Raw genomic sequence first — 142,316 nt, forward strand, 5'->3', positions numbered from 1 at the left:
CCTCCACCAATGACCCCTCAAATCTAGTTTATACTAAGCCTCTATCTGACTGTCTAGATTTTCCAGCTTCACATTCTACCTCTGACCCCACACCTCATGCAAATCATGATGCCCCTTCATCTTCCATTTTACAATCGGATTCCCCCTCTCACCAAGACCCCCATATTCCTATTTCCTCAATTTTTTGTTCCACTCCTCTTCTTCGCAGGTCCACTAGACTAAGGATAGCACCTCAATACTTGCAAGATTTTCACTGCAAGCAGGCCTCCCTCCATGAGCCAGCCCAATCATTGTCCAATTCCTGCATAAACATAACTGGTACATCTCATCCTCTAGCTCACTATATCTCTTATCAGAAATTTAGTCATTCTTTTAGAGCTTTTTCAACCTCCATTTCTACTATTTTTGAACCAGCCACTTATAAATAAGCACTAAAACACCCTGGTTGGTGCCAAGCTATGGAAGCTAAACTACATGCCTTAGAACAAAACCAAACTTGGCTTCTCACTGATTTACCCCCTGGAAAACAAGCCATTGATTGCAAGTATGTATACAAAATTAAATTCAACTCTGATGGGTCGGTTGAAAGGCTAAAAGCAAGACTTGTTGCCAAAGGTTTTACACAACTAGAAGGCATAGATTACACAGAAACTTTTTCTCCCGTTGCCAAATTGGTAACTGTCTGGGTTCTACTTTCTGTGGCAGCAATACAAGGTTGGCCATTACATCAATTTGATGTATACAATGCTTTTCTTCATGGGGATTTAGATGAGGAGATTTACATGAGAAAACCCCCGGGTTACACTAAAGGTCAACCCCATCAAGTTTGTAAACTTGTTAAAAGCCTTAATGGCCTTAAACAGGCTTCAAGGCAATGGCACTCCAAGTTTTCCTCTTCTCTCATTGCTTTTGGGTTCAAGCAATCTCGGGCTGACTATAGTCTCTTCACTAAAGCAGATGGTACCTCTTTCATTGCCTTATTAGTGTATGTTGACGATATTATTGTGGCTGGAAACTGTTCAAATTCCATTGCATCTCTAAAAAATTTTCTGCACACCTAATTTAAGATAAAAGATCTTGGTTGCTTACGCTACTTTCTTGGTTTAGAAGTTGCACAATCCTCTAAAGGAATACATTTATGTCAAAGAAAGTATGCATTGGACATACTTTCAGATTCATGTTCTCTTGGATGTAAGCCACTCAAACTGCCCTTTGAACAAAACTTGAAGTTGAGTAAGGATTCTGGGCAGCCCCTTTCAGATCCCAGTTCATATCGTAGACTTGTTGGACGTTTGTTGTATCTCACAATCACAAGACCCGATATAAGCTTCACTGTCCAGCTTTTGAGCCAATTTATGGATCACCCCACATCTATACACCTGTCCACAGCTCACAAGCTCCTTCGATATCTCAAGACAGCTCCTGGTCAGGGAATACTACTGCCCTCCACATCTCAGTTACAACTTAGAGCATATTGTGATTCAGATTGGGCCTCATGCCCCAACACACGTCGATCCGTCATGGGTTATTGTATTTTTCTTGGAAACTCTCTTATTTCTTAGAAAACCAAGAAACAAACAGTGGTCCCCGCTCTTCCGCTGAAGCTGAATATCGTTTCATGGCTTCCACTTGTTCTGAACTTACTTGGATCAAATTTTTACTAACTGATTTGCAGGTCTCACATCCACAAGGTGCCTTGCTCTATTGTGACAATCAAGCAGCTTTACATATCGCCGCCAATCCAGTATTTCACGAAAGAACAAAACATATAGAGCTCGACTGTCATCTCATCCGAGACAAGATTCAAGAGGGCAGCATAATCACCTCTCATGTTCCCTCACAAGCTCAACTGGCAGATATCTTCACCAAAGCTTTACCAGCCCATATCCTTCAGCTGCACTTGTCTAAGATGGGAGTAGTCAATCTCTACTCTCCATCTTGCGGGGGGCTATTAGACAGTGTACACAAGGCCCAACTCCCAGCTCCAAAAGCCCATGATCACGACACCAAAGCCCATGATCAAGCTGCAAACTACCTCCACGTTACAACAAAAATAAATCGCCCAGACACATTGCATAAAAGAGAAAAGGGATGATTACATTTGTATCCCTTACTTTTTATTTCATTCTTTGTAAATACTTTTAGATAAATGAGTTGTATTCCATTTTAGGAAAAGGACATTCTATTAGATTGTTAGGAAAAATAGTGTATATGAGGACCTGTTGTACATTCTTTTTATTCATTGAGAAAATGATAGAGCACTAAGCTTTTTCAGCCTCTGCTGCGCACTTGTTCTCTGCACGTCAGTGCCTTCTTCTTCTATTTTTCTTCACTGCTCTCTGCACGTTAGTGCCTTTTTCTTCCTCTACTTTTCATTTACTTACATAAACTGGGTCATGTGATGCACCAATCTTTATTTATTTATAAATAGCGTTTACCCGTATGGAGGCCGGCCGGGGCTGAGCAATGCATTTTAATAGTACATTAGATGAGCAAATTGGATAGACGTGATTAGTACTACATACGTAGTAGTAGCCAGCAAAACGCATGCACATGTGGAGAGCGGCAGATGATCTATTAATTCACGTTTCCAACAGCTAGGCAACAACCTTCACTACAACAAAAATCATTTTTTGGGACGAAATTGCTTTGGGACGAATTGGAAATCGTCCCAAAAAGTGAGATTTTGGAACGAAATTTGAATTTCGTTCCAAAATAACGACGGAATGCCAGACCGTTCGAACGCGTTCGAACGCTATTCTTAGGGACGAAATTTTTTGTCCCAAATAAGTTAACCGTTCGACCGTTAATGATTAACCATTCGAACGTTCAATTGTTACCGTTTGAACGTAATATTGGCGCGATAGGCAAAATTATTTTGGAGGGAAATTGACAAACCGTTCGAACGGTAAATTATAAACGTTCGAATGATACATATTCACCGTTCAAACGTTATTTGAAGCGTTCGAACGTGGTACCGTTCGAACGGTAAGTTAATACCGTTCGAACGTATTAACTGAAAATTAATACCCTTCCCTAATTAATCCAAATTCATGATAATAAATGTTATTTAAATGTAATATTCGGTATTAATTATATTAAATATAATAATTAATTCAATTATAATATATTTTAACTGTTAAATATATTAAATGCAATATATTTAATGCGCTTATATATTATTAAACACTATATATTATATTTATAATTTTTTATATATATAGTATATATTATATTATATTTAATTAAAATATATTATACTATTGAATATTATATAGTATATAGTATATAGTATAAGTTATATTATATAGTATAATTAATATAATATAGACTACTATATACATGAAACTATGTTCATGTATTTATATAACATATATATTATATGTGATATTAACTAATATATATATATATATATATAATAGTATATGTATTACATGACTTGTTTAATATATTTTTCATATTATATTGCAGTTATAGGCTAATTAGATGACACTCTCTATTCTAGCACTATAAATGACACTATATATACTCAATTTTAGTTTTTGTATCATTATAATACACTCTAATTGCTAGTAGTATAGATGACACTATATATAATAGTAGATATCCTATTATTAAATAATATTATAATAATAATATAATATAATAAACACTATATATATATGCATGTGATACATATAACCCTATGCTATGATACCATATATATGTTATATATAATAGGTTAATATATGTACTTGACTATAATACTAGATGTAATATGATATTTTATACTATATATGTTACTAAACTATATAATATATGTTTGATTATATATTATATAGTTATATTACTCTATCTCTAAACTATAGTATATTTACAAGTTATTATATTTAAAGGTATAGTGTAAAAAAAATACAATAAGCAACATTTTAATTTGACGTTTGAACGGTTTAAAATAACCGTTCAAACGTATAAGAAAACGTTCGAACGGTAATTTTCACGTTCGAACGGTAATTTTCACGTTCGAACGTGAAAATTAGAGGGGGAAAATTTTCCCGCTAATCTATTTGACGTTCGAACGTTCATTAAATAACCGTTCGAACGTCAATGTTCTACATTTACACGACAGAACCTCACAATCTCGCACTCGTTCCAGTCGACTTCCAATCTCTCCCACGCTCATTTTCTTCCAACCAACGCCATTATTCTTCAATCCAGCCCTCAAATATTACTAACTTCTATCAATCTCTTATATTTTCGGATTAAGAGGTTGTTTTTACCGTTTGGTGAAGAGTATTTAAGTTTTGGGCATTGGGTACGGGTGGATTTTCCGGTTTATCTCTCCAAATCAGGTATTCTCCTTAAATATATTCTCATTTTAGATTTTATATAAGTGTTTTCGTTTGCTATAATGAGTTCGTCATATAGTTTGCTGTCTTTTGATGTAATTTGGACTGTAAATGTTGAGGTTTTCGGAGGTTGAAGACGACTGTAATCTGGAATTAATCCGTTCGAACGGTACTCGTTTGCCGTTCGAACGTATGTCCTTAGATCGAACGGTGACTAGCACCGTTTGAACGTTATGTTGGTCAGTATTAAAATAATTAATACTTTAAATGCAGGAATTGAAATAAAAATTAATTATTTATAATCTACATTTAATAATACTTAAATACTTAAAAGATTAAAGTAATCAAATGAGAATGAATTCAATTACAAATCATCTAAAATTTAATAATACTTAAATATTTAATAGTTGAATTATTCAACTATAGGTTAATACAAATAGTTTTGTTTTAATAACACAAAAATACTTAATCTTTGAATTAATAAAATGAATTTTAAATAAAATACAAATAATCTAGATTTAATAATACTTAAATACTTAAAAGTTAAAAGTGATCAAATGAATTTGAATTAAAATATAAATTCCGAATTATAATTAATAAAATGAATGTTAATTACAATACAAATAGTTATAATTATTAACTAGAATGTTAATTACAATACAAATAGTTATAATTATTAACTAAAATGTTAATTAAAATACAAATAGTTATAATTAATAAAATATTTTGAAAGATATAAAACAACTATCTAATTATTTAATAATATAAATACTTAATTAACATATCTTGCATTGTTTGTTTGATACATGTTCTATTGAAGAATTGGTTGCAAAACAACAAGAGTTAGAGGCTCAATTGGCGAGACAAGAAGACATGGAAATGTGCCTCAAAAAACATGAAGAAGAACAAGCAGAGTTCAGGAGAGATATGCAATTCCAAATGCAACAGTACAGGCCTCCAACCAACTGATGGTTTTTTACGTCTAGCTTATGACATTATCTAATTATGTATGAACAATGCTAATATCATGGTTATTTATTTCTTCGCACTTATTATAAAACTTTTGTGAGTAATTAAACAGTTCCTAATTTATGTTTTTCAAATATTATGGATGTCTATTTAATTTTTTTTTATAATTATTGATTTTAATAAAAATAATATCCGTTCGAACGACCGTGTCACGTTCGAACATTAATGGGTAGGGCGTTCAAACGATAATGTACCGTTCAAACATTAATGACCAAACCGTTCGAACGATACCAGATGCTCAAAAAAACGTTCAAACGCAGGTCATTACCATAGCGTTCGAACGTTGATCAGCACCGTTCGAACGTTGATCAGCACCGTTCGATCTGTTCCTTTAACGTTCGAACGTAATTCTATTGATCGTTTGAACATATCTTGATAACCGTTCAAAAGATACATTAACGTTCGAACGGTAACTGAGAAGCATTCGAACGCCATTCTGGAACGAATTTTAACCGTGACAAAAAAAGTCATCGTTCGAACGGTATCGAACGGTCAATTTCAAAATCGTTCCAAAAGATATATTTTGGGACGAAATTGTGATTTTCGTCCCAATATATCTTCTGGGACAGTGATGTTGGGACGACCTTGGGACGAAATTTTTTCGTCCCAAAAAATCTTTCGGGACGAAATCTATATATTTTGGGACGAAAATTTTCGTCCCAAAAAATATTTTTTGTTGTAGTGCTTAAACATGATTTGATAAAATTCATTTCGAAGTTCACGAATTGAATCATGACCTGTTAAATTACTTTTTACGAAACAGCTAGGCTTAAACAACTCGATCGGTAGGCGACTTGTATTATTTTGGGATGAATTCATCAGTTCTTATCTCAAATATTATATATATAGTCAACAAAATTAATAAAAATTTAATTGCATGTTATGATCTCTTGGTCGGTGGAATCAACCATTCATTACCACATTGATCTAACCAATTAAGTCATGCATGATCTAACAAAAGTTTTCATTAATAATGCTACCAAATTTAACCTAAATGGACATTAATAAAAGTTTGATGAATATGTTTAATTAATTTCCAATTTCTTCTAGCAATATATATAGGAAGATTAGTCGTACTATAATTGATTAATGTTCATCCTCTTTGACATTCTTTCGTCTAATCTATGCAAACCCCATGTGCCCTTTCGGAAGCTGCTACCAAGAATCATAAAAAAGCTGGCAATATACAATATTTTTAAACGTACATGCCAAGAACAAGACCGAATTGATTGGCAGCCAACTTGCCATAATTTCAAGGCATCCATCATCTTCCCGGCCATTATTTCATGAGTCCAGAGTGTCTATAGTTACAAAGAAATTATATGAAAATAATTTTATAAATTGATATATAGCTTGAAGTGGAATTTTTAATTAGATTGTAAATATATTTTTATTTTAAAATAGATCTAACAGATTATATGAAGTTACGTTAATTTATAAAATTACTTTTATATAATCCTTTTTGTTACTTAATTACTCCTTCGAACTAAATAGCGGCCAGTGGTGAATGGCATCGATCTACTCCATAAAAATATAATATGTAGTACCATAATCTAAGGCCGCTTATAATATATATATATATATATACCAAATTAGCTGTCGATCACATTATAGATACTACCGGTCCACTGAAAGTAATTAATGGGCCGGGCAGCTTGCAGCTTTCTATATATGAATATTCTAACTAATCTTTAGCAAAATGTGCCAAACCAGTTTTGCTTATATTAACGAACAAATTATGATCAACGCGTTCCTCGAGCATCGACTTGCACAATATATATTTGCGTAAGGGATGATCTAAGGGATGATCATCGATATCATGATACAGATTTGGTCTTCGATGACGACTAAATATTACACGAATTAGCTAGCTGGCAACCATGTCATGGAGATTTGTGTGGTCTTATACATATATATATATATATATATATATATATAAAATATATAACATGTGATTAACGCGACTAGTGTACTTTTGAGTTCATGATCACAATCATGGGACAGACATCATCAAAATAAATAGTTAGGTTCCTACATATAGGAGGAGATCATTATTTTAATTATGGAAAAAAAACTATATATAATAATTCTTTGGATCAATATAAAGCCAGACATATTATAATCTTTTAAACAAATTAATGTTATGATATAAATGGCAATTATGACATGGCATGCCGAGTTTGACGATTACTTGAAAAAAAGAAAGTCCTAAGTTGAAGGCCGTGGTAGATATAAATATTGGACATGCTCGATCGATAGACAGCATTAGGCACCAAGAGATCTCAAGAACACATAATTCAATATCAAGAAGTAGCTAGCTCTTTAATTTTGATCAGAATGGAGAGTACTGGTTTTAGAAAGGGAAACATGGTGACTATGTTGAGCATTGATGGAGGTGGCATCAGAGGGATAATTCCAGGCACCCTCCTCGGCTTTCTTGAATCTAAGCTTCAGGTTCGTACATTCCTACAAATTCTCACCAACCATAGCCATAGCCATGGCCACCTAATTTTCTTCATTTCCGATTCTGTTTCCTAACATTCTTATGTACTGTTTTATGGTATGTTTAGGCATTGGATGGACCCGATGCAAGAATTGCAGATTATTTCGACGTAATTGCAGGAACAAGCACGGGTGGGCTAGTCACCACCATGCTTACAGCTCCCAACACTGACAACCGTCCAGTCTATGCTGCAAAGGACATCACCAACTTCTATTTAGAGCACTCTCCCGAGATTTTTCCCCAGCACAGGTAAAGTTTCAACGAACCCACACAAGCAAAATGCCTTCCGTTCGAAGTTTTTTTTCCAGTTTTTGCTGCCAAGTACTAAAGTACTCGTTGTTGTTGTGGAAGCAGTCGGAAAAGCTTTGTGAATTCAATAAAAAGCATGTTCGGTCAAGCAGGAGGGCCGAAGTACGACGGGGAGTACCTGCGGTCATTGACAAACGGGTTACTTGGCGACTTAACTTTGAAACAGACCCTGACAAACGTGGTCATCCCGTCCTTCGATATCAAGCTCCTTCAACCAGTTATCTTTTCGACGACCGATGTACGTATGAACAATTCGATCAACAAGAAGCTAGTAGCTAGATCATATATATAGACGGCAAAGTTAAGTACTTATTTGAATTATGTTTACATGGACTCGACCGGCATTTTAACATTTTTCTGCAGGCAAAACTGAATGATTTGAAGAACGCTAGGCTAGCAGATGTTTGCATTGGCACCTCTGCAGCTCCCACTTTTTTTCCAGCACACTACTTCGAGACAAAGGATGCCGAAGGAAACAGTCGTAGTTTCAATCTCATTGACGGCGGGGTTGCTGCAAACAATCCTGTGAGTAGTCAATCAGATCCCCCTTTATAAAATTTATATTGGACTAATTTGAGAAGTTCTAAAGTTCCGTCTAGTTTTTTGTCCGAATTGAAGAGTCCAAAGTAGAAGAGAGATAGAGTTTATATTTCAAGTTTTTGCCTCAACTAATTAAAAGAGGATCTTTCCAGTTCTCTGATCCATTATGAATTGAATGTGCAGACTATGATGGCCATAAGCCAGATTTGGAAAGAAATACTGATGCAAAATACTGATGATGATCGTATAAAACCATTGGAACACAGCAAGAGAATGCTGGTTCTATCATTGGGCACCGGTGCAGCCAAGCATACACAGAAATACAGTGCAGCCGCAGCCTCCAAATGGGGTTTGCGTGATTGGTTGTACGACAAAGGTGCCACACCATTGCTTGATGTTTACGGAGATGCAAGTTCTGATATGGTTGACTTTCACGTCTCTACACTCTTCCAAGCCCTCGATTGTAAGAACAATTACCTTCGTATTCAGGTACGTACCAAATAAAAGAGAATCATTATAACTATATATTTAACCAAAAGATTTATGTAAGAATGATTGATTTAATTATCATTTAATCCGTATTTCAATATGCTATATACGTTCTATAGGATGACAGGTTGACAGGAGAGGAATCGACTGTTGACATTGCAACCTCGGAGAATATGCAAAGGCTGGTGGAGATTGGAAAGGAGCTATTGAAGAAGACAGTGTCGAGAGTGAATTTGGATACCGGCAACTTCGAGGAAATTAAGGGTGGCAGTTCTAATGAAGAAGCACTTGCCTATTTTGCCGAGCTGCTTGTGAAAGAAAAGAAATTTAGGCAAAACCAATGAAGTCAATGATCAGAAGTGTGTGATTTTAATTATTCATGTCTTCAACGTCGATCTCATATATATATATATATGTAATGTGTACGTTGTCGTCTTGGGCCTTCCGATAACCATGCATTAATCAAGGAAATTAATAATTAGTTCATCGTGTTATTAATTAATTACATAGACAGAACCTAACATGCATGGCTTCTATCTGAAATTGTGAGCTGTGTGTGATTGAAGAAACTGATAAAATATTATAACTTTAATGCATGATATATAATATTAATTTTGGTAGCATTATTCCCTCAGAGTTTTGTACTTACGTGCCTGCACCTTACAAATTATTTGCGGGATCATATCATTTTTGGGACACGTGATGTTATCATGCACCAAGGATTTCTTGAACGTACGGGCCGGGGCTTTTAGCCCAAAGCCACCGAATGGTGAATTTTTTAGTCGATGCACAAGCGTGAATTTTTTAGTCGATGCACAAGCAGACTTAGGGCTGTACAGAAAATTGAGAAATCGGCTGAAACCGATCAGACCGGTTGTCGGAGTAGAGAACCGGCTAAAACCGTCAGAGAACCAGTCGGCCAGCGGTAGGAATTAAGCCAAACCGACGTCGGCTGGTTCGGTTCGCGGTTCGACCCAATGAAAAACTGCTGAACCGGCCGACCTCAACTATCCTTATTTTTTTTCAAATATGTTTAAATAAAACGACGCCATTTCACTTAAGTTAAGTGAAACGGCGTCGTTTTGATGATGCAGATACAAAAAAAAAATAAAGAAACCCAAACGACACCGTTTAGTTTAGGGTTAGCCACACTCCTTCTCTTTTTTTCTTCGCGTCGTCGTCATCACCTCTGCACTCTCGCACCTCTGCTCTGCTCTGCTCTCTCTCTCTCTCTCTCTCTCTCTTCTCTGCTCTGTCGTCAAACCACAACCTCGCATGCAGCATGAGCTAGAGCCACCACCTCCTTCTCGCCGTTGAAGTCCAACTGCACTTGGAAAGTGGAAACCGACTGCGGCGTCGTTGAAAACAGCCTCCATCGCCACCGAAGACGCCGACGAACCGACCGGAGTGACGCCGAGATCGATGTAGACGGTTTTCTCCCCTTTAAACGGCCGGTTTCGGTCGAGATTCATCCACTTTTGATGATGTCGGTTCGGTTTCGGTTTTGGTCTAAAACCGAAACTGAACGATCGGTTTTCACCCCTAAGCAGACTGCAATTAATTAATTAATTAATGCAATTATTTTGAGTAGATATATATTATAAAATTATTTTAAAACTTATTTTAATATTGGCTAATGCAATTATATCATTTTATCAAAAACAAATTTTAATTTTATAAAATTACCTTCCAATTCATAATATAGAATTGTAAAATAGTTATAAATTAATATTTATGTATTGAGGTTAAAAAAAAAGGCATTTATTTCTTGTTGAAAGTACTACTACAGTTTAATTTGATAGGAAAAAATAATAATATTTATTTTTTAAAAAAAAGGTAAAAGTTACTGGAGATCTAGTGGCGGAATGCGATGGCCGGTACTGCGCGTGAACGCTTGCTGAGACGTGTGTGTGTGTGTGTGTGTATATATATATACTGCATGTACCAATCAACAGAAACTAGGGCCAAGACCTCTGAAGTTCTGAACATGAGCTCGTTTGTGCCAGTGCCATTAATGTTGACGAATTGGCACGGATTTGAACTGCAAATTAGTACTCGATCCCTAGCTAGAAAATGAGAGGAAAATTAAAGAAATATGAAAAAAACTTGAAAAGAAAAATTAGAGAGTACTTGGTCTTAATTGGGAGGAACAACCTCCCCAAGTACGTACGTATGTACCGGTGCATGGGATCGAGGGGCTAAATAATTAGAAGAAGCCTCCAAAACGGAGTGCATGCATGGGTACTGCAATGCGTACGTCAAGCTGGGATCAGAAGGCCGAATCCTACATGATCCTTCCGTGGGATAGAATGTGGGCAAGTAAAGGAGTTCAATAACCGCGGGGGGCGCGGGGGTGATATCTAGCCATATATACATTAATTTTACGAACAATATTTCTTTTGCATTTGGCACACTATCCTTGCAATATAAGTTCTCTTAATTAATAGCATGTGATCATAATACTTCTTTTAATTTTACAAACACGTGAAATATTTTGATATATTTCATAATTAGTCATTGCCCTTAAATATTTTGATATATTTATTTATATTTATAGAGTTATTATATATATTTGGATTAATCTAATTTTCTTTTTACTATTTATAACTACATATAGCAACAAAATTCAAAGCAAATAATTTTTCATTAGAGATTGGAGGTAAATGGATTCCATTAATTCCTAAATATTGAGCTTTTGTGTGAGCCAATTAGGTAGTTTTGTATAATTTTGACTGTTGATTTGATGATCTGACTCGATAAGAATTTATTTCAATTTTTTTTGTATTAGATTTTTAGTTTGGCTTGGGCCACCTGGTTTTAGCTGTTCTTAACTGGACCCCACTCGCCAATTAGGATTTAATATATATTGCAAAAGTTTTGATATATACAAGTAAAGTCGCATACTAATCTACGTATCAATACTGATTCTTTCATACTTAAAATTTAAATTAATACTGTTTTCAATAAAATCTACTTTTTGACCAATCATAATAAATTGATGCACATATTAATGCACAAGTATGTTTGTAACTAGACTTTTCCATATTACAATATTAGACCCTAGATATGGCCGCCAATTAGAGTTTGCCACATTATATATATATATAAATATATAATATATATGCACCATTTTTATACGGCCACATTTTATTTTAATCTTTCACTTGCAGAGAATAAAATCTTCTGCAATTTTATGGATGCAAACATGTTGTTAAACCATATAAATCTTGTATTCATGTGTAATTGATTTCCTTTTTTACTTTATTTTTTCTTATCGTTCGTAACACTAAACATGGCGATTATTATCAAACTACAAGATCATTGACACAATCTAAAACAAAGAACTGAATAGAGATTATCAATCAAATTATGTAATTAATTGCATTTTGCCAAGATCGAAGAAAATAAATTATACCTCTGAGTACTACTACGTACAGCGCTGTCACTCTAGTCCAAAATAGAACATTACAACCCTAGCTTTAGCTATACGTGGAATTTTATATGGTTTTGCAATGATAATTAATTAATTATTAATGTCATCTATGATAGATTATATATATGAATATATATATATATAAGATTTGAATATTTTCATATATTATTATGCATGATTCGTTATTATATCTTACGTTTACCATTAATCTAATTATTATAATCAAATCGTTATCTCGCTCGAATATTGATTTGATATTTTCTTTATATTTGTATTATCTGCATCTGCCATAATTCACTTATTAATAAATAAAAGTTATTTATCAATAAATAATCCCGGCCTTTTGTCTCTATTTTATTAATATTGCGCGCTCAAATCTCCACAGAATAGTAAATTAATTTCTTCCCAATTCCACACAATACTTATAACGAAAACTGATACTGGGATAGACCATGGATAGACTTTGGGGTTTGTATAAATATATATATATATATATATATATATATATATATATATATTTAAAGCAATATCTCAACTTTTACTAATTAGTTTGAAAAGTTTTAATGATTAATTTTAAAATTTTGTATTTAAATTATATTTGGGAATAAAATGAGATGAGATAAAATGAGATTAGATGAGAATTTTATGTCTCATCCCATACAACCCAAACATGCCGCTAATACTTAAAATGAGAGAGATGAGTTCATATAGCGAGTCTTATAACATTTTATAATTAACCATGCATGCATGTGAGGTATTGGAATAATTAATATCAAATATTCAATAAATTTTATTGCACTTATTTTATCTATTCTTCTCGCTTTAATCCTTAAATTAAATTCTATATAATTGTTTAGGGTTTACGGATTATCCAATTACCTTTAATTTAGTTATAATCAAAGAGAATAAATGATTTGTACAAGTCCCAAATAGCAAATCCCGCATAACCCTTTATAAAAATATGGATCACACTTTAAATTAAAAAAGTGTAAAAAAATTATTTTTTATTAATAAGACATTCTTTTTTTAATAAATGACTTACACAAAATTTGTCTATTTTAAACTTATATTTAAGATTACTTATCATTAAATTGGTTGGGAAAAAGTCCTTGGATTTGGAGCTTTTAACGTCTTGTTGAACGACCATCTTCGGCTATTAGATTTGGAAGGACAAGATTTCGAAGTGCACAAGTTGTACAACTTGGTTTAAAGAAATTGGCCTGGCGGGGGTTTACCAATGTATAACTTGTTTTGAAGTGCACAAGTTGTACAACTTGACTTCAACACGTGTTTTTAAAGAAATTAGTGTCGGGACAATTTAATTTATTGTTTAGGTACTGAAAGTATTTCAACACTTCTCAACACACTTAACTATTATTTATTATTTTATTAATATTTTTCACATATATTTCAACACTTTTTAATACCCAAACCCAACCTTTTAACATTTTGTTCTCTTCTAAATTGGACATGAGGGGTTTACCAATTCCCTAGTATGATTTTTAAATAACTTGTCATGACATGCACGTATTAATCATGTGACATAATTTAATTTGTAAAATTTAAATTTTAAAATAAATTTTTTAAATTAAATTATAGTACCACATCTATAAATATATAGTGAGCGATGTAAAAACTTTTAAATAAAATTATTCTTTTAAATAACTTGTCCCGATATCAATATCAAAATTAATTCCTTTAAAAAAATTAAAGCCAAGATCGTGCTACATAAAGCTAGCTGATTATTATTATAAATTGCATAAGAGGTTTACGAATTGCATAACAGGTTTATTAATAATGGATACAATGATTAGTTATACATGTGGGCTATTATTAATGATATTGAATCAAATTTTTATTGTCTAATTTTCTCTCTCAAAATTTGAAACTCTACCAAAAGCAATTAGACATTAATTGTTGAATATTGTTGTTGAAGTCCCGATGGTAACTTTTTAGGATTAGTTAATAAAATTATTTATTTGCAATAATTTTTACGTATTTGTTTTTTTGCATATCATTAATATAATTAGTTGCATCTTTTTTTAATATAAAATAATTATTTTAATTAATTATATTATTGAAATATATAAAAAATATATAAAAATAATTATACATAACAGTACTCGTAATTTAAATGCATGTCGGCAAATTAAAGCAATATTATATATGCAAGTGGTCGTCGGAATTAAATTATATATATATAGCCCTAATATGAGTTTTACTACATACAAGTACAGTCGCGCATTAATCTGTGTACCAATACTGATTTATTCATATTTAAAATTTAAATTAATACTGTTTTCAATAAAATCTACTTTTTGACCAGTCATATTATATTAGTACACAGATTAGTGTATAATTATACTTGCAACTATATTTCTCTTATATATATATATATATATATGACTAAATATTGGTTGTCATAGGAAATCACGAAAAGCTTCTTATAACTTATCCATATGGGTGTGTTTTCGATGCTAATTAACATGCTTAAACGTTCGTTTGTCATATTAATTGCTGGTCAAATAGTCCGTACAATCTATTAATTATCAATTGATCAACTGACGATTAATGTATACGAACGTGCTATCACATGGGCTAGCTAGCTAATCTCTTTGTTTTGTTTTTTTATTTCTTTTTTTACTAGTATTTTATTATATTTTTCTTCAAATTGCCTCAAGGCCCGAGCATTTGTCTGTTGTTTTTTTTTAGGTCTAGAAGACCAATGTTATGAATTAATTATAAAGAGTAATACTATATATAATCATTTTTGCATATTCTCTATACATTCCACTGATGTGATTGACTGTATTAATTTTTTTTAATACATAACCAATCACATAAATAGAATGCATAAAAAAATGCGTAAAAGTGACTGCACATAAAATTTTTGTATTCTTAAAACTAGATTGTTGCTGCACCTTTATCTTAATTAACTTATATGGAAAATGAGATAGATACAGTAACTATTTATACAACTTTAATTTTTTTGTCATTATTTTAGAAAAATCTCATTAATTTAAAATAGAGACAATGTAAAAAGAGTTGTATATGTATTATTACAGTTAACTTATCGAAATTTTACTAAAACAAATGATTTTTGCAAGTATTAGTGACTGTTGAAGTGTATCATTGCGCGGATGCCTTCATGAGAATTTGAAATGTCTGCTCTAAATTATTTATTTGGTCATGCTTAGTATTATATAGACGACAGAGAGAGATAATTATTATTGATTATCATTGCTTAAAGTCCTGTCGATGCATGCACGCCACTCGTTTTCAAACTTTATATTATATTAATTCGTAAGATGATCCGCTAGCTTGTCCTAACTCGTGCAAACATCATGTCTCTTGGAAGCCACGATTGAGGAATCAAACTAAAAAGGATATTAAAATAATGTGAGCTTCAAGATACAGCAGAAGATGACTGACGTGGGTTCGCGCATGAGCTTTGACGTCATTTTCAAGTCATTGTCTTTCCTCCTTTTACATATATATATATATATATATATATATATATTATGTGTGTGCGTATGTATGTATGTATGTATTAAACTATAAGGTTAATCAGTACTTATGCATGCATGGCAAGTACTAGTGCTCCATTATAATCGTACCCTATAATAATTACCTATATATATAGTTAAGGCCAGATATAATTATATATAATATATATATATATATATATATATTGATCACGTTCTCTAAAAAAATGAAAAAAAAATTGTAAACTAATTTGTCAAAATTAAAAAAAGTATAATTAATATTAGAAATATAGAAAAACTTATATAAATATTTGGGTAATGTTTTGAGTTGCATTTTGTCATAAATATTTGAGTTGTATCATGTTGATATACTGCATATTATATATATTATATGTTTATAAGTGTGTGTGTGTGTGTGTATATGTGTGTATATAAATATTAATATTCACTTCAAATTTCTATCGCATTCAGCTCCCAATAGGATTGTAACAAAAACTGTCTTTATCATAAATATCCGAGGTTGGAATTGATATATATATATATATACACATATACACCTATGAATATATGCACGTTTCTATACAATTTTTTTATCTGAAATATTGTTTAGTTCGAAGAGATATATATATATATATATATATATATATATATATAGACACGAATCACGATATGTGGACCTCATAGCATCTGTTAATTAATATGAGGAATCCAGCTATACTCGCTATATATATATAGCTAGTCACCCAACTTACACATGCAAAGCATATATTATATTAAGCTTGATAGACGCAGAAATTCATCAATATTATCAAGAAGCTGATCTCTAGACCCGAATGGCGAGTACTGGTCTTGCAAAGGGAAAGATGGTGACTGTGTTGAGCATTGATGGAGGTGGCATCAGAGGGATAATTCCGGGCACCCTCCTCGGCTTTCTTGAATCTAAGCTTCAGGTTCCTAGCTACTTCTCACCAACCATAGCCATAGCCATAACCACTTGATGACCTTCTCCATTTCTGATTCTGTTTCATGACATTCGTGTATACCATCACATGTGGCATGTTCAGGAATTGGATGGGCCCAGTGCAAGAATTGCAGATTATTTCGACATAATTGCAGGAACAAGCACAGGTGGTCTGGTCACCACCATGCTGACAGCACCCAACAAGGACAACCGTCCCTTATATGCTGCCAAGGACATCAACGAGTTCTATTTAGAGCACTCTACCAAGATTTTTCCCCACAGTAGGTAAATTTCGAATCAAACAAACAAAACCAAAAAGTCTCCTATTTTTCTTCAAATTTTACCACATTTCTTAAACAAACTCAACAAATGTAATTTTTTTTTTTCACGGGACCAGCCGCAAAAACTTTGTGAATTCAATGACAAGCTTTTTCGGTTGGGTGGTGCGGCCGAAGTACGACGGGAAGTACCTGAGGTCGTTGACAAGCAGGCTACTCGGAAATCTAACCTTGACACAGACACTAACAAACGTGATCATACCAACCTTCGATATCAAGCTCCTACAGCCAGTTATCTTTTCAACCAACGATGTATGAGTTCGTCAATAATATGTTCATTTATAGGCTGCCATTAAATTAGTTCGCCGAATTCCTGAAATTTTGGCCAAAAATCTTGTCCTAACATATGATCTCGTGAAATTTGTCTAATTTTTGGGTATATATATGCAGGCAAAGTTGAATGATCTGAAGAACGCTAAGCTAGCAGACGTTTGTGTCGGCACCTCTGCAGCACCCACTTATCTTCCAGCACACTACTTTGAGACAAAGGATGCCAAGGGAAGGACTCGAAATTTCAATCTCATTGATGGTGGGGTTGCTGCGAATAACCCTGTAAGTGGCTACGTATACAGATTCAATTGTCCGAGCGAGCTAGGCATATATATCTACTAGTACTGTTGACACTTTTCAAACTCTATTAATTACATCTCCATTTTGTAAACTAAATAATATATATATACATCCACATGTAGACTATGATGGCCATAAGCGAAATTCGGAAAGACAGCACCGAGTTAAATGGCGTGAAGAAAATGCTGGTTCTGTCGTTGGGGACCGGCAAGGCCAAGAACAAAGGGAAGTATACAGCAGACAGATCCTCCAAATGGGGTTGGCTTAACTGGACATTCAACTATGGCGCCAATCCCTTGATTGAGGTATATCAGGATGCAAGTTCTGATATGGTCGACTTTCACATCTCCACTCTCTTCCAAACCCTCGATCGTACGAACACCTACCTCCGTATTCAGGTACGTACGTACGTCCCAAACGAAAAGCATTGAAGTTTCAGAAACTTCAATTAGTTGATGTGATGAATTTTGTACTTATTAATTCAATATATTCTAGCATGCTTAGAAATAGATGGATTAATATAATGTATACTATATAGGATGACACTTTGACCGGAGATCCTGCTGGGAATGGACCGAATAAACAAAGACTAAGTTGAAGCAAACAATAGCGGAAGCAACAAAAGAAATGACAATCACACAAAGAACACCAAGATTTAAGTGGTTCAGCTCAATGTGAGCCTACATCCACTGTCGGGGTCGGTTTCAACAAATTTCACTATGAACAAAGATGGAGTACAAGAGTATTGATCACAAAAAATCCTTAATCCTAAAGCCCCAATACACTCAATGGACTCTTAGGATTGTATACAAAAGGATTCTCAAAACTCTCTCAAGCTGGCTGCTGAAGGGCTCTTCAAAATGAAGAGAAAATGATGTATTTATAGCACAAGGCGCTAATCAAAACATTCGCTCGAGCGGACGTCGAGCGGAGTGTCGAGCACACGTTAGGGTTGCATTCTCGCTCGAGCGGACAGTCGAGCGGAGGTCGAGCGAAACTCTCTGGAAGATTTTGCTCGAGCGGACTGTCGAGCGGAGGTCGAGCGGAACTCTCTGGATGAGTTCGCTTGAGCTTTGCTCGAGCGGAGGTCGAGCGGCACTGTAGCGGAACTGTAGCAAACCCCAAAAAACACATTTTCAGCAGGAAATCAAGCCAAACTCAACAAATCTCCACCTTGGCTTGAATTCCGTCAAGCCTAAACAAAAAACTATCAACCAAGAAATCGATTCCCACCAACAAATCACCAAAGGGAATCACAAAACCCCGAACACAACGTTTATCCTTGAAGAACTCAATTTCCACCCAAAAGTCTTCAACACCATAGACAACTTGACCAAATCACAAGCTTGGTCCTAATGAAGAATCAACATCTTCACACAAAAGGCAACGCACCACTGAACAGACTGCTTACTTGAGCAATGGCTTCTGAATACACACGGAGGCTAACAACAAATATTCTCTGCCAAAGTAAGAACACCCCAAAGTCTGCACGAGCATATCCCAAAGGTGACTAAACTGTCTCCTCTATCTACCAGATGAAACTGTAGACTTGCTCTCACTGTACGCCAATGCCAATATCAAAATCATACTTAATTCCAATAGCATGATCTAGAGTACCACCTGCACTCTATTGTGAAGCTCTCCCAGCAACTCCACCTTCTTGCTATAACCATGCTCTCCTTTCCTGTGGAAACAACAACTGAAAAACAAGTTGTAAAGAAGAGAAGGTTCACCCAATAGCAAGTTGTGTTGACCGCTTCACCCAAATCTGTAGACAAGCCTGGCAAATCCAAAAGCATACTACGGGCTCTCACACAAGAGTCCGTCTCATTCCATTCAACTACTCCTTTTCTGTGGAGTGGACCCAATTGTATGGTATGAACAACGCTCTACCTTCTTGTCTGTAGATCACTAGCCTTCACAAATGCTTGAACACATCAAACACATCACAAAACAAAGATAAACAAATCCAGACTCTTCTTCAAATGGTCATCAACAAATATGAGTACAAACAGGGCACCACATCACACCAGATGTATACCCAAAAAATCACAAAGACATAAACTCCAGAAAAAACTGATTCAGCACTGCTTTACAAGAATACAATGCAAACAAACAAATCAAGTTTTTCTGTCTTCTGATTACACAAAGCAAAAAATTGCCTACTCATAAATGACCATACTCATTCATCCATATGGCACAATCACATGCGCCATAAATGAGTAATACCTGAATCTGGAACATCTGAAGGTGCTCCACCAATCACTGTACTGCCCTGAAGAAAATAAAGACCATCTGTCTTCTTCCCTGTCATTACCACCGAAAAGCCCTTGTAGACTCGAATGACTCCACCTCCAGCTGAATACTGGTAACCAAAGGAGTCAAGAATGCCCAAAGATATAAGATTTTTCTTCAAAGATGGAATATGCCGAACATTAGACAAGGTTCTAACGATTCCATCATACATCTTAATCTCAACTGAACCAATCCCAACAATATCACAAGCCATATCATTTCCAACCAAAACGGAGTTACCGTTGATTGATTCATAGGTAGTGAACCAATCTATCCTGGAACACATATGGAATGTACAAGCTGAATCCATGACCCACTTGTTACCAAAGTGACCACTAGAGCCGCTGACTGCTAGGACAATATCAGAGTTGTTAGACTCAACACTAACAACATTGGAGGAACTTTTACTTTCCTCCTTCAATCTGGGACACTCATTCTTGTAATGACCAAACCTATGACAGTAGTGACATTTAACATTTTTCTTGTTAAATTTAGAGCTACCACTAGAACTACTCCCACCATAATCCGAACCTCTTCCATTAGATCTACCACCAGAGGAATATTTCACAAACAAACCATTGGCTTGATTGTTCGTGTCTTGTACACACAATTTTGTTCTCAACTCCTTAGAGTTCAAAGCAGATTTTACATCTACCAAGGAGATGGTATCTCTACCATACAACATTGAGCTCACAAAACTTTCAAACGATACCGGCAACGAACACAACAAAATTAACGCTTGATCCTCATCATCAAGCTTAATATCAATATTCCTTAGATCCATAATAGTTTTATTAAATTCATCTAGATGATCGGAAATAGGAGTACCTTCCCTCATCTTGAGAGTGTATAGTCGCTGCTTCAAATACAAACGGTTGGTGAGCGACTTTTTCATATACAAGCTCTCAAGCTTGGACCAAAGACCGGAAGCGGTCTCCTCATCAGCAACCTCCCTCAAAACTCCATCTGATAGTGACAACAAAATGGCACTATGTGCCTTCTCATCTTCTTCTCTTGACGGTGCAGGAGAATCCTCGGATACCTTCCCCTCCAAAGCTTTTGACAAGCCTTGTTGTCGTAACAAAGCCTTCATCTTGATACGCCATAAGCTAAAGCTGTTTTGACCATCGAATTTCTCCACTTCAAACTTTGCCATAGCCATTCCTCAAGATTTCAAAGAGCTTAACTCTCTGATACCAGTTTGTTGGGAATGGACCGAACAAACAAAGACTAAGTTGAAGCAAACAATAGCGGAAGCAACAAAAGAAATGACAATCACACAAAGAACACCAAGATTTAAGTGGTTCAGCTCAATGTGAGCCTACGTCCACTGTCGGGGTCGGTTTCAACAAATTTCACTATGAACAAAGATGGAGTACAAGAGTATTGATCACAAAAAATCCTTAATCCTAAAGCCCCAATACACTCAATGGACTCTTAGGATTGTATACAAAAGGATTCTCAAAACTCTCTCAAGCTGGCTGCTGAAGGGCTCTTCAAAATGAAGAGAAAATGATGTATTTATAGCACAAGGCGCTAATCAGAACATTCGCTCGAGCGGACGTCGAGCGGAGTGTCGAGCACACGTTAGGGTTGCATTCTCGCTCGAGCGGACAGTCGAGCGGAGGTCGAGCGAAACTCTCTGGAAGATTTCGCTCGAGCGGACTGTCGAGCGGAGGTCGAGCGGAACTCTCTGGATGAGTTCGCTTGAGCTCCGCTCGAGCGGAGGTCGAGCGGCACTGTAGCGGAACTGTAGCAAACCCCAAAAAACACATTTTCAGCAGGAAATCAAGCCAAACTCAACAGATCCAACGGCTCTCGATCTTACAAGCTCAGAGAATCTGGATAGGCTGGTGGAGATTGGGAATGAGCTATTGAAGAAGCCAGTGTCAAGAGTGAATTTGGATACGGGCAAGTTTGAGGAAATTAAGAACGAGGGCACTAATGAAGAAGTACTTACCCGCTTTGCCAAGCAGCTTGTCCAGGAAAAGAAACTCAGAGAAAACCAATATTATTTGAAAGTCCACAAGGAATATGATTAATTTGATTGTCTGAAACCAATATTAATGATCATAATTATGTATTAGAGTAGCACCACTTTTCCTTACCGCGAGGCAAAAATCAACTTCTCATTTTTTTTTTTAATTTTCTAATTCACAATTTTATTTATCATTTTAATTTTTTTTAAATATAAAAAAATATCAATACACTAATAATCATTTGCTTAATCATTAAGTAAAAAAAAAAATTAGAATACATGAGTTGTCAAAATGAGATATCAAAGTAAGTGAGCAAAATAGCATTTCTCTTATATGTATTAATGGACCGATCGATGAAAAATATTGCTATTAATTTTTACTAATAATTTTTACTTAAATAACTATATAATATATATATATATATATATATATATATACGGGCTTGTGTGTCGAGCTATTCATACGTTGAATATTATGAAATTTAAAATTTAAAATAGATTTAACTAATTAAAAACAAAACTAATAAAACATATCTTTTATCAGTTTTAAGTAAATGTATATAGCATTAATGCCCATGAATCATAGGCATGCATGCAATTTCTTGAGTGTTTGAAACACCAAGTACCGATCTAAAAGTACTATATATCTATATACACACACGGCTTCGATCCAGTCTTTGTGTTGATCCCTAGCTTGAACATGATCAATAATACACGGCCGTGTGAATGATTGAGAGGGAGGTCTTGTTGACGATTTGATACATTAAGTGGCGCGCAGACGCGATAAATCTAAAAAAATATATAGCTTATCTAATTATTAATGCACATGCATGTTTTAGATCAGTTGTTAATGAAATATTGAATCATATATCCACAAATCGAAATTAATTAAGTGCAACTTATACTCGATTGTTTTATTAAATTAATTAAATTCTATAAAAAAAATAACTATTTGTTTAAATAAGTCAAATATATGTTAATCATGTGGCCGGCTCGACACTACTAGACTAGTAATTTTAAGCTCATGCAAGTAGATATAGCACACTACATAAATTAAAGCTTTTTATACATCTATATTCTGATCATATCATGTGTTTTGAGGTTATTATATATACTCCTAATGAGTTTGTTCTCATATTGTCAATACGAAAAAAAAAAAGAAGGTGTTACAACCATAAAAAGATTTTATAAAACAATACTTATAAATTAATGTGGTTTTATCTAATATGTTAGATTTACTTTACAATAAATGTAACTTGACGTAATATGTTAAATTGTAAAATTACTTTAATTTGTATATTTAGTTTCATAAAATTCATTTGTGACTAAAATATTTCTCTAAGAAAAAATGAAAAAGAAAAGCTAGAAAAAACTGAGACACATTACTCTAATCATTGAGGAAAAAATAAAAAATAAAAACTATGGATCCAAACACCCTCCTCATATTAATTAGTAGCATTAATATCTTATTACACCTCAATATTCAAATATCACTTAAATATAAATAATTTTCAATCTCAAATTTTTAATTTTTTTATCTAATCATTACAACTTTCCCAAACATCCAAACAAAATAAAAAAAATAATTCAATTTTTTCAAATTCAAAAAAAAAAATTATATTAAAAATTTATATTCTAACAATATTTTAATTCAATTCTTTCTCTCTCATTTCTTAAAATTTCATAAAATATCATAATTCAAATTATTTTAGTACTGTTTATAAATTATTTTATTATTATTTACAAATTTTTCATTTCATCTCATCTTGTTAGATTAAGGAAGGTTTTCAAAACATTCAAGTCGCCATTCTTTGAGCTATTTTTCAGGGTGAGTCTTGTTGTAAATGATCATCCTCGATCATACGTGTTACGTAATGTGTAGGACTATTCACTCGGGTATACCCGACTACTAACCTGGGTTCAAACCTGGGTTGAAACGACCAAGTATAACTTGGGTCAGATCTCAGATGAATTTGGGTTGTTGAAACTTGAAAATTTGAGTTCCTGGCTGTACCCGAGTCTTTTTTTAAAATTTTTAAAAAAAAAAAACCAAAAGCTTATATGTTATTTATTTTTTTAAAGAAAAAAGTACTGTTGAAAATCTTTTTTTTAATCTAAATGCCAATATTTTATAAAAGTAAAAATATATCAAGATGGAAAACTAAATCTATATATATAAAAAATAGCTAAATGCATGTAAAAAAAATTCAATATTCATGATTATGTAAAAGGCATGAGACATATAAGATGCAATATTCTACTACATATTACATTATTTGAACTAATTTGCTAAGAATATTACAAAACACATACATTATTTTAATCAAACTCCAATACACAACAAATTGTCTACAAAAAATCAGAAAATTTTCCATCAGGGTATTTCTCTCTAGTTCTTGCAGCTTTCGCCTCTTCTCTGCACATAAAGGAACCATGAATTTTCATCAAGGTACTTTCATCATCAACTTTCACGAGAAAATTGTAAAATTAAATTTAAAAAGATTTTCCCAGAACTAAAAATTATCCATCCATCACCAATGCTGCTATAAAATTACTGATTATAACACAATACGGATTTTGTCATCTGCACAGAGAAAAGGGTGGAATCTGGATGGAGTTTGCTAGTGACTGCAGGAAAATGGACGGTCCACATTTTCAAAATTGAGATGCCAGGCTTCAGCTTGAGATGAAGAAGATCTAAGCTATTGGGCAAGTTGAGAATCTAAGCTACTGGCCGTGATAAAGAAGATTACAGTTGTTGTCCCCCTCATTTCTCAAATATATGTTTATGTTGTCATGAAGATCCATATAGACTCCTATAATTATTTTGAAAAAAAAAAAATCAAGATTTTGGTTCATATCCTCCAAACTTAACATTGACAGCATGTTCCACTAGAAATGACCAACAAAATGTTAGTTCAGGTGTCATTCAAAGCCATAATCATAAATATGTTTGTAAATTGAGTGTGGGAAGGGATAGGTTGTCCCCAAGGGGATGATTCATCGATATCAACACTCAACAGTTCATTTATAAGTCACACATTACAATTTTGTATGGCATGTGTGACGCCCCCAAATCCCCACGCCCAAACACGGGGAAATCGAGACGTCCGGATGGTGACAACCCGGGTCACCATCCTATCGACGGGTGCCGAGTGTGTGCAAAGGCAACAAATGTGCACGAAAGAACACGCAGCGGATAACGAAAGTCATAACTAAGTACCAGAATTTTTTTTTTCTTAACGTAATACAAGCTGTTTAAAATGTACATAGATAAAATATTACGAAACACAAATACAGTTTTAAACAAATATAAAACACAGCATCAGCAGCCCGGCGGAGCCGCATCCTCGGGCTCAGCCTCCTCCTCTTCGTCCTCTAACTCTGCACCAAAAGCTACAGAACCAAAATGGTACCGCAGGTAAGTAAAACCCAAACACTACCAGATAAAAAAACACATAAAACTCAAACAAGATACATGAAACATGCCCAATGCACAAAGCCCATAAAACACCCGTTTTCCACGCACGCCAAAAACCCATTTGGCCTCTCAAACCATTATCCAATTTTAACCGCGTGCACCATGACCTCCCCTAGGGGTCATCCGCACACCCTGGCTCCAGTGCCACACCGCAGAGTACCACCACGCATGTGACACCTAACGAGCGATGCCCAGTTCCGTGCCCCGCACGTTCGTAGCCAAGCATCCTCTAGCCCTCACCAGCAAAGGGCCACGGAGTCGGTGCGTAGGGCGATGCCCGGTTCCGCGCCCGGCGCGTTCGTAGCCAAGCAACCCCTAGCCCCCGCTCCCGTCGTCTAGCGACAACTCAGGGGACATCACTCAGTTTATTCCGCTCCCGAGTGACCAGAGGAGCTCCACCGGGATAATAACCCATCCCGGCTTGGGCTCATGATACACACGCACCCGTAAAACCACTCACGCCAATACACAGGTTTTTCACACAATTCCACAAACACACGCGCATGCACCATGCAATGCCATAACAATGCATAATAAAATAATCAAACAACATAAATCAATTAAACAGACAACTCCGTCCTCCATCCATCCGACCCCCGAAACTCCTCGGACTCAGTCCGGAATCAACAACCAACAACAATTAAATATTGAATGAGCAATATATATTTAAATCTGAAAGTAGGGTTTGGAAAATACTTACAGCGCTATATGGCAATTTTAGAAAACAAGCGGCATTGCAAACGGCGCCGGAAAAGCAACGTCACAGTGAAAATTCACTGCGGCCGTGGGTTGTGAAAAACCCACTTTTGAACGGGGACAAACTAGGACACGAAATTGATAGGGAATGGTCTAGGGATGGTTGTGAAGCTATTGGAAGTGATGAACGGCCGTGGGTGGCGGCGGAATCGCCGGAAAATGGCCGAAAACCCAAATCGGAAACTAAGCTCGTAGGAGCTGTTCCGGTGGTCGTTGGAGGCCGAAAATGGGTGGGTTAGGACGGCAAGGAGTCGGTGATGAAGTGGTGAAGAAGTGGTGGCCGGAGGTGGAGCGACGGCGGCGGATCGGAGCAAAATCCGTGCGCCCTTCTTGGAGTTTTTCTGGCCAAACGGCCGGCCGGTTGGGGGTGGGCTTTGGAGGGGTGGTGCACCGGAGGGAGGGGAAGAGAATGGGACCGGTGGGGGGCCGAACGGTGGCCGGACGGTGGCGGTCTGGGCTGTTGAAGGGACGTCCGGCATGAGGGAGAGGGAAGAGAGAGAGAGAGCTCGGGGGGGGGTTCGGACGCGGGGGAGAGAAAGAAAAAAAAGAAAAAGAAGAAAAAAAGAAAAAATAAAGGAAAAAGAAAAGAAGAAAAAAGAAAAAAAGAAAAAAAAGAGAAAAAGGCAAAAGATGTGAAAAGAAATGAAGTCCAATCCTCACTCCGGGAAAATGAAGCAAACCGCCGAAAAAGATTAAAAACCACAAAAACAACTAAAAGAAATAAAACACAACATCAATTAAATTAAAAACCAATTTTAAAAAGAAAATAAATTAAAATAAATAACTGATATATTAATTAAAATAAAAACAACCATTTAAGCGAAAATACACTTAAAAGCGGGTCATCACATCCTCCCCTCCTTAAAAACAATTTCGTCCTCGAAATTGCAAATCAACCACCAACTTAACGCAAGCCACATAAACGCTCATAAACCAACTGAGATCAAGATTAAAATACATACCTTCATCATTCAAACAAGTACGGGTACTGCTCCCTCATGTCCGCTGCTCGTTCCCAAGAGAAGTCTTGTGCTAACGGATCTCCCCAAGCCACTTTAACCAAAGGTATCGTCTTGGACCTCAACTGTTGCTCCTTCCAATCCAAAATCTGCGACGGAACAACTTCGTAAGTGAGATCCGGTTGCAACTGAATACCTGCTGGGTCGACGAAGCGAGGCTCTTGCTGTCCAAAGCTCTTCTTCAGGGATGATACGTGGAAGACATCATGAACATCCCCAAAATAATCTGGCAAAGCAACTCTATAGGCGACGGACCCTACTCTCTCCAGAATCTGAAAAGGGCCGACGTACCTCGGATCTAGTTTCCTTTTCTTACCAAAACGCTTAACACCTCTCATGGGAGAGACTTTAAGATAAACCCAATCACCAACTTCAAAAGACAACTCTCTCCTCCGGGTGTCAGCGTAGCTTTTCTGGCGACTCTGAGCTGCCGCCATTTTGTCTCTGATGATCCGGACTTGGCTTTGCGTTTCTTGAATTATTTCGGGTCCAATTACCCTACTCTCCCCAACTTCATCCCAACACAAGGGCGACCTACACTTTCTCCCATAAATAGCTTCATAGGGAGCCATCTGAATGGTCGCATGGAAGCTGTTATTGTAGGCAAACTCAATGAGCGGCAAATGATTTTCCCAACTCCCTTGGAATTCCAGGACACATGCTCGCAACATGTCTTCCAGGGTCTGAATGGTGCGCTCTGACTGGCCGTCTGTCTGCGGGTGATAAGCAGTACTGAACTTCAACTTAGTACCCAAAGCTGCCTGCAAACTCTTCCAGAACTGCGATGTGAACCTCGGGTCTCGATCCGACACTATACTCTTTGGTATGCCGTGTAGCCGCACTATCTCCTTGACATACAAACGGGTCAACTTACCCAAAGAGTCGGTGTTATTAACAGGCAGAAAATGAGCGCTCTTCGTTAACCAGTCCACAATCACCCAAACAGAATTCTTCCCACTAGGTGTTCTCGGCAAACCCACTACGAAGTCCATCGTGATGTCATCCCATTTCCACTCAGGAATAGGGAGGGGTTGGAGCATACCTACAGGTCTCTGATGCTCGGCCTTTACCTGACGGCACGTGTGGCATTTCTCCACATATAAGGCAACGTCTTTCTTCATTCCATCCCACCAGTAATTTTTCTTCAAGTCTCGATACATCTTTGTACTGCCGGGATGAACTGAATACGGGGCCGCATGAGCTTCCGCCATGATCCGTTCTTTGAAATCTGAGTCCTTTGGGACCACTCTGCGATCTCGGAACCGAAGTATCCCATCACTATCCAGGCTATAGTGCAACGGCCCTCGAGATTTTCGGACTCTTTTCTTGATGTTCAGCAGCTTCGGATCCTTTCTTTGGAGAGCTTTCAATTCCTCAAAATCAGTTACCCGAATATCAAGAACTGAAGACAAAATCTCTACTTGCTGCGAACTTTCTATAAGGAGCCTTCTCATCCCACAAAGCAACGATTCCAATTCTGACGGCTCGGCTTCTTCTTCCAAATGAGACTTCCGGCTCAAAGCATCAGCAACTATATTAGCCTTCCCCGGGTGGTACTTGATCTCACACTGATAGTCACTGATTAGCTCCAGCCATCGCCTCTGCCTCATATTCAGATTTTTCTGGGAAAACAAATGCTTCAAGCTCTTGTGATCAGTAAATACCTCGCAAGCTTCCCCATACAAGAAGTGCCGCCAGATCTTAAGGGCAAAAACAATAGCAGCCAATTCTAGATCATGCGTCGGATAATTCTTTTCATGGTCCTTTAGCTGGCGAGATGCATAGGCTACAACCCGTCCTTCCTGCATAAGGACACAACCTAAACCAAACTTAGACGCATCACTGAAGACTACGAACGGCTTATGCGGTTCTGGGAGTGCTAACACTGGTGCCGTTGTCAACCTGTTCTTCAATTCCTGAAAGCTTCTCTCACATTTCTCTGACCAAACAAATTCTGTATTCTTCCGAGTCAAAGCTGTGAGAGGTCCGGATAGGCGAGCAAAACCCTCTACAAATCTTCGGTAGTAACCGGCGAGCCCCAAGAAACTCCTGACCTCGCGCACTGTTGTCGGGCGCTGCCATGACAATATGGCTTCTACCTTACTAGGATCAACTGCCACTCCGCCCCGGGAAATTACATGCCCAAGAAATTTAACTTCTTCCAACCAGAATTCACACTTGTTGAGCTTGGCGTATAGCTGGTGTTCTCTCAATCTCTCAAGTACCAGACTAAGATGATACACATGCTCTTCAACATCTCGGGAATAAATCAGTATATCATCAATAAATACTACCACAAAGGAATCCAGATAAGGTCGAAACACTCGATTCATCAAATCCATGAACGCTGCAGGGGCATTAGCTAACCCAAACGGCATCACCTTAAATTCATAATGCCCATACCTCGACCTGAAAGCAGTTTTAGGCACATCCTGGTCTCTGATTCTCAGCTGGTAGTATCCCGACCTCAGATCAATCTTAGAGAACACAGCTGCTCCTTGAAGCTGGTCAAACAAATCATCAATCCGCGGGAGAGGGTATTTATTTTTGATGGTCACCTTATTCAATTCCCGATAGTCAATGCACATACGGAGGGTTCCATCTTTCTTCTTAACAAATAAAACTGGTGCACCCCACGGCGACGTACTAGGCTGAATAAATCCCTTCTCTACCAGTTCTTGCAACTGAGTCTTCAACTCTTTCAATTCAGCCGGTGCCATGCGATAAGGAGCTTTATGCACAGGAGCCGCTCCAGGTTCCAAGTCTATAACAAACTCCATCTCCCGAACAGGGGGTAGTCCGGGCAAGTCATCCACAAACACATCGGGGAATTCTTCCACAACTGGAATGTCTGCCAAAGACTTCTTCTCAGACGGCGTGGACACCATCTGCACCAAGAATGCATCCGCTCCCCATGCAATCTCTCGTCTTGCCTGAATCGCCGATATAATCATTGGCTTTTCTTTTAATCTACTCCCCGCAAATTCCAGACAATCACCATCTGGAAGCTGAAAGCTAATTATCCGACTTCTGCAATTAATACTCGCAGAATATCGGTATAGCCAATCCATCCCGAGGATGATATCGAAGCCCAACAGCTTGAACACCACCAAATCCGCATCCAAGAATCTTCCCTCAAAATTTAACGGGCATCCCAAAGCAACCTTGGAACACCACACCATCTCACCATCGGGTAGAGCCACTACCATAGCCTTCGGCAACGGTTCCGTGACCAAGTTACACACCCGAGCAAACGTGGAAGACACAAGCGATCGTGAAGCACCGGAATCAAACAAAGTACAAGCATAAAACTCATACAAACGGACTCTTCCTGAACCAAGCACACAACCCATGAAATCCAAAAAAAAAAACAACGAAGAAACCGAATGCACCAAAAATTAAATCCAACTTAAAAATTAAATTAATCCATACCTGTGATTACTCCAGCATCATGGGTCGCTGGTGCCTCATCATCCACCTCTCCGGGTGTGACAGCATAAACCCGGGCTTGCACTACTTGTCTCGGGTTGGTTCTTCCACCGTGTCTACCTTCACGGCTTTCTTGAACTCTGACGGAGCAATCTCGAGCGATATGTCCCACTTGGCCGCACCGGTAACACTGGGGTCCGCTACTCATCCGACACTCGCCCTCATGAGCTCTATTACAAGCTCCACAAATAGGCACCCGTCCTCCCATACGAACACCTGAGGACGTAGGAGGTCGAGTTCCGGTCCGCTGAACAAACTTCTGGGGCGAACCCGAGCTGCTTCCTTCACCAGAAAAACTCCGCCTCTTATGCCCTGGAGGGGAACCCACACTCAGATTATTTTCCCGCTCCACAAGGGTAGCCACATCCACTAATTCCTGAAAAGTGGATATCCGATGGCTGACCACCATACGGCGTATGTCATGACGCAGCCCCTCCTGGAAACGATCTGCTCGCATCTCCTCAGTGGCGACAAGGTGAGGAGCAAACCGCTCAAGTTCTATGAACCTCCGGGCGTACAGCTCCACTGTCGCGCCCCCTTGGACCAGATTGGAGAACTCTCTTGCCTTTTGCTTCCTTACCGTTGCAGGAAAGAAGCGGTCATTGAACTCCTTCTTGAAACGCTGTCAAGTCACCGCAGCGAAAGATCCCAGTTCAGATTCCAACAGCACCCTCTTGGTATCCCACCAATCAGAAGCGGTACCTTGCAAGAGATAGCTGGCGTAAAGTACTTGCTGTGCCTCAGTGCACCCACACACCTCAAAAGTCTTCTCCAGATCTTTGATCCATTTTCCAGCCTGAAGTGGATCCTCATTTCCCGTGAAGTGTGGAGTCCTATGCGCCAAGAAGCGCTCATAGGTGCATCCGGCTTGCACCATGCTACTGGACCCTCCTGGATACATCCAAGGCCCTCCCTGATATGGCCAGGGACCTCCTGGTTGTGGCCAATACCCTCCTTGTTGCGGACAAGGCCCTCCTGATGGTGGACAAGGCCCTCCTGATGGTGGCCAAGGACCCCCTTGTGGTGGCCAAGGTCCTTGTGGTGGCCAAGGCCCTGCCTGTTGAGACCTCGCACTCTGTTGCATAAACTCCGTCATCTGCCGAATTGCTTCGGCTATGGAGTCATCCCTGGAGGTATTGTCCCGTGGCTCCTGAGTATTTTTCCTTGGTCTTCCTGGTCTCCCCATATTCCTGTCACAACACCACTCTTGACCCTCCTTTAAGAAAACAAATAAAACCATCATAAAACCAACAAAAACAAAAACAGCACTACACAGCAAGAGATAAAAGAAACCAACATGTCTAAACATAACTAAATAAAATAAAAACAAGCAAACAAGCTCAAACAAATAAAACAAATAAAACAACTATACTTAACATAATTTTCAAAACACAACTTTAAAAACATTCTGGTACTACCTACGAGCCAAGTGGTTTTACTCAGAGCCAAATAGCTCTGATACCACCTGTGACGCCCCCAAATCCCCACGCCCGAACACGGGGAAATCGAGACGTCCGGATGGTGACAACCCGGGTCACCATCCTATCGACGGGTGCCGAGTGTGTGCAAAGGCAACAAATGTGCACGAAAGAACACGCAGCGGATAACGAAAGTCATAACTAAGTACCAGAATTTTTTTTTTCTTAACGTAATACAAGCTGTTTAAAATGTACATAGATAAAATATTACGAAACACAAATACAGTTTTAAACAAATATAAAACACAGCATCAGCAGCCCGGCGGAGCCGCATCCTCAGGCTCAGCCTCCTCCTCTTCATCCTCTAACTCTGCACCAAAAGCTACGGAACCAAAATGGTACCGCAGGTAAGTAAAACCCAAACACTACCAGATAAAAAAACACATAAAACTCAAACAAGATGCATGAAACATGCCCAATGCACAAAGCCCATAAAACACCCGTTTTCCACGCACGCCAAAAACCCATTTGGCCTCTCAAACCATTATCCAATTTTAACCGCGTGCACCATGACCTCCCCTAGGGGTCATCCGCACACCCTGGCTCCAGTGCCACACCGCAGAGTACCACCACGCATGTGACACCTAACGAGCGATGCCCAGTTCCGTGCCCCGCACGTTCGTAGCCAAGCATCCTCTAGCCCTCACCAGCAAAGGGCCACGGAGTCGGTGCGTAGGGCGATGCCCGGTTCCGCGCCCGGCGCGTTCGTAGCCAAGCAACCCCTAGCCCCCGCTCCCGTCGTCTAGCGACAACTCAGGGGACATCACTCAGTTTATTCCGTTCCCGAGTGACCAGAGGAGCTCCACCGGGATAATAACCCATCCCGGCTTGGGCTCATGATACACACGCACCCGTAAAACCACTCACGCCAATACACAGGTTTTTCACACAATTCCACAAACACACGCGCATGCACCATGCAATGCCATAACAATGCATAATAAAATAATCAAACAACATAAATCAATTAAACAGACAACTCCGTCCTCCATCCATCCGACCCCCGAAACTCCTCGGACTCAGTCCGGAATCAACAACCAACAACAATTAAATATTGAATGAGCAATATATATTTAAATCTGAAAGTAGGGTTTGGAAAATACTTACAGCGCTATATGGCAATTTTAGAAAACAAGCGGCATTGCAAACGGCGCCGGAAAAGCAACGTCACAGTGAAAATTCACTGCGGCCGTGGGTTGTGAAAAACCCACTTTTGAACGGGGACGGCGGCGGATCGGAGCAAAATCCGTGCGCCCTTGTTGGAGCTTTTCCGGCCAAACGGCCGGCCGGTTGGGGGTGGGCTTTGGAGGGGTGGTGCACCGGAGGGAGGGGAAGAGAATGGGACCGGTGGGGGGCCGAACGGTGGCCGGACGGCGGCGGTCTGGGCTGTTGAAGGGACGTCCGGCGTGAGGGAGAGGGAAGAGAGAGAGAGCTCGGGGGGGGTTCGGACGCGGGGGAGAGAAAGAAAAAAAAGAAAAAGAAGAAGAAAAGAAAAAAGAAAGGAAAAAGAAAAGAAGAAAAAAGAAAAAAAGAAAAAAAAGAGAAAAAAGAAAAAGATGTGAAAAGAAATGAGGTTCAATCCTCACTCCGGGAAAACGAAGCAAACCGCCGAAAAAGATTAAAAACCACAAAAACAACTAAAAGAAATAAAACACAACATCAATTATATTAAAAACCAATTTTAAAACGCAAATAAATTAAAATAAATAACTGATATATTAATTAAAATAAAAACAACCATTTAAGCGAAAATACACTTAAAAGCGGGTCATCACAGCATGACCTGGAAACGTTCTGCTCCTGTATTTTCTACATGAATATATATATATATATATATATATATATATATATGTTTGTATGTGTGGGTGCGGGGATATATTTTTAAAAGATAAATCATGATTTGCTTTACATGCCAAAAAATAATATTCTTGTTGAATTATTAGCTAGGGGACTTTTCCCTTGTGAAAACATATGCGTACCAAAGTGTTATACTAAAAAAGAAAAAGAGTCCTGTACTAATGTTGTTAAAGAAGGAACACGTATACCATTTGGGGCAGGTTGTGGTCTCTTGTCATGTTAGGACAAAAAAAAAAAAAAACGGGGAATCAAGAACTCACTCTTGATTTTGGAGTATAGCGCGAATTAGGGTGAAGTTTATGTTGGTAAGATTAATTGAACCCAAGGTTCTTCTAAAAGCAATATTTTTTGGGTATTACTGGATTTTCCCCCTAATTTTTGGAAAAAATGGTGTATTGTTGGATATTCGTATCAACTTAGTGTTCCATTACCCATACGAGAAAACAAAAAAAGATTTATTTCTGCTTGACAAACAAAGAAAAGTTTATGTTAATGCGATTTGTTGTATTCTAACTTTTTCTTTTCTTGAATAAACAATGTGCCCGATCTCTCTATCCAAGAAATCAACATCAATCATGGAAGGAAACTATATATCTATATAAATAATAATAATTAATTACCTCGTGATTCATCTAGCTTGTACTCATATAGTAATAAATCGACATTATAGTATACAAATCAATATAGTAGAACCCATTTCAAATACAATGTTTTCTCACAACTTAAATCGAAATAATAGCACCAACACAAAAAAAATGTGTGAAATGGAGAAAAACTAACATTAAGTTGTAGAAGCGACGACGGAGTGAAAACATTGAAGACAATGTCCACAAGGAACAAAGCTTCAATCGGCAAATAAAGAATGACATGAGGCTAGGGTTTCGGTGAGAGAGAGAGAAAGAAAGTTGAAATAGGGGATGGAAGATTTTAGTGATCCTAATTCTTAACCTCATATAATGAATCAACCATGAGTAAGTTTTTTAAATAAACCCGAATATCCGATTTCAAATTAAGTATCCGGGTTAGATAACCCATATATGGACCGGGCAGGTTCGGGTTTTGCAATACGAATTTTGGCCCAGGTTGGACTTAGAGCATTCACATTGGACTATGCATATGCATATGCAAAATCATCTCTTTTGCATATCCACTTTATCATTTCAACAAAATTTCCACATTGGTTTATGCATATTTAAAATAAAATAATAATAAAATATTATCATTTTATTATTATTTTTTTTGCCTAATTTTTTTTTAGAGTGCAATTTCCATGTACTGGTTTTATACATGCAATCAGTACCCAGTACATGGAAATATTTCAGTGCCACCAAACCTGTAGAATGCATGCATCCAAATTTACCAACTGTATATATAATAAAATTCATCAAATTTAAAGAGTATCAATCAAGCTTTCATAGAAGGAGAAATTCATCAAATCTATTACAGCCATGGACCACGACCCAAGTGAGTCTTTCCCACCAACCCAATATACACCAAACAGCACATATTAAACATGTACTCAGATTAATACATTTGACTAATATCAACATTCAAAACTTACATTTGACTATATCAACTTCAGAAGATACATGTGACTGATTCTATGTATCAAAATCAACTTAATACAAGTTTCAAAAAGTTGATTTTGATACAAATTCATTACAATAACAGCAACCAGCAATCAGAAAACAGCAACCAACAAATTGTATCATCTGTGAAACAGCAACCAGCAACAAGTCCAGTGGCTCCAGCACCCTTCAACAGCAACAAAAACAGCCTTGCCATTGGGTCCTCCAGCAGCTCCAGCACCAGCACCAGCAGCTCCAGCATCAGCAGCAAGCAGTACAAAATATCCCACCAACAACAAATATTCACCCAACAAAATGTTCCCACCCACCACCAACCACCAACAAAATAAAAGGCCCAAATAGATGTACAAAAAAGGGCTTGGTGTTCATAGCAACCAGCAGTATATAAATATCCAAGCTATGTCACCACAGTGTCAAAAAAAAAATCAAAAACTACACAAAACAAAGCATACAGGACTATGTACGAGATATGGCCTTATTTCTTTGTTCCTCAATAATTTCCATTTGAAGATTATGGAAATACTCTTGCTGCAAAGAATTCATGGAACCAATATCCAATTTCATAATTTCCATATCATTTTTCCTCTTCTTTTCAGCTAATATTATAGATCTTTCTTCTTGAGCCTTAATTTCCATTTCAACCTTTTTCTTCTTAATAGCCAATAACTCAGAATTGCGGTTTTCTAACCTCATTATGCTTTCTTTTCTCTCCAACAGCATAATCTTCCTATCATCTGTCATGTCTCTTAAGGCTTCACTAAATTCTTTATCTTCTCTTTCCCTACTTTTTCTTTTTTTCTCTCTTTCTTTTTCAGATTTTTTTCCCAAAGGTCTCTCACACTCCACGGGCACATTTTCCATTAGGTCCTCTAATTGTATTGAGTTTAGAGTACTACCTGAACGTGAGACGTTGTCTCTTCTTCTTACACTCTCCATGTGTGTTTGCCATTTCGGTTGATTCCTTAAAAGATTCCAACAATGATCCAAGGTGAAGTTGGTTTTTTGGGTCTCTCGGTACAAAATTTTTGCCTTGTCAATCTACAAAATAATAGAACAATCAGTAGGACAAATCTGAAATTATTTTACACAATGACAAAATAAACGATTATACCTTGTCTAGCTCGGTTGCACCGCTTGGATGCATTCCTTCAACTTGGGCCAAAGAACCACAAAATTTATTGACACATTTTTGAATGGTTGACCACCGATTGGTCAAAGATGGTACAGATCGTTCTTGACTGTTAGGTTTTTTATAAGTGGAGTAGTAATCATAAATTCTACTCCACAACTATGTGGAGGTTTGGTCAGTCCCCCGTATGGAATCTGTACTAACGTTAAGCCAAGCTGAAATGAGGAGAGTATCTTCCTCAATAGTAAATGACACACCCCGCTGGGATTTATGTTTAGGTGCCCTTTTTTCCCGTTGGGGTTGTGTCGCTTGGACATCAACGAAAGCAGCATCCACAGTAGGGTTGCTTATACCACCCTCACCACTTTCCAACAATGTGGTGAAGAAGGGATCTTCATCAATTAAAGTGTTCATCCTTCAACAAAATATTGAAGGACAAAATGTTACTAAAACAGCACATATTAAGCAAAACAGGACCAACATGTTTAAATATTTCAGATTAAGCAAGGTCACATGTTTACAAAATTCAGATTATGTAGTTTTTAAGATGATATACAGATTTATCTAAATACAGGACATAAAACAGGACACATAACAGGACATAAAACAGTACAAAAGCCATCCATTTTTCTTGTAATTGTTCTAATAAAAATCTAAAATCTGAATGCAACAAGATCAAAACTATGTTTTCTTTCACTTGGTTCTGCCTAAGAGAGGTCTATACTAGATAGAGATGCACACTGACACATAAATGTAATTAAATGTAATGTAAAGTAAAATGAACAAGAAGCTAGAATAGAAGCTGCAGTCTATGTACAAAATTTCTATTATTATTTTTCTTTCTTCTATAATGGCTATCAGCTTCAGCAATAAATTTCTTTCTTCTTGTAGCACGATTTGTAATAGGTCACAGGTGGGTACTTTATATGATTGTAATGATGATCTTGAACATGTGGATATTTATTTATTGTTAATGCAGAGAGGCGCTTAGTTTTATTTTTTTTCCTCACTAATTGTTTGAGTAAAAGAAACATGTTCATGTGGAGCCTAAAGACTTTTGTCTGCACTTTAAACCTTTCGGTTTTTTTAGAATAGTGTTATTGTGATGTAAAGCAGTGTCTTTACAAGACCATAAACTACAACAAAATGGTATTGTTGATTTGCCGGGAATAGAAATCGAAATGACTCATCAAAGTTCAGAAATCGACAAATCTTTGTCACTATTTTACTGGTTTTGAGCGAGAAGGGGATGGCAAGAACAACATGACATTCCATGAGATTCACAGATCAGAAACCTAATCTAAACCAAGAACAACATGAAATTTCCAAATGGCAACAGAAAAACATCCACACACTTTCACCAATCTAAAACCCTAACTGAAACTGTGAAGATAAAGTGAGAAATCATACCTGAAATAGCAGAAAAGTAAGAAAATCAGCAACCTTGATGATTCCCAGCAGCAGTTGCAGGCTCCGTCGACGAGAGGTGCACGGATTTGCTCCTTCCGGTGGGTGGTTTCGGTCGAGAGAGGGATGAGATTTGGAGAGGAGAAACCAAGTACTATGCAAATGAAATAATCCCGTTTGGGAGAGGGGGGGTTGTTTCGGGGAGAGAGAGCATGGGATGAGAGAGAAATAAACATTAAAATATAACTTGGAGACTAAACAGTGGATATGGAAAGTTATAAATGTACTGTTTATAGTTAGCTAAATTTTTGGAGATAGAGAATCCAATGCAGCTCAATTTATTAATATTATGTAAAATTGACTTTGCATATGTGGATGCATAGTCCAATGTGAATGTTCTTAGGTTGCAATTCGAGACTAGAACCCGATTATCCAAATTCCAAATCGAGAAAAATACAACTCGGATGAACAATCCTTATACTGTCGTATACTCAAGGCCTAATGGCGCTCAGTTTGTTCATACGGACAGCTGGGACTGTCCCTTTTATTTTTTTGCTTTTTGACTAATTAATTAATTTCATCAACTCATGCTACTTTTACAAATTTCTTCTTTTAAAATTTCATGCCAACTTTTGCTTTTGGTACTGCACGCTTTTCAGTTCTTTCCTTCCTTAAGGTGCTGAATCTCAGAGTTTTTTGACTCACTTGCCCTGCTTCACCCTTACCTTTCTTCATTTGTCGAGGTTTTTCCAAGGATGAGAATATCAGATTTCACGTCGTTCTCGTCGAGGCTCCAAATCATCACCATGGCTTTAGCAGCTTCGTGGCTTTTCTTCTTAGCTGTCGTACTGATAATAGTGAGTGCTTTTTTTACCTTCTCTTCTCTTCGTGTTGGATTGAGCTCGGCTCGATCAATCGAGTATGTTGGATTCAAAACGTGTTGCGCCTCCGGCCGCCCAGAAATCACACCCACAATAGATAGAGACAATATTTAAGTGGTTCGGCAACTGCCTACGTCCACTGAAGCGGAAATTCGATTTTTCAATATGTTTGTACAATTTTACAAACACTCACAACATCTCTCTATCTCTCTCAAATGGCCTCCGTTCTGGGTTTCCCCAGAACCCATTTTTCCCTCTGCCCTCTGCCTAATCTCTCACCTCTGTGAGGATGATCTTTCTGCAACTGAACTCTCTCCTATTTATAGGAGGAGTTCTCCTCAAACGGTTGCCAAATTCGGTGCAACAAATTGCTGCTAAAATTATGGGATGGGTTGTCTGTGGGAGGCGCCTAACATTGTCAAGGGAGAATGGGTGGCCTAATAAGCCAAAGCACCTTACGGTGCATGTGCAAATTAGACCACTTGGGTGGCTCTCAACAATCACCCCCTCCACCCAAGTGTACCATACCGGGCTGCTTGCAAACTGATTCATTCTTCAAATGAATACACCTTTTTCTTTGACATGAGAGACTTCTGCTATCGAATACGCTCCAATGCATCTGCAGGTACGTCTTCAAATCGATGTCCAAATGCTTTTCCAAATGCATCTTCAAATACATCAGCATCGTCTACATCCACGGAGCTTGCAAGGAATTTTCTTCAGAGGAGATTTACCAGTGCTCAATTGCACAATCTCAACTCTCTAGGATTCTTCTTTTGCTCGAGTCCATGAGTCCGCACTCATGTACACCTTGAGCAAACTGAGCTTCGCTCTAGGCTCATCCGAGCGAACAATCTGCTTCGCTCTAGCCACATCCGAGCGAACAATCTGAGTAAACTGAGCTTCGCTCTAGGCTCATCCGAGCGAACAATCTGCTTCGCTCTAGCCACATCCGAGCGAACAATCTGCTTGGTGCCTTTACAGCTTTCAAACCAGGCTCCATAATCCTACAATCACACCAATCTCCAACTTGGAGACTGGTTCTCAACATGCCGAGCTCTATCTCCAACATGATCCCTTATACAATTTTACAGCTCATGTCTTCAACTTAGAAGACTAACTAAAGTGATGCATAACTTTAGTTCATCACGTACAATGCCCTTAATCAACACATCTACATAGGGCAACACATCTCCCACTGCACTGGGAATCAATGGTCTCGCAGAGACCTTGACACATATCAGAGAACCTGTTGCTGAGGTCTCATCTCTGATCTGGGTGACTGACCCTTCATCTTGCTGCTATCTTCAGTCGCATGTGTCCATCTTGTGTGCAGTCTCCGACTTGCATAATCTCCCTTCTTGCAAGATTTTTCTTCATACCGTAGTTCACTACCTTCATTCAGCAGGATACATTTTAAGGTAGTAACCACCATGGAGGTCTGATCGTCTTGGTAGTTCTTTAGGTGTAGATATCCTTGGAACATCTGACGTTTTGTTCCCATCTCTCACACATGTACTTCATGTTGTGGTCTAGGGAGATTTCTTTAGAAAAGTAAAACTAGGTTCCTTTTACTTTCTCATCTAATTCACAAGACAATTACCACGAGCCAAGACCAATTAATCATTCGTGACCTTCCAACACCAAATGCTATTGGCAACAATAGCAACAATCTCCACCTTGTGACTTTGACTGGTCCCACAGTCAAGCTCCACCTCAATGAAGATCTTCATAGCTCCCGCTATCATGCTTCACCATAAAAGCATATCCACTCAGAATAAACTAATTCCAAGCATTTCACTTCGGCCCATGTCGAAAATAACCTTGCTGAAAACTATGGTGTAACTTCCACGTTTGGCTCTCCTGGAAGTTCATCAGCCATCGACATGAATTTCCACCACACACCCTGCATTAATGCCAAACCAATGCCTGTGTGTAATCTTGTGGACCTGCTAACATTAACACATCCTCTATCATGGCAACTCATGCCATGAGGATATACATGTCTCTTTTTTCATGGAGAGAGACACAACATTAGCATCAATACCAGTATCTCCATTTACTGACTTGGAGCCATTTGCCGAAACTGCTCATTGTACTAGCCGTTTCACCAGTCGCTAGTATCACTGTTGGCTTCAGGGATTGATTTGCCCTTCAACGCCTTTGAGAAAACACTACTGAATGACTGCTGTCTTCAAGCTGTCTTTAATAGCATTGTGTACTGCAAGAAATGCAATGCCATGTATTTCTTCAGTCACCATATTCACAGCATCATTCTCAATTTTCTCCTGATTTTAGCAGTCTCTTGTGGCCTGTCTTGCCACAATTTCTAGCGAGTCATCTGTTGTCCAGATCTTGACTTGCCTCTGTCCTTACAATCAACATTCAGGACCAACAACTCGAGATCTCTTTTGCGCACCTCCTCATCCAGGATAAGATCTCTTACATTGAGAAACTTCAACTTCGACCTCTTTGCAGAATTACTCATAGCCATTCTCATGACCTCCCAACCTTTTGACCACAACGTCAAATGCTATTGGGCAACAATAGTACCTTATGCCCTTTCTGAAGTTGAACAATTTCTTCATGACATTGCTTTAATGAATTTACCGTAGAAATGAATAGTACCTTACTAAGTCAGTTCCCAGGAAAGATTGGAGGGTCACAATGGACACACTTAAAATTTCCAATCTCCTAGACAGAACCTCCTTAGACTGTACGTATCCACACTACCACACCAAAGCTTCATCTGCACTTTGTTATTTGCAACTGGCTTTTCAAAGAAAGCCACAACGAGATCCGATGCGGTTCTCCTCTTAATAACAATATGCTCCATGAGTTGTATGACTGCCAAAACCTGCTGATATAACAAGTTAATTAGCATTGCCCAATGATCTGAAATTTGCTCCATCAAATTTCACGATCCCAACTGGCTTAAATTAAGCCCAAAACCAATGAGTCCATCATGACTCCAACTGGCTACGATCAAGCCCACAACTGATCTGCAACACGTGGACGGTTCAGATCAAATGTACCGATGGCGAATCTCAACATTCCCACCGTACCGATGAGTCCGGAATGATCCAAATAGTTTGTCACCACTATTTGATCATCGCGATGGAACTCTAACTGGCTACGATCAAGCCCAAAATGATCTGCAACACTTCGACAGTTCAGATCGACTGTACTGATGGCGAATCTCAACATTCCCACCGTACAGATGAGTCCGGAATGATCCAAATAGTTTGACACCACTATTTGATCATTGAAATCGGACTCCAGATGACTTAGATCTAACCCAACAAAGATCTGAAAATCGAACGGTCCAGATCTCTCTGGCGCGTGTACCACACGCGCCGCAGTAGGGCGTCTGAGGTGCGTCTGGCGCGTGTCCAACACGCGCCAGAGTACTCCGAGTGCGCGTGGGGGCGCGTGAGCGCGTGCCCTGCACGCGTCTTCAACCCACAGCCGCGCGTGAGGGAGCGTGGACGCGTGTCCCTCACGCGTCTTCATCATCTGCCGCGCGTGGGGGCGCGTGAGGCCGTGTGTTCCACGCGTCTTCTTCCTCCAGCCGCGACTGAGGCGCGTGCATCGCACTCTCCGACTTCCAGGGGCGCGTACGGGCTCCTCCGACATCCGTTTTCGACGCCGTTTGCGGCTACGGATCCGTCTTGATGAGAGGAACATTGTGGTGTGATGAAAAGTTAATTTTGATCAACTGTAATTTTCTGGGTAGCACGAACCGAAGCTCTGATACCATTTGTTGCGCCTCCGGCCGCCCAGAAATCACACCCACAATAGATAGAGACAATATTTAAGTGGTTCGGCAACTGCCTACGTCCACTGAAGCGGAAATTCAATTTTTCAATATGTTTGTACAATTTTACAAACACTCACAACATCTCTCTATCTCTCTCAAATGGCCTCCGTTCTGGGTTTCCCCAAAACCCATTTTTCCCTCTGCCCTCTGCCTGATCTCTCACCTCTGTGAGGATGATCTTTCTGCAACTGAACTCTCTCCTATTTATAGGAGGAGTTCTCCTCAAACGGTTGCCAAATTCGGTGCAGCAAATTGCTGCTAAAATTATGGGATGGGTTGTCTGTGGGAGGCGCCTAACATTGTCAAGGGAGAATGGGTGGCCTAATAAGCCAAAGCACCTTACGGTGCATGTGCAAATTAGACCACTTGGGTGGCTCTCAACAAAACGTACGTCAGACTCAAGCATCACAAATTTTAGTAGGGCCGACTCCGACTACACTCCTGCTTTTAGCATGTTGATCTGTTAATTAGCCTACACGCTTCGTAGTTCTCTCTATTCCTTTTTCTCGAACTGGATGATCAGGTAGATAGAAAATGTATTAATTTACCCTTATGGATCTATCAATCTTCCGATTGGATCTGACATTTAACTGTGTAAGTCGAGATGATTATCTTCAAGTTGTTAGGTTCTCAAATAAATATGAAATCGGCTTGCTTCGAGCTGGACATTCACAAAGTTATTCTTCAGACTTTATAAATTCGACATGATAGATTTGTATCATCCATAAAAGGTTTGAATTGTTAACTCATGAGTATTGATGCTATTCTTGTATTGTGGGAGCATTGAATCATTTCCTTTCGATGCAGAGAATAAAGGGTTTAGAGTCTTTAGAACAAATCAATAGTATTATAAGTATCTATAGCAATTGAAAAAGGTGCGGCTCTAGTTCAAGAAGTCCTGTATCCACACATGCATGGGGCCTGGCCATGGCATGCTTTTCCAGCCTTCTGTAATCAGTTCAGTCGTACGTTGTCATAAGTATTGGAGGTTGAAGTTGATAAACATGATGATGGACATGCTTGAGACACATTACAAACTGTCAAACTGATACAATTCATTTTCTGAAGGGCACGGAATTCAATATCAAAAAGCTCTTTTCCATCGAAATGGCAACTGGTGTTGGAAAGGGAAAGATGGTGACCGTGTTGAGCATTGATGGAGGTGGCATCAGAGGGATAATTCCAGGCACCCTCCTCTCCTTTCTTGAATCTAAGCTTCAGGTTCCTACTTCTCACCGACCCTAGATCATTTCATTCTGTTTCATATAGTTTGTATATAATCTCTGGTATGCATGTTTAGGAATTGGACGGGCCCAGAGCAAGAATTGCAGACTATTTCGACATAATTGCGGGAACAAGTACAGGTGGGCTGGTCACCACCATGCTTTCGGCACCCAACAAGGAAAGCCGTCCCCTCTATGCTGCAAAGGACATCAACAACTTCTATTTAGAGCACTCCCCAAAGATTTTCCCCCAGAGCCGGTAAATTTTGAATCAAACAACAAAACTAAAATCCCTTGTTCTTCGACATTTGTTAAACTAGCAACAAATGTGAAGAGCATTATGTTGACGGAAAGTACTCTTTTAACTTTTTTAATGGAACCAGCCAGAAAAGCCTTGTGAGTTCAATGACTGGCTTGATCGGTTCGGTGATGGGGCCTAAGTATGACGGGAAGTACCTGAGATCATTGACAAACGGGCTACTAGGCAATCTAACACTCAAACAGACCCTAACAAACGTGATCATACCTGCATTCGACATCAAGCTCCTTCAGCCAGTTGTCTTTTCTACCAACGATGTATGTGTATGTCAATAATAGTTATAGTATAGCTAGGCTGCAAAGTTCATAAGATTATTGGAATTGTGGCCACAAACGAGAAGTGATGATCAGTCTTCATGATTCTAATTTTGGGTACAGGCAAAACTGAATGATTTGAAGAACGCTAAGCTAGCAGATATTTGCATCAGCACCTCTGCAGCACCCACTTTTCTTCCAGCACATCACTTTGAGACAAAGAATGCCGAGGGAAAGACTAGGAGTTTCCATCTCATTGATGGAGGGGTTGCTGCAAATAATCCTGTAAGTAGCTGATTTGATCATTTAGAGGCACATTGGACCAAGTTCACAAGCTTTATTATCCTGCATAAACTAAATCTGCAGACTATGATGGCCATAAGCCAGATATTGAAAGAAATATTAATGCAACACACCGAGTTAAGTGACATGAAAGCAATGGACTGCAGCAACAGAATGCTAGTTCTATCATTGGGCACGGGTGCGGCCAAACACGAAGAGAAGTATACTGCAGCCAGAGTCTCCAAATGGGGTTTGCTTAACTGGTTGTATGACAATGGTGCCACACCGTTGCTTGATGTATATGGCGATGCAAGCTCTGATATGGTTGATTTCCACGTGTCCACCCTCTTCCGATCCCTGGGTCGTAAGAGCAACTACCTTCGTATTCAGGTACGTACTAAGCGACATCTTAAAATGAATTCCTTTTAACATTTTTAATGACCATATGCTACAATAAATCAACATTTCAATATTCTCACTTCTCTCTCAATGATCAGTAGGATTCAACACAGACGAAGAGTATTTAACTTCTAGATGAAAACTAGGATCATCTGTCCTGATGTCATGAATACCTACCATTTATAAATCAAAAGTTTTTGTTTTTAACATGCATGGAAATACATGGATTATAGGATGACAATTTGATTGGAGATGAATCGGCTCTTGACCTTGCAACCATGGAGAATATGCGAAGACTCGTGGAAATTGGGAAGGAGCTATTGAAGAAGCCAGTGTCAAGAGTGAATTTGGATACTGGCAGGTTTGAGGAAATTAAGAACGAGGGTACTAATGAAGAAGCACTTGTCTACTTTGCCAAGCAGCTTGTCGAGGAAAAGAAACTCAGAGAAAGCAATGAAACTCCCTAATCAGGAATATCATTTAAACAGTCTTGGATTGATTCAAACCTCCATTACTGTATAATGTCTTGTCCTAGTCTTCCTATAACAAAAGCTTCAGGGTCATGGGTTTTTCTTTTCGGATTAACTGGAAGCAGTATCCAACAAAATAGTGAGATTAAAAAAAAAATTATCTCAAACAGTCAACTGAATAGAAAGTTATGGTCTTCCAAAGTTGTGTTTTTTTTGGTACTTTCCATATAGATTGAAGGCTTTCTGCAGCGATAACTACCGCCTTGACAGTTGATAGATCGCCCCTTAGTTTCGCTACTGAGTAATGTTAAATACAATATATTCGTGCAAGCATCGTATATTTTTTGAAAAGGAAAAGTCTATTATTAAATAATTAATTTTTTTTATATAAATTTCATATTTATTTATTTTTTAAAAAAAGAGTAAAAAAAAAAAAAAATGAGAATACACCACTTGCGCAACTATAAATATAATTTATCATAGGTATGAGGAGGCGGCTTTGCAAAATCCGACCAAAACTTTGTCTATTAAACCTCCTCTGTTGACATCTTCCAAAATGGTCGATATTGTTACTTTGTAAAGAATAGGTGTTTTTACCAATTCCTATTATCCTTGTCCAGGTTTTCTGACTAAAATAAAAAACACAAATGTGTGATTTGGATAGTGAGTCAAAATGAAATGAGTTGAGATAAAAGTTGAATAAAATATTATATTTTAATATTATTATTATTTTAAATTAAAAAAATTAAATTATTTATTCTATTTTATATAACAATTTAAAAAAATTAATGAGACGAGACAAGATGAGATAAGACATTCAAATGAAGAGGAAAAATAAAATAAAAAACTCGTAAACCATGAACCCTCGAAGAACTCGAAACAGCAAGTCTTTCATTAAGCTTCAACCATTAAATGAAAAATATTCGTTAGATAACTAGCAGTCTACCACTCAAAAGTTTGATGCTCTTAATTCGGTCATACTCTTTCCTCGACTCTCTATCTGTCTAAAGGCACATTCATTGGAATAAAGTCTTAAGCAATACCAACGGCCACAACTTAAGTAAACCCCATGACACGAGTTGTCACTAAATATCACCATTGTCTTTCTACGAAGGAATAAAGTTGTTGTATGGGGAGAACAAGGTGATTTGAGGAAGAGAGAACCATTTGCGTGATGATTTTCTAGTACTTTCCTCCAATTGGATTACAAGGAAGGTTACTTTAGTGGAATCCAGTACAAACTAGATCTGGCTTTCGTTACCACGGCACGTGTATAGTGGATTTTGGAGTCTTAAGGCAAAATATTTTTCACCCTACGATATATATTTCTTTTCTTTGGGCACGGGGTGGAGTTTGTGAAGGTGCTATTGGAGAACCTAGCAGGTTTGAGAAAAACTGGAGGACAGGCTGCTAACGAAGCTCTTGCTCAATTTGCCAAATCCCTTGCAGAGAAAAGGATGATGCTCAGCCAAGACCAAATTACAATCAGATTTAGCCCCTAGCTGTTGGCTAAAGAGGTAAAGGATTGTCTCATATCTAAAATTCAAATCCTCTTTAGTGCAAATAATTTTAGGACCATCAAACTGAAGAATTCTCTCTTTGAATTACTTGGACGTGTACTTGCAAGAAATTTCTTACCGAAGGCCTATGCACCTCTGTGATCAGTTGAGAAATTAATCCTAAACATCCGGTGCCAAAAAAAAAAAAAAATACAATCAGATGATCTGCTACAACTCCTTACAATTACCCTTGTATCGTTAAGATCAATAGAGTTTGAAGGCCAAAATACTCAATTAGTCTTTCAGAAATAAGCCACTTGCTGCTCTCGGTACCTAAAAGGACCAGGATATTCTCTAGGAGCCGATCTTTGCAAGAGACATGTGAAAGGATACGAAACATACTCACATAACCAACTTGAGATAGATAACAATATCATACGTACTCGCTAGCTTCCATAATGTGAGGCAAAAATTGCAAAAACCAGCACATGGGGACAGCTCATTAATAGAGACACGATAACAACAAGGCTTGTCTAGGAATCTCAATCACACTTTTAGAAAGGACAAATAAATTGGAAAACTTAATGTAGGTAGACAATCTATAAGTAGTCACTTAATAAATGAGCTTCAAATCAGGGTCAATCAAAAAGTCTCGCTTTTGTGCAAAATGCAAATGGAGTCTTACCAGCCAAACAAAACCAGAGACCTAGTGGAAAGCTGTGGCAGCACATTGGAAGCTAAGACAGTTGAACTGATGAAGACCAGGGAAGAAGTGAAAACAGCTAAAGAAAGAACTACACAATCATGGCTAGACTCCAGGCCCTTCATTGATGAGCTCGAAAGGCTAAAATCCAGCCTTGCGAGTGCTCAAAACCAATCTATAATGTCTAATACCATCATCTCCAAGCTTGAATCACAACTTCGGAGCACCATCACAAGCATCAAATCCAAGAAGGAAGAAGAGCGCAACGCAAAGAAGATGATAATTGAAACAAGCCAGACTTTGAACCACATACGTGAAAAGACGAAACTCTCAAGCAGGATATAGATGATGAACAGCAAGCAAAATTAACAGTCAAACAAGTACTGCGTCTAAGGAAGCAAACTCTTCAGACATTGCAACTCATGCTTTGAGCTGTACAGTTAGAATCAGAAGCTTTTGGAGCATCTGCAGCTGAAGCAGTTCACCTCATTAACTGTTCAGAAAAGGACAACACCATTATCCAACTCAGTCATGAACACTACCATGCTTTAACAAGAAGAGCTGAAGAAGAAACAAGAAGAGCTGAAGAAGAAACATCACTTGCAGATCAGCGTGCTTCAGTGTCCACGCAACAGAAGCTTGTTGCCCAGGCAAGCCAAAATTTAGCTTTGACAAGACTAAAAGATTCAAACCCTGATAGCAAATTGGGAGCTGGATTCACAAAACAGGAGGCAGAAAAACAAAATCCAAGTAAGAAATTGGGAGGCTCGGTCGATGACAGACGGAACGCTTTCATCAAAGCTCAAGCCAAGCCACATGCTCCCTCCAATCATGGAAAGCCACCACAACAGTTCAGAAGATCAAAAAGTAATAACAATAAAAGGCCACTTAAGAAGAAAGCTTCAATTTTACAAAAAATAAGAATTTTTATTTCAAGAAAAATAACAAGATTGTTTCGATGATCAGATGAGTACTGTATATAGAGTTCCAGCTGGCAATAAAGTGCCATAAGCCTAGTTTGACATAATCAAAATTGGTTCAAGCTAGAGTTTCTCATTTGTCTCCAGAAAAGATCTGTCAGCCAATTCATGCCCACCAACAAAGCCTGAAATAGGATAAACCTTATCAAGAGATGAGAGAAGAGAATAAGTGCAAATAAATTCTCTCTCTTGTTTATTATCTGTAAACTAACTTCATATTATACGAAACAATTTCTACCAGGAAGGTTTGCTGTTATGAGAAATGGCTAAATCTCATTATTCCAGGCATCAAAACCATTTCTGAGCTACATTTTATTGTCTAGGGAGAGAGAGAAAGGGAGCCCTAATATCATTCCCTTACTGCTCCATATTGCCCTTATAATGAAACTATAATCATAGAACAAGAGGCCAAAAATCTGTACCTGATGAAGTCAATTTGTGTCTGAAAACAAAAAGCCTGAACTAGCCAACCATATAACCTAACAAATGCCCATAAAATAGAAATTAGTATTTCCGGAGAGGAGGCAGATTTGTACTTAAAAAATGATTGGAACGTTGCTTGCAAAATTAGAAAAAAGGGAAAGAAAATCTCACCAAATTGTGTTCAGCATACTAGAAGAATGCCAGAACTCTACTGAAACATTTTAGAGTAGGCCTTTTTCTCCTGATCATGTCTATCAGCAATCTGGAACCATAAGGAAATTTTAGAACCATGTAAAAAAAATAAAAGACAACATCAGGAAAAGAAGTCATATCAAAACATATAAAATGGGAGCTTCATCAACCTTCTTCCTTGCAGCAGCAAGCTCTTTCTTTATGCTTCCTGCACAAAGGAAAACATGATATACAGTCAAGACTACCATTTCTAACAATATTCTTTCTTTTAATAAGCACTTCTAATGATATTCAATGATTCAAATAGTTAAAGTAAAAGGGACTGAGTTAACAGACTTCCAATGTTCATGTGGAATGCAACTTGTTTAGTGAAACGGTCATTTTCACTTAAACTTAAACTTTTAAAACACAAAAATCTGCTCGTTTTCAGGATCTGATTGTGATGGGCACCAGAATGACATAAGAATTCTATGAAACAGACTCCCCCAACTTTCCAAAAAAATTAGCAAACTCATGTGAACACAAGAGAAGGAGAAGGGGAAGGGGGCATCATTGCGGGAAGAATTTATCACATTAAAGACATTATTATCAACCATTAAAGTTACTAACCATCATTTGGCTCCAATTCTAATGCCTTCCTGAAGCATTCAACTGCAGAGTCTATGTCATTTAACGCCATATGTGCCTGGCATTAGTGAGACCACCATACACATATTAAATCACTTCACAAATTAACAAAATCAAGCAACCTATTTATAATTCGTCAACCATTTAAGTTCTTTAATGGAAGGAGTTTCATTGAATTATGATATACTATGACTACAAAAAAGAATTCAAAACTTCAATAATTTCCATCAAGAAAAAAATATTCGTGTAATCCCTACCAGCCTATCAAACTTTGGCCCTTAAAGCTCAAGCTTAAACCCATGTCAAACATAACAATAGGTATCATTCTAACCGACAGTTGACAAAAATCCAATTCCTTAATATCTTGAAACCAACATAATGATACAATGCCTGATCGTCGTCTTAACATCATTATGTAAATTTAGAGAAATTTAATCGACTTACTCTCCCAGTCCAGTTGTTGCTTTTCTTTCTGTTAACTCTACAATTTAGTCTCCATCAAATTGAAAATAGTAGAAATCCAGGAGATGAATGAGTTATCAATGGAAAATACCAACCTGGCCTTGGCGAAACAAAGCTTTCACATTATCTTCCCCATCTCGCATAGCAAAGTCCGTGTCCAACAATGCTCCTTTTAGATCTCCTAATTTCAATTTACAAGCCTAAATCAAGCATGTAAAAACCCTTATCAATTATCTATGAGAAAAAGGAGCCTTAGTAATGTAATGATATTGCTAAACAATAACAATAAATATTAATCTATGAGAAAAACTGATACAATGAGGTATCACCCCCACTTGAGTCTTTGCGTGGTGCATGTGATTAGGCAAGACAATAGATCTAAATGCTACAGCATCTAGAAGAACTGTAGACAGTCAACATATTAGCACCTTCACAGGATAGAAAGAGCAGGAACTAATCATCACCCCAAGCTCTAAAGACGAAGATGGAAAATTGTGGTTGTTATAATTGTGAATCCATTGGCAATCAAAAGGAAAATCTTTTGACCAAATTAACGCAAGATGAAAAAGTAAAATGGCAATCTTGATCTCTAAAAGGAATAAACTTTAACAGTAAATGAATAATATGAAAATGTACATTAAAGTCTAGCTATTTATTTAAGTCAGGCGATAGTATCAATTTATCAAATCAAATTTGAAATTTCATTAGAGCCTGAAACTGAACAAAAGGGTGAAAATCAACAAAGACCGTCTACAGATCCCCTAAAAAAATATGAGAAGTTCGGTAAGCAGAATAGTTGATGAAGATCAATAGATCTCTCAAAAACCGGCCAGTTAACTTCTCTGAGACATTTGATATGGCTACAGCCGCTTTGGCATTTCAAGATCAGCAGTACTGACTGAAATCTTCACCCTTCCCTTGGTACATGTAGCGCCCCCCCCCCCCCCCCAAAAAAAAAAAAAAGAAAAAAAAAAACCCAAACAACCCACCACAAAAAACAACTAAAAAAAGAAAAAGAAAAAACAAACACAAGAAAATCAAAAAACCACAAATCCATTGTAGGCTGTGAAGTTATAGAGAGAGAGAGAGAGAGAGAGAGAGAGAGTTGGGGCTGGCATTAAGTTGCATATAACTTACAGAACTATTTGTAAATATCTGGGACTTTGTCTTCCGCAGGGATGCACTTTTCTCTGCACAGTTAGAAAAGCAAATTCATCAGTGGACTAGAGCAAGGATAGCTACTTCAATAATAATTATTAAAAGATGAGATTATGAGGAAGACTTGTGCAGCTCACCTTCATCAATGTCTTCCATTTCCCAGCATACATCCAAGTAGCGCAAAGCTTTACGATATTTTCTGAGAGCCATCTTATAGTCTTGCTTCTGTGTGGGAGAAGTCAGGGAATTTTAACGTTAACATCAGAATATATGCAAACAAAAATATGCACGCGCGCGCACACACACACACAAAAACATACAAACATTTAATTCTACATGTGGAGCAGAAAAAAATATTAAATCAACTACCTTGTACTGCTCATTTCCAAAACTTTTAATGTCATCTACAGACCTCATCCACCAAGAAATTTCATCTGGTTTGGCATCAAGGTCAGCTGGCCAGTCAGCATAAGCATCACCATCTTTAAAGAAGTTAGATATTCCATCATCTTTCCCCTCGGGAATCTCCCCACAATCCATAATTATTACTTCTTGAGTGGGATAATCACCCTTTCCAGTAGTAACATGCTCAATAGTCTTAACCACACCCATTCCTTTAATTACCTTCCCAAATACAACATGCTTGCCATCTAGATGAGAAGTGCGAGTTGTCGTGATGAAGAACTGGGATCCATTGGTGTTAGGTCCGGCGTTAGCCATTGATAGCATTCCTTTTCTTTCATGTTTGAGGTCAAGTTTCTCATCCTCAAATTTCAAGCCGTAGATAGATTCTCCTCCAGTGCCATCCCCAGCCGATATGTCTCCACCTTGTATCATAAAACCTTTGATGACACGATGAAAACGGACCCCCTGAAATGAAGATCATGCTATCATTTACAAAACGGCTAATAACTGAAGGAGTGTGCATTGCAAATAACCAAAGCAAGATGATTAGTGTCTTAAATCGTGTAGGTGGAGTGTAGTTGCATTCGTAGCTAAAATAATGAGAAACTGCATACTTTTCTTAAAAAGTCTTCAATTTATCTCATTACCATATCTTCATGTCAATAAAGACAGTACCATTGAAAAGGATCATGAATTGAAAATAAATTAAAACTCTTAGGTTTCTTTTATTACCACACACTTTCAAGTTAAAAAACACCACCATTGAAAAGGATCATAAAATGATAATAACGATTTGTAATAATAGCCATAGATACTTAGCAATAGGCATTCATAATCATCCCACAAGTCATTGTTCCTCAACTAGTAACCACATAAGCCAAAAATCTTTCTTCAAATGTCGCACATTTGAAAAGACAAAACGTGTAAGCAGAAATTGACCACACCAAAATGAGGCTGTCTCCTCAAAACTAAATAGAACAGTAATTATAAGTCCAAGAAATAAATCGAACTACGCCAATGCATGCGATTCTCCTCATATATATATATATATATATATATATATAGATACACACACACACACACACACACACACACACTCGTATGTTTAAAATTATTGAATGGGAAAATAAGAGAGAAGGAGAGAGAAAGTAAAAACCTTGTAGTGGAGGGGAACACCGGTGTTAGGGCCAATGCCCCTCTCGCCGGTACAGAGAGCCCTGAAATTCTCGGCGGTTTTGGGAACCACATCCTTGTAGAGTTCCACCACTACCCTCCCCTCTAGCTCTCCTCCTATGCTTATATCCAAGTAGCACCGAGGGTTGGGGTTCACCATACCTCTCTCTCTCTCGCTCGCTCGCTCACTTGCTAAAACCCTAATCCCGCTCCCTCTCCGCCTCCAGAAGTTTTAGCTCAAAGAACTATTGCTAAAAATACGTAGCGGTGCGCATCGCGGGCTTTTTGTTTTTTTTTTATTATTTCCTACGGTGTGGAAGAGGTGTACGTGTATCTCGACGATCGACGCCGTCGCATTGGATGGAGTAACTGCTAGCTCTAGAGCTTTGTTTGGTTTGAGTGACAGTTGACTCTGTTGGCTGCCGTTGAATTATTAACGATGCAAAATCTCCTCAAATTGAGAAATTACGTAAAGAACATTTATCCAAGTTGCTTGTGGCCATGTTGCTGTTGTACTGCAGTTGCTAACGTAGTGGCGAGTCTTGTGAAGCTTCCAATGAAACTACGTCAATGGTTCATTTATCAAATCACACAAAGATAAATGCTAATAATGCAACTACTTGTTCCATTTTTGTTGGGTTTTATTTTATATTTTATCATAGGAAGATTTTTCCATTGTTAAGAATTGGGCATTTCTGTTTGTAGATGTTTTTCTTTATATTACATATTTCTAAGATTGTTGCTAAATAGAGATACTCTTAAGAGTAAATGAAAGACCAGTAACTAATCTTTTATGGGCAACTTGTAGGCGGCCTAAAGAAAGGGAAAATAGTATCGAAGAGATAATTTCAATTCGTGTAACTTTGGTAATAAATTGTAGTCTTTAATTTCTAATAAAAATGTTAACGTCGTATTTTGTACGTTTAGACAAAGCTTTACTAGTTCAGACTAGGATTTTTACTTGCAAATACAAAGAAGAAAGTGAGCTCGAAGTTATCCGAAGAGCTTCCGATGCCTAAATTAGTCTTCTTGTGTGTATAGTCACTGCTTCAGTTTTTAGAGTTCAAAAAACCTTATTCGTATTTGGGTGAGGGGCTTTTATACTAAGTCCCTAGGGAACATTTTGTTTCTAATGTCAAGGTCCAGTCGTCTCACCCGTTTCCATCTTATCTTAAGCATTTAATGTGACATCGCGACTTGGGTTAAAGCCTTCAATGCAGCATGGCTTTTGACATGACGCTTTTAATGAGATGAGGAGTGGCTCCCAGGACGAGTTCCAGCAATGGGTAAACAATATGACCACTTCTAGTCCCCTCCATTGGAGAAATGAGGGTTGTCCTGATTTTTCGTTTATTCAACGTAAGTCATTAAAATTAGATATAAAAGGGAATGTCAGACTCAGCAGGTTTCATTTGTCTCCTATGGATGATTTCTCGTGTTCCATACCCTCTTCTTCCCATGCAACTTTTGAGGGCTTGGGCCCTTTGGATGAATCCGAGGCCTTAGGATAATGAGATCAAAACTAGACACCAAGTGTTGGGCTTGGGCCCAATTGTAATGAGGCCAAGTTGGAAGTACCCCTTCCAGATGGTATATCGATTCAATATAAATGGGGATCTGCTTGTATTAGTAATTTATTAACGAGTTATCTTTGGTACTAGATGGTTTCACAAAATTATTTCAATGAGATTGCGCTTGTAAATGAGGATTTTGGAGTTGAAGTAAGGGACAAACTTGCAGTGCGTGGTTGAAGCTCGGGTTTTACCATCTCCATTAATAATTTTGCATCTATGTTTCTTCGAGCTATTGTCAAATCTAACTTGTCACTTAATTTTTTGCAGCTTAAACATCATGATACTGAGGAGGGAAGTTCCCAAGATGGGGCAGTGGATTGATTGTTATATTGTATTCTTTTGCTGTGGATCGAAAATTGTTCCCTTTTTTTTTCAATAATCTTTATAAATTATTCAAGATCTTAATTTATAAATTAGATCACGATCCTCGGAGGGCCCCTGTTCATGGAGGAATGATCCGGTAAGGAGTTCGAATGTATAGTGTTTGCTTTAATGCTTATGAGAAGTGTTTATTTCTTTGTTCTCATATTCTAAAAGTAGAATCGATGTTTGATTATGCAAAAAATATATCAGTTTTGCACTATCTTATCTGATATTGTTTTATATTACTTGGTGCAGCAATGGTCATGTCAGTCAATGCCAAATGCCAAAATTCAATCAATTTCGGCTTTACGAACGCAATAAGAAAGGTATGATTATCTTGGTGAGTTGTGTCGTTTCAGAAAGGTTTAAAGTGGCCTCAAATGCCTAATGATATTTTGTTATCACTTTATGTAAATATAAAAATCTTCCTAATTGTAATGTGCTAAGTTGACTACACAACGTGCAAGCAACATTTTTTGAATAATGAGTTGATCTTCATCTCATCTAATCATTATAACTTTTTCAAACTTTCAAACAAAATATAATAAATAATTTAATTTTTTTAAATCTTAAAATAAAAATAATATTAAAAAAATATATTTTAATAATATTATATTCAATTTTCAACTCTCATCTCATCTCATCTCATTGTCCAAATCTCATTTATACGTTGTCTCTTAGTGCTCTTGTATTGCTTTTGGGGTCCCTTTTTTATGATATTTTGACATTTGTTGTTCCTTTGCTTTCGCAGGAGGCTTCCTTACTTACCATTTCAGCTAGTTTTCTTTGCTGCTGATTTTGGATTTTTCACATTTGCTCCCTGTAAAACTGGTGTTTTGTATTGTGATGTAAACAACAGTGTAATATATGGTATGTAGTGTATTGTTTGTTGATGTCTATTATTATTTATTTTGTTTTATAAAAAATTGAATGGTCAATAAAAAGTTTAAAAAATGCATATAAAAATATTCATTATATAAAAAATAATTAGTGCAAAGGCCTATAAAAAAAAAAAAAAACCTTTTAAAAAGTGAAAAAAGAGTTACAAGTAAAAAGGCAAATAAAAAATCCAATATATTTAAACCTAGATATCCAGTTATAAACTAGGTAATTCGGATATTTATCTGGGTACCCACCCGGATTTTGATTGGTTCTATCCGGATGGATATCTGCCTGCTTTTCAGAATCCGGATGTGGATCGAGTATTGCCACGTACGATTCATTTCTGGAACTACAACCCTAATTTATATTGCTTTAAAATCAGCACTTAAAATTTTATGTAAAAAATTAAAAATATTAATTCAATGACTAATTTTGTGATATGAGTTTAAACAACCCCAATAATAATGTTATTTATGTCTTCAGTCGCAAGCATGGTTATTTTTTGTTTCGAATATTTTCGTTTAAAAGAAAGATAAATACCCATTACATATCGGGTCATGGCAATGATAGTATTTATACAAATTTATTATAAAAATACTCCTTATTTTTTAGTTTTTTAACCCATGCACTTCCAAAATCCACACTTAAAAAATTATGTGGTACAAATATATAGATTATAAACGTGACAAGAGTATCACGTTGTCCATACTCTATTATCTAATAATCTTCCTGATATAAAATATAGAGAGATTAATTGTTAGAAAGGCTCCTGCAACGTTCAAATGCAATCATAGTCACGCATCATATATATATAAGAACAGTATAATTTTGCTTATATGTTTATGAGAAATATTTTTTGTAGTCGAGAAATGCAGTCGGCGTGCAGTCGTGGAGAAAAAAGTGAATTAATACGGGACCTATATGAAAAAAAAAAATTATTTTTATAACTTTTTTTAATTCATGTAGGTCTTCCTGAATATAAAATAATTTTTTTTATTCATTCCGTACAGCCGATTGTATTTAATGACTGTATCTAGCAAAGCCCGAATTAAATTCTCTGCAGTTTTATAGACATCGACACGTTAGCAAATCACGTAAATTTTTGTGTCGTGGGATTATTTTTTTATTTTCTTACATCGTTTTCGCAACAGGGTCAGCAGTTTTTTTTTTTAGACCAATAATAAATTTTCGCACTTGGTATAATCGAAGCAGAAAGAAGGCACGTGAAGTGGGTGAATGGGTGTATGATCACTTCTAGCTCTGCATTGTCACAAGAGTTCTAAATTAGAGACCTGCATTTCATTCTTACTACTTACATCCCAAGAACCCTTTTGAAGATCGTTTATTTCACATACACAGGTTTTTTAGTTCACCACTCTACAGTTTTTTCTAATCTCTCCACTCTGCCCTGTAAGCACACCTATGCTGGCCATCTTCACCATTGATGCTGCAAAATCCCTGTAGAAAAGATATGGGTACATGCTATAGTTAATGACCATTGAAGCGGTTTTATTGTCCCCCATAAGAGCTTGGTCTGACTGAAGTAGCCCAGAATTGTTCACGAGGTTTCTGTAATAGATATTATCAAATTTTTTCGAAGTGACTGGATCCAAGGGAGACAATTTGGTGTCAGAAGCAGCATCATCTTCTGGGCATGTGCTCTGCAAAGTTTGTAGGAGGGATGCATCCAGTGTTGGATCAGGTTTACCATTAGCAAATTTGAAGAGCCTTGACTTGAATGTAAAGCATTGAGCGAACCCAATAGTGTGCGCACCTGTATAAAGCATTTGATGAGTGACAGACTGGCAGTCTTTGAAGCTTATGTTGTATTGTAGCAGAATGGCAATATGAACTTTATGAAAAATTACATTTGCAAGCCCCTCCATATTAGAGTTTGATTTTGTAAGAGAATTTGATAAAAACTTCTTTTACAAATAAAAAGTCTGTCGTTTCAGTGGTGTGAAAATAGGTCCTCTACACTGGTTTGCATGTAAAAGGACTCGAAGTTTATATATGTAGTAGCATGGGAAGTTGTTTTGGCTGCAAGTACGAAGCAAACCTGATAGGACGACTACATCCTTTACATCAAGCCCCTTTGAAGTGAATTTTGCAGTGATGTTTTCTAAGGGCTCAAAGGGGCTTGGCAAGTTGTTAGCTTCACTCTCACTTGCTGTTGTGCCATCTCGGCGACCCAAGGGTACATCCCAATAGTATCCTCCAGCCTGAGAAAAACAGAAAACACATAACCGAAGATTGATATAGACCGGGAATATGAGAGACAGATTAAGATCATGTATGGACAATAGAGAATATGAATGGTATTTCGAGACAACTTCAACAAAGCACAGGAGTTGGTTCCTTACAAGAAAAACAGCATCTCTTGCTGCAAGAGTTAGCACATCAGCACAGGAAACAGTGGATGGGCAAGCTTTCTCCAAATTGGTCTTTATTGTGTCAATGACCTCGTAACCTCTAACTGAGTTCTTATTAGGGAACGCATTCTTCTCCCCTTTAGTTGTGCCAGTATCATCAAGCAAAACTGACGCGTCACATCCCTTCGGTACAAAACAATGATTAAACAATATTTGCAGTCAGTTTCTGAAGATCAAATGGAATTAAGACCGTTATTATCCTGCTAGCCCGTTCGACGTCTAACTAAATTCTTTTGATTAATAGTACTGTTTCCTCCCCTTTTTGGTAAAAAAACTTCTTATATTTGTCACTTCTACAATCATTTCTATTTATGCCTTCTTAATTATAACTATTTTACTGCATAGCAGTGAATATATGTTTGTTTGGTCCCTAGCACATTCAACAGAAACTCAACAACTAAACGTACGAGGTTAATAGATATACATTAACAAAACAATCGTGGAAGTGAAGCCGCAAGAGAGAGGCTGCCATCCTAGTATCATTTGCAATGGCTGACCATACACTGTATCGAACAATCTTTGGCAGGTTCGGACAAGTGGAGGCATAGAATTTGTAATCAAGTTGACAGGATACATGAGGACTTAGGAGCAAGAGGCCAAAGAAGGTTACAAAGAAAAGACTACGGGGGTTTTGATCCATGACTTGAACGTGCAGAGAGTATCTAAATGCTTGCTTATGATGTGTGCCAAGCAGTGGCAAGTACAAGCAATTTATACACAGGCAACCAATGCAGAACGCATATTAATTACCAATTAACTTCTGTGAAGAGTGGGAGGACCACTAAGGGTGTCACTGACTCACTCTCAGTTGAGTTTGGTATAAATCCACAGCCTTGTCAATGGGGGAAGAACTCAGCTCTCCCCACCTCATTGAAAATTAGGGCTATTCTAAGTGGCAGGATGATGTGTTACACTAGCAATACTGAAAAAGAATTCCATATAGGCTATCAACAACAAGAGAACACTCTCTTGTTGACTTAAGTCTCTCCATGTAAAGAAATACGTGCACTTGAAGGACATGTCGTTCCATCTTTGGCCTGGATACTTTCTTTATCTTTACTATTATTATTATTGTTGTTGTTGTTGTCAGTATTATTACTATTATTTTTGCCTGGAACTTTTAACTTTTAGATAAAACCATGGGTGGGGAAGTTGGAGCATACTGTAGTCAACAAATTGGACTTGGGAGACCGAAAGTGCTGTTTATATATCTTTTATGTTTAAGTAGTGGAGTCTACATATACAGTGTTAATGGGGATGGTGAAATAGACGCAGACAAAAACATCAGCTCATTGAAAACAAGAAATGGCTTGAGTTAACCATGAACCACTAATAGGACTGGAAGGTGGGATTAGGTAGCCAAGTTGGGGGATCCAGACTTTCCTCGCCACAATTATAGGAAAGAAATCGAATCCTGAATGTTTTAACACGACGATGTTATTATCCGCCAATCCAGATTGAAACTCGTAAGAAAGATTCTTCCATCTGCGGGAGAAGTGCACATAATGGCTGTTGGAGGCAGTCTATTTAGCCAGCCTGATTCATTCAAGCCATTGAGTAAACAGAATTATTATTATTATTTTTAATCAATCACAGCTTCGGTTTTCTGTATTCAATTCCAGATCCACTCATTGTACTCCATGTTAATTTTCTGGACACAGCATGCAATCTCTAATGCTTTGGTTAACTAGATAGAGCACATCAGTATGCTTGAGTTACCATCCAACCTTTGGGAGTGAGTGACAAAAAATGCCACTAAATGACTGCAACTGCTGAGCACTATCCTGGTCACCATGCCTGTATGGCTGTATGCATCTTTCATTTGAGTTTTTGGTCAAAGAACCTAGTTTCGTAAACCTATTTCAGCAGCAACAAGAAATAATGGATTCTTTATTATTATTATTATTATTATTATTATTATTATTATTATTATTATTATTATTATTATTATTATTATTATTATCAAGCTTGCATTAAAAATAAAAAAGGAAGATACAAGAGTTGAGGGTGGTGTTAGAGTATTAGCTGGCATAACAACCACCAAAAGATCAGGAGAGGATTTCAAAGCTACTGCAAACAATTCTACAACAACTACAAGCCTGCAGAATCACTAATCTAGCTAGTTTAAATTTCAAATTTCAAAACTTGTAATCTCCATTTTATTCTCCTTCAGTTGCTTAGTTAGTTTTATGTAGATCTATGTAAATCTCTATAAATACTAGTGAATACAAAGTAAACGGCATCAAGCCATTCTCTTCAAAAATACTCTGTTTTATATTCTTACATGGTATCAGCCACAAAATAGGCAAACGCCTGATCCTTTCCAACAGCTTCCGCACAAACATCTTCCTCATCCTCTCCATTTCTACTATGGCTTCCTCTGATTCCATAAATTTTTCCTCTCACCAAATTCAATCCATTTCACAACCCGTCAGTCACAAACTTGAAGGACACAATTACCTGACATGGAGTGTTCAATTTCAAGTTTTTCTTCGAAGTCATGATCTGAATGGTTTGATTGATGGTTATGAAGAAGCACCATCCAAGCTTCTTTCAGCTGACTCTCCTAATCCAGCTTACGCAATTTGGTTCAAGAAAGACAATTGTGTTTTAAGCTGGCTACTAGCCTCTCTTTCTGAGAAGCTAGTATCTATTGTCTTTAGTCTGAAAACCTCCAAACAAGTTTGGGATTCTCTTCATACTAGACTTTCAGCTACCTCAAGGTCCCGTATTGCTCTTCTTAAGAGACAGCTTCAAACTATCGTTCAAGGCAATCGGTCATGCTCTACATTCCTTGAAGATGCTAAGCAATTGGCTGATCATCTTGCTGTTGCAGGCCAACATGTGGATGATCAGGACTTCATCACCTTTTTAATTGGTGGTCTTCGTGCCACCTTTACTCTCTTTATTACATCTTACAATTTTGCTTGCAGGGCTAAAGAATTATCTCTTGATGATTTTCAATCTGAACTTTTAAGTTTTGAGACATTAGTTGAAACACCTACTCCGATGCAAAATCAGAATTTTGCATTTGCTACCAAGACTTCTAATTACCCAAAAAGGAAGCCTGTAGGTACTGCTCCAAAATTTCACAACGTTGCTACATCCTCACAGCCTCGTAGCCCTCCAAGATTTCACTCCAACAATGATCGTGCAGCTCCACATGCAAGACCACAATGTCAGATTTGTGAAAAGCATGGTCACATTGCTTTGGATTGTTTCCAGCCCTTTAATTTTTCCTTCCAAGGCAGGAGGCCATCTTCTGAATTGGCAGCAATGGCTGCTGAAGCTAACAACACTTTTGAGCAACAGACTTGGTATGCGGATAGTGGGGCTAATGCTCACATTACTGCCAATGCAGCACATTTAACACCTCTTCAGCCCTATGATGGTCTTGAAACTGTCCAAGTAGGCAATGGTTCAGGTTTGGTAATCCAAAACACTGGCTTTTCCTCTATAAATACATCTCATCATTCCTTTCCGTTGAATAAAGTCTTTCATTGTCCTCAAGCTACAACCAATCTTTTATCTATTAACCAGTTTTGCCTTGATAATGACTGTTATTTCATTCTTACTGGACTTGATTTCTGTGTTAAGGAGAACAAGACTGGGCGACTGCTGCTCCACGGGCTGGTTGAGGATGGACTCTATCCAATCAAAGGGAACAAGAGCTACATCAATAAATTCCGTTGTTTCACTTCCAAGTTAGGGACAAAAGCCACCAAGGATCAATGGCATGATCGCCTTGGTCATCCTTCCAAACCCACTGTAGACTATTTATCTTCTTTCCTGCCAATAAAAGAGACAGCCAGCAAGTCTAGTGTCTATCCTTCTTGCCAGTTAGGAAAAGCTAAAAGATTACCTTTTAGTGACTCCCATAAACAGTCCACAAGACCTCTAGCTTTGATCCACACTGATGTTTGGGTATCTCCTATCACTTCGGTTGGAGGTTGTCGCTATTATGTTTTATTCATTGATGATTTCAGTCGTTTTACATAGATGTATCCCATGCGTTTCAAAAGTGATGTTTTTTCCATTTTTAAAAAATATAAAGCTCTTGTTGAAAATTTATTTTCTTGTTCAATTCAGCAATTGCAATCTGATAATGGCGGAGAATATTTATCTAAAGATTTTCAAAGCTTTTTAGATAACAATGGCATTTTTCATCGATTAACATGTCCTTATACATCTCCGCAAAATGGTATAGCTCAATGCAAACATAGACATATCCAAGAAATGGGATTAACTCTTTTAGCAAAAGCTGGTCTTGCTAATTGTTACTGCGTAGATGCTTTCTTAACATCAATATACTTGATCAATCGCTTACCCACCAAGGTTCTTAAGAATCTACCACCATACTTTGTCCTCTATAAAACAATGCCTAGTTATTTTGAACTTCGAACTTTTGGCTGTGCATGTTACCCTTATCTCAGACCATATGAAGATCATAAATTAGCTTTCAGAAGTAAGCAGTGTATCTTCATAGGCTATTCAAATCAACAAAAGGGGTATCGTTGCTTAGATTCTGACACAGGCAGAGCTTTTATCTTGAGACATGTGGTTTTTGATGAAGACACATTCCCTAGCTTGGACAAATGTCAATCCTCTACCAATCACACGAGCAATCAGTTTTTCGGTATGTATTCTATCCCTCTTCTATTTCCTTTACTTTCAAATGGTCCAAACTTAAATTCTCTTCCAAGTGTTACAAGCTCAGACCTTATACCTCAAATAGCTATCCAACCCGAGAGTCCCACATTACCACCACCTATTACACCGAGCTCCACATCTCCTGCACCAGAAACTGAGTTACCTGCACCTTCCTCCCTGCCATCGACTCCTCTTCATACAAATAATCTTCCCGAAACTCACCCTGAGCCATCTCCTATTCCACCTAGAGAAATTGTTACCAGGTCTAAAACAGGTAATCTTAAGCCTAAAGAATTTCCTGGTTTTAAAACATTCTTTGCTACCCGCCACCCTCTATGTGTTTTGTCCAGCATTGTTATTGAATCTGAACCTACTTGTTTTACAAAGGCAGTGACTAAACCAGAATGGCGAGCAGCAATGGGCTGTGAATTTGATGCATTGATGGCTAATGGGACATGGTCTCTTTGTCCAAGACCATTAAACAAACGTGTTGTTCGAAACAAATGGGTTTATAAGATTAAAAGAAATCCCGATGGCGATATCGAACCCTACAAAGCAAGGCTTGTAGCTAAGGGGTTTGATCAACTTTCTGGTATTGATTACTATGACACTTTTTCTCCAGTTGTGAAACCTGCTACTGTTCGATTAGTTTTGGCTCTTGTTGTCTCTTTAAAATGGAATATTAGGCAGTTAGATGTTTCCAATGCCTTTCTCCATGGCATTTTGGATGAAGAGGTGTATATGGAACAGCCGAAGGGCTATGTAGATGACAACTTTCCAGATCATATCTGTCGCTTGCATAAGTCACTCTATGGTCTTAAACAAGCTCCCAGAGCTTGGTTTCAGCGTCTCTCACAGCAGCTAATTGATTTTGGATTTTCAGAATCTAAGATGGATTATTCTTTATTTACATACATTTCTGACACTTTACACATTTTTGTGTTAGTGTATGTTGATGATATAATTATCACAGGTTCCAACATTCAAGCAATCCATCACTTTGTTGATAAACTAAAGAACGAGTTTCAAGTTAAAGATTTGGGTGAGTTGAGCTATTTTCTTGGTGTTGAAGCACTAAGAAACTAAGATGGTTTACACCTACGAGAGGCTAAGTATATTACTGATCTGCTGGACAACACACATATGCTTGGTGCAAAGCCTTTGAACTGTCCATCATCTTCTGGTTCAAAGCTATCCTCTATTACTGGTGACCTATTAGATGATCCAACTGAATATCGAAGAGTTGTGGGTGCTCTTCAATATTGCACAATCACAAGACCAGATATTGCATATTCAGTAAATCAGTTATGCCAATTTATGCACTCTCCTCATGATATACACTAGATGGCTGTGAAATGTGTCTTAAGATATCTAAAAGGCACTGTAGATTTTGGTCTTCATTATATTCCAGGAGAAATAAAACTAAATGCCTATTGCGATTCAGATTGGGCAGGCAACCTGGATGACCGACGTAGCACTACTGGTTATGGAGTATTTCTTGGCAGTAATCTCATTTCCTAGAGTAGTAAAAAGCAAGGGGTTGTCTCTAGGTCCAGCATTGAGGCCAAATACCGAAGCATGGCTCATACAACTGCTGAGTTGTATTGGTTTCGTATGATTTTTCAGGATTTAAAAATCACGTTGCCTACTACCCCAAGTTTATGGTGTGACAACATAGGTGTTATTGCATTAGCTTCTAATCCTGTTTTTCATGCACGCACGAAGCACATAGAAATCGATTACCATTTTATTAGGGAGAAGGTGGTTAATCGTGATATCCAAGTTAAGCACATTTCAACACAAGACCAAATTGCAGATGTTTTTACAAAAGGTCATACTGCCACTCGGTTTACATTTTTGAGAAACAAACTGTGTGTACGTTTCCTCCCCAATAGTTTGAGGGGGGGTGTTAGAGTATTTGCTGGCATAACAACCACCAAAAGATCAGGAGAAGATTTCAAAGCTACTGCAAACAATTCTACAACAACTACCAGCCTGCAGAATCACTAGTCTAGCTAGTTTAAATTTCAAATTTCAAAACTTGTAATCTCTATTTTATTCTCCTTCAGTTGCTCAGTTAGTTTTATGTAGATCTATGTAAATCTCTATAAATACTAGTGAATACAAAGTAAACGGCATCAAGCCATTCTCTTCAAAAATACTCTGTTTTATATTCTTACAGGTGGGAACCTCAACAAAAACCAAGAAAGAAAGGATTCAAGAAGGATATACGATGGACTTCTAATAAGCCCTTCCATGGTCTTCTTTTCACTAAAAAAAAACAGTGAAGGCTGAAGATGTTATGTTGTTTGTATTAAGTGAAGGGCTCCTTCCGAATCCTAGTAACATGAAAGTGCCAACCTTTATTTTTGTGAAGATTGCGTTTTTTTTCGCCTTTTAATTCCGATAGTAATTCCCCGCGAAAACTGAATAGGACACCTGAACCCAGTCCAGTCAGTGTTTCTAGATTTGTTCTTCTTACTCCATTTTCTTTGTGTTTTCAAGGTTCGCTTGGTTCAGCTGTAATTAACAAGCCTCGATAACTTTAGTTTCGTTTCTTTGAGCTAGCCTGAATACTCTTTCGCCTTGCAATATATACCGGCATTACTTCTTCTAGTAGAAAGTAATCCCATCAAGCTTTGAGGGTCAAAATTGGGCAATATTACGCCTGATATCCCAAGTTCCCTTGTTCGAAAGCCTGAGTATCCAAAATTCTCTAGCTAAACCATTTTTTCTCTGCTGCCTAACCAGGGTTTAGTGATGATTGTCTCATTTGATGTGTGAGAATTGTGCAGGCATGACCGGCCGCATGAGTGCAGTATTCCGTTCTCTCTGCTGCTGCTAAATGTTTAAGGTAGGTGCATAAGAGAGAGTTTTAAGAAACATTGTAGGGGATTCAATTCTTATCCACACAAAATCAAACTAGGCCAAAGATCTTGATGCGTGTCTACTGAAAATGCACTACAAGCAATACAATCAATTAATATTGCAAATTACCATGATTCACTCATCAATATATATAACAAACAGCAGTTTCAACACCCTGATTAATGATGCCAAGAAGACCCATTTCGATCTTTTTCATGGCTTGAGTAAATTGTAAGACTCCCTCAACAGAGGTTACAGAACAAATAATCGAAGAAACAGCTCTCTGAGCAGTCATAGCAGCAAGAACAGCTGCAACCCAGAAATAAAATCAAAAGATTTATTAATAATAACAGCAAAAAATTAGATCTTTTTAAGGACTTAAAGAGAACAAAAATACGATATTACCAACTATCGATGGCCTTGTCTTGTTCATCCTGTTCAACCTGGAACTCAAGGGCCTTTCCAGAAGTCTCAATGGCTTGGGATGGTGGGGGTTCCATCTCTCTCTCTCTCTCTCTCTGAGGCTCTGAAACGCTGAGTGGAGAAGGATAGACTATGGTATGTTGCGCAGTCACGTGAATGCACTAGGGGTCGGCTAAACAAAGATGGGTCGAAGCCAAAAGGCTTTAACTTTTCAATTTCCGGGATAATTAATTATTCTGCATTGATTTGTGATTGCATTAGGAATTTGATTTGACCAAATGAAGATTCCATTTCCGAATCAAGATGACTGCATAAGACAAGCCACGAGTTTCGCATGAAGGGAGTCCTGTTTCGGTTCTAGACGTTGGCTGGTCCCCATTACTGACTAAGAAAGCCATCCAACGGTTAAGATGAAAACCCAAAAAAGGTTTGGGAACTTGGGAGGAAAAGGGTGGTTCGACCACCACGTTATCGTCCATTACTGCAAAGCAAAAGCCAGACTGGGAGCATTTTTAGATGGAAAATGATGGGGATTCCCGTTGGAGCTTTCTGCTTCTTCTTCTTCTTTTTCTTTTTTTCTCTTAATGATTAAGAAAATATTATTTAATAATATTATATTTTTTTATTTTTAAAAATATTTAAAAGTACTTAAAAAATGATGTAAAAAAATTAAAAATTTTTTAGAAAACGCCTAGGGGGAGCTCCGGCGGTGGGCGGAGCACTTCCCTTTTTATATTACTGTTGCAGGCAATAAGGATTCTGCAATTCGTGAAGAGAGATACAAGGAATGTAGTTCAAATTATCCAGTGTCTGAAGCTTCCATGTAAATTATATCTATATATACACTAGGTGAAAATAACGTACAATGCGTTTACTAAGTTTATATTTAATATTTTTTTCTTAAGAACTAATTTTTTATTAATAAAGAATTAATATTTTTGGTTAATTAAATAACTAACGATATAATATTTATGTAATTGATAAATAATTACATGTGATATATTATAAAAAAAGAGCATTAATAAAATCTATAGCATGATCCTATAAATAAACATCGCCTATAATTTTATAAAAGCAGTTTGAGATAATTTTGATTATAAAATAACGATCCAACATTTTCCTCATTTTGTATTGTTTCAATAGAGAAGACATTAAAATGCCTATATTTTTTTCCTTCAGTTTCTCTGGATCTACATAAACTTGAATCTTTCAATTTTTTTTTCATAATTTCTCCGCAATGCTTTTAACATATGTCGATTTTTCAACAAAATAAATTTTAAATAGCTTTACATAATTAATAAAAAAACCTTTTTTTTTAATTAACTATATGTTAGATGAGAAAGAAAACCAGTGTCCTTGAATATGATTTTTAATTAATAAAAAAAATTTTAATTTTATTCAAGTACACTGGTTTTCTTTCTCCTCTAATTAATTTTATTTATGGTTTTAAAATTTAAAACCGTTTATGGTTAATGTCATTTTATGGCTTCCTGAAGTTGCAAACATTTTTTGTAAAATTGGGTTATTTTTAATAAAAACCCAATTGATGTACTTGAATAGTTGGATGAGATAAGGTTTTTAATAAAAAAAAAAATATGACTTTTTACAAAAAAAAATAATAATAAAATTAATTAATGCATAATTTAATATATTGAAAAAAATAAATTTTAGGAAATATATCTGGATAATCATAAGGTAATGAAATATAATAATTACATGTTTTGAAAGTACATCAAGATACTCACAAGATTATTCAATTTTGCAGAATTTGAATACTATCTGTTCTTCTAGGTCTCAACAACTTGCTACAAAAAATAAATAGTAAGCAGTGGCCCATAGATCAAAGCATTCAAGTAGGTGAAGCTGAACACACTCACAGTCCATAGCAAGCATGGTTTTACAAGTGTATAACAAGAAAACCATAATCGAAAAAATAAAAGGCAATATTAAGGCTATCAATGGTGTAGTAAAGAAGTCCCATGTAAACATCTTTACTGTATCTTGCCCAATTCGAGAATGACCTTTAAATGATAGAAGCAATATTTCAAGTTAACAAGGTTTTCATGCAACTCTAGACTCCTGCATAATTCCAAAAGTCCAGCCAGAATTATATTTAGAATGCATCTCCATTTTGTCGCGTAAGTCCCCAAGCAATTCAAGTTAGGGTCCAATGTCGTGAATGAAATCCCACCTATAGATTTGCACAAGGTGCCAAGGACACCTTAACATCTTATGATTTTGAAGGCCAATTTCCTTATGCGGGATATACTGTAACATTTGAATGCAATGAAAAATAATGAGTTATTTGTTAATTTCAGAATATCCAACAAAGGTTTACAGTTGTTTCAAGGTGAATTATTTCTTGGTATTTATACATTCACATATCACCATGTACAACAATAATAGTACTTCATTGATATTGTTATTTTGACCTATATGCATTACCTAGCTGTTGGGAACCATTGATCCATATACACCACCAATAAATAATTTGTGAAAATAATTTGTGAACAACTTCAGGATTGTATATAAGAGATTCGAACTCTAAAGGTTTTGATAAGTAGAGTGTCTAAAGAATTGACTTGTTTAACCACAATAAACAGGTGACATGAAAAATGTTATGATCCTGTAAAAATGCATAAATTGCTCAAATATTATATTTGGGCTCTGACATTGAATTTGAAATAAGCAGCTTGCTTCCAGGCCCCTTTTTCTTCTAAACTCAATACAATTGTTATACTATTATGCCTCACCAAATAAAAAGTGCAATATAAAGATGAAGCCCATTATGTGCTTAGCTTGCCCAACCCATAGGTTTATCAGATACCATTCCTCTGGTTTACAAGAATTTTCATAAAACTCTTGATCATTAATAAATTTTAACTTGATAAAAAAATAGTTTTACCTCTAGAAATTCTCTCAAAACGGCTACCTTTGTTGCAGCTTTAGCTTTTAGCAATCTAGATGGAGAAGATGGAGATGCCCCTAAGCAAGAAACTTGAATGAAGCTCATGCTACCACCATGTTTTTTGCAATCTGCACAAGTTAATACGTATAAAAAAGAAAATGATGGAAAATTTATGTCCCACAGAAAAAAGAAATATCATCAAACACCCAATCTGCAACAATTCTCTTACAAATCCACTATTCAGGTACACACAAAAATAAACATTGTGCCTCTTCTTTTTTTCCCGAAGGTGGTGTCCTGCGTGCCCCCAGCAAAGAGATTTTTGGCTGATAATTTAACTGCTAATGCAATCTTCAACCCAGTTTCTAAATTTATTTTCTTGTTTCTACTAATGGCAAGTCAAATCAAAAAGCAAGCTAGATCACTAAAACCCAAAAAACCATCAGATCGCAAAAACCACAAAAACCATCAGATCATAAGCAGATCAGACACAAAAAAAAAAAAAAAAAAAAAAAACAGAGAGACAAGCTATGAGAGAGATAAGGATACTTTCCACTACGAAACAAATCCAAGAGTTGGCACTGGGATAGCTGAAAATAAAAGTTCATCTGTAGCCTTATCTAAAATCCCAAACTCCAAATTTTCCGAAAAACATAACCACAATCAATTATTGCCCATATATAGCAATTAAAAGAATTACTCTTGAAATAAATTTAACAAAAAAAAAAAATGCCCAAGACCCATGTACCTTTGAAAGATTAGCGATATTCAGTTCTCCCGAGCTAAAAATAGTGGAAGCACACTTTTTGGTGTCCTTGAGTAAATGAAAATAGAGGAAAGTAAGAGAGACAAGATAGAGACATAAAAAAAACAAAACAGAGAGAGCCGAGGAGGATTTAGCATCTACGGTCACATATCCAATCTCAACATCTCTTTCTGAGGATGATCTTAACGTAGGAGGAGGAGCTTGCAAAACCAAATCAAAGAAAAAACGTTAAATTTCAGATGAAGATTTCGGTAAAGAAAGGGGTCTTTATAAGCTCATCACCATCAGATCTATCTGGTACTTTTCTTCTTGGTGACTCTCAGTCATATCTCAATCTCATCCTGAGTTGAGGAGGGCGACTTGGAAGACAATTTTGGTGGCCGCGGTTTGGGACCATTAGGCTTCTACAACGTCAGAGAACCTCGGTAATAAACCACGAAACGAATGAAAAAACACATGGGAATCAAGGGGAAGACTGGAAACCTGGCCCACCATCTTCTTCCGCATTGAAGCATTGGAAGATGTCGATGATGCCAGAGCTGGTGAATTGACCGGGGCCATCTAACGCCGATGAAGCTAGAATCGAGAAAATCCTAAGAGATACTGTCCTCTAACAACGATGAATGCATTTCATTTGGGTTTTGGGATTTTGGAATCAGGAAAATGGAATTTCAATCGCATGGAGCTTCGCTTGCTTGCAATTTTTTAACGGATGAATTTAGACGACAGCGTTAATTTTAACGGTAAAATAACAAAATTTATTAAACGAACAAAATTCTAGACACTTTATATCTTCTATATATAAAAAGTGTGTATGAAATGGAAAATCTTGTTTTAACGGTTTTTCTTGTTTTTCCGTTAAAGTTAACACCGTTTGTTTTAACGGTTTGGCACATAAAATGAAGACATAAATGTTGAGAGAGATAGCATTCAATGTTGTTATATGATTTATTAATCTCAATAATTATAATATTTAATAGTTTATATAATAATAAGTAATTAAAGATTAGTTATTATATTTTTCTCTTTCTCCTTAACATATACACGTGTATTAGGTGCATAAGATATGAATCCCTAAGTATAATATACATATATTATACGTTTCATTAACTCAGATTATTGAGTATTCAAAATTTAAAAATCTCATATAATATATAATATAAATGTGTTTAATCAAGTGTTTTTTTTTCCCATGGTAGTAGGACGTAGCTTCCGCTAAGTCATATTCCATACGTAGGCTTGCTATGATAGGCACGTGACAAAGGCCGTGATTCTTGAGCTAATCAATAAAGAGTAAATTCGGCCAACAATTTCAAAATATATTTTATGATTTATATATATGCTATATATAGAAAATATTATACCACAAATTTTATAAAAAGATTATGTTTTAACTTTGTGTTGTCCTTGATCGACTCAACCAATAGTAAAATAAGAATTTCAATATTGTCTCTATTGATTGTCTACAAGATGACATAAATTGATAAATTATAATACAAACATCAAACGAGACATATTTTGAACTACCGTTTGTGTTAGACTTTTATTAAATTTTTCGCATACATCTTTACTAAAATTATAGATGTTATAAACATGTATTGGATTATATGATATTTTGAACTAATTTTTTTATTTTCTCCAATATGCCTTAAATTATTAAGTGACATCAATAATTTTTATAAAATATATATTATTTTTTACAAATAATCATTTCATAAAATTAGATAAATGTGCTTTGCACGTTACTCCCACCTAGTATATAAAGATGTATAAATTAATGAAACGATAGACTGGACAGTAGAATTTTGTTGGTTTATGAAAAATAATTAGTTCAGTCGCCTCATGCAAACGCTGTGTAAGCGGTCGATGATGTAGGAAAAAAAAAACAAAACGCACCGTTTTGGACAATGAAGCCATGAGCTCTTCTCCCTTCACTCCTTAATTTCCATTTGCAATTCCTTCCCTCTCTATGTTTTCTCCCTGGATCTTTCCACGAAGTCCCTCCTTCCCTCTTCCTTGTATGTAATTCCTCTATTTTTTCTGTGTTTTTCTGCCTTATCTGGCATTTCTTTTGCTTTCTATCACTTGCTAAACTCTAATTCTATGTTGATTTTTATTTGCTCAGAGTTTAGTTTTTTTGAGTTTTAGGAATGTGGAGACTGGAGGGCTTGTAACTGAGGTGAGGATTTGGGCCTTTGATTTCATGCTATTTACGATCCAAGCCTCTCTCCAATTCTTTGCCTTGGTCTTTTTTGGTTTTGATTTGGGGGGGTATGATTTTGTGAAGGTTTTCATTTTCCTATTTGTTTTGCTGAATGAGGTTGAAAACTAACATGGGTTTTGTTTGCTTGAAGACCATGAAGCTGAAGACGAGCTCAAGAGGAAGACGGAAGTTCGAATTGGCATTGTCTAGTACTTGTTTTGACGAATTTTCTAGACATTCCATTGTGTTGATAGCAACATTATGGTTGCAGATGGGAAAGTGCAACTTTGTTTTCATGGATTTTTTGATGCATTTATTACTTCGGAAGCCAGTGCTTTATTGGTGCTATTAATGGAGTTCTTGTGTTTGGAATCATTGCTTCTTTTGCAACTCTTGTGGTTGTTGCAAGTGGGAACGTACAGTGGAAGAGGAAGACCATACCAGTGACACCACGAAGCCGAAGATGAGCTCAAAGACCTCTTACCAGAGAAGCGGGAATCCAAAACTGCACTTTGTTTTGTTCTTTTTTAGTTTTTTTTTTTCATTTTTTTAATAGCAATTTACGTTTCATTATGCTACGTTAGCCGACTGTGCATCGATTGCATCCGGCGACTGTACGTAGCAGAATTGTTAATTTATTTATCTATTTTTTGGACCACCAATGATGTCATAACATTTGGCAGCATAAAGCTTAGACATGTATTGGTCCTAAGTCCCCCCTACTACTATTTATTTGTTTGTTTGTTTGTTTGAAACACCATTGGTGAGTGTTGATCCAACTTCACCGCCATTTGGATATGCAGTGTTCATTCTCAGCAAGTGCTGAATGCTGATGGCCATTGGATAATGTTTAAGATAGGCTTTCAGCCGAAGGGACCAGAAACTAAAGAAAAAGAAACAGTGTTGGAAATGGTTGTAAGTTAAAAGATATGCCCATTCAGCATGTGACCGCATAGCGCAGTGGATTAGCGCGTCTGACTTCGGATCAGAAGGTCGTGGGTTCGACTCCCACTGTGGTCGGTTTTTCTACAATTTGAAATTTTCATTTTTATAAAAATGAAAAATATTATATTTTTAAATTTAGTAGGGTAATTTATATTTAAAAAAAAAAAAATTAGAAATGGTTTTATTTTTTAAGAGAAAAGAGAATAAAATATAATTATTTATAGTTTAGGAGATGATTGGAAATGATTCAAGTAATCCTTCCATAAAAACCACTGATATAATGTATAAACATTGCTTCTTAAAATCTTAAAGCCAATGATAAACATTGTCACTGCCGGAGTGAAGAGAAACTTCAGATCAAATTAGAAGTTGACACGTTCGATTCGGCCTGAAATTTTTGATCTTTTGTTACAATGATTTTTGAGGAGCTTCCTTAGAGTTAGAGGATTGAAGAAAGAGAATATCTTCCCACAAGTGCTACTGATTTCCTCCAAATATCAGCCTCCAATCGAGGACGGCGGTTTGCAGCGTCTGGAATGCAGTAGTGCACTTATTCTGATGGTTCATGTGACCGACGATATGGGTATGAAGCCTGAAGGTCTGGAGATGCAACGGTTTGAAGGGGTGCACCGGTCTGGTCTGAAGCTCCTCAGCTGGTGTGACTGACGGCCATAAGGCGTGCAGCAGTGGGGTGGGTGCAAAGTTCTAGTCCGTTGAAATGGCTCTCTCTTTACAGGAGAAAAATACATACACGGCGCAGGACATTTGCTTGTGCTATCCTGTTATACGATGCAAGGATTTGTTAATGAGGGGTCATGATGTGTCAGCTCTTATTGGATGTCATTAAACTCACAAAATCAGAGTTACCGTTCCAAAGAGGAACTATTTCTTTTATCCTACACGAGAACAATTATTTTTAGTCCTAACATGTGCCATATTCGTTCCTTAAAGATAAGATTTTCTTTCCTGCATTAATATATATTGATTTAGTTATTCTGTTTTCAAGTGGTGTGTAAAATGCACCATCCAAGTCATTTATATGGTAATATTTAATTTGTAAAATTCAAATTTTTAAATTTATATTTAAAATCAAATTATAACATGTAAGTACTTTACTACGTGTATCATCTACACTGGCTTATAAATAGAATTTGCCATATTGATTTCTGTATTAATTGTTAATTTGTAGGTAATGTTGCATGAAACTGTACCTTTGAAATTGGATGAAGCAAAATGGACCACTTAGACATAAAATTCGCATGTATATTATATACACTTATCTACAGGGATCCAAGAGTTCAATACCAACAACTGAAGCTAATGAATATAAAACAGTGACATCAAATCCCTACTAGGAAGGAAATATAAATAATTTTCAACTTCTAATATCTGCACATTCATCTTTTGACTCGAATTGTACATGGAGGTAAGAAATGGTTAAGTGACTTCTGTGATTGTAGAAGCTCTAAATCAGCAAGTAGTATACAAAAAGTGCTTCTGAATTTCTCATGCAGGATAAACTTCCAGGAGGAAGAAGCTTTAATAACTTCAAGAGCTGTCAAGTCAAAGAACCTATACTATCTCAACGCTATGGCTGCTGCGAGTCACCTACTTGAGCATCCACAAAGTCTATGATACAATTCCGGAGCCGTGAGTCAGAAGGATCCATGACCAAAAAATTGCAGCAGCAGTCCTTCCCTTCCAGTGGGTTATCTGAATTTACTACTTTTTTTTGTGGCACGGTTGTTGGAACTGCTGGGAGCATTTGCAGGACTAGGATGAGATGTGCTCTGACCAATGTGTGGTGGAGATAAACTAGAAAGGGCCTCAAGGGTAGAGCGAGGAGAATACCGGGAGGCCACTGTAAAGTCGGGAGTTTCATGATGAGATTGCTTGCCAGTCTCGCTGGAGAAAAAGAACAATGCATGAAGCTGGAGTGGCAGTCACGCGAGAGAACACATTGCAGTTCATGGTCCTCTTATTTTTTATGTTTTGTATAGATATTTGTGGCCTGAATTTGCAAGGAGGGTATTTGAGCAGGTAATGCAGTAACTCTTACCTCTCACAGGCCAACTTTTCTTTTGCAATTTGTGTGCTTGGAAACCTTGGCAACTGGTCGGGTTTATTTTCAGATTGCTCTCTTGGACTATGAGCTTTATCCTGTCATTGTAAGACAACCATTAGAAAAAAATGTTCAAAATATTTAGTGAAAACAAACGGAATTGTATTTCTGTTTACCATCGAGTTCTTCCCATTAAATGACAGGTTGCAAGATGGGATATCCAGCTGCTGCGAGTTCTTCAAGAATCGATGTTCCAGCAACCAGGCAGCGGATGGTCTCTCTGCGGGATTTCTTTGAAAGCAGCACCGTAAAAAATCCTTTCCCTCAGATGACAATGTTTCTGGTATGGGAGGGGTATCCCTCAAAACCTTGAACATGGCCGCAGCCTGCATCAAAGATAAATGCAACTTAAAACAGGATTGACGCATTAATACAGTGCATCTTCCCTAAATTAATTACTTGGAACTGTATTTAAGAATATATTGGGCTCAAATGACTGAATATTGCCACATCCATTCTATTATTTTTCTTTTTTCTTTTTTTCTTTTTTTTTTTTGGTGGGGTGGGGTGGGTTTCTTTTTGGGGGGGGGGGGGGGGGGGGGGGGGGGGGGGGGGGAATGTTTGAACAAGTGGCATTAATACAAGCTCCTAGTCCATGACAACAAGCACACAGTCCAAGCCCAAGGAAACTATATTGACCACGAACATCAGGGAAAGGAGAAGAAGGGAGAAATTGCATATCAATATCATCATCGCAAAAATTGTGCCTTCTTTTTGAAAAAGAAGAAAAATATATCTACTGGAAAAAATTAAAGAGAACAAAAGTCCACCAAAACCCCTTTTTTCACAAACTATGCTTACAGTTTGTGAGGCAGCTGACTCTCACAACAGAGGAAAAGATGGCGCATTTATGTTATTTATATCTAATTGAATCAACTCACAATCCAAAAGCAACATGAGGGCCAACAATATTTTTTTACACTAGTCCAATCAGAGAGAAAGCTCAGCTATTCTGCATAAATGACCCGACTTAAAAATGCAAATTGGTTGTAGCCTTGTTCAGTTGTCTGCAGTAAGTTCTACTTATCAAAAGAAAAAATTAAAAAATAAAAAAATAAAAAAAAATAAAAAGAAAGAAAAGAAAAGTCAACAGTAAGTTCTCTGGGATAGCCATAAACATGAAAAGCTAATGCAAAAGCAACAATCCAACAATGTAAAACTTTAGGAAGCTGAATATGATGACATCTTATTACAAGACTTTTTTTGTTGAAAATAAAAATTCAGTTATCTATATGCCAGAGAAACATCAACTTCCACTGTGATAATGCAAGTTGAAATTTCATGATAAAGCACATAAAGGAATATTAGGTGCCTACCCCTTCAAACTCACTCCAAGGAGGTTTTCCAGTGAGCATTTCAATAATGGTACAACCCAAACTCCAAATATCAACAGCAAGAGCCAGATCAGAGCTGGAATCTTTCTGCATCACTGCTTGCATGAGCTGCAGAAAGACAATGATATCAGTATGGGAAGTATACAGGCCTGTCACCAATTAACATAGCAACAAGAAAATACCTCTGGGGCCATCCAGTATGGACTGCCCTTCAGAGAAAGATCCGCTGCTTGTCCAGTAAGCTGTGCAGCAATTAAGTCCCAAATTTTATAAGCCCAGGATTAGAGACAACAACTAGAATCCCACAAAAAGGCATATTATAACGGAAAGGAAAATAAAAAAGAAATCATGAATGGTTATTTTTATTATACGTAATCAAGAATGGTTACTATAATAAACAGATTATGTTAGCAACTTGTAGAATTGGGATCAACACTACACTCAAGATTATTGTGGCTGGAGTTGTTAGCTACTGGCAATATCAATTATCAACTATATCCTGCCAAACGATCCACAAGTTTAAAGGCAAGCACCTCGGCATCAACCAAAATGCTTGAAGAATGGAATTGAACCAAAAACAGAGAACAAAGCAAATATTACAAAGTGAAATATTTTTAGAGGAACATTCTTCTTACTAAGGATCACATAACCCTCATTCTGCTTTTATATGACATGAGACTTTCTGCAACACATTTGCACACGAGAACAACAATCTCCACAACTTGTAGACTCAATCTTGGATTGCATTTTCAAGCTACAATCCCAAATTTTCTCTTTTATAAATACCTTAAACAATTATTAGAAATCTTACATCAAGAGATAAGAAACAACAAGTATATGTATTACAAAAGAAGCATTTTCTCTACAAAAGGCCAAGGAGTCGGGGAACTATATCTTAGGTTTACATATATATATATATATATCTTAGGTCGATCTATAAACAGTAAGATAATTTTTTTTTGAAGTACCATCGACTACATGTAAAAGGAAGAATGACTATACTGAAAGAGAAACAATTGCACAAAAGAATTTTTTTTTTTTTTTTTTTTTCTATAGGTAATAAAAGTAAGTGTAACAAGGATATCAGATAGAATGCACAAAAGAAATATTAAAACACAATTTGAAACAATAAGAAAAGCAGAAGGAAAAAAACCACTCACATGTTTAGCCATTCCAAAATCAGCAAGCTTGACAACTCCAAATTGATCAACAAGTAAATTAGCACCTTTGATGTCCCTATAGGCACATAGAAAACAAATACAATTTGCATATTACGAAATTATGGCTGAGACTACTTCCCCCACACTGAATAAAGAAGTAGAAGTTTCACGTATTTAAACATCATATTCTGATTTTGTGACACCGACTATATGCTGAGACCGTCTCAACAAGTTAAATCAAACATGAATAGTACCTGTGAATTGTTTTTGTGCTATGTAAGTAAGCCAGCCCAGTGAGAATATGGCGAGTGAAATTGCGAACGACAGATTCTGTCATGGCTCCACAATGTTCACGAACATATTTGTTGATTGAACCAGGATGAACATACTCCAGATATATATAAAACCGGTCTTCGACCTGCGTGTGCATAAAATTAATTCTGTACACTTGATTCAAGGATACACATTGACAGTGGATGTCTAACATGCCACTGGGAGCATACTCACTATTTCACTACCATAATACTGCACGATATTCAGATGCTTCCGCTGGCTGAGAACTTTGATTTCCTGAAATCAATACTAATCAATGAATCAAATACAAAGAAAAATATTGCAACAATCAAGAACATGTAATCAAAACAAAATTTCCAAGTGAAAATCAAATACATAGAATTTCTGTCATAGGGAAGGTACCTAAGGCCTGTATAACAAATAGACACATGCACGCATACACCATTCCCGGTCAAATTGTGCACTTGATGCACAATGAAAATCAATGGGGTCCAAAAATATGTCCAATCGATAATTATCTTAAACAACTTCTATGTCAATTGCGACCATGTTCACACATTCCAACTGTTCATTGTGTGCATGTCTGCCATGGGTTGCCCTTGACTTGCTAGCTTTTTATACAAGGGCATGGACAAGCTAAAGGTTGCCCTAATAATATATAACATGTATGCTAAGCCATTTTCTGTACATTACATCAAGCATAACCTGAGAGGGCCAAAGATATATTTTTTTTCCCTGATAGATAATCAAGAAGTGAGGGACAAAAATATTCATATGTATGTATGTATGCATTTTTGCCTAGATGAATGCATACATAATGAGCCAAAAATATCTTACCCCACATAAGGTACCAAAGAATTCCTCAAAGATAAGAACAAAAGGATATAAACTTTGCAGTAGTAATTAACCAATGGTGCATCATAGACTTTAACTACTTGTTAACTAATCAATAGAGACTATGACCTTTTGAATGGTACACTAAGATTTTGCTATTAATATTACACGTATCTCTGTAGTGAACTAGTGGTGCAATAAGTTATGGTTAATAACCTGCTGCAATTGCTTTATACACTCTGCAGATTTTGGGTCATCGGGACATAATTCAACTTCCTTCATTGCACATAAAGCTCCAGTTTCACTGTAAGAGAATTACTATATTTAGACGATGCTGCAGCAATTCATATATAGGAAGTACATGGAACATACATACCGATGGGTGGCAACATAGACACTTCCAAATGTGCCACGCCCAATAAGCTTTCCCTTTTGCCATTGACTATTCCTTGGCACCGACTCAGATTTACTTATAGGCGGAGTAGATATAGGCTGGGGAGTGGGAACTGATGATGAAGAGTTGGCTGCACCAGGAGGAAGAGGTAACGGGTGGACATTTACGGTGCCATTACTTTCACGGCGTGCTGTTGAATGCAATGGTGATGTAGGTACACTTGGGCTTTTGGTGTTTTGTAGGGGACTTCTCGCCCGAGGACTGTGGTGGGGAGATGTATCACAACTAAATGGAGAGTAATCAAAGAATGCAGGCGGAGGGAACCCTTGAGTCATATCTGAGGTTGGCATCTCTGGAGCAGACCAGGCTTGATTTCTCTTAGGAATTCCATAATCAAAGAATGCAGGTGGAGGGAGCCCTGGAGTCATTTCTGAGGTTGGAATCTCCGGAGCAGACCAGGCTTGATTTCCCTTGGTCCCATAATCAAAGAATGCAGGGGGAGGGAGCCCTGGAGTCATTTCCGAGGTCGAAATCTCCGGAGCAGACCAGGCTTGATTTCCGTTAGGAATCATGTAATAATAATAAGGAAACATGTCGGCTGCACTCCGCCTTTGTGGGCTAAGTGCAGGACTCGAGAAAGGACTAGTTGGAGCACTCCTGATGGGAACATTGACACTGAAGCCTCCTCTTGAGCTTTTAGATCCACTTAGGTCTTGATGCTCCTTCCCGGATGACCTCTTGTCAGCATGATCCGTACTGCTTTTTCTGTCTCTCCCATCTCGGCTACCAAACACACTGATATAGAACATGTTAGTAGAGGCATAAGGTTAGCACGAATATGGTACTAAACCAAATTTCAGACATTAAACTGTTTCCGAACAGTGCAATTGCTAAGATGCAAAGAGCATACAGCATTAGTTTGACGCTAACTAATCACAAGGGTGAGGCTGTATGCACGCCAGTTTTGCAGATCACTAATAAACAATGTCGCAAAAGTCACTAAAATCTGCGCTTTCTTTAGTAGAAAAAAACACAAAAGCACTCAACCAAAACGTCATCGATTCAGCTAGTCCAACTGGAATACAGATGAATTCCCAATTCACACAACAGCCATGAGAAAGTGGCACTTTCTGCAAACCCAGACGAAACAGGAGCAAAGAATTCGGCCGAGAAGACTTGAAAAGACCAAAAATTAAACACTGCTTGATTATTCTACCAGAAGGAAAGGATTCAAGCCAAACTTGTAAATTAATGTGAATTAAAATAAAAGAATTAGATGGGATAAATAACCTGCAACCAAACAATAGTAAATTAATAAAATATGATGCTAATTTTGCTATGAATTATTGAGTTCGAATCGAGACGGAAAATTCACCTCCTCATGGAAGTGTTTGAGCTCGCTCCCCCTCTATCTTGTTCCTCTACGCCTCGGCTCGGCCCGGTCTTCGGCGAAGGGAGCGGGTAGTCCACGTAACTGGGCAGCGGTAGTGGCTGCGGCTTTGCCGAGGACGCGGACGCGGATGCGGACGCCGAAGAGAACCTTGCAGTCGAATAATCGGCGCTGTTGCTCGGAGATCGTACCAGCTGAGACAGAGGCTCCGGCGCACTGGGCATGTCGGGATCACCAAAATGACGGAGCTTCCGCTGGCGCGTGAGCTTCCTGATGGAACCAAAACGCCACCCGGAGGCGACGTCACTGCTCTTCCTCGCATTGCGCGATTCACCGACGGAGGATTTGAACGAGGAAGACGAGGATTGAGAACCAGACGAGGAAGAGAACGAAATGTTAGGCAACCAACGCATTGTAGCACCCAATCATAACTACCTACAGTAACACATGAATATTAACAAAATGGAGACGAGAGGAAAACCCTACGACAAGGAGAAGATCCATGGGAGGAACCGTGGATCTTCTTCTTCGTGGAACATGAATACGGAGGATGTTGCGCAAAGCCTCGATTGTTTTCGGTTCTCTCTCTCTCTCTTTCTCTCTCAAACGCGGTTTACAACGTACTTCCACGCCAAGCGGGAGGGTGGTCTTCATTTTGAGAGGTCAATATATTCCTCTCCTTCTAACCAAGTCAAGGCTCTGGAGAGAGAAAGACAATCAGAGTGTTGGTTTGTTTTTTCTTCTTTTTTTTTTTTTTTTTTTTTTTAGTTTTAAGAGAAAAAACTGTTATTTCTCCTATTTTGGATTGAAGATAGTTTGTACAGTTTCCATGACAGCGGGATCCCCCTCCACCTTACCCTACCACGTGTCACCTTTAGAGGTTTTAAGTTGATAAAAAAAACAGTCAGTTTACATTTTTACTTTTTTTGTAATTTCACATCTTGCTAGTAAATCTAACTTAGATTGTTTTTGTTGTGCAAATTTAAGAACCGTGACGTGTGAAACAACAACCTTGCTCTTCAAAAAAAAAATTTTTTTTTAAAAAAAAAAAAAAAACAACCTTAGTCCTTACTATTCATTTTTTTTTAAATTCTAATTAATATCATACATTTTATATAATTAAACGTATAAATTTGATTATGAATAGATAAATGATACTTATAATTATAAATATGTAAGCGCTTATAATTATTTTAAAAAAAATAAATAAATATAATATTTATATAAAAAAATTAATTTTTTAAAAGTAAATCGTACTCTTTTTCAAATTAACTGCACGATACTTATACATTTTACGACTTTATATAACACAACTCAAATAAAACATTAAAAATAAAAAAAGAATGATATTTGTAATTTTAGGATATACACACATCTTGCATTGCCTTTGAAAAAAAAAAAAGATAAATTTAAGACCTACATTAAAAAAATATATATCTATTTTAAATAATATATCATATTTTTTAAAGATATTGAGCACTAGCGTTGGCTTATGCATCTCTTCATCTTCATCTTTAAATTTGAATAATATTCCTTTAAATTCATCTATTTTGACTTATGCATTTCTAAATTTTTGTATAGTTATGAATAATATTTCTTTAAATTTGAAGAAATACTATTCTCTTCAAATATTATTTTACTATTTTTTCTCTCATGCCCATTAAAATCATATTCGTATAATTTATATTAAGATAATTTTGATATATGAAATTTGTATTATGTTGATAATACAAAGTGAAATTGTAAAATATATATAAAAAAAATTTAGCCAAAAAATAAAAAATAATAATATTTTATTATCATTTGGTTTAAAGATGTATAATACAAAGTGAAATTTGTATTATGTTGATAATTTTGGTTTAAATATAAATAAATAGAAATATATATTTAAATATATAAAATAAATAAATATGAGTTTAAATTTTTTTAATAAATTGAAAAAGTAGTCATTTATAAAAAAATTTAAAATATAATAAATCTCATCAATAATTCATTTAAAATGAATTGAAGTAATATTGATATTTAAACATAGTCTTAAAATGGTCAGAGCGAGCTGTACAGATTGGATGTCTTGAATTTCAACCTCAAGACTTTTAATTAGAAAACTTCATCTTGAATGTCATTATGCCAATAAAAAAAAAAAAAATCACACTTTTAGCGCAAATATGAAATAGTAATAAAAAATTCTATGTACAGTTATTTTTACGTATTCTTTTATGTATTTTATTAATATGATTAATTGTGTATTAAAAAAATTAATATAATTAATCATAATAATGAAATGTATAAAGAGTACATAAAAATAACTATATGTAGTATTACTTAATAGTAATATGTGATGCGAGTCACCAACTGTTGATCCACTAAAGTTATAAAGATCCAATATTTACTATTATAAAGTAAAATTTTCAATTTTATTATTATAAAATTATTTGTGAATAAGAAAGGTAAAAGTATTCAACATTCAGAGAGATGAGAATAAGAACAAGTCAAACAACGTATTTTCTCACCACATAACCTATCATCAATAGATAGAAAAGGTCAAATTGTTAAGAAAATTAACATTTAACGAAAGAAGATTTGCATATAGAGGGGTTGAGGACTGACCGATCCAAGTTATCTTTTGACTACATCCACAATGCCCCATCCCCGGCCATGTTCAACGTCAATTTACATGCCCATCGCTATCCCTTTTTTTTCTCTTATACTTCAATTATTACATTATATATATATATATAATCTTTTTTTATTTTTATTTTTATATTTATCCACTTTGTCGAAATGGTCAACAATGTGGATGAAATCACTTGTCACTATCGAGTATATTTCATGTATTTTGAAAAGTGGAAAAAAAAGTAGTTAAGGTACGAGGAAATGAAGAATTAAAATCAAAAGTTCCAAAGTTGAATTGGTCTAAAATGATCCAAATCGTGGCCCTTTTTTTTTTTTTTTTTCCTTTTTTTGACTAAATAAATTTGAGAAGAAAAATGTAAAGAGAAGTTCGTTTGGATTTCAAGACTAGATAAGATGATTTTAGTTGAAAGTTGAGTAAAATATCGTTAAAAGTATAAAGCTACTATGCCGCCTAAGATGTACCGCTCAAGTGTACCATTCGACAATTTTTTTTTTTTTTTACCTAATGATTAAGAAAATTATTTTAAGTGTATTAGTGTATTTTTTATTTTTAAAAAATATTTAAATCTATCTATTATAATAAGTGTTTATCCCATATGAACAGTAATGAACAGTAAATTTCTTGTTTTTATTGTATAGTTACATTTTTACCCTTGAGTTGCTTTTACTTTTAAACCAATAAAAAACTCTGCTTTTACTTTTACATTTTTACCCCTTGATCTCATAATACAACAAATATTAATTGCTAATTAAAAGTTTTTGCCTCTTGATCTTCTAATACATAGAATTCCTTTTTTTTTTTTTTTGTGTTTAATCTTAGTTAAATAATTATTATAATTATTTTTAATATTTCTGAACTTGAGATTAATTTAATAGTATCCCAAAGTATAGAGATGATAAATATCTCGTAGTAGTTAGGTGGGGGTCTAAGCAACACTGATTCCATCCGACTCCATTGTTTTAAAATTTCATAGTTTGATTGCATTACTCATTATTTTCCCCCACCACTTCTAACTTTCAATATTAAACTTTTCAAAAAAAAAAAAGTACAGAAATAGGCAGGTTGAGTGTCAAAATTTCTACCATTTTTTTTTTAACTTTTTAAAAATATTTCTCAAAGTTTGATTATTTCTTTTACAGTAATATTTTTGTATGTGGGTTCTAAATATTTAAAAAAAAATACAAAATTTACACAATTCAATACTGTAAATATCATTTCTATTTTTTTTATTGTACGACAATGGTTAGATCATACTCAATATGTTTAACGTGAAAGGAAAAAAAAAATTAATAATACATACACAATATTTTCTACAACTATTTTACAATTTAGTGTATGTTAAAAACTATAGTAAAATTGGAAATTTTAACTAAATAAAAAATCAAAATTAAATTAAAAAAAACTTAATAACTTTTTATGAAATAAAATTATCATGCATATTGATGAATTGTGAGATGGATTGATGAATTGTGAAATGGGTTGTTGAACAATAGTATATTTTTGTGTAGATCTTTTCCGATAAGTTTGATGTTATGATTAATTGATTAAATATATATATTTATATATATATATATATTTATTCTATTATAATAAGTGTTTATATCATATGAATAGTAATTTTCTTATTTTTATTATGTAATTACGTTTTTGCCTCTGAGTTATTTTTACTTTTAAACCAATAAAAAATTTTGCTTTTACTTTTATGTTTTTGCTTCTTGATCTTCTAATACCACAAGTATTAATTGCTAATTAAAAGACATGCATGTAAAGCATAGGAATTAATTTATAAGCACAAAGATCGTATGATCAAGATGTGCTAGCTGATATTTTTATTTTTCTATATATATATATAGATATATATATTTGTAAAAAGAAAAATAAAAAAACAAACAAATAGACCAGAGAAAGAAGACGAAAGGAAAAAAAATAATCCGAATGTATGTAGTACCTACATGTATATATATAATGTTGTATATTTGATTTTAAACTAAAATATAATTTAACTACAAGCATAGATTAACCATTATGACATCTGGTCAGAATATACCTATTGAAAGATATTATACTTTATTAACTTATTATTATCTAAAGATATTTTTTAAAATTTACTTTTTTTTGCATTAATTAATTTTTTTTGTAAAATATTATATATTTTTTTGTTAAAAATCTTATCTCACTTAATTAGATAAACGTGTTTTGTACGTTGCTTCAACTTAGTATATTAAAAAATATGAAAAGAAAATTTAAAAAAATTGACCTGGGCGCGCCCAACAGTAACAACTGAGCAGCATGGTTGCCCGACCCTTATTAAAATATTATTTCTAATATTATTATTATTTTAAAATTTAAAAAAATTGAATTATTTTGAGATAACCCAAACGAGCTCTAAGGTTTATAAATTTAAAATTACAAGCTGATCAAACACTTTTTTAAGTTTGATAGGAATACCATAAGTAAAGAATTTATTTATAGTAATTAATAACAAATTATGATATAATCGAAGGGATCGAATTATCGATAAATTTTACAAATTGATGTATTTTTATTTTATTTTTACTAAATTAAGTGATCTAATTTGGGATGAAAACAAAAATACACCATTCAATACCTATCAGAAGTCCCATTCAAGCAATGGAAATTTTTACCCAAAATTCAATTTTGATAAGAAAGTTGTGAATTCGAGTTTTTATTTCCCATTTTCATACCCACATAGCTTTTATCCTTTGATGGCTTTTATGACCAAACAAAGTTTGACTTCTCATATGGAAACAACTCCACGTTGTAGCTTGCAAAGTCAGTCCAGACAGCCACATGCCCTGCGGATAATGGAATCACATCACGAATAGAATCGACATTTCTTAAAAATTCATCTAAATATTTTTTTTATAATTTAAAGATAAATACAACGCGTAAATATTACTGCATTAAATATTATTTATAGAAAAGATAAACCTATTTATTTTTCTTTAGATTATAGAAAAAAATATTAAAATCAGAAAATCGTAATAAATCCATATAATTATTTTGATTGATTGGTATAAGCAAAATTGAATGCACCACGGCGTCGTCATGGAGTGTCGTTCGCGTCAGTCCAATTTCGTCCACTTGCCGAGAGCTTTCTTAAAAGGTAAGGTCAATGGTAAACCATTAAAAGAAATATATAAAAGAGGATTAAAAGAAATATATAAAGAGGGTCATGGGCCAACCTCTCTCACAATAAGTGAAGTATGACGTGTAACATATTTTGAACAATCTAAAAGATAATGTAATCAAAGTTTTGAATATTCTATAATACGTTGTAAATAAAATATTCTGATATCAGTATTATTTTATGTATCATTTTGAAATAGTTAATATATTAACAAAAATATATATATAAATTTATATAAATTATATTCTAAAATAATAATTTATATAAGAATAAATTATATATAAAGATATATATATATAAATTATAAATAGTCTAATTTGAATTATAGGTAAAAAAATAAGTTTGCACTTTGAAAAATGAAAAAAAAGAAGTAAAAGTCGAAATATGTGCCTGTACGGGTTGAAATATAGGTCAGTACGGTCGGAATTTGAGATGGTACAAAACAAATATAATACATATATCGGACCAGTAACTAGTACAGAATACACTAACTATACCAACCGGTACGGTATTTAAAACACTGAATGTAATGCCTCTAAATGCCATTACAATATTTTTTAAACGGAAAAGGAGCTTTGTAAATTATAATAATTTCTAAAATCTATTCTAATTTAAAAATTAAGTGAAATAGATTGATACATCAAGTGAATGATATATCTCAAATTTAGATACCAAGTTGAAGAAATAAGAGGCGCTCCACACCGAACATTGTGAATATGTGGAATTTACACCCTCAATAGGAAGATGACATGTATGCAGTCTAATGTAGTTACAATAGAATAGATTATACAAAAAAATCATCTCTCCCCTCAGTGGCTCTCGCTCTCTCCTTAAGCCAAAACTCGGATTTTCTCTCCCCCCAAGCCATCGTTGAGCTGTCTATCCCCAAAATATTAACACTATCACATTCTTGCAAGTTATAGGTGCTCATTGAACAACAGAATGATGCATGTTATTTTACAACCTCGTCATCTCTCTACACAAGATAAAAAATGGGTGTGAAACTCAAAGAACAACATCTGCATAAACTGGGGTTCTATTCCTTCACAAACTCTACCATCAAAAGCGAACATAATTTATGACTCAAGCTATTAATTACACTATCTAGATCTTTAATCAACATGTAGCAGTTCTTGCCCTTGATGCCTCCACTTTGCCAATCTACTACTGAGATCCATTAACATTACCACATGTTCATAAGCTGTATTAGCTTCTTATGATCTCCAAATCAAGCCCAACAGAAAGGGTCTTTTCCCATCTCATATCTGTCGACGTAGCTTCCGGGCTTGAGATGAGAGAGCGACTGGAGAGTGGGGGACGAAGGGAGAGAGTGATAGGCTTCAGCAGACAGAGAGAGACTGGGAAGATAGCTTGGGAGATCATTTCCTACAGGCGGTTCTACCGTTAATTACATAGACTTCTTATTAGAGGGCGTAAAATCAAACTTCACACCGCATCCTATTTGCAGGTTTTCTCGCAATATTGATCCTAATCAAAAGATATGCCCATCTCAAAAGGAAAACGCTTCAGACCAGTCGGACTGTTTATACTCAAATAACAGCCCGCCAATCATCTGATGCCATGTAGGAGAAAGCTGTAAAATGTTAGTAGACCGTGAAGCAAGGAATCAGAAGGCTTCAGCTTGAGTTTTTCGTCTGCCCTTCCCATGATCGCGAGCCACGGGTTTTCTCCCTTCTGCCATTTGCCTCAGCCCGACGCCGACGGACGGCCAAAATCGCAACCCGTCGTCGACGAAAGTATCTCAGCCCGACGCCGACTCAATCATCGCAGTCCGAAACCGACGCCGAAGTAAATCGGAGACTGAACCATTTGAGTCCGAAACCATTCACCCTTCCGAATCGTACTACCCTTCTCAATCCGAAACCAGCTCAGCTACCGTGAGGGAGGGGACTCACGTTCGGAAGATGAAGAGGAAGAAGATAAAGGCTTTGTCTCTGTTTCCCCTCGACAAGACTGCCAAAATTCCACCACCAACATCTTTATCTCTGCCAAAGACGAGTTCGGCTTCGAACTCAGTGTTCCGGTACTTTCTTTCTCCCCCCTCCCCCCCGTCTCTGCGCCCTCTCCTTCTGGTCCCACGATTCCTACCTCACTCGAGCCCTCTCCTCTGCTCATGTCTCCCTCCACCTTACCCCCAATGGCCGAGCCGACGCTGCCGTCCCCATAAATTCCGACGACCCATCTACCCTCTGCTTCGCCTCCGCACACGCCCTGCGTATGCCCTTCCCGGAAGCTCTTAATCTCATCGTCAATCCCCATTCCACCAATTTCGTGGCGTATGCCCAGCAGCAGAACAACTGCTTCCGGTCCGAGTACTCGGCTCTGGCTCAGGACTGTGACGCGAATGGCTGTCCCACTTCGTCGAGGATTCTTTCTCGGAATTCTGCACGCCTTTCCCTGGCGGAATTTCAAACGAAAAGCCTATGAACGAAGGGCACGGACCAGAACCGGAACAGGCAAAGCCATGTTTCAAAACTCCTGTTCCGGCCAGGGCAAGAAGCAAGCGTGCCAGAACCAGCGGCCGAGTTTGGTGTCTTGGGTCCCCTTCGCTGACCGAGTCGTCCGCAAGTTCAACCTCCTCGACTTCAACGTGAGGGAGGGCAGGGGACTCAACCACGTTCGGGAGAAGCTTAGGGCTTCAACGTGAGGGAGGGCAGAGGGCTTCAAAGTGAACGAGGGCGGGGGACTTCCACGTTCGGGAGAAGGGCTTCAGGGTGAACGAAGAGTTAGGCCTCAGTTACAAATGAGGGCAGGGGCTTCCATCAGATGCTGGTCCACGAGTTACGCGGTGGAAGTCCTACGTGGCATCAGATGATTGGCGGACTGTTATTTGAGTATAAACAGCCCGACCGGTCCTAAGGATTTCTCATCTCAAAATAGCTTAGTACAATCACACTTGCTAATATTGGACATTTTAAGTGATTTTATGTCAACTACTTAAATGAAAGTTATCTCAAATGCATAACATAATAACAATATGATTATTAGAGATGGTAAAATTTATCTAATGCATGCTAAATCAATGGATAAAGGAAAAATATAATTGTAAACACAATTATACACTAATCTGTATACCAATGTGATATGATTGATCAAAAAATAGATTTTATTAAAAACAGTGTTAATTTAAATTTTAAATATGAATAAATCAGTATTGGTACACATATTAGTACACGATTTTACTTGTATATAGCAAAACTCATGGAGAAATAGACAAGTGTACGCCATTGTACCATTTTAGGCCACTTGTGAATGATTGAGATTCCATAAATTTAGGAGGTAAGATCCCATGAGCATGCTCGGGACAGCCTTTTTAGGGGAAAAAATGATTATTTTTGTAAATTTTGCAACAAAGTGACCAGCTGCTGTTACTGAACCAACACGTCTCCCTCACGATTCATGAAACATGTGGAAAAAATAATCAGGCATGGATTTAACTGGTCTGAACAACGGCGCAAACGCTGAATATTATAAGCAAATTTGCCGAATTGTAAGAAAATTGTACAGATTAAACGGTACGTACATCAGTGCATCTTTCTGAGGCAATACATGGGGGTGATAATTGTAACATGCGAGTTATCAAACAAATGTTGCCTCAACTAATACAAAAATGTGCTTACCCAGATGAACTTGCACAAGAACTCGTGCAAGCAAAGCAGCCCACACAAGGTCCCGGTACATGTTTTTCTCTAATTATGCTCTTAAAATAGACACTAACAATAACAGAAGATAAAAAACCAACACATTTGACAAATGCTATTGAACACAAAACATGCAAGTGATTCTACTCAGAAAATAGGACAGATAGAAAACCCACCTGCTAAGTGCTGACAACAACATACTTATTCTTAAAAAGTGCTTCTAGCTGTAACTCGTAATAATCAGATCTGAGAAGGCCCTCAGGTCGTGCATTATTGCCTATAAACTGGCAGGTTCTGGGGTTTCCAACTTTGGGGCAACTATCTTACATATAGGCATTGCTTCATTCTTACTAAGAAGCTTCAAGGATGGATGCACCTCAACATCACCCATGGATATTCTATCCTCAATGTCTAGATTGCTCACGTCCACCTCGATTTTGGAAGGAATGTGTTCGGCTGGACAAAGATATTTTAGACTAGTTCTTATCCTATTTAGTTGGCCACCTGCTTTGGCATATAAGAAACTGTAATCAGCATAAAAGTAGCAATGGAACAATAATTGAACACTGAAAATTCAAAATGAGTTTGTCAATTGCTTGCAAGAGATAGGAGGAACACCCTAAGCACTTGTAATGAATTATAATCACATTAAAAACCAACGTGAATTAAAGTGAATACCTTCACTGAAGCATATCAGCATGGTTTGTTTACACAAATAATGGCTAGAAGTGATTGCAGCTCAATGAACAACGTCAAAGTTAATAAGAATGAGCTAGATCTGAATCCCACCCCCCAACTAAAAGGGGAAAAAAAAAAAAAAAAGCATTTAATCAAGTGAACAGCAGCATCAAGTGCCTAAAGTCAAATCCCCAAACGTGATGCCACTGAACTTCAACAATCGAGCTAAACAAATGATCAGCGGTGTGCAATATGAAGAATGACAAAAATTATCGAAAGGAAGCCTCATTTTTCATTCTCAAATTTACCAAGACGTCATACCTGTAGATGGATTAGATAGAATGATAGGATCACAAAATTAATGACTTTTTTGAGGAAAGCAATGACTGAAAAATCCTTAAATGGATCAAAAGGCTCAAGGGCTAAAATCTTTTTGTCAAGTTCCGATAGAGAAAAGATGTCCTATAGGTGCCTCATGCTTGAATGTGGATATTTTGCATTGTACTATTAGATTGGGGCACACAAGCAATTACAAGCAGTTCCTTACTCAAGTTCGATAGCTCAGCCTGGCGTTTTGCTTTAGGCATACTGTAACTAAGACACTTCTCCACATAGACCTAATCTCAGAAAAGCAAACACTATTAACATATCTAAGCAATCGGTTCTAATAAATCTTTTATCAAAAACAATGTTTTGAAACCTATAAGAAACATTTTTTTGACGATGAGGAATCCTAGAGACCGTGCAAGTGCAACATGTCTTTAACCCGGTCAAAACCCAGACCCGTGTAACTGTCCTTATCACACAGATAAGGTGTGGCCTCCAGAAATTGTTTGCACCCAAGGGTTTGAACCTTGTACCCTGGAGGAAGCACACCACCAGCCCAAAGCCCAGCCAAGCCCTAGGGATTAAACCCAATAAAAAAGAGTAATAATCCACAAATCCCACATTTTTTCATTTTCAATCAAAATCAACAAGAGCATAGAGTCCTTTACATACAGCCCCAATGTACAGCTCTGCCATAATGTACAACGAAAGCTAAAATCCGCAAATATAAAAAATTTAAACGAAGCAAAAAGAAAAAAGAACAAATAGCGAAAATTACCTTTCTTAAGACCGGGACAAACATCTTCGCCTTTGAAAACAATGGGCACTTCAACATTCAACTCCGAGCCTTCCTCCGCCCAAACAAAAACCAGATTCAATATCTTCCCAGTCTCTTCATTCCTGTGAATCTATCATCATAAAAGCAATCAAGAAATAAGAAAATAAGAGATAAAATAGCAGAAAATTCTAGTTAAAGGAGGGAAAGCTTGGTTGGCATGCCTTGATGGGGAGGACGGTTCCGGATTCAAGTAGGTGAGAGGATCCAGACCCGGCGCGGATCTGTAGCGGGAAGGTGGTGCAGTAGAAGAAGGGGAGGTCTACGGTCTTGAGGATGGACTGAATCTGCTTTCTTTCGGTAGTGAGCAAACGCTTCCGGGATAATTCAGAGCTGCTCTTCGGCTCGTCCTTCCGGAGAAGGAGCTGCTGGGAGAGCACCACGGCCGGGATCCGGCCCTGGGCTCTGTCCCTCGCCGAAACTCTGCTCCCACTGCACTCGCGAGGGACCGCTTGGATGGTGTGGTATGAAGACGAAGGTTGAGCCGTAGGGCTGTTTGCCACCACGGTCCTCAGGTTGCTGGCTGCGGAACGCCACCACTTCGCCATTTCCGGTTGCAGAGCGCCAAATGCCCTAGCTCGGACTCTGGCCTATGAGGGGTTTTGCTTTTGCGGCTTCAGGGGTTTAAGCTGTTGGGCTTTGTTGAGAATATCGTATTCGTCGGGTCCAGTTAGGTCTGTATATCTCTACGTCTCGGCCCAAAATATCAATGAATCAGACAAATGCAATACCCCATTTTAAAAAATATTATTTTTAAGCCGTATATTTAGTAAAATATTAATATAATTTAATTTAATTTAAAAGATAAATTTTAAAATTTAAACATTATAAATTAAAATTTATTATTTAAATAATGTGAAGGATAAGAAAATATTGATAAGAAAATAAAATAATTTTTTTCTAAATCTAGAATTAAGTCTTTACTACAGAATTACTTTAGATGCTCTGTTTTGAAACAATGTTCAACTTCCTAAAGAAATCAAGAAATATCTTGTGTCTAAAAATAATTACAAAATTTCTGTAGCATGAAAATCAATCCAAATTCATTTTGCCCATATATATGCACTCTTTTAAGATTATTTATATTTTAAAGTTTCTACATGACACACTGCTTACGTAACATGATTTTATTTAGAAGATAAATTTTAAAATTTTAATCAAATTTTACCATTTCAGTGATGTAGATAATGTAATCTCTATTTGAGAATAGAATAACTGGTCAGTTAATACTAATAGTTTAGAACGAATACATGTTCGGATTCAAAGATGAGGTACCGTACCAGCCAAACCACAACTAAATTAATCTAATGACCATTAAGTCGCTATACTCGATAAAAGAAAAAACTTACTTATGTTCTTTTTTCAATTTAACATATTAACACGTTTTCTCGCAAATAGAGTTTTATGCGAGGAGTTATGTCACATGCATGCCACGATCTCAATTCACTTAAATTATACTTTTTTTTGGTAGGGACATATTGATTAATTCATTCATTAAAATGGACAATGAAAACTTTTGACTTAAAAAATACAAGTCAAATTCTGACTTTTCTAATTTCTTAAAACATAAATTTTTTTGTAACTGGCAAGATCTTGTCCAGCGATTCTAGATTAACCATCTAAGAAACAGATTTTTGTCTTAGAACACTATCTAAGACAATAAACAAAGCTTACACTCTTCTAGAGTGGAGCTCAAACTCTATGGACCACTCGTCCTAGAGATAATGTTTTTTATTTTTTATTTTTTTGAATTTTTGTTTTTTCTTAATACAATATAAAACAAAGTAAATAACCGAAAAATAAAAGGAAGAACCAAAGAAAGCACATAATGTCTCTAGGACATGCAACATTACTATCAATCATTAAATATCTTTAAAATAAATAATTTAAAGATTTATACATAATGTCGTATTAGTTACCAAGAGGGTTGAGAATAAAAGGAGTATAAAGAGGGTAAGGCCTAAGAAGAGGGTAGCATGCACACCCAAACACAATACGTAGGAATTGGTAATCAGTTTTATGGCCAAATAATATATAGGTTTTGCTTGAGGTATTAGCAAATTTCAGAGAAATAATTTTTATTAGGATGGAAGATTGTAACGACCCAATTCGCATCTCTAAGGTTTGAAACATGGATAATTTTATTAACCTAAAATAGGTTTAATAGGCCGTATTGAAATACTATACAAATTATTAATTTATTGAGATTTAGTTAGGTCATAGGCCTAAAATTTTTATTTTAAAGTTGTTAAGGTTTAGTCGATGATTTTGGGACATATTAATGGGCCTATAATAATTATATATAGAAGCCCAAATTAGATTATCTAAATGTGTTATGGAATTTTATTGAGTTCAGTAATTAAGTTAAATTTCTATTAATATTTATTAGATGAGTTGGGTTTATTTTAGACTCAAGACGAGAGACATTGAAATTTCTTGAATACTAGGCATAGTTATCAAGAGAGTTACAGAGTAATCAAGATTCAAGAATTCAAAACTTGAACAAGACTATTAGGTAAGTTGTTGGAGAGCTGGTTTATCATTTGGATTTCTGCAATTATTCAGTCGAGCTGTATCTTCTACATCATTATCCATATCTTTAACAGAAGCAAGCCCACTTCGCCCTTTCGTTTTATCTACGTGATTTCTCTTTCCGATGGCTTCCTCTTAATTATTATTATTATAAACAAACACGGACTCTCTCTCTATTTTTCAGGGAATTTATTCGTCTTTTTAAGATCTTGAGAGGCAAAATGTCGTCATCGTACACTCCCTGTGCAGCGTGCAAGTCCATGAGGCGGAAGTGCACGCAGGAGTGCTCGTTCGCTCCGTATTTCCCGCCGGACCAGCCCCAGAAGTTCGCCAATATACACAATGTCTTTGGCGCCTGTAACGTGAGCAAGCTTCTCAACGAGCTCCACCCCTCGCAGCGCGAGGACGCCGTGAAATCGTTGGCATACGAGGCAGAAACTCGTCTGTTGGACCCCGTGTATGGTTGCGTTGGCCTCGTCTCGATGCTTCAGCATAGAGTGAGACAGGTTCAAACTGATATTGTCCGTGCCAGGATAGAGCTTGCTAGCTACATTGGGCCGCAGGCCGCAATGGTCCCCCTTGTGCAACAGTACCCGGGGATAGGGTATATGCCCCAACAGCATGAGCAGCCGGGCAATCCTTCGTCCTCGGTTGTTTTACCCCAACAGCAGCAGGGCAATCCTTCGTCCTCGGCTGTTTTACCCTACAACATGTCGCCAATGCTTGGGATTCCTGTCAGGGCTCCGACGCGTGGTGGGGCATTGGTGATTCGCGAGCCCAGGCCCCAACACCAACCGCAGCACCAGCACCACCAATATCAGTTATTTGAGGCACAACAATTGGCAGCGGCTTCGGCTGCGGCAGCGCAACAAGAACTTTTACTGGCTTATGAGCAGCAGCAACAACTGCTGCAGCACATGCATCTGCACCCGAACCAGCAAAAACCAGAGCTTGTAATGTTCAACAGATTAATCGACCCAGCGGCCGTAGCGGGCAGTTCGGGCACTGCTAGTGGGTTCAACCAGATGAATCTTGCCATGTCGCCTTCGTTAACTCTGGGCGCATATGAGAACCCTTGCGAGATTGAACTACAGCAAGGGGAACAACAAGGCCCTTCTGATCACCACCATCAACTTGAGGCGCAGCTCTTGCTCCAATCACAACAGGCACAAGCAAATCGAAAAGGCAAGCAAATCGTGTAGCAGCCTGAGGTTGATAGCAAGGAGAGTACTGTTGGTCTGTCCTGCTGATTTTTTCTTCACCGAATGCCTTTAAACACATTCCCGTTTTTCATCAAGTCGAATTTCATTCTAGGTATGCGCACATTGATCTCTATTTCTTTCTACTCCTGGTTTATACATGCATAGCGCTGTTAGGAACCCTAAATGCAAATGAAGTGATCAAGTCGAAAGAGGAAGGGGTTTCTGAGTTCAACAGGTCGAAGTGAAGGGTTTGAAGTTTCTTAACAGGGAATGGAGTCGTTGAAGATGGATGAAGTGCAAGAATAAGTAGGAACTCAAAGCTCACCGTTTTGGTAGTGGAGAGCTGCAATCGTTTAGCCTTTTTAATAAGCAAACTGTCGTTTATTTCATAGTTGTAAAACGCAACGTTTTAAACGGTGCACTTTAGTTGCTGTTATTTCCATTTCCTGCTTTGTATGTGACTTTATCAAACGTGCAAGACTTAGTTACAGGAGAGGGGAATATAGGAGTGAAGGGGACATCAGAAATGTTTGGCTAGAATCTTCTTGTATTTGGAAACAATTTGGAGAAAGGGACACCTTGAATGTTCCCAACGTGACGATACAATTTCCTTTTTGAGGAATTTTATCAAACACTTGCCTTGCATCCATTTCCTTGTAGCTTAAAGCGTTTGGGTTACATGTTTCTTCACCATTTTACATCACAATCAGACTGTAGTGTATCAATTAGGACGGTTATTAACAACTGGTATCACAAGCAGTCGATCCTCATGCCTGAAAACACCAGGGCCCGTCAGCAACAAGATGGCCTCCAACGTCAGGTAGATGGCTTAGTTGCAAATTACCCGGAAATCAGGGGAAGGATGGATCACATGGATGAGCGCCTGCAACAGCTTACAGAGCTGGTAACTACCTTGGTCACCAACCTGATATGGTTTTCCATGAGGAAACAATTTTATCTGATGTAAATACTAATGGTGTTGTGAATAAGTTAGGATTTTCCATTTTTATGCATGTTCCCCAGAGGAAATGGGGTGGTTTTTTGTGTGTGGCGTTCAAGAATGGTTGTCGAGCCTGTGCATATATCTAGTAATGTAATGACTTTTCTGGTGTATACTGATCCTATTCATATACCTTGGCTTCTCATTCTTGCTTACTGTCCTGCTTAATATAATCATAAACAAGCTTTTTGGAATCTAGTGAATACTATAGCTATTAACTTTCCGGGGCCCATTATAGGATTATGAGATTTCAACTCGATCCTTCATCAATATGAGAAAATTGGTGGCAAAACCTTTGCTTCCTCTTCACAACCTAGCGATCTAAAATTTTTCATAGACTAAAATGACTTGCAAACCTAGGTTATTCAGGACCGAAATATACATGGTCGAATAAGGGGTATGGAAACTCCCACATTCGTGAAAAGCTAGACAGAGGAGTTGCTAACACAAAATGAACACCTCTTTTTCCTGATACAAAAATTCTTCATCTGCCTATCCACTCCTTGAATCAAGCTCCACTATTCTTGGATACCATTGGTTCAAAAAAACCTCCAAAACCTTTCAAATTTGAGGAGTTATGGGCTAGGGACCTACTAGCTTATTTTTTGTGAAAAAAGCTCGGGATAGGTTTCATAACAAGCCCCTCTAATTATGTCCTTTCTCAAAAACTCAGTACTGTTCAAAAAGCTTTAAAAATCTGGAACAAAGATGACTTTGGCCATATTCAAACCAGGATTAAAGAGTCGAATCATCTATTAACTTTGGTTCAAACCCAAGTTGCTTCTGATAATCCTATTCAACTTGAAGAGAGTATAAAAATCTACCTTGATGAACAACTCAAAAGGGAGGAAATACTTTGGAAGCAGAAATCAAGATTACAATGGCTCACTACCACATATTTTAATACCAAATTCTTCCATATGGCCTCTACTATGAGAAGAAGAATAAATGATATTTATTGCCTATTGCCTAGAGGACCAGTCTAACTATTGGGTTAAAGAACCTTCAAGTATCCAAAGTATGTTTTTGAATCATTTTCAGAAGATCTATCAAACAATTGAAACTATTTTCCCAGATGATTTGAATAATATCTTCCCTAATAAGATTTCCAACCAAGACAATAAGGCTCTTTGTAGAATCCCTAATGATGAAAAGATTTTACAAGCCATTAAGCAAACTCTTTCTTCCAAGGCACCTCGCCCTGATGGTTATTGGTTTCTTCTACAAGCATTACTGGGAGATTGTTAAGGATGATTTTATCAGGGCTATAAAAACCTTCTTCACCAATGGACGAAGTCTAAAGAGCTTAATCACACACACATTGTTCTTATCCCAAAGACTGAATCTACAAGCACTGTGCAACAACACAGACCAATAAGCCTCTCCAATGTTTGTTACAAGGTAATTGCGAAAATTCTTGCCAATAGACTAAAGATTGTCCATAACATTCATCTCTCCTCATCAATCTACTTTTATCCCTAGGAAAGTGACTCAAGAGAATACCATAGTTGCTCAAGAAATATTCCATCACCTAAAAAAGAAAAGAGATAGTAAAGGTCTTATGGCTATTAAGATTGATATGGAAAAGGCCTTTGACTATATGGAGTGGAATTTCTTGTTGATGGGTATTGCATGCTTAGGATTTCATTCCAAATGGATCAATTGGATAAAAGAGTGCATATCCACTATTTCTTTCTTAGTGATTATCAATGGTGAGCCATGTGGGGTCTCAATGCATCCAAAGGATAAAGGCAAGGTGATCCTCATTCTTTCCTGTTTATCATAGGGAGTGAAGTGTTTTCTAGGCTTACCACTAGGGAGGAACAACTATGTAATATCCAAGGCATTAATATCAACAAAAATGGGCCTTATATAACCCACATTCTATTTGCGGATGACTTGATCCTCTTTGGTACATCATCTATCTGCAATGCAAATTCATTTCTCAATTGTTTGGATAATTATTCTTTATGGACTGGGTAAAAGATTAAAAAAAAAAAGTAAATCTTCCATTCAATTTAGTAAAAACTCTTCCATATCTACTATTAAATCCATCAACGAGAACCTGAATTTCAAAACTTCTTCACTCACGATCAAATACTTAGGTCTGCCTCTTAGCTTTGATAGCCCCAATAGCAATCAATACAATGAAATCCTAGATAAAATTCAAAAGAAGTTAGCAAGGTGGAAATCAAAATTTCTATCCCAAGCAAGTAGAACAACATTGATCAGATCAGTAGCAAGACTTCCCTCCTAAGTCTTGGAATTTAATTCCTTGGGAGGTCTCAGAATGAGACTAACTTCCCACTTTAATAGAGCACTGCTATGCAAATTTGGTTGGATCTCCTTAGCAATGACACCAGCGTGTGGAAAACTCTTCTAATTGAAAAATATGTGAAAAATGCCTCCTGGTTGACTATTTCTGCTAAACAAACAGATTCCAAGTTTTGAAAAGGATTATTAAAACAAAGAAACTTAGTCTTTGTACGTAGATCAATAATGGGATTAACACCAAAGTTTGGAGAGATCCATGGATTCCTACTCAGTCCCCTCCAGTTCTAATTCCATCATCATCTCTCAAAATCCAGGACCCGCAATTGAGAGTTTTTGAATTAGTTTTTGAGGAACTCAAAAATTGGTACACCATTCTTAAAAAAAATTCTCAGTCAAATCTACATATTATGCTTTAGTAAATCAAAACAGCAGCCTTAACTCTCTCCATCAAACCCAACTTGGAAGAAACTGGGGTATTTGCAATTTCAAAATAGGCTAAACTCTTCCTGTGGAAAATCCTTAACAACATCCTTCCTACAAGATCCTTGTTGGAAAACTGCATTTCTCTTAATGAGGATCAAGTGCTTTGTCCAATCTACAAATCTACAGAAGAAACAACATCTCACATTCTCTTAGACTTTGTTATTCTAGAATCTTTTGAAGACAATCCCATGGCCGTTAAACATCTCTTTTATTAGAAGACAGGATATCACCAATTGGATTTTGTGTATTCTGGATCATGAGAATAATTTCCAAATTTTTTATCCAAGTATCCATAAATTCTAGCTTTTTCTGTAATTGCAATGGATCATCTTTGATTTTATAGAAACCAGATTATCTATGAACCCCAAAGCCTATCCATGGATCAATTTGTTTTAAGAGTCATTCATTCATATGGAGAACAATATTGTAATGCATGGGAATGGAAAGAAATGAACAACACTACCGATTGGTCCCCTGCTCCTCCAGAGAAATACTCAATTGCATTCGATGTAATAGTAAGATCTATTGGTAGTACCTTAGCTACAATTTGCAGATCACATAGTGGACCAATTGAATTATTGTTTCCTCCTTAGATCACCTCCTTGGATGCTTTTATATAATTTTATTAAATTATTCTTCTCATCAACCCCTTAAAATATTTTACATCCCCACACCTTATGTGGCAGTCTAACCCAATCACTGACAAAAAAAATTGGCTCTTCAAAAATCGCCCTAAACGAATGAAAACACATCAGGAGTTCCATTGCCTAAGGCTAATAGAGTAAGAGGGTCTTTTGGTGTAGGCAGAAGTAGAAAGAAATGGGTATCAGAGGTGGATTTGGAGCAAGAAATGGGTTTTGGCTAAAATGGAGAAATGAAGAGATAGAAAGAAATGGGTTTAGGCTGAGAGAGAGAGAGAGAGAGAGAGAGAGAGAGAGAGAGAGAGAGAGAGAGAGAGATGAGTTCGGTGATGATAGGTCTGACATTATAAAGAAATCACATCAGGTGACTGCATGTATTTCATATTGTGTCTAGCTTCAGATATTTTTTTCTTTTGAAATCAGCCAAATCAGGTTTTGTATTTCTTATTTTGTAATAAAGAATTAAATTTGGAGTTTCAATAATGATGATGTTGAGATAATGATGAGTCACATGTGTAGAATGTGAAGATTTAGAAGATGTGAATGTAGAAGATGTTGTGAATGTAGAGGATTTAGTGAATGTGGAAGATGGAGTCCATGTGGATGATGGAGTGAATATGGAAGATGGAGTCAATGTAGATGATAGAGTGAATTTGATTTCTTCTTTAAGAAGTGGTCCTTTGGAGCCATTTATCGGTGTGGTATTTGATTATGTAGAAGATGCCCAAGCGTTTTATAAGGAATATGAAAGAAAAAAAGGTTTTGTCATTTGGAACAATCAACTCAATTGTCTAAATAGGAGAAAAAACTTATTGCAGTAAACTATATTTGCTCAAAGGAAAGATTTCGTTGGGAAATGAGCAAACAAAAAGAACGAACAATTCTAGAACCTGCTGAGACAAAAATTGGATGTAAAACAATAATGAGAATAAAAAAATGGTGAAAAGTTGATAGTATGTAAGTTTGTGATTGAACATAACCACGTGCTATTTACACCAAAAAGTGCTAGTTTGCTCCGTGAACATGATATGGGAGTCACACTTGTCCAAAAAAAACTTATTATAATTTTGTCCGATATACCAACAAGAAAGGTAATGTTGGTGTTGAGTAAAGAGTCAGGGGGTGACTCTAATGTTGGTTGCATTGGTAAGGATGTGTAAAATTACTTGGGGAACAAAATGAGAAAATTATTTGAAGAGGGAGATGCTCAAAGGTAATATGCCTATTTTCTTGATTGACAATGCAAAGATCCTGGATTTGTATACTCCATACAAGTTGATGGGAATGAGTGTATGGGAAGTTGTTTTTGGGCAGATGCAAGATCAAAGGCGTCATAACAATATTTTGGAGATGTTGTCACATTCAATGCCGCATATTCGACAAATATTTATAAGATGTCATTTGTACCATTTTCTAGAGTTAACCATCATCACCAAACCATAATGTTTGTTTGTGTTTTATTAGTTAATGCAATAGCTGAATCATATACATGATTATTGAGAACATGACAAGGGGCAATGATTAGGCATGCTCTTCAACCATAAGTACTGATGATGATAAGGCTATAGCAAAGGCCATTGTAGAGATATTTCCAAATACAACTCATACGTTGTGCTTGTGACACATTTTACAAAACTTTTTTGAACATTTGGCTCATGTATATAATAGATTTCTGGACTTTCAAAAAGATTTTTGTCATTGCATTCATGAGACAATTACAACTGATGAGTTTGAGAAGGAATGGAGTAGAAGAATCTAAATTGTATATAGTGATACAATTTAATAAACAAAGATATTAGTTCCTTGAAAAAGACAGATTACCGCAAGATTAGAAGTAGAAGAATGGGCATGGTTGAATGACACCACCAATAATACATGATGCACAGGGTGGACATCAATGTGGCAGATAAACCCGAAGATCATACTTTAAACCTTCAAAATAGAATGCACTTCCTAAACATTCAACAACATGCAGTTAATGTAATATATATCAATCTCATTTTTGCATAACACTCCACATTGGGATAATGTCTAAGATATACTAGTCTCTTAAAAAACATCAATGAACTTGCTTAAGCACACCAAAACTCATCAAACCATAAAACTGGTTCCTTTTTTTCCCTTTCTCATATCAAACATCAATGAACCTTCCAGAGCAATAGTCCTTTGAACTGTCTATCAAACCATTTGACAACACTCCCACAACAATCAAGACAGGATTATTTAGTGGCATTACCTGTAATCCTCATTTCAGGCATATGCTAAATGAAAATTTCTTTATACAACATAACATATAGAGATACTGGAAGTCTTAATTTGGATACATGTGATTGAGTGTAAGCATTAGGTAGACCAATGTCTTTTGGCTGGAATGAGCATAAATAAAGACTAGTCCAAGAAACATAAGAGATAACCTACACTTTCTAAGACAAATATAGCTAACATTTCCACCTGGTTAGGCTCGACAAGAAATCAAATGGCGAGGAAGAGTCAGTGTTTGAAGAATTGCCAAGATAATCAAGGATTTGAAGTAAATAGCCAAAATCAAGCACAAACACAAAGTTCTAAAAATATAAACAACAAATTAAATCTGCTATTGAATATAACAAACACAAGAAACTTATTCTCTTTTTATTCAACAAATAAAGAGGAGAAGAGCCTTTTTTTCCTCCTTTTTCTCCTTCTTCTCCATAGAGACCTTGGACCAGGTGAGCAAATTAGGCGTTTTAGGATTTCAAATTGAGTTTCGATGGAAGAGGGAGAGGAGGAGGCTTCCACGCCGGAGAAGGTGACTATAGGGACCTTGGACCAAGTGAGTAGATCGGGGTTTTCGGATTTCAAACTGAGCTTCGATGGAAGAGGGAGAGGAGGATGCTTCTACGTCAAAGAAGGTGACCGTAGAGACCTTCGACCAGGTGAGCAGATCGATAGAGACTGGTGTGAGCCTTCAGCTAAAGAGGGAGGAGGAGGCTTCGGTGGAAGAGGGAGATGAGAAGGTTTTTCACGAATGAGAAATTGAATGAGAAGGCTTTGGTGTAGACATGTACATAGAATGAGAAACAAAAGAGCTACGTGGCATCCTGTAATTGGAGAGCTGTTATTTGATCTTCAGTATATGGAATGGCTATAAGATATTCTCATACGTTTTATACATATTTTTACTTTATAATCTTCTCTCTTTTTGTGCAGTTTGTATCTGTCGCATGCCAAAGAGAGAAAGAGAGTGGTTTCAAACGTTACAATTTTTTGAGATTCGAATAAACTTTTCACAGAAAATACATTCATTACAGTTCTCTTTTTCTTTTTTGCACCTTTTGGTCCCTCCCTGAAAAATGTAAGAAAAAAGCTGGGTGCAGTCTCCAAATGTAATCAGCGTGTAAACGGTTGTTGCTGACGTGGATAAATGAAGCGCATCGTTTTGATCCTCTGAAACAAACCACATGAGTCCTTTGAAGCGCATTGTTTTGGCCCTTCGATATCCGCACCATCATTTCAAATGGTTTGGGTAAATTCGAAACTTCATTTCTTCTCTCCCACACGGAAGCGTCTGCATCTCTCCCTGAGAACCCTAACTTCCCCCTCTCAGTAGCTTCCTTCTCGAATGAGAGGAATTACTCTCTGTTGTCAACACCATTTCTCTTTCCCCCATTCAGTCTCTCCCTTCACCGATTGTATTTTGTATTATCTGCATCTTTGGAGGTGTTCTCGGCTACTGGGAAAATTTTCTTCCCTCCAGATGAAAATAGCTTTATCTTCGTTCCATTATCTTCCCCAGCTCCATTCAAAGATCGAAACCCTAACCCTAACCGTAGATCTAAGCGTAACCCTAACCCTAACAGTAGATCTAAGCGTAACCCTAACCCTAACCGTAGATCTAACCCTTCATCCCGAAATATTTCAGTCGCCTTTGTCCAGGTTATTTAATATTTCTATATTATCGTAGTTAGATATTTATGCAATATCTGTATTTTTGTATGAATCTATTTTCTGTATTTCTGAGATTACCATTTCACAGTCCATAATGTATTGTTGTATACATGTATTTTATTGAATATGTTTGTATAAATATGTTTTCTATATTTAGGAGATTACCATTTCACAGTCTGTAATGTATTGTTGTATTTCTGTATTTTATTGAATATGTTTGTATGAATTTATTTTCTGTATTTTTGAGATTACCATTTCACAGTCCGTAATGTATTGTTGTATTTCTGTATTTTATTGAATATGTTTTTATGAATCTGTTTTTTGTATTTTTGAGATTACCATTTCACAGTTCGTAATGTATTGTTGTATTTTTGTACTATATTGAATCTGTTTTTATGAATCTATTTTCTGTATTTCTGAGATTAACATTTCACAATCCATAATGTATTGTAGTATTTCTAAGTTATATTGAAGCTGTTTGTATGAATCTATTTTTTGTATTTTTGAGATTACCATTTCGCAGCATTTTTATTAATCTGTTAGGTGTTGTATTGATATTTAATTTGTTACAAATGAATCTTTAATTTGTAAACCTTGGAAATTATATTCCTCGGCCTGTTTATGCTTTCAATTGAAACTAGTTTCCCTGCAACATGATTATTATGCTGTAAATTTATATGTTTATCATGTAAAGTTTCCATCCTTACATGATATCATCAATTCAGTCGCATGATTGGTGTGAAATGTTTTTTTAGATTTTATTTTTTTTACAAGCTATAGTTTTCATTTATAGTTTTTTGAGAGTTTAATTTTTTTACAAGCTATAGTCTTCATCTATAGTTTTTACAACCAAGATGTTGACCACAATCTTTGAGGAATTTTCAAAATCGTGTAAACTCAGAAAATGCTAGGCTGTGCATTGTAGTCATATGCAATTGGGTAGATATGTGTGCCTTTCCATTTTGACTATATGTGTATCTTTTGATATGTGTGCATTTCCTCTTGATGACCAATCTATGTTAGAATTTCTTCGTCATCACTGTCTTCTAAATATTCTGGCAAACGTAATTTGGGTCAACCATTGTGCTTATGTGAGCAAGAAGCTATATTGCAATACTCAACTACCACAAGAAATCCAAGAAGAGCCTTCTTTGGGTGTCCAAATTACAACACAAAGGTAAGTTATTGATTTACCTTTGTAACCTGATTATAATGTAACATTGGATTAATAATCTACATTGATCTTACATAAATCTAATAGTTTTTATATATGTCTAAAATAATCAAGGATTACCACACTATAACTATTTCAAGTGGGCAGATAGTGATCAATGCGAAGAGTGTGATCTACGAGCAAGGAAAAATGATCTTGAAAGAATGGAGAAAGAGCTCGAGAAGAGAGTCAGTGATTTTAAAAAGTTGGAGATTGAGTTTCGTATGAGAGTAGCCGAGGTTGAGAAGAGAGAGATGGAGCAAAATAGTAGAGATGAGGCATTTTTAAAAAAGGAGTTGGTGCTTTTTGAGCAAGAAGCACGACTAAGACGTTCACGCATATTGCTCCGTCTTTATTGGGCTTTTGTAGTTGCTGTCTTTTGTTACTTAGTGATTTGGTAATTGTGTAGTTAAGGATCCGAGAGTTAAGGCTTTTGTAATGTAATAGTTGGACTCATTTTATGAATCTGTTTAGGTATGTTTATTACCTTTTCCAGGCTTTTGTAATGTAATAGTTGGACTCATTTAGTGTTAGGTATGTTTATTACCTTTTTCAGCCTGAATGTAATGTAAATGTAGATACATTAGTTGGACCTGCATTTGTAATAGTTGGACGTGGGTTTGGTAAGCTTTGTAGTATGTAATATATCGTTTAGGTGTTCTGCTCGAGTGTTATTTGGATTTATTCTTTTACCTCCATAACTTGTCATGGATGGAATTACTTTCACACCTGATTGAGTACTCAACCTGTTTTGAGTGTGAACTTAAACGAACAACCAGGTCTAATCTGGAAATCATGTACAACCAGATCTAAATGTTTTTTTTTTTAGCACCTGTAATTAACGAGAGCTCCATATCCAGCCTGATTGCTCCTTATTGTAACCAACCATCATACGTGCATCTGCCCAATCTTTCTCACCTCCCCTCAAAATCCACGCACATTTTACACAAAAGTCTCCAGCACGTATTTGGGATTTATAATTAAACATGATTTAACTGTCCCTTGTGATTTAGCTGGAGGCATGCCATAGTAACCTGGACTATTATATACTATTTGATAATAAAAAGACTACACCAAAGGGCAAAAAACACCCAGGATCCTTTCCTGTCCTCCATAACCTATTATGGACATCCATAACCTGTTCTCCATCATATATTCCATATAAATAATAACCAAGCTAACCGGATCCACAAAATGCCACATACATCCACAAAATGAAGTTTGTATTGAAGTATTTTCTATCTTCTCATGCCCTGGGAAATGTACAAATATTCTTTAACTCCATCCCGGACTCAAAAATCTATGAAAAACACTAAATAGTTCCGGGAATGTACATGATTTACAAAAAACTGTTGGAAATACATTTTTCAAATTTACATCCCATAACAAATATGCGACCAACCATTATTCTCACCATCCGACCTTTTTGCACCGATTGTGATCCATCACCACCTAGGAAGATCCGGTTGTGTGCCATCCAACCCAAAAATAAACTGTTTCCACAAATCAGCGACAATTAATGTGTAACTTGTTTAAAATTACAAAAAATAAATAGAATTCTGCAAAGTTCAGAAATTTTACACTTTCTTGGCTACCAACAAATGATTCTTGGTGCTGGATTCCACCGCTCTTGTAAATTGAGCTATCTAGGACAGGCTGTTATGAGATAAGAAATTCCATCACAATACAAATATGCGACCAACCATTAAACTTTATCACACATGATAATCTATTTATCATACCTCTACTTCACCAGGATTGGTGATATCTACCTCTGATGGCCCAAAAAAATCGGGATTTCTGTGGGCTGGTATGATGATTATGTGTATTATGGACTGTTTTCACCCGCATCTTTCCCTCGACTCTTAAGGCATTAATCCTTGCCTTACAGTCAGTCTTTTCCGTCGGATGTGGGTTGGCGACATTGGAACTCTTAATCCGCGCCTTTCCTCCCCGTGCACAACCAAGAGTGACATATCTGACACTCTGATTCTCCGACCTCTCACTCCTCTGTGTCATCACCCCAAACCCGCACTGTTTTGCATAATGCTTATAATATGTCAATGTTAACAAATCCTCAAAAGAATTGAATTCCATCCCGGACTTTGGCTCCTGAATGATATCCTCAACAGTCGATGATGGCACTACTTGTGGTGTATCGGGAATGCCATCGTCAGTTTCCCGTAGATCTGGACTATCCAGGATAATTTCTTCGTCAACTTGTGCGGAAGAACATTGCGCTTCAGTTCCCAGACAATTGGGACTATCTTCTTGACTGGTTCTTGCGCTTGGTTCGGAGCTCGTAGAGATAAATGGGCAGCTAGGTGGCATCCCATAGGGAAATGGGTAACCAACATTTTGCTTAAGACAAAAAAATGAAACAAATTAAAACCACAAAAATAATAAACTTATAACTAAAATAAAAGTAAAGAATAAAGTTGAACTAGCACCTGAATGTTGCTTGGATCTTTGTTGCCATTTGGATATGGCACGAAAGCTGATGTCCTAACATAATAATAAAAAAACAAATTATAATTACGGTCACAATCATTGAGTTGAAATAGTTTTTTAATTATGACATAACATACCGAGTTTGATTTGAGCTACATGGAGTTAAGGGAGATGCGTGTTCTTCCCCTTTTCCCATGCCCTGTACAAGTTGTAACTATTTTTATGTCCACATGTTATGTATGCATTTGGGAATTGCATAGTAAAAAATAAAAACAAATTTGGTATCAATTTGTTTTGTAGGAATGGCACGATAAATAAATAAAGAAAAAGAATATTCTACCATGTTTATAATATCATTTAAATAGTCTATACTATACATACATGACATATCTTAGTAATTACAACCACAAATTATTTGTAATTATATAGTGAATTAATATTACATGACATATCTTACTAATTATAGTAAAAAATTGTGTTTATATTATGAATTACCAAATAAAACTAATTATAGTTGTTCAATTGTATTTATATTTTGGAGCGGTTATTTTACCCAATCCAGTTGATTTAACATTTGATCTATAAACTATTACAAAAACATATACACAAATAAATTCTACATGCATATTTGTTAGATAACTGCATGCATATATATATAGCGGCCATGCCTGCACATGTGCCATTTATAAACCATATTTATTAAGTTCTTACATGATGGGATCACTCCTATAAAACACATCCACACACAGATGCAACTGTCAAATAATAAAACAAAACAGTCCAAATGCACCACTCAAAACAAGAACCAATATGGAGTGTCATTGATCTTTTTACAAATTAACTCCAACAACAAACCTCATTACCCATCACAAACAGGTTGTAACTCCATAAAATTCAGCACAAAGAATACAGATTTGGACGAGATATTATCAAAATCCCATTAAAATTTATGCCTTTCTTCCTTAACAAAAAATAGCTTCACTCAGATCGATCCTAACTACAGCTACCTGGCTACATTGAATATAAATTGAATTGATAAATTCAGTCCTCATAACCCTAACACAGAATATAAATTGAAGTATACATTGCAATGCTACAAACCAGACCCATGAGAAGCAAACCACAAGCAGAACCTGAGAGGTGGCCGTGGTGGTGATCCATGAACAGACCCATGTCCAGCTCACCGACCCAGCTGCTGACCCACGAATAGACACACCAAACAGACCCACGAGAAGCTCATCGACCCACCATGACCCATGAACAGACCCACCAAACAGCTCACAGACCAACCAAATTGACCCACGAAAAGCTGACCGACCCACCGGCTGAGCCACGTCTCTGACCCGAAATGCTGGCCCACGAGCCTAACCCAAATAGTTGGCAGACCAACCAACCCAAACCAAGCCCACCACTGAACAACCTGACCCAAACGAAGCTCCAGCTTGACCCAAACCAACGCACCAACGAAACCTAGCCTCTCCAGGAATGAAATCAAGCTGCCAACCAGTCCAAATCTTCTGCACCCACACCAATTCTTCGGCCCGTGTTTGAGTTTGTCCCTTCCTTCGCACTGATTCTTCTCTCACACACAGAAGCAGGAAATCACAAAAATGAATGATCTTCTCTTTCTTCAATTTTCGTATTCTTTCTCTCTCTCTTTTTTTTTTTAATATTATCGGTTGACATGGCATGCCGCCACATCAGCCGACTACACAGCGTCTGCATGAGACGACTGTGCATAGAAGAACTCAAAATGTAAATTAGAGTTTGGAAGGTCTTTTTGTAATGCTAGGGAGCTTTAAATAGATAAGTTTTGTGCAAATTTTTTATAAAAAAGTAGATTTCACTACAAAATAATAAATTTTTTTTATACTTTTGTAACATAGAGTTCATATTTTTACAAAGACTTGCACGAAATTTATTTATTTGAAACTTGGACAAATCATTTCTTTGTTACAGATTGGTTCGATAAGTAGACATTCATTAATGAGTTGATGATAGCTTATTATTAGAATCATAATAGTGATAGAATTCAGAGACCAAAAAAAAAACCTTCTTTTGACACATTGAGAAGACCAAAAGAGAATATTTAAACATAAATTAATAATGGTAATGTTAGTTTTTCTTTTTCCTCTGCACTATAATGCACTTTTTGTGGTTTAAAAGAAAAGACAGCTCCAAATTTGAAAGAAATGCAGCAAGACATAGAGTAAACCTAAACAACTGCAATGTCAGGATCAGAGGAGACTGGCCTGAGGCCAGAAAACTATTGCTGTTTCATATTTCGTTCTCATGCCTTTCACCTTCCTCCAATCTTTTTCTATTCTTTGTTTGGTTGCTAAAGGATTAATTCATTTAAAAAAAAAAATGAAAAAATGCAATCCAAAGTTAACATATTTACCTAAAAAATTATATGCTTGTTTAATGCAGTTCACCGTGCAAGCATGTGCACAGCATTTTTATTTATTTATTTATTTATTTTTCCCTTTCCCTTGGGAGTACCATATTATTATAGACATTATTGAGGATGTAAACCCCTTCACAAAAGGATTGAAAAACTGAACATGGAGACAATCAGATAGATCCATGTGGGTCCCAATTCTATCTTATTTTTCTGACAGTTGACTCTCCCAGTCTTTATAAATTTACGTGTATGAAGTAGCATGTCATGAAAAATTCGACTCGAAATATAAAAGGGCCGACTCGAATAATTAAATACCTTGGATCTACAGATCACATGTCCTTTCTTCCAGCCCGTCATACCAAATCTTGTGATGCCAGAAGATACAAAATAGCTCGTAAATGACTACTAATACATAAGACTCGGAAATTTTCCTGCAGAAAGAAAGGAAAAGCAAAAAAGAAAAGAACAGAAAACGTATAATACAAGATAAGCTCAGCCTCAAACAGTCCTGCACAACACAAAAACGAGTCCTTTTATCACTTTACCAAGCTTCTTAGCTTTGGCTTTCTTTCTTCCGGACTTTCAGCTATTCTTTACACTTGCACAAAGAAATTACAAATGTTGTGCAGCCTTTTTAAGATCTCCATGCAATTGCCAAACCACTTCCCTGCTCTTCAGTGAATATCTCAACCTGCGAAGTAATGTATTTGTTAATATAACAGCAAATCATCACAGGTATTTTAGTGCCGGGACTACCTGATCTTGTTTTTATTTTTTTTTTTTATTTTTTATTTTTTTTATTTTTATAGTTGCTTCTTTTATGTCATTTAATGGGATTGCAACAACGAGGATCTCTAAAAGTAGCAAGGCCAAGGAGTTATATAGGGCTTAGATTGGTCAACCATTTCATCTACAAAAATGAAAAACAAATGAACCAAATATATTTACACTCACCAGCAGCTTAATCTGAGTCTGATGATGCCTGCGATCGAGGATCCAATTCTCGAACCACTGTAGATAGTGTCTCTCCCATATCTTCTAATTCATCCTTTCCAAAGCCCCACCTCCTAACTAACTCGGCCCCAGCTGCCCCTTGCTGAGTTCCAAATTTTCGAAGATTTCCTAATCTATTCTCCAGGAATGGCAAGACAGCACTGCTAGAACGTAGTCTACCTGCCATCGGGATGGAATGGACATCAAGCGATCCCCTCAATGGAGAACCATTGACAGGAGTACCCAACAGCTCACCATGTTGGCCAACAACACTTCTAAATATTTTAGGAAAAGGTAAAGGAATTGGGAGAGGACAAAGAGCCACAGATAGATTGCAGAACTTTGGTCTTGTTATTGCATTTTCATAGGCAGCATGAACCATATCTTTTACTTCAGAAATTGGAGCCTGATGGCCTCCTGAAGAACAAGACAATTAAGTCAAAACATTAGATGCATGGAGTCTTCATCAAGCAGCAGAATAAATAGCAACACAATGAGCTTATATATTGACTGGTACCCCTGCTCCCATCTCCCTCCCTCTCTGGTCATAAGAGAAAAGAAGAAAACGCTAAGTCACTGCTAATGCCACTTCAGTCTGGCTTAATATAGACTACTGCAAGCAACGTTAGTATGGAACACCCAATCTCGTGTAAATCTTTTTTCAGTTAAAAAAGAAAACCAAGGAAAAAGAAAATACATCTTTGGCTTAATCGATCAATACTCATCCATATTTGATTAAAAAATTTAGAGCTCAAGTTAAGAAAAATACAATCTTCAAAAATCAGCAGGTGACCCTCCAACACCACAAATTAAAACCTCTAATGAGCACTTCCAAGTCTCTTCTAAGTACCAGGAGACAAGTGACAGATTACTTTAATAATCACTTTAGCATTGTCACCTATGCATCCTTTAAAAAACTAGTTGACAGGGAACAAGAGCCCTTTATAGCCTCCATCTGCCCAGCAAAGCAACTTGATATCCACAACATTAATTAAGTAGTAATGTTTTATATATGGAATTAGGATCTTTAAATGTAAACTGCAGGCAGTGAAATCAGAACAGTTCATTAAGAGCATATTTAACATTGTTCAGAAGACTAAGAAAAGAAAAATAAATGTAGCGATGCATGCATAGATTCTACGAAGTACCTGTCCCAAGTGCTCCATGGATGGTCATGGATTCTACCGCCTGCAAGTCTTCCACATCTTCTGCTATCTCTGGTGTCAATGGCTGCAAATTACCTAACAAAGACTTTTCAGCCTGTCTCCCTGGATTCAGAATTTTGGAAAATTAACCAAACTTGTCACTTAAAAGCAAGGCTTAATGTAAAAAGCCATTAAAATATTTACCAGTCATGAAAGGTGCTGGCATTGCAACATCCATAATAGCCACCATATTCTTCCTACCCTGCCCTGATAACATTTGTACAACACTATTGACATCAAAAGCACCTGAAACATTATGTGAATCAGCAGAGGGGCCAAGTGCTTCCATTCGAAAAGGGAGACTAATAGAATGCAGTGCAGCAGCATAAACTGCACTGCAGTGGTAAGGCTTCTGATCTTCAATGCAGAGGAATGCGGAAGCTTTACCTTCATAATAACATAAACATACGATTAGTCCCTAATATAGGAAAAAATAAAGAAAAAGGGGGAGGATCATTTAGGATAGACTTTGGAAAGTATCACTTCTGAAGTGTACACACTGATTCAACATGATACATAGGACCCAGATAAATCCATAATGCCAAGATCAAATTGAAAAAAGAAAAGACTAAGTTACTATAAATAAAAAATTAGCGAGTGTGCACTTTTAAGACAATCAACAAAGCCCGGTTTATCTAAGGCAAACCAGACAGTGGAAAAAATGCTTCAAAGTCAAAATGGCTAATACACAAAAAGAAACAAGACATTACTGAGAAAGGGAAGATAACCATCTGAAACAATATGTTCCAAAAGTATACAATTGCTTACTTCTACTCAAGGAGGGTAGACCAACTGGCACAATCAGTTTACACAAGGATGACAGTCTTGAAAATGAAATTGCATCATGAAGATTCTTAGAGATTGCTTGCTTTTGGCTTTTGTGGATCGCATAAGAACCAGGATCCCTGACAGCATAGAGCAATAGAGGGGTGTTTCTGTATTCATCAGCAATATTCTCCAGGAAATCAGCAGCTACAGAGGAGAATCCTCCTGAATCATCGACAATGAACTGAAAACCCTGTCAAAATTAACAAAGGTTCAGCCAAAACAAAAAGAATATAGATAGCATCAAAATTCAAACTGAGAATCACTGCATTAATAGGCCACAAAAAGGTGCGTACAATGCAAACTCTATTTCTGCAATTAGGCAGTTTTCCAGCATAAAAAGCATCGAAAAAGGTCCACATAAATATCATTATGCTAGACTCTAACCATCCAGAAAACCATGGGTCATTCATCCAGATATCTGACAATGTTCTCGACATCTGACCATGATCTCAATAGGACAGTCATTTGGAAAGATCAAAGACCTTCTAGAGGGGGAGTAAATGCTACGCATCTTTATAGCCACACAGATACTAACTACATGCAAAACTTGAATGACCTAGAAAGCTGGTTTTAAAATTACTCAAAATAAAATAGCCTAAAACTAAATTGCCATACAAAATATGAATAGAGTAAAAATGGCAAGTAAAAAGCATGGCTAAATAATTAGTGAATATTTGGTGCAAATAAAGAACAGTAACATCAGCCTCTTAGGCTCTATTAGATCCCGGCATGTAATGAAAAACTTACAAGGACTTCACAAGTTCAAACTCGCTTGTAGTGACTACCAACCCTTGTTGACAGGCGGCAATCACAATGCTCCATTTTAGGGAAACGTGCCTGGGACTGAGTTCTTGGATCCAAATTTACCTCACAGGCAAACAGTACCCTCAATACAGTAGGTTGTACAAAAACTGACCGGGGGAAATCATAAAGCACTCCAAGAAAAAGGTCCCGTTCTTCTTAAACCAGTAAAATCAAGAGAGAAAAATAGAAATTAGCATTTGAATATTAATATAAGTTCAATCAGCTTTTGTACTTCTTTAAACCTTTTAAATGAAAAAACGTAGACAAGTTTTTTGATGCTACACTATAAGACACCTCGGTCTCATTAAATACATGGTACTTTGCTCATAATCAGAAACTCAAATCACTAACATGTGGGAAAATGAAAATCTTCACCTACTCCTGAGTTCAAGGGATATGCAGCAAGATGTTATCATATTGAAAATCATACCGTGAATATAGCTTATTTCCCCACATTTCTTCAATGTTGGGGTAAAAAGTGAACATCAAAGATATAAGACTGATGACTTTATAGTTCCCCCGGAATAATCATATTAAAGATGAGAAGCTTTTACTATATACCTGAATATGGTCACACTCTTCTACAAAAAATCGAAGCCTTTCACTAATTTCTTCTCCTCGTAAATCCCAGGAGAAGGCGTCCCTTCCAACTCCATAACTATCAAATTGCTGAGAGTCCATCCATAACCCACCCAGTTCATAAAAACTTTGGGGATGGTAGTGAACTTTAGAGAAGTCTGTCCAATATTTGACACCATTATCTAAGAAGTCAACTATATCCTCATCATGAATCTCTCTCTGAGGGTCATTACTCCCACCACTTATGCTATTCACTGGAGTCAAATTCTCCTGCTCTTCTTCATTCAATCTTTGCAAGAACAAATTCCTCCTCTGTGGTTCAGCCACATGAGTGGAAACATTACCAGTCCTGCAAAGCAGTTTATAGACATTCACTTCATTTAAACACCACAACATATTAAAAAAAAAAAAAAATTATAAGTATGAAGACACCACAACACAAAAATCAAGGGAACAATTATGGATAGAGTTTAAGGACAACCTGTAGAGGTATTGAGACTGAATTTAATACACATCCTTTATTGTCCAAATGTTAAATATCAAGGTTCTCTACTTTTGGGTGCAAAAGTACATGATTAAAAGGCGTATCACATAAAGTGAGTCTTTTAAGCTACCACACAAAAAAAAAAAAAATATATATATATATATAAGAAAGCATATGCATACTAGCATTACAATAATTATATGCACCATTTGTGCGCACATTGAAGCACATGGGTATATCTAGTGATGTACAAAAAATCAAAGAATACGCAGAATCTTCAATATTCCTGAGACAATGTTACATTGGTAGGGCCAAAGCATATCATGTCTACCAGTATGCAACATACAAACACACACAAAAAAGCTTCATCATTTGTTTTCAATGGAAACAATAGTTACAACACAGAATAGATCAGATGGGAATCTAAGGTTAGCAATCTTAACTGATATAATTGAATGAAGCCAGCTAACGTTACAGTCTAATCACACAGGAAGAACACATTATTGGAACATAATATTCTAATGAAAAAACATCCTTACTGGACAAATTTTTTTGACACTTGAGACAGGTCTAATTCAAAATGGTAGAAAAGCAGACAGTATAGAATTTCAGCCAATTTAAAAAATAAAATCACTAGTAAAGTCATAATTTCAATCATTCATGCAAAAATCACACCAACACAAAAATATAACTTTAACAAAACCAAATTCAATGCTAAAAAACTGTATTGGAGCTGCTAATGCCATACAGATCTTTAAAAAGATTCTCACCATGTCACAACATCTGGAGGTGCAGACGTAGCCTCATTATAAAATGAACCACGTGAACTCATAGATCCAAGCGAACCTGTGATGTCAAAAAACTTCCCCATTGATAGATTATAAAATAGGAACACGGATTACAATCATCATCCCTTGGGATACAACGTGAACAACAAAAAAGGCACAGACAAATGATAGATCCTTCACTAATAACTATCAATACTAGATGACATAAGTTTCTGTTGACCAAGGTGTATTTGATTAAGTAATAAGCAAGAGATGTCGTATCTTATCCAGTACATTAAATTTTTTTAAGCCCAAATGCTACTCGCATACAGACGCTACCTACATGGACGTAATGATGATAATAGATAGATTGCATTACCCAAGGCAAAAGGATAAAAAGGTATATAATATAAGTCCAGGTACCTTGGAAGTCCACAGAAACCAGGCGAGGACTATATGTAAGGGTGCCCTGCACATGTTTTGCCAGCAACGCTGTTAGCATGTACCAGTACAAAAACTATGCACATTACAGATGAGAAAACAGTCGTCAAATCTGCTAAACTACTTAAGATTTTAATTTTTTTTTTTTTATAAGTAAGAAGATATTTTATTGATATAAAGATAGGCATAGTCCAAGTACACAAGAGGTATACATGTGATTACACATATTTAGGAAACTATTTAAGATTTTAATTAATAAACAGTTGCAAAAGATATTCTTAAATTGCAGTTTATAAGTCTCTACCTGTTGTGTCTCACCACTGCGGTAGAGCACGTCCATATTTAGAGAATGATTCTTGAATACTGGATCACCACAAGGGTCCGCAGCCAACCCAAGCAACTCATCCTTCAGCATCAAGCCCATAAGTTAATATATCGTGTTTAAAAGTGCCCAAATGATGTCAAATAAAATCATACATCAACATGATCTCTACAAGTATAACAAGACAAGGTAAATCTTTTATGTTACCAAAAAGGGGAGGGAAAAAAGCCATCTCGACTCTCAACAGCTAGCGGAGCTAAGATTTAATAACTAACCCAAAGGAGTCCTAACACAGATAAAATTGAACATCAACGCAGAATATGTTTATATATTATAAAACTAACCAAGGTTTTTATATGCTATTTGCATATCTTGGCACATGAAAAACAATGTTTGACAAGGGGAAAAATGGTAAAGTTTAGATCTCTTGGTGATGTGGACCATGGGAGAGTCACCTACTTATGCTAACAACCAAAATATACACCAGATTTCCTTCGAAATATAAGAGCATGAATAACCCCTCGAACTTAGCACTTAACTCAATTTGCAAGCTACTTTTTTGTAGAGATATTTTGAAGGCTTCCGATAGAGGGTTTGAAGCAAAGGTGTCTAATAAAACAGAGGTTTGTGAATATCCACAAGGAAGAGATCACAGAAGAAAAACATAGATATAAATCCAATATCTGTTCAACGAAGTATCTAAAGGATAACCGTAAGGTGATGCAAAGTGGGAATTAACATTTTATAACAGAATCTTGTGAACTTCCACTCAAATTCAATCTCCAAAACGACCAACACTAAATTTCGTAATTCAACCCATTTCCAGTTCATCGGAAAAGGCAAAAGTAAGCCACTCGAAGCCAAGCCATCCTAGATAGGATAAAATGCCATTCCATACTTTGGCATAACTTCTATACGCCTAACGATTAGGCACCATAGAAAATCTGTAATCAACTTTCAGATGCGCCGTATGTCAATCTTATCACAATAAAGGTCATAGTGTCAAAACTAAACAGGTTTAACGTATTTGAAAGTAATGAATTTTAATTGCATAAAGCAGCAAAAGTAACCGGAAGAAATGCGGGTCATGTATTTGGAATTGGGAGTTTTTATTCACTTAAAAAAATATATATATATTAAACATAGAAAGCGGCAGAGAACGGTAAGAAGAAAATCACAGTACTGCAATGAACTGACATGTTAGAATCAAACCTGGAAGTTCCAGAAGTGAGAGCCAATGAAGTTAGCGAAACCTCCGACTTGAATAGTCACAATCTCCTTCATATTTAGCGGCGATTAAAAAGTGACCTCCGCCTCCTCCCAAGTCCCCTCAAGGCCCGTAGCGTAGGGTTTTCTCTTCTGAGCGAAGCAGAACTTAATCAGCAAGGCCGTGGTTATCCCCCTAAGGAGCGGAACGATACCTCACCGAATATAATAAACTGGAGACCTTTTCTGGTGTTTAAAAATGAAGAAGTATATTCAATCAATAATCTCATTTATTATTATAATTTTTTTAAAATTTTTATATAAAATATAGTAAATAATTTATTTTTTCTATATTTTAAATTAATAATAATATTAAAAATATAATATTTTAATAATATTTTATTCAACTTTTAACTTTTATCTCAATTTACTATCTAAATTGTACCTTAATCTATAACGATAGGTATAAAACCTTTTTACAAGCTAGGTAAAAGTTCGGAATTTTTTCTTTTACAGTTTTGCAAAAACAAAATTCTTTCACAGTTTTTCATTTTTTCAATAGAGTCTTTCATGCCTCCAAATATCAAAGCATAAGGGTAAAAAAATGAAATCACAAAGTGGGGGTGTAACCAGTGCAGTCCGGTCCGATTTTGAACAAAATTTAAGACCGACCTTGTATGCACTAGTTTTACATTTTTTAAAACCAATTACGCACATGTTACCTTCTAAAACCGATACTTCGATTTTATTGATTTTCTATCATATTTTTCAATTTTAATATACTATATTATATAATACTATAGTGATGATATATTGTAGTATATTATAATATATATTTTAATTGTATTATAGACTATAGACTATATTATAATACATGACACATATGTATGCAATGTAATGTCCAACACTTGGTGACGTGGCGGTGATTTTGTCTGCTAGGGTTTTTAGGTGCGATTTGCATGGCAGCCGCAAGAGCACTGGTTGCCCCAGGCCAACGACCAACCCACACTCATTCGAAGATCTCCTATCTGCAGCCCATCATCCGATCTCGGATGTTCTTTTGCCTTCAAAGGCTCCAAAAGCAATGGATGGAGACTTGTATTTACTTTTCTCGAAGGAGAAAATTATGAAGTCTGTGAAACTTTTTAGGTTCTCTTTGGTGCTGAAATTCGTTAGACAGAGACCATCCATGGATGCAATCAAAATGTTTATTAAGAATCAATGGGGTTTGTCTGGTGTTGCAGTGGTTTCGTCCATGAGAAAGCCGCGTAATGTATTTGTCCGATTAACGTCGGAGGAGGATTTTACTAAGGCTTTTTCTAGGGAAGTTTTCGACATTGACGAAGTGGCGTATCGACCTTTTCATTGGCCCCCTGAGTTTTCCAAAGAGGAGGAGCCGTTGGTGGTTCCAATATGAATTTTCCTTCCAGAGTTGGCTCCAAATTTTTACCATCCTTCAATCCTAAAGAGTCTCAAGGCCCATATTGGTAAGTATATATGTAGTAATAATTCAATGCGTTGTGCTACTAGAATTGATGGGGTGAGGGTATGTTTAGAATTGGATGCTGTAAAATCTCCTTTCTTATCATTCTGGATTGGTGCTCCATCTTGTCCCGCGAGTCGTATGTAGGAGTTGGTCTACAAAACGTTGTCTGCATTCTGCACCAATTGTAAAATACAGGGGCATAATTTGAAGACATGTAAGAAAGGGAGTTTAAGGAAGGAGAAGGAGAAGTAAACTGTTAGATTCGAATATAGGGAAGTGCCGAAACAACTGAATTCTTCGGATCCTTCAGGTTCGAAACCAGTGCCTCAAGAAGTGGAGGCTAATGGGGAAGGTAAGGTTTCGAACTCCTTGGTGCCCGTGAGTGACGTTCAGCATATTGTTGATAGGGAAGGTGAGGAAGTGGTTATTTTACAGTCGTTGGATTTGCATGGAATGATGGGTGTGGATAAGGTAAAGGATATGAAGTTGCATGATCATCTAGAAGAGGTGTCCTCTGTTGTTCTTGAGGAGATGGTTCCTGTGGTCCTTGAGGAGGTGGTCATGCCAGGTTTAGAACATTTGCCCAGTTCTGGTCCTGTGGAAGTGGTTTAGAAAGACGTGGAATCTATCATGGTGAACAATTTTGAAGAGGTTCCAATTATTCCTACGCAGGTGGTATCCTCTATAATTCTTGAGAGGTGTTTTCCTCTGTTCCTAAGTAGGTTAACGTGATGGGTTTAGAACATGTGTTGAGATCTAGACTTGTGAAGGTGGCTCAGGAAGATTTGTATTCCATCGTGGTGAAACATTCTGAAGTTTTACAAAGTGGAACGGTTGTTGTGCAGGAATCTGAGCGAGTATTGAATGAGGATGGCTTTGATATGGCTGTGCATTTGGCCAGTTTATCCGATACTAAAATGGTGGTAGGAAAAGTGCTGCAGGGTAAAGATATAGGCTCTGAGTTAGAAATGCCGTATCATGTGAAGAAAAAGGGTGAGGATATTGTCACAAAAATTCGCAGCAGTAAACGGGTTATTACCCGATCCTTTAAATTAAATTTATGATTAATCCAATTTCATATTGGAATGTTAGAGGGTAAGATCCTCTAGGAGCAGGTTGAAAAATATTATAAAACTGTATAAACTAAAAGTTGTTACCATTACAGAACCTTTTTTGCGTGAAGAATTATTGGATGACATTAGGAGGGCGTTTGGATTTGATTATGGTTTTTTGAATGGCACTTGGGACGGCAAATTGTGGTTATTTTGGATGAATGATGTCAATGTTAGTATGATAAGTTGTGGAAATCAACATATTTCTGTTCTTGTGTCTGATGGTATGTTGAAATGTAAAGTTTCATTTGTTTATGCTAAATGCTCTTATGATCAATGACGTGAGTTGTGGGAAGACCTTGCAAGGGAGAGTAGCTCAGGTAAGCCATGTTTAGTAACAGGGGACTTTAATATTATTGTTTCTGATGGGGAACGACGAGGTGGGAGACCACGTCCTGTGGTGGTTATGGAGGAGTTTAATTCTTGGATCCACTCTTGCGGATTACTGGCAATTCTTGGGTAAAAGTTTCTCATGGTGTAATGGGCATACCGGTCGGTCTCGAAGTTGGGCTTGTTTGGATCGTTCATTGGTAGATCAGATTTTTTTGGATGCTTTTCCAGATTCAGTTATGAGATATTTGCCTCGTACCACTTTAGAACATGCTCCTATGGTCATTTCTCTGGTGAAGAATGTCGAAGTGTATGGGCCGACACCATTCTGTTTTCAACAAATGTGGGTGGATCATGTTGATTTTACTAGATGCATGCAAGAGGCTTAGGAACAATCTAAAGTCAGCAATGGTCTCATGAAGCTTACGCCAAAATTAAAAAAGGTGAAAGTCACTCTGAAAGTCTGGAACAAGTCAGTTTTTGGATGGACGAGTGGGCATATTCAAGAGTTGGAGAATCGTATTGAGTGGCTGGAAGGTCAACTGTAGATGCGACATGATGAAGAATTGGAGCTCGATCTGTTCATTTAAAAAATGGAGCTGGATACTTGGATTCATCACGAAGAAGTACGGTTAGCTTAGTGTGCTAAAGTAAGATGGTGATGACATGAAGATAAGAATTCTCGTTACTTTCATGCAATTCTTAATAAATGAAAGCAATCAAAGATCATGGAGATGAGACTTCTGAATGGCTCAGTGTTACAGTCCCCTCAAGAGGTTCATGATGGTGCTGTGCAATATTATATGAAATTCTTAGGTAGTCTTCCCGAGTGGTATTTTCGATTTTGACCAATTTAGTGTCTAATGTGATTTTAGATGAAGAAAATTTGAGACTTTGCTCGTTGCCCACAGAAGAAGAGGTGAAACAAGCAGTGTTCAATATTCCCATAGAGTAGTCTAGGGGCCTGATGGTTTTGGGTCAGGATTTTATCATGCGTGTTGGGATATTTTTCGTTCGAAGGTGGTGAAGGCAGTTAGGAAATTTTTTCAGGGGGTTCCTCTTCCCAGATTCTATACTGCCTCTTTTGTAGTGTTTGTTCCAAAAATGACTCAGCTAACAGGATTTGACAAGTTTCGGCCTATCAACTTATGTTTTGTGTTTTGCAAAATCTGTACCAAAGTTCTGGTGGCGAGGCTTGCGCCTTTATTATCTTCTTTGATCTCCTCCAAGCAATGTGCGTTTCTTCTAGGCGTGATTATTTTTTATAATATCAGTCTCATGTAAGAAATGGTGCATTATCTTAATAAGAAGGCTATGGGCGGTAATGTTATTTTGAAACTTGATATGGTTAAGGTATATGATAGGGTGGAGTGGGAGTTCCTTTTGCATGTTTTAGCATCTTTTGGTTTCTCTCTTTCTGTTAGTGCATTTATCAGGAATTGTATTGCTCTACCTTGGTATTCGATTATGCTAAATGGCACATCTCAGGGTTTTTTTCAAGGAGGTCGAGGTTTGAGACAGGGAGATCCTTTATCGCTTTATCTTTTTATCATTATGAAAGAAGTTTTTTCTCGCTTACTAAAGAAGAATTTTTTGTGTAGCAAAATTAAAATTTCTCTCACCCAAGAGGCGTGCCTCTTGTTTCTCACATTCTTTATGCTGATGATGTAGTGATTTCTCTAATGGAGTGAAGAATTCGATAAAAGAATTGATGAAAATTATTGAGACTTAAGAGTCTTGGTCTGGGCAGGGGGTTAGTAAGGAGAAAACGGCTTTGTATTTTGCTAAGCATTTTTCAATAGGGCGAAAGAGGGAATTACTCAATATCACTGGTTTTATTCAAAGTAGTTTTCCTTTTAATTATCTTGGTGCTCCTATTATCAATGGGAAGCTAACTAATCTCCATCTAGAACCTATTTTCAATAGAGGAATAAACTTGGGGGGTAGAAATTAAAATGTCTCTCGGTTGGTGGTAAGTTGGTTTTGTTAAAGCATGAGTTAGCTAGTATGCCTATACATATTATGTCTATTCTTCAATTGTCAAAAGGGATTTTGAAAAATCTGAACAAGCTTCTTAGCTCATTTTTTGGGGCGAAAAAGATGGAAATGACAAAAAGAAATGGGTTGCATGGAAGACAATGTTGAAGCCGAATGATGATGGGGGAATTGGTATTCGAGACTTTGATGAGGTTCAGACCTCTCTTCATATGAAATTTGCATGGAAGGTTATGACTGGAGATGATCTTTGGTCACAGCTTTTTCATGCTAAATATATTGGGGATAAACATGTTTCTTTATTAGATCCTAAAAAGGGCACAAGGTTTTGGAAGATGGTGGTGAAGTGCATGCTGGTAGTTTTAGATAATTAGAAATGGAAAGTCCAGGATGAGAATATTTCTTTTTGGTGGGATCATTGGCTGAATGAAGGGTCTCTTGCTAATTCTTTTCCTATGGTGGATGTGCCAAGGTTGATGTTGGCTGAGTTAAGAATCTCTAATGGTTGGGACATTGAAGTCTTAGAGAGGCTGGTGGGATTACAAAAAACGAAGGAGATATGCAATTTTCTGGGTGCTCATAAATCTGGCCAAGATTTACTACAATAAAGATGGTTGTTTCTCCACCAGAAGTGCTTGGCAATGTATTCAAGTTACTGCACCAGCTGCGTCTTTGGCTACTTGGGTGTGGCATGAAGCTTTACCAAAACAAATTTTTATATTAATGTGGAAGGCTTTTCATAATAGTTTAAGTGTTGATGATAGATTGAGAAGAGTTGGTATTCCTATTACTTCCAAGTGTAATTGTTGTGCGCAAGGAAGATATGAGGATTTAAATCATGTTCTCACTATAGGTGATTTTGCTTCCAGGATTTGGAAGATGTTTTCTTTTATTTTAGGTGTGACGCCCCCAAATTTCCGTTTGGGATTGGACGGACATTTGAAGCGTCGAGACATGCAATACAAGATTACCTGCCCCAATTTATGACATGTAAAATGCAATATTCCTAACATGCATCTAACATTATGCAATATTCGCAGCGGATAAATTTTTCTTTAGCAATACTATGCACCAAATTAAAAATATCCCAAATGCTTAAAACATACTTCATATATAAAGACCCATCATAACACTAGTCCAAAATACTTATGATCCAAAAAGTACTGGAGATGCAACTCCATCGTACAAGTAGTAATTTACGTTAACTACTATATTAACATTGACGTCGCATCGTCGCTTAGTCAACTGTGTCTATTTGGTTAGCTCCTGATTCTCCTTCAGGTCCTGTAACAAGATTTACCATTCATGGGGAATAGTAGTTAGGACTACCAAAGTGAGATTTGATTACAAATCTCAGTAAGTTAACAAAAAACTTCCACACAGGCTAATGATGCATGGATGACAGTAAAAGCGTGAATACTTAATCAAATTCATAAGTCATTAAAGCATAACTTGACGTACAACATAGCATAATTGACATAACTTAAATTGAAACGTGAACTGAATTTGACTTGACATGAACTTGATCTGAAACTTGTCTTAACATGAACTTGTTCTGAAACTTGACTTAACATGAAAAATACATACTCCACAGTTGTTGTGGCCCCATGTATATAGCATAATTGACATAACTTAAATTGAAACGTGAACTGAACTTGACTTATCATGAACTTGTTCTGAAACTTGACTTAACATGAAAAATACATACTCCACAATTGTTGTGACCCCATGTATTCTACGTGTAAATACATACTCCACAGTTGTTGTGGCCCCATGTATTCTACACGTCACAATGCAGTTAAATACATACTCCATAGTTGTTGTGGCCCTATGTATTCTACGCGTCACAATGCAGTTAAATACATACTCCACAGTTATTGTGGCCCCATATATTCTACACGTCACAATGCAGTTAAATACATACTCCACAGTTGTTGTAGCCTCATGTATTCTACGCATCACAATGTAGTTAAATACATACTCCACAGTTGTTGTGGCCTCATGTATTCTACGTGTCACAATTGCTGTGTCTCACGTAGTGTATGCGTCACAATTGCTGTGACCCCATACTTCGTGTGCCACAGTTGTTGTGGACCCCACGAAACTGAATGTAACTCAAGATGAAACGTGACTGGAATACGAAAGGACTGAAACCCAGACGTAACATAACGTAACTTGAACATAACTTGAAATACATGACCAACTTGAGATAGAAACATTTCGTAACATGGTATAACATATAATAGACAACATATTTAACATGACATACTTGCAACAGTGAATATTACATGACTTGACATACATGAAATAGATGGCATACTTAGCATGATGTACTTGTAATGTATAGCAATACATGACATAATATATTATGTAACAGATAAAAACTGATGACAGAATAAATTCTATATAACAGGCAATTACGTGATGACTTGATATGGCATGACATATGTGATAACACACATACATACACTGTAGTTCCTTTACTTAGCACACATACACAGTAGACTGCTAGTAAGTTAAAAGCTAACTTACCTCGATCTCTGCGTTTCTTATAAAACCTCAAGCGCGATCATGAGGAACTGTAATTAGTGATTCTAAAAGTTAGCACTAAATCACTAATAATTTAAAATATAAAAACTACTAACTTAAAGAGTAAAATTTTCATTTTACTCTCTATATGTAGGAAAATAACCGTTTTACCCAAAACTTAAGGATTTTGCATACTAATTCCAAAAGTCACCAAAATTTACATGTCTCATGTAAATTTTGTTTTCAACTCAAATATTAATTTAGAAAAATTTAAAACTAATCACAACTATTAAAACTCCATAGGGCTGAAATTCCTATATGTTATTTCCATTGATTTTTGTTTCTAACTTGTTTTGATTAACCTTTTGATCTATAACTTATAAAAATGTGATCTTCAAATCAAACTATCACATGATTTAAAAAGATGTCCTAAAATATATATGAGCTTCTAATTCAAGATCACATGGTTAAAAATTAACCAAAATATAAATTTAGCCAAAAACATCCACACTTTGGCTTATCTGAATATCTCTTTGTATAAAATTTCATATCTTTGAAACTAATATCAAATATCTTCAAATAATAATATAACATGTATATAAGATACTTAGGATCCTCCAATAAAATTATCAAAGTCATTGGAATAGGTTTAGACCACCAAAGAGTTAAACTTTCTCAAAACAGAAACTGTTTTTCCTCTTCCAGTTTCTAAGTTTCTAAATCTAAGAAAATCTTTCATCAAAACACTTAATCATACAAAAATCCTTAACCAATAATTATATACACATGTTAACAATACTCTATAAAAATTTCGAACCAATATCTATCCATTAGCTTGGTCAAAAACTCCAAACTATAACATATTTTCCAGTTTATCTCCTAGAATGACCTTTCTATAGTTTACACAATATTTGACTGACCAAATAATTTTCAAATGAAAAAAATAAGATATTCACGTAAACTAGACTAAAAAAAGAACAATTTATATGAATGAGACTTTATGATAAAACACTTACAAAAGCTTCGAAATACGCGTGCAAAATAGCACCTAAAAGTTGTCTGAGAGAGAGTGTTTGGTATTCTTTCAACGGAAAGTGTAAATGAAGATAATTTCATGGGGGGAGGTGGCTGGAGATACTTATGGATGACATATAGAAGAGATGAGGCTGGAGTGAGAGTTGAGTGTAGGTCTCTCTTACCTAGAGTGAGAGTTAAGTGTGGGACTCTCTTACCCGATAATATCTACAAAAATCATTTCAAGATATTTTTTTACCCAATAATATCCACAAAATTAGCTTAAGATATTTTTATCCAATAATATCCACAAAATTAACTTAAGATATTTTTATCCAATAATATCCACAATTTTGAACTGACGTTTCGTCCAAAAATATGAAAAAATGTTATTGCGCCATAGGGTTTTGCTACACAACCTCCCAACACCCCAACATCTCACTATTTTTTAATTTTTTAATATTTTTTTTTGAATTTATTCTTTTTAAATTAATTTAATTATTTTATTCATTATTTATATATTAAATATTTGATAAAAAAATAAAATAATAAAAATTAAAAAAAAGGTGGGGTGTCAGGGTGTTGGGAGGTTGTGTAGATTTTTTCTTGCGCCATAAGACCTTAAATGACCCTCTAAGTCTAATGGCACAAACTATAATACATTTTGACACTTTTAACTATCTCCAATAATCAAAACATACTTCTGATACCATAATAAGTAATAACACTAACTATATAGTTAGACTAAAACCTATATGATTAATGGATTCGTGAAAACTTATAAAGCCTTCACGAGATTTCTAAAGTCAATAGAAATTTTATAGTTGAATTTCTAGGGGGCTGTTACATTAGGCGTGCCTTATGAACCAAACAGACGCTGGTTTGAATTAGTGTTACTTTGGTTTAGATGTGCGTCTACAAAATCCCAGGTGGGTTGTATTTTGGGTATTTTTCCTTTTATTATTATTTGAAAGTTGTGGCAACGCAGGTGTAAGGCAAGAATGGAAGGTAAATGCATCTCGGAGGAAAAGATTTGGAGGTCTATTTGTGTTTGGATAAGGAAAGTGCAAAGAAGTTTGCCTAAGTTTATAAAGATTGCCTTTGCTGATGAGGAGAGACTGAGGGATTTGAATATTCTGATTATTTCGATTCAATTTACGCCGGTTAAATTAGTTTGTTGGGTGAAGCTAAGGCCTGGTATATTTAAATTAAATACTGATGGGTGTAGCCTCAGTAATCAGGGGAGTTTAGGCGCAGGGGGTGTAATTCAGGATTTGTACGAGGATATGGTGCTTTCCTTTTCGTGCTATCTTGAGGTCGGTTCTAATAATCTTGCTGAGCTGAAGGCCTTGTTAATAGAGTTAAAATATTGTCGTTCATTGGGACTACAACAAGTGTATATTGAGTCTGTTTCATTGGTTTGTGTATCCTGGGTTCAGAAGAAGCATTGTGGAGTTTGGTATTTAGAAGAGTTTTGGAAGGAGGTTATGAGATTGTTCGAAGGTGGGAATTTTGTTATTAATCATATATATCGAGAAGGAAGTGGTCTGATTGATTATTTATTTAAAATGGGAGCTTAAGGTTCGACCCTTGTTTGGCAATCTCTTTTGCATGTTCCAAAACATTTTAAAGGCTTGATTCGTACGGAATGCCTTATTTGAGAGGTCATTGAAGTGATGGTTTTTGTTGGTCTTTTGTGTTTTTCTTTTTTCCTGTCTTTGTTTGTTTTGATTAGGTTGGTCCTTTTTTGGCATGATGCGTTTTGTTATGATCTTTTTATGCTTGAAATATAACCATGTTATTACTCTGCTATAAGTGAGGATTTTTTTCTTAATAAATTTGAGAATGGGTCATTTATGGACATGTGGCTCTAACTCTTTAATATAGTGATATATTATAATATATAATATAGTGATATATTATAATATATAATATAGTGATATATTATAATATATAATATAGTGATATATTATAGTATATTATAATATATAGTGATATAGTATTAGTATAACTATTAATATAATTAACTATAATGATATAAGATTTTAAAATTTAATATTATATTAATTGGTAATTTATCATATAATAAAAAATATTTTATATATAATTATATATTATATATAAAAATTATATACAATATAAAAAATTAAAATATATATATGAATTGGTCCGGTCTGGTTTTAGAAAAAAAAAAATTGGAACTGAACTAATTTTAACGGTTTTAAAAAAAAAAACCCATATCGGACCAAACTAAATTCAGTATCAGACTGTTCGGTCAGATCCGATCAGGTCAAATTTATCGATTCACAATTTTTTTTTACAGCCCTACCAAAAAGCACAAAAGAACTGAGAAGTAACTCAAATCTCTTTTGAAATAAAGTAAGAAAATATTACACCTGCCAAACATTTTATGAAAGGGAAAAGCCCACCAAGACTTAAATAAACTTATATAAAGGTTATGGAGGGGATTTCTCTAGGCTAGGTTTGAATAGAAATATTATTTTAACACATCTCATCTCTTTCTCTTTTAAAGAAAAAGTTCTGGCGGGCAAAAATCTTAGACATTATACCAATCAATAACATTTCAACAAGTAGAGAACTTATATAATTTATTATGTATCCTAATGCATACAATCAATCCTCTCGTTGCTCTCCCCTCACCCCCACGAAACACAAAGCACTCTCTCCTCTCCCCCGAAGAATAGTATTTTCATATTTTTCTCCTTGAGTTTTGCTACTCATAAGTCTCACACACCACACAGCTCACTTTTTTTTTTAAATTTTTTTAGATTTATTCTTTTTAAATTAATTCAATTATTCTACTCATTATCCATATACCAAATATTTGGTAAAAGAAAATAATAAAAAAAATATATGTGGTGTGTAGTGTATGAGCTTATGTTTAGATTTATTCTTTTCTCCTCTCACACTTCTTTCGTATACATTGACCTTAAAGGACTCTCCTCTCCTCTGTCTCCCCAGCGCCATCCTCTCCCATTTTCCGTTCCTCTCACTTGGATAAAATGAGCAATATGATACGAATGGGTTTCTCACATCTTTCTCACTTATCTTTAAATTATTTATTCTACAATTTTGATGTGTTTGATGCGAATGAAGTGTTTGGGGTCGATTTATTTGGTAATAATTTAGCCAAAAACTGACATACAAAGACTATTTTAACATCATCTATTTATCAAATAAGTGTTTGGGGTTGTGTTTTTTTTTCCCTCCAATGATTTGTTTCTTCTGCACGTCCTACTGATTCTCTGATATTGTGAATTCCCCAATTTTCTTTTTTTGTTTCAATGAGTAATTTAGTGAGCTTTGTTTGAGTTTAATGTTTTCTTATCTTTTCCTAGTTCTTTTGTTTGAGTTTTGTACTTGTTTCGCATGTTGAATTTAATTTGTTCTTGCGAGTTTTGCTTGGTGACATTAGTTATAAATTCTTTCTGGTTATGCGACATTAGCTCTTTGGTTTGTATCATCCTTAATGTAATGCACAATTGTGAGGAAATTGGCTCGAGGAGAGGGAGAGGAAATCGAACCCTAAATTGTAGGGAGAGTGGTGGGGAAATAGGCGCTACATGGGGGAGGGGGTGGGGAAATCACTGCCCTAGAGAGAGAGAGGAGAGGAATTGCTGCTGATGTAAGTATAAAATGAAGTTTCCTGCATGCAGGTATAGAATAGAGTTTCTTGTAACTCTTACGTGGCAAATCGTCACTGGTGAGTGTAAAAACATAAAAGGCACCCAATCGGCTCGTAACTTCTTCCTTTATTTAATTATTATTATATTTTTATATAAAATATAATAAATAATTTAATTTTTTTAAATATTAAAATAATAATAATATTTTTTTTAACTAATCAGCTCATGTCATCTCAACTCATAATCCAAACTTACCAAAGATACAAATTGAAGGATGTTACTTGTTTGCGAGATCGACGTGCTCTTAACAGGACCAGCTCTTCCATAAGGTGAAGTAGGCAATTGCCTAAGGCCCTAGTGGAAGAAGAAGCCCCTTTTAAAAAAGTTTAAAGTATAATTTTTTTAAAAGAAAAAATATTTAATTAAAAAATTAATTAATCTAATAAAATAACATCAAAAATATTAAATAGATGTTATGTCATTATTAGTTTTAAAAGTATCCTACGTAATAATTATTTCAAGTATTCTTCTTCTAAGAATACACTTATCTTTTTGTCATTATTAGTTTAATATATAATGTAAAAATTATAAATAGCAAAATCTAATTTTTGAGTGTTGATACAAAATTTAGTATGATTTTTGAAAAGGCAAGGGCCTACTTTTTTTCAAATGTGTAGGTTATTTATAGAATTTTATTGATAATTATAATTATAATTACTTTTAGGGTTTGTTTATATACTAAGAATATATGTAAATAGTAGTAAAATAGTTTGAATTAAGATGTTTTATTTGGTTTGAGAAATGGAAGAAAAATTTGAATTTGAGAATATCTAAAAGTAGTAGTGTTCCCAAACGGCCCCTAAAAGTCTAAAGCATGTCTTATTAAACTAGATTTGATAAAATCCTCTCTAAATTAAAATTTTTCTAATAAAAATTAAGTCGGTTATTAGTTGAAAATGTAGTATAAAATCTTAAATAATAATTTTACTTGACAAACAATTGGAATTATTTATAAATAAAAATATAATATAAAAATTAAAATAATTTTATTTAATTTTACTTTAAAAAAAAAAAAAACTCCAATAAAAGTTTCGGCCTTAGGCCCCATTCCTATTGAGCCGGTCGTGGCTCTTGAATACCAAAGTCGAAGCATCAGTGTCGCCGAAGTTCCTCCTGAATGCCGAAGTTTATGTGGGAATCTTTCATAACGAGACTTTCCTTAAATTGACAGAGGCCACCGGAGGGAACTCCATTTCAATCGCTTGCAAAAGACAGGCCTGGCCCGACGCGGCCCGGTGATTGCCTCGCAGGCGACATAGTTACTCTTCTTTAATTTTAATTAGTAAAATCCGAATATTACATTTTTAAATTATTAAAAACTTATACTTTATGTCCTGATTCAATTATATTAAAAATAGATAACATCAAGCTATTTTAACGGTCAAATATTTTTTTTATGGTATGAAATTTTTTAGTATTAATTTTTATAATTTAAGGAATGCTTGAAAATGAGATAAAAATTCAGTGAACGGTAGTCGATAATAATATTTTTTATTGAATTTAAACCCATCAAATCAAAAATAAAAATAATATTATTTTATTACATAATCATGATAGATTAAGAAATTATTCTCTCTCTTTTGCATATAAACATCACATTGTCTACGATTTTCACTGTTTGAATAATATTGAAAAAATCATAAGTTGAGAAAAGATGTTAACAATTACTGCAAAAGGTCTCTTCTTCTGTTTGGGAGCTGATTCCAGGATAGAGAAAGAATAAAGCGATATGGGCAGGCAAAATCAAACCTCAAATTCAGACATCAGATCACAAATAACTGCAAGGAAGTTAAATTCAGACATGTTTCAGATAGCATCGTTTGAAAAGAGACTGTCGTCTGTCTTTAGAGTTCATATGTCCCCTATGGCCATAGCATAAACCTCTTCAAAAACAGAGGAACAACCTACCTTATCACCTTTCTCTGAAGTAGTTCCTCCAGAAAACAAAGGACAAAAAACAACGTTAGTATGAAATTATGAATTCTTCTCTCTGTGTCAATAATAGTAATTATATGTTCATAAATTCTGAATCCCCAATGGGTATTTGTATCTGAAATCTCTTGGGGGTTTAATGAGAGTCTGCACAATCTTCTCATGGCTCTTGAAGCCCACCTTTGCAGCTATGACCATCTGATTCCTCATCTGCTTCTGCTACCTTGCTGTCGTCTCCAATACTAAATAGACCTTTAGCAGACCCATCAGCAAGAAGGTTACCCTTTGCAGAACCAGACTGAGAGGTCTTTGGATTTGAGCGTTTTCTATGTTGATCTTGGGCCATCCATAAACCATTTGCAGATGAAGAAAATGAATGTCTTTGGACATGAAGTCTGTATTTCTGCCATGGCATGATATCTAAATAAATCACCTTAAACAAAAGAGAGGAAGGAATTATATAGGATAAAACTTGAGAAAACAGGCCATGAATACCCACTTGCAAATGGCTTTTCACTTCATCATTTGTTAGACCATCCACCTGCATGAGTTCTCTAATTTGTTTAGGGGTGGCCACTGCAAAGGAGAACCATCCAAACAATTAAGTACGCCACAGAGAGGGCCTAAGAACCTTTTCCTTGTACAAAATAAAGTGATGTAAATAATAACTAAACTTCAATAATTGTCAATAAAAGGGAGGCCATAGAACCATGCTTCAATGGAATTTAGAACTACTTTTTGGTTTGTTTTTTAACTTCTTAAGTGATAATTTCAGAAAGCAGGTCCTGTTGATCTGCCTTCTGGGCATGTCATAAAACAATGAAATCGCCACCTTGTGATTCCTAACTATGGTTTCAACTTTCAGGAGCAAATTTAAAATAATATCCATTTGCGACATTTGCAAACTTAAAAAAGACCTAAGAAAGAAACCCAGAACTTTACTGCCATTATACATTTCCTTTTCTGCATACTAACCGTCAAAAAAAACAAGTAATCAATCTGAAAAGACCAAAGTCCAAGAAAGATTTTCTTTTCCATGCTATTGAGTTACAAGGTCTCACTCACCCTGCTCTCCCCCAAGTTGTTGGACAGCCTCGAAGAAACATCGGTGCAGCTGCGGCGACCAGTACCGCCTTTGTTTCCTAGGTGGTTCTGTTAACAAAGATGAACCAGAATTACTACCTCTACAACCAAAAGAGGTTCTTCTTTTGGAAACCGAATCGCTTGGATTCAGTTCAGGCAGTGGAGTCATAAGCGAAAGGCTAGTGACTTGTGAAACCTCGTTCTCTTCCTTCAATGACGGAAAATTCCCTCCCATGTTTCGGTTACTTTGTGGCTGAATCGGGTTCTCCAGTACAGACCGATCGTCTTCTTCACCATGCTACCACAAAATTGTGACAAATAATAAGATAACATTTGAAATTTGATTCCCTACAGATTTGAGAAAAGTTGTCAAGTGCTTTGAATATTAAAAAATAAAAATCACCAATTTTGCTTCTGAAGCTGATTCTTCTTTCTTGTAATCATGATCGGGGCCGGTGATCCAGAGCTTAGCAGAGTTCATCCAATTCTTCTTGTCATCGCTATCGCTTTCCATACAATGCATTGCTGCTTCCTTCAACCTCCCAATAGCTTCATACCCACCACAAAAGTTCAATAAATATTAACTAAACCTCCCAAAACATTTATTAAAAACTGAGAGAGAGAGAGAGAGAGAGAGAGAGAGAGCCCACCATCGTTTAAAAGATGCATACAGAGAGGAAGCTCGCGTTTGAAACCTTCAATCTTGCTTCGTTCATCTTTCAATCTTTGCATACAATCGTGAAGCTTTAACAGTTTCTCTGAGTTATTTCCGGCGGTTGAAATTTCTGTGACGAGTTCGGAGACGGTTATGGGGACAAAGACCCTGGTCAAATCAAGGGTTAGTTCCATCTCTCTCACTCTCGAATATTTTTTGTGTCTCTGGGTCTATGTCAGATTTAAGCCAAGATGACAGCTGATAACGAAGAACAGGAAAACTCTATTTATTTATATATATATATATTGAGATTCAGAACAAGTTTGGATACGGAAAGTCGCATTCGTGTCGTCGCGTCTTGGAGCCAACTCGACATAAACTTGCTTGGGACGCGCCGAGTGGTCGATGGAGCGTGTTGCGGGAATCTTTGGATTCCGCAGTCACTGCGGTGGCTGTAAATTAAAGAGATTCTTGAGGTTATGAAAGTATGAAACTGAAAGCATCTCCTGATTAATAAGGCGACGTCGTCGTCGTTGACTTATGCGTTTGCACATAATTTTACAAATTAGAGAAAATCAGTCAATTTCAAAATAAAAATGTTACGTGAGTCATATTTACATATTTTTATATATTTTATAAATATGATTAGTTGCATCATTTTTTTAATATAAAATAATTATTTTAATCAATTACATGAATAAAATATATAAAATATAAATATAAATATATATATAACAGAACTCTTAATATATTAGATTTACTTTATAATATATATATATATATATATAAGGGCAACACTTAATTTGAGTTCATATTAGAGCTCCACATAAGACAACTTTTATGAATAATTTTCTTTCTCATTGTGTATTTTTTCCCTTTATCATAACTTTAAAAATTTTATGTGTAATTACTTTTCCATACGTTATATAATATGTGTACTCATCACACTTGTGGCAACAACTATAATTTCTTATATTTTTTTAATAATTATAAAAAGAGGTTGCATGTAACTCAAGAAGCAAGCACATGATAAGAGAACTAAATATTTATGACAATTTTGTGACAAAAATGATTATTTGTAATGAGAATAGACTATTTTTAATAAAAAAAATAATCATTTTGATAGAAAATAACTAAAAAATAAACAGTCTTTTGTAATAATGCTCATGTTTAATAGAATAATTATATTTAAATATTTTTATACTACACATCATCTACATTATATAGTTTAATTTGAAATATAGATTTTAAAATTTAAATCTTATAAATCAAATTATAATATGTAAATAGTGGGTAGCAAAACACTTTTAAATAACACTACACATATCTAATATGGAATTCTCATCACAACCCTTATTGTATCTCGATTTATGAGTTCATATGTTTATTACTATTAGACTTAGATTGGATAAAAAAACATTTCATCTCATCTTATATTATCTCATTATTATAATATTTTTAAATTTTTATATAAAATATAATAAACAATTCAATATTTTTAAATCTTAAAATAATAATAATATTATTATAATAATATTTTATTCAATTTCTAATTTTTATATAAAAAATTCTCATCTCACCTTATCCCACAATCCAAATTACGCTTAAAATTTATATTTTTATAGAACATTTTTAAGAAAGCACTTCCTCGTTGAAAAATGGACGGTGGTGAAAACTAGCGGTGATGAAGTTCCAACAAGACACGGACACGTGGTGAGGCGGTGGGATGCTTGAATGCTTTTATCGTCTTCTCACGAGGTTATCGTTTTGATTCCCATCTTACGATGGTAGTGACATGTTTTAAAGCGAATTCTTTCGACCACAGGTGAGACGATGAAATGATTTGTGAGTTTTGATAGAGATAAGGATTCTTTGTTTAAGGATGGGCAGAGAGCTGAGGCTGGTTTTGTTTATTTTTTATTTTTTTATTTTTATCACATAGACAAATAGAATTTATGCTTTTCCATGCATGCAAATATTTGCAACCATTCCTTTAATCATGGCTCTTTTTTCCTTTTATTTGGATAAATGAAATCTTGATTCACGTGTCTTGAGTAAGCTCAATGCTTATATCTCAAAAGTAAGTTTGCTATATTTTATTAAAGACTCAACTATTGATCCAAAAATCTTAAAGCTGTTAGATATTAGTTTGGTTAAACTTTTAATTTTCAGAATCATAACATTTCATCACGTTTCTGAATTTGATGTCTACGGCGATTCACTCTATCGTCACTAACTCGATAGTAACGTTTTTCATTTTGGCAGCTTCACTTATCTATTAGTATTCAATAACTTAACACGATGATCATACATAATACCAAGACATTTTAACCTTACCTATAAGTCTCGCCTTTCATGACTTGAATTCGTAACATGGAACCTGACTTTAATATCGATTGTTAAATACCCAGCTATTGATTCATAAGCTCTATGACTATTGGATACTAGTTTGGTTAAGTTTTTAACCCTCATGGTCATAAAATGTTTTTTTTTCAATAATTTTTAAACGATTTTAAGAAGAATAATATCATTTCGTTCTTTTTTATCACTTGAAGCAAAATTATTGCAAAGCTATTTATTATTTATTGTTTATATAATAATCATTTCATGGCATATCAGAAAATGCTAATCGATATAGGAAATTTTTATTTACTTTTTTCTTTCTTTCGACTTGTCGTTTTTGGTCATGAGTACTGATGGTCCTACTGCCATAACTCTACACGTGAAATAGGTCCCTCATCAACATAGCAAACCGGATGCCAAACTTTGTTCTACAAATCGATATTGGAAATATCCATTTTTTTTTTTTGCTAGTCGTTTTTGTTTGATCCCGAAGAGTGTCGACTTCTTCTAAGCTCATTCAAGTAGACAATTTTCACATCCATTCGACACAATCCCAAATTATAATGAAACCATCAAAACCACATTGGTCTATTAGATTCTGTGTAATAAACTAAGATCACTACCAACAAGCAATATATTTTCGTTGAAAGATATAAGAGAGGAAGCTTGAAAACTAATATACAAGAAAGACGATCGAGAAGAACTTAGCATAGAAAACTAGGCCTGCAACCCGATCAATCTGAACTAATTTTGGACGCGGGCTGACTCGACTCACTAAACAGAGATAAACAGTCAGACCCGCCTTGAACAATTGGTTCAATTTTTTTTTTCATTTAAATTAATTACAATCAGATATTATACAGTTGCACCTGCACATGTCTCTAGATTGCAAATCATCTCTCTTTCTTTCATTTCCCACTTTTTATCCTCAGATCACATCACTATTAGGTCTCCATCTTCCTACTTCACACCAAATGCTTAATGTTGTTGCTTCTCCTTGTTGCCATCATATAAAAAATTAACATTAATAAAATCCAGAAGAAAAAACAGCAACATTGACTGAACAAAGGATTTTTTGTGAAGAAAAAAAACTAAGGGATCTTTTAGATGCTTTTTGAATATATGAAAGGTACAGGTTTGTTTCTCAAAGATTTTTTGTTTGGTTGGTGATGGCGGTGGGAGATATGGAGGGACATACTACAAAGATCTGTCTTTCTCCAAAACTTCCTCCTTTCAAGAACTTGTCTCCTGAGCCTCCCCTCTCCCAATCTCAAATTGTGATGCGCGTGAGTCTAGACTAAACTCGTGCTTGTGCTGAGACTAGAAGGCAATTAACTAGAGAAGACCAAGTTTTAAGAATTAATGAATATCCCGTATTAGAACCATCAGAACTAGCCAATTCTTGTTTCGACCAAGTAAGTCCCAGAACATGCAAACCTGATTACAATGAACATTACCAATAATTTGCCAAGGATCCTGAAGACGGATATCAAGTCTTCCAGTCCTGATCCATATGAGGGCTAGGAGGAGACTGTCGAAATAGATGATGAGAAATCTAAAGATAGCTGCAAGGAAGTTCAATGCATTAAGTGGATGAATAGCAAATGGATCAAAAAATAGAAGATCCTCTCTTCTTATCAAGTCCTGAAGTAAGATGCATTGTATGTGTGATTTTTCCATTTCAATTTTCTGCTCATTTATATTTTATTCTCCAATTGGGTTGCAAGGTTGAACCAACGTCCATCGGGTTGAAACCAATATTTGCCTTAACTCCGTATGATGCGGACAGATTGAGTAAGATGATTAGATGGATCAGGTTCACGATTTATTTGCACATCCCTATAGAGAACTCATGTTCAGCTGTTGCTTCGATTTAGAAACAGGGAAACAGGATAAATTCAGCCTAATGCAATGTTCGTGGAATGGATGTGAATGTGAACGTATGGAAGAAATTCCTTATGATTCTGTAATAGGAAACTTAATGTATACACATACTTGCACTAGACCAGATATTACTTGTGCAGTTGGCATGTTATGTTGTTCAGTCGATTGAATAAGAGAATCAGAAGCACAAAAGAATAGTTCAACACTGTCCTTGTCATTCACATCTTTCAGAAACGAAAGAAAATAAATACTAAAACTTCAGCAATCCAAAAGCTACAAAAGACGTGAAGAAGTCGTAAAAAGTGCCAGAGAAAAAAGACCCCCTTTTTTTTTTCTTTTTTCTTTGCAGAATATTTTTTGTTTGCTCTGTTTGTGGGCCGTACATAAAGATACTAGACCTAGAAGCAAAACTTCCATTCCGTTAGGCTTCATAAGAAGAGTATCTGTGAGACTCACTGTTCTGTCTTGATGAAATGAGAAACCAGGAGTTTTGATACTGTGAAACCAGTAAAGGAGTCAACGTCAAAGAGTTCTTTCAGCTTCTCATCACATATTATTCTCCTTTTGTCAGATGGGTCCTTCATGAACAAGCAAAGAACACACTTTGAGTAAATTTCTAACTACAAAATCACAAAAAAGAGGCCATAGCACCTATATATATATATATAAGGCCATATTAAGCAAAGCTTTTTAACTAAAGCATAGTGATGGCAAAATTGTTCTCCTGATAAGTAAAAAGTCCATTTGGTTGGTTTGTTTTGACAAGTAAAAAGTAGACTACATTCCACTTCATTATGAAGCCCACAATTCTGCACATAGTCCACTTATAAGTTATAAATGGTCAGAAAAGTGTAAATAACTAGTTCATCTTCCATTTGGTGTTCCTCTTGCACCTGGAAGATGTCCCCCTTTCCTGGCATCCTGTTGTATCGATATTTCATTTATCAGGGGAAAAAAAAAAGGTTTTTATACCAAGAAGGAAATGTATAAACTCAGAAAACAAGGGCCAAGCACATTACATAAACTTGCACATAAGGTCATAGTGATCCTCATTTCTGAATGGGTACAAGTTATTTTCTCAACCCAAAATGGTAGCATGATTTTAAACTTAGCAAAATTAATCAAGGACTGGACGTGATTTCAAATCTTCTCATGCAGCAATAAAAAATTTGAAAAAGGAAGCCACTGAACCCCAATCAAGGAACCAGCACAGTAGAGGGAATAAAAATTCTGTATTCCAGGGTATCAGATATATGAGATATAAATCTTTAAAGACAAAGTAATCATGGTTTTGCACCAAGGAAAGAAACAACACACCTGAAGGTTGTTTTGCTTTATATAGTCCCATATTCTCTTTACAGTATCAGCCCGTGATAATTCACTTTCCCCAGTACCAAAGAACTTCACAAGGGCATCCGAAAGTTGAAGAGGAGCAAGAAAACCTGATTTCCCTCCCTTCTGCCTTTTCTCCTTCCTTTTTGGCTCATCTTGATCTGAAATCGAGATCAAGATAGGTATATAAAAAGAATGCCACAATGTGACAAGTAATTGACTAGTATATGCTGTTTAGAGATAAATAAATTCATTCCAATAACCTAAATACTTTTTTCTCGTTGAATCTAGTCAAATTCACAAGTGCTACAAACCCCAGCGGATCTGCACACCCAGCGAAGCTTTTATCAAATAGACTCCCACTACACTAAAAGACCTAGTCTAATACATATTTAAATGAGTTTCAACTTAGATGTGAAACACACATAATAAATATAAATTTTGAGCTAAGCTGAAGTTATACCACCATCATCAAGGATTCAACATGCAATAGGTGAGGAGAAGGCCATTGCTGCTCCAACTATCAACTCAAAGCAGCATTTACAACAAAGCATTATAATATAATCTATACAAAGAATTAAATGATCCTACCTTCTTCTCTTTCTTGTTTCCGCTGCTTGTCCTTCTGTGTTGATTTGACCGGCACAACTATATCAAAAAATATAGCAAAAGAACATTTCAAGAATTTACATGAGGCTGAAACTAGAAGATAGATGATAGTGTGAGGCAGCAATTGATATAACAAAGCATCAACAAGACATGATGGGATCATCAAAGCTGTTAATTACACAATCCTTCTCAAAGGACCACAGTTTTTATTTTATTTTATTAAATGGCGTGGCTGGGAGTAGACCTAAGATGCACGACCCCACCTGCCAGGCCCATGCATTAGGTAATGCAGGGGAATCCCTAGTGAGGAATCGAACCCAGGATGTCTGCACCTACAGCTCATCCCAAGCCCTTTGACCACTAGTCTGCATTCTAATGGGTAAAAGAAAGTCAACAAAAGGACCACAGTGAAAATAGAACAAGAAATAATTTTCTATTCACCATTTCCAGGTCCAGCGTCTCAAATAACCCCAATTGAAAAAAAAAACAATAATAAAGGGGTATGGCATCCCATCACCTGAGTCCAACGGCCAGATATGCTTTGACAAGGCCTTATTCATCTGGAACATGTCAATGGAATTAACACCAAAAAGGGTATGCAACGGTTCGTCACAGTTTATATTCCGCCTATTATTAGTGTCTTGCAAATTATTTTCTCTAATATAGGCCCACAGCTGCTTGACAACCTGGAACCATGATAAAGAAAAAAAAAAAGGATGATTTTACGGTAATGAAGATTCCTGAAAACCACATGATTAACTATGAAAATTGCAACTAACTTCTCCAATACTTTCTTAATATACCTCAGTCCTCGCCATTTCAGGCTTCCCAAGGAATTCCTGAAGCTGAGGAGAAAGGCCACATAATTTGCTAAAACCACCCCCTCTCTTCTTTACCTCACTTTTAGGCTTGTTCGACCTGAATTTCAAGGAAAGCAAATGATCAGTTTTACACGTGAAGTGAAATGCCTGTTGACACTTACAATCATGCATGCCAATGTAGAAAATAGAAATTCCAGGTAAACACACGATATCATTTGAGTTAAAAGAAATTAAGAAAATATGGGAAACTGAAAAATTTGATAACAAAACAAACAATTCTAAAACAACTTACCTATAAAAAAACAATTGTAAAACAAATTTCAAAATAAATTAACAATTTCCAACATTGCAGAGACAAACAAAAAGTTACCCAATACATGAAAAATTAATTTTTGGGAAAAGATTTCTTAGACTTTTATATTTGTCCTGTCTTTACATGCTGTTCTTTCATAGCATCACGTGCTTCACCAACAACAACCCTCCCCCACCCCCCACCCCTCTCAAAAAACAATCAACAAGTTTTTTAAAGAGTCAGTGACAAGTGGAGGGAAACAACGATCTTATGTATTTAAGATGGTGTCTGGAATGCAACTTCAGATAACACGTCTATAGTAAAGAAGAGAGATTGCTTTTTTCTGTGAAGCCACTTGGAGATTTTTAGATTGGAAGAAACATATTATTTCAAAATGTGTAGCCTTTTGACCATTACTTCTAAATCTTCACTCAGGATAACGAGATTAAGTTAGAGGCCATATCAATTGATTCTTGTTTGGTGCAATAGCAAAGGTCACCCCATGACTCCAATTTGGTGGGATCAGCATTGGAAAAACGGTCTTTTTTAATGAATGGATTCTTTCAGGAAAAAACTCCAAACACACCTGGTTCATCTTAATTCCAGGACAAGAACAGTTCTCAGAGAATTTCAAGTGGACTTGCCAAAACTGAAAGACAAAAAAATCAAACATAGGAAAGCCTGATGTTGCTGAATGACATAATACTTTGAAAGCAAGCAGATTGCAAAGAAGGGAACTGTAGCTTGCACTTTCGATCAATCAATGAATTTATCGTTTCAGACAAAAATACCGTCTCTGGATATTTTTTTATAAAGCAAAGGAAGACTGTTTCAATAAATTGCAACCATGAAAACTGAATTACTCAAAGAGTG

General features: G+C 36.3%; 12 protein-coding genes, 3 long non-coding RNA genes and 2 other non-coding genes across 28 annotated transcripts in view; 6 read left to right on the top strand and 11 right to left on the bottom strand.

Moving 5' to 3' along the window:
- Window positions 1–7,608: 7,608 nt before the first annotated feature.
- Window positions 7,609–9,824, top strand: LOC122301492 (patatin-like protein 2). Its single transcript, XM_043112881.1, has 6 exons — window positions 7,609–7,811; window positions 7,928–8,109; window positions 8,215–8,407; window positions 8,533–8,694; window positions 8,893–9,198; window positions 9,318–9,824. Exons 1-6 carry the CDS (start codon window positions 7,695–7,697, stop codon window positions 9,540–9,542), a joined length of 1,185 nt encoding a protein of 394 aa, XP_042968815.1. The 5' UTR covers window positions 7,609–7,694; the 3' UTR covers window positions 9,543–9,824.
- Window positions 9,825–16,949: 7,125 nt separating this feature from the next.
- Window positions 16,950–22,390, top strand: LOC122306097 (patatin-like protein 2). The gene is made up of 7 exons (XM_043118498.1): window positions 16,950–17,066; window positions 17,181–17,362; window positions 17,475–17,667; window positions 17,806–17,967; window positions 18,108–18,383; window positions 18,524–18,554; window positions 22,099–22,390. The coding sequence occupies exons 1-7, from the start codon at window positions 16,950–16,952 to the stop codon at window positions 22,320–22,322; spliced, it is 1,185 nt and encodes a 394-aa protein (XP_042974432.1). The 3' UTR covers window positions 22,323–22,390.
- A 13,945-nt stretch (window positions 22,391–36,335) lies between these two features.
- Window positions 36,336–37,730, bottom strand: LOC122306106 (glutathione S-transferase T3-like). The gene is made up of 2 exons (XM_043118510.1): window positions 37,039–37,730; window positions 36,336–36,965 (listed from the first exon to the last, which is right to left on the bottom strand). The coding sequence occupies exons 1-2, from the start codon at window positions 37,069–37,071 to the stop codon at window positions 36,384–36,386; spliced, it is 615 nt and encodes a 204-aa protein (XP_042974444.1). The 5' UTR covers window positions 37,072–37,730; the 3' UTR covers window positions 36,336–36,383.
- A 1,377-nt stretch (window positions 37,731–39,107) lies between these two features.
- LOC122306075 (patatin-like protein 2) lies at window positions 39,108–46,312 on the top strand. 5 transcript variants are annotated; one of them, XM_043118477.1, is made up of 8 exons: window positions 43,568–43,895; window positions 43,972–44,129; window positions 44,233–44,385; window positions 44,465–44,646; window positions 44,771–44,963; window positions 45,084–45,245; window positions 45,327–45,632; window positions 45,875–46,312. In XM_043118477.1, the coding sequence occupies exons 2-8, from the start codon at window positions 44,079–44,081 to the stop codon at window positions 46,106–46,108; spliced, it is 1,281 nt and encodes a 426-aa protein (XP_042974411.1). In that variant the 5' UTR covers window positions 43,568–43,895; window positions 43,972–44,078; the 3' UTR covers window positions 46,109–46,312. The 5 variants fall into 5 exon arrangements, with proteins under 5 accessions (XP_042974393.1, XP_042974384.1, XP_042974411.1 ...); XM_043118459.1 differs by lacking the exons at window positions 43,568–43,895; window positions 43,972–44,129 and adding an exon at window positions 39,108–39,320 and having other exon boundaries at window positions 45,348–45,632; XM_043118450.1 differs by lacking the exons at window positions 43,568–43,895; window positions 43,972–44,129 and adding an exon at window positions 39,110–39,320.
- A 1,818-nt stretch (window positions 46,313–48,130) lies between these two features.
- On the bottom strand, window positions 48,131–54,137 carry LOC122306114 (peptidyl-prolyl cis-trans isomerase CYP40-like). Of its 5 annotated transcripts, XM_043118541.1 has the most exons (12): window positions 53,717–54,137; window positions 52,525–53,025; window positions 52,293–52,380; window positions 52,135–52,187; window positions 51,093–51,197; window positions 50,518–50,593; window positions 50,061–50,116; window positions 49,888–49,978; window positions 49,716–49,772; window positions 49,288–49,418; window positions 48,914–49,024; window positions 48,131–48,806 (listed from the first exon to the last, which is right to left on the bottom strand). In XM_043118541.1, the coding sequence occupies exons 1-8, from the start codon at window positions 53,891–53,893 to the stop codon at window positions 49,925–49,927; spliced, it is 1,110 nt and encodes a 369-aa protein (XP_042974475.1). In that variant the 5' UTR covers window positions 53,894–54,137; the 3' UTR covers window positions 48,131–48,806; window positions 48,914–49,024; window positions 49,288–49,418; window positions 49,716–49,772; window positions 49,888–49,924. The 5 variants fall into 5 exon arrangements, with proteins under 5 accessions (XP_042974475.1, XP_042974462.1, XP_042974470.1 ...); XM_043118528.1 differs by having other exon boundaries at window positions 48,131–49,024; XM_043118536.1 differs by having other exon boundaries at window positions 48,131–49,136.
- Window positions 51,765–51,866, bottom strand: LOC122293936. The gene has a single exon (XR_006237403.1). It is a non-coding gene; the product is annotated as a small nucleolar RNA snoR109 (small nucleolar RNA).
- Window positions 54,138–55,173: 1,036 nt separating the features above from the next.
- LOC122306153 lies at window positions 55,174–56,563 on the top strand. 3 transcript variants are annotated; one of them, XR_006241462.1, is made up of 4 exons: window positions 55,174–55,472; window positions 55,575–55,767; window positions 55,926–55,996; window positions 56,422–56,563. It is a non-coding gene; the product is annotated as an uncharacterized LOC122306153 (long non-coding RNA). The 3 variants fall into 3 exon arrangements; XR_006241461.1 differs by having other exon boundaries at window positions 55,177–55,454; XR_006241460.1 differs by having other exon boundaries at window positions 55,364–55,767.
- A 1,254-nt stretch (window positions 56,564–57,817) lies between these two features.
- LOC122306139 (peroxidase 10-like) lies at window positions 57,818–59,814 on the bottom strand. Its single transcript, XM_043118562.1, has 4 exons — window positions 59,409–59,814; window positions 58,916–59,107; window positions 58,612–58,774; window positions 57,818–58,326 (listed from the first exon to the last, which is right to left on the bottom strand). The coding sequence occupies exons 1-4, from the start codon at window positions 59,622–59,624 to the stop codon at window positions 57,917–57,919; spliced, it is 981 nt and encodes a 326-aa protein (XP_042974496.1). The 5' UTR covers window positions 59,625–59,814; the 3' UTR covers window positions 57,818–57,916.
- Window positions 59,815–66,614: 6,800 nt separating this feature from the next.
- On the bottom strand, window positions 66,615–67,497 carry LOC122306148. Its single transcript, XR_006241458.1, has 2 exons — window positions 66,908–67,497; window positions 66,615–66,811 (listed from the first exon to the last, which is right to left on the bottom strand). It is a non-coding gene; the product is annotated as an uncharacterized LOC122306148 (long non-coding RNA).
- A 6,251-nt stretch (window positions 67,498–73,748) lies between these two features.
- Window positions 73,749–73,822, top strand: TRNAR-UCG. The gene has a single exon. It is a non-coding gene; the product is annotated as a tRNA-Arg (tRNA).
- A 1,167-nt stretch (window positions 73,823–74,989) lies between these two features.
- Window positions 74,990–81,929, bottom strand: LOC122306161 (mitogen-activated protein kinase kinase kinase 5-like). Its single transcript, XM_043118597.1, has 11 exons — window positions 81,261–81,929; window positions 79,868–80,680; window positions 79,708–79,795; window positions 78,871–78,933; window positions 78,618–78,781; window positions 78,364–78,439; window positions 77,386–77,445; window positions 77,186–77,311; window positions 75,986–76,195; window positions 75,807–75,907; window positions 74,990–75,652 (listed from the first exon to the last, which is right to left on the bottom strand). The coding sequence occupies exons 1-11, from the start codon at window positions 81,686–81,688 to the stop codon at window positions 75,457–75,459; spliced, it is 2,325 nt and encodes a 774-aa protein (XP_042974531.1). The 5' UTR covers window positions 81,689–81,929; the 3' UTR covers window positions 74,990–75,456.
- Window positions 81,930–90,520: 8,591 nt separating this feature from the next.
- On the bottom strand, window positions 90,521–93,171 carry LOC122306168 (50S ribosomal protein L25). The gene is made up of 3 exons (XM_043118611.1): window positions 92,728–93,171; window positions 92,507–92,636; window positions 90,521–91,227 (listed from the first exon to the last, which is right to left on the bottom strand). Exons 1-3 carry the CDS (start codon window positions 93,109–93,111, stop codon window positions 91,001–91,003), a joined length of 741 nt encoding a protein of 246 aa, XP_042974545.1. The 5' UTR covers window positions 93,112–93,171; the 3' UTR covers window positions 90,521–91,000.
- A 1,893-nt stretch (window positions 93,172–95,064) lies between these two features.
- LOC122306177 (LOB domain-containing protein 36-like) lies at window positions 95,065–97,491 on the top strand. The gene has a single exon (XM_043118620.1). It carries the CDS (start codon window positions 95,317–95,319, stop codon window positions 96,295–96,297), a length of 981 nt encoding a protein of 326 aa, XP_042974554.1. The 5' UTR covers window positions 95,065–95,316; the 3' UTR covers window positions 96,298–97,491.
- Window positions 97,492–107,091: 9,600 nt separating this feature from the next.
- Window positions 107,092–108,487, bottom strand: LOC122301500. The gene is made up of 5 exons (XR_006240196.1): window positions 108,424–108,487; window positions 108,286–108,340; window positions 107,578–108,196; window positions 107,417–107,491; window positions 107,092–107,328 (listed from the first exon to the last, which is right to left on the bottom strand). It is a non-coding gene; the product is annotated as an uncharacterized LOC122301500 (long non-coding RNA).
- Window positions 108,488–110,976: 2,489 nt separating this feature from the next.
- LOC122306185 (protein misato homolog 1) lies at window positions 110,977–118,564 on the bottom strand. Its single transcript, XM_043118627.1, has 10 exons — window positions 118,326–118,564; window positions 117,096–117,197; window positions 116,774–116,819; window positions 116,354–116,429; window positions 115,082–115,448; window positions 113,657–113,906; window positions 113,033–113,275; window positions 112,832–112,951; window positions 111,645–112,100; window positions 110,977–111,381 (listed from the first exon to the last, which is right to left on the bottom strand). The coding sequence occupies exons 1-9, from the start codon at window positions 118,395–118,397 to the stop codon at window positions 111,652–111,654; spliced, it is 1,725 nt and encodes a 574-aa protein (XP_042974561.1). The 5' UTR covers window positions 118,398–118,564; the 3' UTR covers window positions 110,977–111,381; window positions 111,645–111,651.
- A 13,713-nt stretch (window positions 118,565–132,277) lies between these two features.
- On the bottom strand, window positions 132,278–134,528 carry LOC122306193 (transcription factor HHO5-like). 2 transcript variants are annotated; one of them, XM_043118639.1, is made up of 5 exons: window positions 134,158–134,515; window positions 133,911–134,056; window positions 133,490–133,805; window positions 132,924–133,000; window positions 132,278–132,827 (listed from the first exon to the last, which is right to left on the bottom strand). In XM_043118639.1, exons 1-5 carry the CDS (start codon window positions 134,354–134,356, stop codon window positions 132,585–132,587), a joined length of 981 nt encoding a protein of 326 aa, XP_042974573.1. In that variant the 5' UTR covers window positions 134,357–134,515; the 3' UTR covers window positions 132,278–132,584. The 2 variants fall into 2 exon arrangements, with proteins under 2 accessions (XP_042974573.1, XP_042974566.1); XM_043118632.1 differs by having other exon boundaries at window positions 132,278–133,000; window positions 134,158–134,528.
- Window positions 134,529–138,584: 4,056 nt separating this feature from the next.
- Window positions 138,585–142,316, bottom strand: part of LOC122306203 (upstream activation factor subunit spp27-like) — a 5,488-nt gene continuing 1,756 nt past the window's right edge. The window contains exons 2-6 of the mRNA XM_043118641.1: window positions 141,134–141,248; window positions 140,848–141,016; window positions 140,313–140,369; window positions 139,707–139,882; window positions 138,585–138,967 (exon numbers count right to left, since the gene is read on the bottom strand). Of these exons, the coding sequence (XP_042974575.1) occupies window positions 138,842–138,967; window positions 139,707–139,882; window positions 140,313–140,369; window positions 140,848–141,016; window positions 141,134–141,248 (643 nt within the window). The 3' untranslated portion in view covers window positions 138,585–138,841. The remainder of the gene's footprint in view (window positions 138,968–139,706; window positions 139,883–140,312; window positions 140,370–140,847; window positions 141,017–141,133; window positions 141,249–142,316) is intronic.

The sequence above is a fragment of the Carya illinoinensis genome, chromosome 1, assembly GCF_018687715.1.
Source record: "Carya illinoinensis cultivar Pawnee chromosome 1, C.illinoinensisPawnee_v1, whole genome shotgun sequence".
Classification (NCBI taxonomy): Eukaryota; Viridiplantae; Streptophyta; class Magnoliopsida; order Fagales; family Juglandaceae; genus Carya; species Carya illinoinensis.

Excerpts from the sequence above, each read along its gene's own strand:
- LOC122301492 (XM_043112881.1), top strand. The coding sequence starts at position 7,695 with ATGGAGAGTACTGGTTTTAGAAAGGGAAACATGGTGACTATGTTGAGC. Across the intron at positions 8,408-8,532 it reads TTATCTTTTCGACGACCGAT|GCAAAACTGAATGATTTGAA; the intron begins GTACGTATGAAC and ends ATTTTTCTGCAG. Across the intron at positions 8,695-8,892 it reads GGGTTGCTGCAAACAATCCT|ACTATGATGGCCATAAGCCA; the intron begins GTGAGTAGTCAA and ends TTGAATGTGCAG.
- LOC122306097 (XM_043118498.1), top strand. The coding sequence starts at position 16,950 with ATGGCGAGTACTGGTCTTGCAAAGGGAAAGATGGTGACTGTGTTGAGC. Across the intron at positions 17,363-17,474 it reads AAGATTTTTCCCCACAGTAG|CCGCAAAAACTTTGTGAATT; the intron begins GTAAATTTCGAA and ends TCACGGGACCAG. Across the intron at positions 17,968-18,107 it reads GGGTTGCTGCGAATAACCCT|ACTATGATGGCCATAAGCGA; the intron begins GTAAGTGGCTAC and ends ATCCACATGTAG.
- LOC122306106 (XM_043118510.1), bottom strand. The coding sequence starts at position 37,071 with ATGCATCCAAGCGGTGCAACCGAGCTAGACAAG. Across the intron at positions 36,966-37,038 it reads GTGCAACCGAGCTAGACAAG|ATTGACAAGGCAAAAATTTT; the intron begins GTATAATCGTTT and ends ATTATTTTGTAG.
- LOC122306075 (XM_043118450.1), top strand. The coding sequence starts at position 39,219 with ATGAGAATATCAGATTTCACGTCGTTCTCGTCGAGGCTCCAAATCATC. Across the intron at positions 44,647-44,770 it reads AAGATTTTCCCCCAGAGCCG|CCAGAAAAGCCTTGTGAGTT; the intron begins GTAAATTTTGAA and ends TAATGGAACCAG. Across the intron at positions 44,964-45,083 it reads TTGTCTTTTCTACCAACGAT|GCAAAACTGAATGATTTGAA; the intron begins GTATGTGTATGT and ends TTTTGGGTACAG.
- LOC122306114 (XM_043118541.1), bottom strand. The coding sequence starts at position 53,893 with ATGGTGAACCCCAACCCTCGGTGCTACTTGGATATAAGCATAGGAGGA. Across the intron at positions 50,117-50,517 it reads AGAATTGGAGCCAAATGATG|GAAGCATAAAGAAAGAGCTT; the intron begins GTTAGTAACTTT and ends TCCTTTGTGCAG. Across the intron at positions 49,979-50,060 it reads AGGTTGATGAAGCTCCCATT|ATTGCTGATAGACATGATCA; the intron begins TTATATGTTTTG and ends TTATGGTTCCAG.
- LOC122306139 (XM_043118562.1), bottom strand. The coding sequence starts at position 59,624 with ATGGATCAAAACCCCCGTAGTCTTTTCTTTGTAACCTTCTTTGGCCTC. Across the intron at positions 59,108-59,408 it reads TCCACGATTGTTTTGTTAAT|GGATGTGACGCGTCAGTTTT; the intron begins GTATATCTATTA and ends TTTGTACCGAAG. Across the intron at positions 58,327-58,611 it reads GGATGTAGTCGTCCTATCAG|GTGCGCACACTATTGGGTTC; the intron begins GTTTGCTTCGTA and ends TGCTTTATACAG.
- LOC122306161 (XM_043118597.1), bottom strand. The coding sequence starts at position 81,688 with ATGCGTTGGTTGCCTAACATTTCGTTCTCTTCCTCGTCTGGTTCTCAA. Across the intron at positions 77,446-78,363 it reads ATTTTGGAATGGCTAAACAT|CTTACTGGACAAGCAGCGGA; the intron begins GTGAGTGGTTTT and ends ATTGCTGCACAG. Across the intron at positions 75,653-75,806 it reads GAAAAGTTGGCCTGTGAGAG|CGAGACTGGCAAGCAATCTC; the intron begins GTAAGAGTTACT and ends CTTTTTCTCCAG.
- LOC122306168 (XM_043118611.1), bottom strand. The coding sequence starts at position 93,111 with ATGGCGAAGTGGTGGCGTTCCGCAGCCAGCAACCTGAGGACCGTGGTG. Across the intron at positions 92,637-92,727 it reads GAACCGTCCTCCCCATCAAG|ATTCACAGGAATGAAGAGAC; the intron begins GCATGCCAACCA and ends TTATGATGATAG. Across the intron at positions 91,228-92,506 it reads TTGTCCCGGTCTTAAGAAAG|GTGGCCAACTAAATAGGATA; the intron begins GTAATTTTCGCT and ends ATGCCAAAGCAG.
- LOC122306177 (XM_043118620.1), top strand. The coding sequence starts at position 95,317 with ATGTCGTCATCGTACACTCCCTGTGCAGCGTGCAAGTCCATGAGGCGG.
- LOC122306185 (XM_043118627.1), bottom strand. The coding sequence starts at position 118,397 with ATGAAGGAGATTGTGACTATTCAAGTCGGAGGTTTCGCTAACTTCATT. Across the intron at positions 116,820-117,095 it reads GCAGTGGTGAGACACAACAG|GGCACCCTTACATATAGTCC; the intron begins GTAGAGACTTAT and ends AAACATGTGCAG. Across the intron at positions 112,952-113,032 it reads GCCAGCACCTTTCATGACTG|GGAGACAGGCTGAAAAGTCT; the intron begins GTAAATATTTTA and ends TTCTGAATCCAG.
- LOC122306193 (XM_043118632.1), bottom strand. The coding sequence starts at position 134,356 with ATGGAACTAACCCTTGATTTGACCAGGGTCTTTGTCCCCATAACCGTC. Across the intron at positions 134,057-134,157 it reads TATGCATCTTTTAAACGATG|CTATTGGGAGGTTGAAGGAA; the intron begins GTGGGCTCTCTC and ends GTGGGTATGAAG. Across the intron at positions 133,806-133,910 it reads CAGCTTCAGAAGCAAAATTG|CATGGTGAAGAAGACGATCG; the intron begins GTGATTTTTATT and ends ATTTTGTGGTAG.